The sequence below is a fragment of the Xenopus laevis genome, chromosome 1S (genome assembly GCF_017654675.1).
Source record: "Xenopus laevis strain J_2021 chromosome 1S, Xenopus_laevis_v10.1, whole genome shotgun sequence".
Lineage (NCBI taxonomy): Eukaryota > Metazoa > Chordata > Amphibia > Anura > Pipidae > Xenopus > Xenopus laevis.
Window position 1 is genome coordinate 123,942,816 of NC_054372.1, and position 144,179 is coordinate 124,086,994.

Consider the following 144,179-nt stretch of genomic DNA (forward strand, 5'->3'; position numbering starts at 1 on the left):
CTGGCAGGCTGTTATCTCTCCTACTTAATGTAACTGAATGTATCTCAGTGGGACTTGGCTTTTACTATTGAGTGTTGTTCTTAGATCTACCAGGGAGCTGTTATCTTGTGTTAGGGAGCTGCTATCTCGTTACCTTCCCATTGTTCTTTTGTTTGGCTGTTGGGTGGGGGAAAGGGAGGGGGGTGATATGACTCCAACTTACAGTACAGCAGTAAAGAGTGACTGAAGTTTATCAGAGCACAAGTCACATGACTGGGGGAAGCTGGGAACTGACAATGTGTCTAGCCCCATGTCAGATTTCAAAATTGAATATAAAAAAAATCTGTTTGCTCTTTTGAAAAATGGATTTCAGTGCAGAATTCTGCTGGAGCAGCACTATTAACTGATGTGTTTTGAAAAAAACATGTTTTCCCATGACAGTATCCCTTTTAAGAATCTTACCAAACTGGAATATATATTTCAAAAATAATTATTGCCATTTTACATTTCTTGCCTGAAACCACCATTTTGTGATGTTCTGTGTGCTGCATCAGAGATCACCTGACCAGAAATACTACAACTTTAACAGGAAGATGTATTGGGGCAAAAGACAGAACACTGTTAATTGGCTCATGTGACCTAACGTGTATGGTTTGTGTGCACTGTGAATTTTAGGATCCATGGGGGCGCTCCTACATTGTATAATAAAAACAGCACATGTGACAGTACTGTCACTGTAAACACTAATACCACCATTTGTCCAGATGGAGCACCCTGTGTCTTGGTTTACATAGAAATCCCTCTCGGCCTGCTGATGCAACTCCAGGAGAACATGCAGAACCTGAGACTTGTTTGTGATATTGCCAATGAAGTCCATTTCATCCAATTCACAAGTGACTCATTTTAATTTGAACAGAAGAAAATAACAAATTAACTGTAACTATGCCAAACAACTACTTCCAACATAGTCAATGTAAAATTGATGAGAGTTCTATTCTAAGCATTTCTTTCAGTTTACATTCATTTTTTTGATTGCAAGATAAATATGTACTGGTAATGTGCATTTTGTTCAGCTGGTTAGTTTCTGACTGTGCTGCACTCGAGACTAGTCAGGGCTAATCTGATGTTCTTTTCTTTAGGAAAGATGTGAGAAAAGTGAGTGAGAATCTGAGGCTTTTTTTTTTTCTTCAGACGAGTTCCTTGACAGGATCAAGGTCGGAAACTGACCAGCAGATGATGCTGTTGTAACAAAATTCATATCAGTACATATTTCCCTTAATACCTTGCAATCTTTAAAAAATAAAAAAAGAAGGTTAATTGCAAAAATGCTTATCAATTTTCAGTTCCCTTATTTTAAAGGTTTAAATGGTAACGTACAAAGTTAGGTTGAAAAAAGACACGCGTCCATCAAGTTCAAGCTTTTAAGTGTAGTTCATCTACTGTCTTCATTAACTGCTGAGTTTGCCTCAGAGGGGAAAAAAATCCTTCCTGACTCCAGATGGCAATCGGACCAGTACCTGGATCAACTTGCAAATCAGGAGTTCATGCAGATTGTTGTGGTGTTTGTCAACCCTAGACAGTAGGCAAGCTGCACTCTGCCTTAAGGTGGCCATAGACGCAAAGATCCTATCGTACGATTTGAGAATCGTGTGTGGAGTGTGCCGGATCCCATTGCGCATCGTAATCGGATCGTTCGGCCATACGTTAATGGCATATCGGGGAAAGATCCGCTCCTGCATCCCTAGTATTTTCTAGTAGACATAAGCTATACAACCCTTGCCAGCACTTACTGTACATTACAAACGGGTGTATAGAATAAGTAAGGACAGCGCTGCCACTATTTGTGAGATGGGCAACAATACCTTAAGACAGCCCTGATATGATATATATATATATATATATATATATATATATATATATATATATATATATATATATATATATATATATATATATATATATATATATATATATATATATATATATATGCAATGGAAGGCTAGGGCACACACATAAGGAGTTACATACCTGGGTGCAATACAGAAATGCAATATTCACTCAAGAAAAATGCTGCTGCACACCAGGATTTTGTGAAAAAAGTTAATCCTTTATATGATCAAATAAAGGATTAACTTTTTTCACAAAATCCTGGTGTGCAGCAGCATTTTTCTTGTGTATATATATATATATATATACGTTCAGATTGGACCAGCACTCCATTTATATTTTTAAAATGTATTTACCGTATTGAATCTTCACACGTATTGGAAAATACGTGTGAAGATTCAATAAAAACATTTTAAAAATACAAATGGAGTGCTGATCCAATCTGAACATTGTATGCTAAACCGTTGACCAAGAACCCACCACTGAGCTACGATAGAGTGCGGGTACTTTTTTGAAACAGTATATATATATATATATAGCTTCAGGACTTCAACTTCAGCTCCTTTTGTGGCTTTGGGTGTGACTGAAAAAATAATTACTGTACAGTGTACTTTTGCATACCAAACAGTTACTCTCAGGAAAAATTACAGAGCGCTCATTATTATTGATTAAAACATAGCAGAAGCTAATCCACAAATGACTATGATGCCCTAGTATGTTTCAGAATGGCCAATTCTAAGCAACTTTTCAATTGGTCTTCAATGTTTTTTTTTTTATAGTTTTTTAATTATTTGCCTTTTTCTTCTGACTCTTTCCAGCTTTCTGATGGGGGTCACTGACCTCATGTAAAAACAAATGCTTTTTAAAGCTACAAATGTATTGTCATTTATTACTTATCTTTCTATTTAGGCCCACTCCTATTCATATTCCAGTCTCTTATTCAAATCAGTGCATGGTTGTTAGGGTCATTTAGACCCTAACAACCAGATTGCTTAAATACCAATCTGGAGAGATGTTGAATAAAAAAAACAAATATCACAAAAACTACAAATACAATACAATAAAAAAAATTGCAAATTGTCTTGAGAATATATCTATATCTCTATATCATACTAAAAGTTAAAGGGATACTGTCATGGGAAAACATGTTTTTTTCCAAATGGATCAGTTAATAGTGCTGCTCCAGGAAACTTATGCACTAAAATCATTTTTCAAAGTAGCAAATGCCTTTTTATATATTTAATTTTCAAATCTGACAAAGGGCTAGACATATTGTCAGTTTCCTAGGTGCCCCCAGTCATGTGACTTGTGATAAACTTCAGTCACTCTTTACAAGTTGAAGTGATATTACTTCCCCTCTCCTCCCCCCCCAGCAGCCCTTTAGCAGACCAATGGCGGGGTAACCATTTAACAACAGCTCCCTGGTAGATATAAGAACAGCACTCAATAGTAAAAATCCGTGTCCCACTGAGACTCCTTTAGTTAGAGCAGGAGAAACAACAGCCTGCCTGAAAGCAGTTCCATTCTGAAGTGCTGGCTCTTTCTCAAAGCAGTATGACCAGGCAAAATGACCTGAGATGGCTTCCTACACACCAATATTACAACTAAAAAAAAATACATTTGTTGTGTTAGGTATTAAATTTTACATGTTAGAGTGAATTATTAACATACATATGTGAACAGTGTGAATATTGTAATTTAGAACTAAAAACTACACCATAAAAATCATGACAGAATCCCTTTAACTCAAAGACGAACGACCCCTTTAACAGCAGTTTTTACCAACCAGTTTGAGTAAAATGTTTATAACCTAAAAAGTAGGACAATAACATACAAAATAAAGACTATTAACAAACTGTGCATAGTGTTTGATTTGAGACAGGGACATGGGTATAATCTACAAACCTGTGTCTTTATACTGTAGCTGGTGTGTTCCTTAAAATGTATTCAGTTCAGATGAACAGGTTGCAGCACTTTCACAGAATTTAAAGAAATAGTTTGCTTTAGTTCAACTGGGTTTTGTTTTTTCTTAATGGCATTACAATATTTGCCTTCTTCTTCTGCCTCTTGTCCTGTGGGACTATAATTTGTTATTCATAGTTTTTTGTTGCATAACTTTCTATTCAGGCCCTCTCCTATTCATCTTCCAGTCTCTCATTTATGGGAGCTCCCGGTACAGGCAGCCATGTTGGGGCACCCGGATGTGCATAATGAGGGAGTGCTGTGACTTGCTCATTATTCGTGTGACGTCAGAAGCGAATTTGCACATGGGCTCTAACTGAAATGGCCACTTACACCAGGAGCTCCCTTCCAGTGTGAGTGTCCTAGGTGCGGGGCAGTTCTTAAAAAAAGTACTGTTTCCCCCAACCGGAGTGCAGGCTCTATTAACCCACAACTTTGGTTTGGGATAACATTTTTACCCACCAGGTGCCCTTTAAAGGAGTGATTGATCTTTAAATTAACTTTTGATATATTATAAGATGGACAATTCTATGCAACATTTAATTTGGTCTTCATTATTTATTTGTTATATTTTTTAAATTATTTGCATTATTTGCCTTCTTCTTCTGACACTTTCCAACTTTCAAATAGGGACCAGTGACCCCATCCAAAAAGCAAATGCTGTATAAGTAAGTAATTTATTGTTATTGCTACTTTTTATTACTCATCTTTCTTTCCAGGTCCTTTCCTATTCATATTACTGTGAATAGTTGCTCTGGAATATGGACCCTAGCAACCAGAATACTAAAACTGCAAACTGGAGAGCTGCTAAATAGCTAAACCACAAATAATAAAAAAACGCAAAGGTAAAAAAAAGACAAAGATTTTAAGAAATCTCCAACCTTAACAGCTGGTTACCACTGAGAGATGGCTAGGTCACTGCAGACTTTACTTGTGACAACTAGGGTTGCCATCTGGCCTGGCCGGTAACAATGATGGTTGATCCCAATGTTATTAATAGGGAAAAAAGACAAAGATAGGAAGGCCGGTATTTTATTCCAGAAAAGGTGGCAACCCTAGTGACAACCCAAACCCTTAGGGGATGATAATGAGAAGGTATGCAGAGTTGAATGTGAGACAAAAAAATGTCCCTATTTTCCCATAGGTCAGCCCTTCCCTGACACCAAGAACAGGTTTATGTAATAAACAATACAGGCCTCTTACATAGCAGCGCTATAGTCCAGTAGATGTGCCAAGCAGTGTCAGCAGTTGTGTTTCCAGTTTCCCGTGATTTCTCTGACTGATAGGCATGTCCTAAGAATTTTCATTACAAATTTACTGTCCATATCTGGAATAGAATAGAGCATGGAAATGTGCAGTATTCTTTAAAGCAGAGCAGGGCTGGAATATTTACTAATCACACGCTATTTGAACTTGTCAGTTTCACCTTGTATGTCAAACCAGATAAGGCAATAAGAAGCTACTGGTTTGCAAAACCTATATTATATATGCTCACAGCTTGTGCTAAATATACATTTAGTGATCTCAAAAAATACATTTTTTGGTTAGATTAAAGGTGTGGTACACTTATAAGGTATTTTTTAGAATGTTATAGCTTGGCTCATTCTAAGCAACTTTTCCACTGGTCTTCATTATATATTTTTATACTTTTTTAAAATTATTTGCCTTTTTCTTCTGACTCTTTTCAACTTTCAAATTGGGGTCATTGACCCCATCTAAAACACAAATGCTCTGTAATGCTGCACATGTAGTGTTATTGCTACTTTTTATTACCCATCTTTCTATTCAGGCCCTCTCCCATTCATATTTCATTCATATTTCAGTATCTTATTCAGATCAATGCATGGTTGCTAGTTTAATTTGGACCCTAGCAACCAGATTGCTTAAATTGCAAACTGAATTGCTGCTGAATAAAAAGCTAAATAACTCACAAAGATATATTACTCTCTACATCATGCTAAAAAGTTAACTCGAAGATAAACAACCTCTATAAATGCACCCTGTAGGTAGGCAAATTAATTTGTTACTTCATGTTTTTATATGAACCAAATGATGTTTGTCCATAAGCAGTATAACAGTCTGGATTTAGTTTGCTAGAATTTGAAACAACTCTGATGAATCATAAGCTTAAATATTCCTGAACCAAACCTTAGATCTGATGTATCCCTGTTGGGTATTTCAACCCTTTAACTGCCAAGCACGTACGGCGTACGTGCTGGTGGTTCAGGGCTCAGACTGCCAAGCACGTACCCCGTACATTTTCAGCAGATGAGCCCTTCTCCCTGCATCGGCTTCTTTTGCCGCCTCTGCAAAGAGTCAGAAGGGATGACAGCCCCCTGGGCAACGAGGCTGGGGGGCTGTCAATTCGGATCTGCGACGTGATTGTCGGAGACCCGATTTCAATGTAGCAGATGCGCCATGCATTGCGCTTCTGCTACTTCCCTTATCTCCTCCACGTGGCACACCCACCCACTCACTTCCTGCTGCGCAACAACTCTGCAGACACACTGTTCAGGGTCCCTCCATCGATTCCAGTGATCCTCCTGCTACAAAAACGGTGAGTGCACATTTTTTTACACACTTACATGCACTTACATACACTTACAGTACATTTATACACTTATACACACACATTTTAGTAAAGATTGGAATTTATTTTAGCACACTTGCTCCCTTTTGTACACTTATTTACATGTATTTACATACTAAGACAACTTTTAGAAGTGCATAAACATGTATACACAAAAACTCACAAACAGGTTTTTTTTTTTTTAACTTATTCGTTGTACCATTTTCTTTTGGGGTTTTTTTTTTGCCTAAAAACTAGTTATTTTGGCAGCGTGACTATTGGATAATTGATTTTGGCCACTAATTAGGCTATTGGATCAGTTATTTTGTTATTTCGTTGATTTACACAATTTTTATGGTTATATTGCAATTTTATCCCTGCATTATTGTTTATTATTATGTATCTTTAGTATAGTTTTGCTGTTTGGTGCTTTTGTATAGAAAGATGTATTGTTTGATCCGGCAGAATATGTGCTTTCCAAAAATATATATTTTTCTGGGGGTCTTTTTACACTTTGGGGAATTCATTTGGCTGCTTCTGTCCTGTGTCACATCATGGATAAACACTAGTATCCCAGTGCCACTGGCAGCCATGCACGCCCAAGCCATCACACTGCCTCCACCATGTTTTATAGATGTTGTGGTATGCTTTAGATCATGAGCTGTTCCACACGCAAAGGCAGTTCGGGGAGAGGCGATTAGTCTCCAGGCTACTAAATCTCCCCGAATCTGCTCGTGTGGACTAACCCTTAAGGACACAGTTGCAGAACACCTACCCTGTCAATTTGCATTTATACAAGTAGCAGAAAGTTACTGCTTTTATTGACCTGTACAGATAATTAAATGAATGTACTTACAATGTTAATGGAGATAGCTCAGAACAACTGCAATATCACAACTACTACCCTTGGGAGAATTACAAGGAAGGAAGGAAATTTGACATAGTCTCATAATTTACTATCCGTGCATGTAAAAATAAACAGGATATATAATAAGGTTACCACAAATCACAAAACATTCAGCGACATGTTTAAAAAAATCCAGTGTTATCTAGTAACACTTTATTAGTGTTCAGTGTCAGTATAAACCAATAAAGCTCTCTACATACAACAGTGAGGCAACTCGTGTCCCCACGGTACAATCATTTTAGTGCCTCCCTGAACACTGAGAATAAGACACTTTTCATAAACAAATATTGAAACTTCTGATCAGACAACGCCTCACTGGGCCCCCACCATGGGACCTCTAGTGGCGCTGGGTGTGCTTCTTGAGCTGCACACTTAATCAAACTCACTACTTCAGTTTCGTTGCCATACATTTAAATACATGCCACAGAAATGTTGCGACTGGAAAAATGCTCTTCTATGATGTTTTAAAATAACAAAGACAAATTGATGATGATTCTGAAAAAATGAGATTCTGGAAAAAAAGCAGCTTCCCACCACAATGCTGTTAATATATATATTTTAGAACATATTTATAAGTGAGCCATTTTTTTAACACACCCTCCTCTCATTCAGCTGGGGAGGTGACAAACAGACACACAGACACACAATACACACACACAGCTGACTGCAAACCCAGCCTCGCTCTCAGAGCAGCAGGAGCAGAGGCAGAAGCAACACTCCCATAATCCCAAAGGATAAAAGGGAAGCAGGGCTTTGCCATAAACTCCCCTCTAGCCGCCCCTCCTTCCTACTTCTTCTTCTAACCAACATCAACATCAATTCAGCCCTTCACTGGCAATTGCTCTCCCAGACCCCCACCACCACCATTACTCCTCTGAGGGAGGGGAGGGAAGGAGGAGGTGGGAAGAGATGCATCTTGTTGGCTAAAGGCTAAGAGCCTTCGTCCCTTCTATTGAGAGCACCGGCTTGTGTGGGATGCATGTTTGGTTGCCAGTGCCCGAGGAAGAAGGGGACTATGACGATGATGCGCTTGCGGACTGCCAGCCTGCGATCTTTAAACCTGGACATGAGGTGCACCATCCGTTTGCTGGACGATACGGAGATCTCCTGCAATATTCAGGTATGGGCATCTTTTCAAGTCCTGGCTGGATTTCACTCACACTCTGGGAACAGACTCATCCATTCATTCTACGTTTACGGGTGTGTGGGGCAAGCTGGGCTGTCGCTCTGACACTGGGGAGTCTGTCCCATCTTGCCTTGTGGCATATTTAGCAAAAGAGTGAAAACATAGTTCACTGCAGTTTTTCTCTAGTTCTCTATTCACTAGTATGGGGTTGTAGGGGCATGTTTATCAAAGAGTTTACTGTATTGTCACCATTTGTGAATTGAGAGCTATTTCCCTGTGGTAATCTCTATTTTCCCATGTCCCATGAAAGGCTCCAGTATCTGGGTAGGACCATGTCCCCAGCCCCCAGAGTGGAGTGAGGGATTTCAGGAGCACAAGGTGCAAGAGTTATTGTCACAGGCAAAATGAGAGCAACATTGTGTTAGAGTTGCACAAAGCCGAATCCATTCATTATATTACTCTGCATTCTGTCTCAATTAATGACAAACCTTCTGACCTGAGAGAAAGAATGCAGCTTTATTGACATTCCTCCCCGCACGTGGATGTTCATCCAACTGCCGCCCTCTGGAGATGCAGGGACTTGTCTGTGGTGTGAAGAAAACTCATTCCCAACCATCTGATTCTGTACTGCCATGCCAATAATTCTTACTTATCGACCTGTAGTAGTATAGTTGCAGTAGACTGGTATTGGTGATAGCACAGCTCCATGTTTACTTAATGCCGAGATATCAGAGATATCTAACAATTGTTGGAATTAACTTTTTTTAGGAACAGTCACTGTACCACTAGTGAAAAGCAACAGATATCCCAGGGCTGTTCCGCTGTTTTGTTTAATACAAAGCATCCGATTTCTGGAATGTTTTTGTATGAACAGATCACATTGAACATTGTGACATGTGCCCTTTATGTTCATTTATGCCCAAAGGTTGTAAAGGTTCAGGAGTGCAAGATATGTACAAAGAAAACAATATTCAGATGTTTCACTATGTGACAGTGACATTATATTATATTGGGAATTCCAGGTCTCTGTACATGAAGTAATGCACAAAGCTTGATGTAAGCAGGGTACCGTTCCTGAGTTTTCTAGAAGGTGAAAAAATACACAGACCAATATTGGACCAACAAAAAGAGAAAAAGCAGCAACAATAATAAACATACAGTTCATTCATTTTGCTAGGTTCTGTTATTTCTGCCTGAATTTTCCCACCATCAAGCCATTTGTGGGACCTACAGTTGATTATTTAACGTAGGAAATGTGGTTGGCCTGTGAGCTTGTTCAGTGTGTGTATGGTGTCATCAGCCCTAATAGAAAGAAGCACATCCACTTAGTTGAATGCGGTGTTGGGAGTTACCCAATTCTTGGCAGTTTAAACGCAAGAAAATTATTTTGAGGGATGACTTCAACTATAGGTGACTAAGTCATCACTTTGTTTGAGTCATTGGCCAACGTGATGTAGCGTAGGACTGCATTCTATAGTTAGAGTTATTTAAGTTAATACAGTGTAGGGCATATGAGTTATATCAGTACAGTGTGGCCTTTCAGCTAGCCTGAACATCAGCTACTGCAAGTTTAATGGTTTGTCTGGAAAGCCCAATCATTTGAAATAATGCTAGACGTAGAATATTTAATATAAGTGACTCAGTCAAGCTGAGTCATTAAAGGCATCTAAAGCTTGAAGTCTAATACTGACATCAGCGTCAGACTGGGGGGCCCAGGGCCCACTGGACCTACAGCCTCAGGGCCCCCCCAAACCATTCCCCAGGCCCCCTCAGTTGCAATGTCCTCTCTATGGGGTATATTTATTAAGAGTGAAGCTAGAGATAAACACAGTCCGCTAGCATGAAATACCGCCTCTCTTCATTCATTTCTATGGGATTTTTGAAGGCGTATCTATCAAAGGGTGAACTTTCAGTTTCACTCTTTGATAAATACTCCTTTAAAAATCCCATAGAAATGAATGGAGAGCGGCGGTATTTCACTCTAGCGTACTGTGGTGATTTCTAACTTCACTCTTTGATGCCACTATGCTTCCTACCGCTCAGACTGCCCCCCTGAACCTAATTCCACAGTTGTTATTGCAGCAACATTTCAGCTAAACCATCCACCTTGCCTCTTCTTAGATGCTAATATGATAATATCTCTGCATGTATTGCCGGTTGTACGATTTTTAGTGGGAGACTGTCACAAGCTTTTGTCGGACATAACTTTCGTAAGATTGTTGTCAGGGGCAGAACATCGGCTGATCTGTTCTTTTACTACTTTATTTGATCTGAATGGTTATTGGCAGGTCGGGAGATGGGAAGACCTATCGTTCGAGGATTCGAACGATCGGATCTTTGCATCTAAGGTCAGCTTAAACAGTTTTGGCCTGGGTTCAGGCACAGGGAGTGGATTATGGCACCAAAATGTGTGAGTATACATTTCAAATATGCAATTTGTCAGAAACGAACCCCTACGGGTGTCAAGTAAAGAAGCCTGCTTGCAGACAACTGTGTGAACAGGATTTAATTGTCAAAGCTGTTCATTAGGCAGGGCTGGTTCAGGACAGTTTATACTTCCAGGGCTCAGGTGTCAGGACATCTGTTGTCTTGTGAAAACACCAAGTTTTATCTAATCATGAGCACTGTTTCGTGGCACTCTTAACATTAACATAATTGCATTTTCAGCAATGTAAATGTCACTTGAAAACTTTTGGCATAGTTACCATTTTTATCTATAGTAATCTGTCACTTGTAGGCCAGATCTGGAAGCACAGGGCAGGCTGTTCTTTGTTAGTGTGCTTTGGGCAAGCTGTTCACTCAATGTGTTTTGCCCACCAGCTCTGTTCTTTATTTGTATAGTACGATTAGACATTTCATGAAAAACAAGAACTATACTCACAAACCAGAAGGCTTCCCTCACTCTTCTGTGCTTTATGAAAACCCATACACACCCTGTATAAAGCATTGCGTAAATCTAATACATCGTTATGTTTAGCAGATGTCACAGTAGCTTTTTTAGATGTAAAAAAAACAGTGAAAGCAATGCCAATGATTGCTGAATTATGTCGAATTTGGAGCATTGCTATTTTCTGTTAGTGATTGGAAAAAAATCACAGATTTTTATAATTTAATAAATGATTTTTATTTGTAATCTTATGTAGGATCAGTATATCACATTGCACAACAAGCTTAACAAATGTATGTTTCTATACATATGGCACTCACTGCAGATCAGTGGTAAAGTAAATTGAGTGTCGTTTGTCCTTGAGCAACCCGGGCTTTATTTCACTGCTATGTATGCAATTAAAAAGCCTTAATTGCCAAACAAAATTTCCTGAGAAGCACCAAAGCTGGAATCATTTAATTTCTTACTTGATACCTATCCCAAACCTGCTAAATCCTAAAGCACGCTTATCATTCCTCATCATCTTACTTAAACTGCTCCCTACTTGTCTCTGGCATGGATATATAAGTCCTCCTCTGTTTTATCTCCTCTGTTAGCCTGTGGTGTGCATAAAGGATCATTCCCAAACACTGGTTTCTCTTGGCTAAAAAGAAATCTGTCATGCTTTAAAGGGCACATATGCGCTACAGGGGCAGGGACTGATGCCAATGATGAGCAATCTCTGTTAAAATAATATGTTTACACATATTATTATGCACAGGGTTGGCCTACAAATATAGAATAAAAATAATGAGTTTAAATGTGGTTACAGTTTTCACTGTTTTTAGAACAGATGTGCATGATTATTCTGCTCAGAAAGCTTTATTGATATGCGTATTTGTGTTGAATTATCCGTGTGTAAACTGCCAATCTGCTTCAGTTGAGATACAATTAAATATTTTCTCTAGAGTCTAAAGCACCTCGCCAAATGAGCGGATCTTTCCCTGATATCCCCACCAATGGCAGGCGATATAGGGTCAATGGGCCAAATGATCGATTTATACAAAGGAAATCGGCGGCAATGGATCATAGGACCGCATCAACTATCCGATGCCGGTGTATGGCCACCTTAAGGGGGAGTCTAAGGGAGTTGTTTAATAAAACTCGTTTTTTTTTTTTATCTGAAAATTTGTGTTTTGTTCACTAAAAAAAAATGAATTTTTTGAGAAAAAAAACAATTAGAAATTTTCAAGATTTATTATGCCCCAAAGATGCTAAAAGTCTGATTCCAAAAATACTCCATCTAAAACCTTTCAAATTCATGTAAAAGTCAATGGCACATGTCCCTTTAACCATTTTAAGATGTTTGTAACCTTCACGAATTTTGTGAGTTTTGGAGTGTTTGAAGCTGGTTTTTGCTGCTAAATGTAATAAATTCAGGTATTCAAGATTTTAAAGCCTATAAACTTGAGGTATTTAAGTATATCAACTAGAAAAGTTTAGAATATAGGTGGCGTTTGTTTCTTGTAAAATATGAGAAAAAAAAGTTTTAGTAAATAACCCCCTAATGGCTGACAAAATTAGTAGAAAAATTGCACATTACTATGAGAAAACTATGGATGAAACTTGTATTGTTTTACCTTCACAGTAGAATAGAATTGAAAATAAAAATCATGTTTTTCACATCTAAAACTACTTTGCATAATGTCCCTTTAAAATAAGTTGGATATAGAAAAAGATCACAGTTCAAGGAGAATTGTACTGCTCAGAGAGTTTCGAAAAATGATTTTTTGTAATAGTTTTGATATGGTTATTTACATTTTCATATTCACAGCAAATAAATAAATATAGAATGTTAACATGTTTCAAATAGTCATGGTGCATATACTGTATACTTCATAACATCAACTGCAAACAGTAATAATTCAGGCACTTTGGAGTAACAGTTTCAATCTAACATTAAATTACAAGCTTAACCCCCATATGTAATAAAATGTACTAAATTTGCCTAGGAGCAATAAGCCATAGCAACCAATAAGATGTTTGCTTTTAAACAGGTGACCAGTAAATGCTTCCTGCTGATTGGTTGCTATGGGTTACTAGCTCCTGGGCAAACTTAGTGCCTATTATTACAAAACCCCCTTAATCTTCTAAAATGTAGGACGCCCATACTGTGGACATTAAGGAGCATAGTTCTGTATAGTAACAGACCTGAATTCCTCCCAAGGTTCCCAAATCTAAAAATTATTTATTTTTTTTTTACAGTGGGCATCATGCCTGGAATACAAGGAAAATACAAAGGAAAGCCTTATTTTTACAAAGGGCTGTCAGGTCCAAAGTCATATTTATGCTTCATTAGTTTGTAGGTCTAATGTTTTAATGTAGGTCTAATGAGTTCAAACTAATATAAAAAAAACAACAGAACAATGGAAACTTATACAATACTGCAACTGTAAGCTTAATCAGTCACATTATTTTCACATAAACTAGGTAGCGAACACAAGGAAAGGGAGTACAGCATTTAAAACAAGATTTTCATTCATTTAAAGGCAAAATAAATTTCAATTTTGGTACAGTGACCATTTAAGTGCTGGAGAGTTAAGCACTATATGGCCTGGTTAAGCATCTCCCCAAGTGTTGCCTCACCTCCTAGCTCATATACATGTGCTTTTTTCAACTCTGAGAGCAGTGAATGGATGTACCTTCAGGGGGCTCCCATTTCTCTTAAACATGAATCTTGTTGTTACTTTGCGTGCCTCCTATTTATATACATAATGACTACCGGGCCCAAAGTTTACTTGGTTCTATAAACATGCAGTGGCTACACAATGCAGTTCTTGTTAGCTCAGCACAACTGCAATTATCGATCACAAAGTTAAAATTGCAGGATAACTGTCTCTTTAAAGAGGGCTTTGTCATTCTTATGGAGACAGCACCAGCAGTAGATAATGACAGTCTAAATGATTGCCTTGCTACAATGTAAGGCTTTTTTTTTTTCTTTTACAATGTTTAACATGATCTATGGTTGACTTGACTTGACTCACCAGCCATTGTTTATAAGAACAAATACTTTTATAAGTTAAATTAAAGGAAATAGCTATAATTTCATGCGGCTGTCACCGCTCCTTAAAGTCATTCAATCTTGCCTTTCGAAGCATAGAAAATGGAAGATCCGGACAAAGTACATTCATTAATGATAGAAATGATTACAAATCATTTTCCAACCTTGTGATTTCAAGGGCAGAATCTCAAAATCAGCATCAGCCTATAACTGAATTGTGGTACATGCCAATTGTGCACGTGGGAATGGTTATTTTGCAAGTATGCTACATCATGTGAACATCAGAGGGTTGCTGGCTGGAGGGGTGATGACTTGGGATTTTTCCTATTATACAGTACATTACAGGAATATATAAAACACAGCAGGGACTTTCAACACCATCTAACACCCAGTATGTATATGTTCCAAATAGATCACCAGGAGTCTTCTAACAATGGAGGGTGTTTCTCACTATACATATAGGCATACATGTCTATCTATCGGTATACTAACATAGATATTGTGTATATATATATATATATATATATATATATATATATATATATATATATATATATATACATCTAGACAATTTATCTGTTTTGCTGTTCTTCAAAAATGCATCTTTACAACAGGGGTTTACAGAAGCATGTCCAATAATTTTAGTTTATTAGGAAATATTTTTGAGGTTAACCACACTTTTTTGAACAGATGAGAGAGTGTGTAGACTTTCTCTAATAACAATGTAGTTCCTTTACTCTCATGTATACAGGGCCCATTCAGTGATGTCATGAGCTTTGATGAGGTCTTAGGTCAAGTACTGTTTAATATTTCAGTCTTCTGCTGCTGCACTTCACATGAGTAGAGATTAAAGAGCCAACGTTTCCATGGTTTCTTCTGTTTATACTGTATATAAGATGTTGCAAATCAAAGAAGGATTAAAAGAATCATATGCGCGTCATTTATGAATTCTGAATGCTAGAAAATAGTTCTCATGGTTATTTTTGTTGGCTATACAATGTTACATTGCTGCAAGGAGTATCATTCAAAACCAATCACTTGGTTGAGTTAAGCAAACCGTTTACAATTTGTCACGCCAGTTTGGTCAACAGAGTTCCTAATGAGGAACAGTCCAACAAAATGATACACTTCAAATCTGTTGCATTCAAAAATAATGTGCGTAATTAAATGCCATTAGTAATGATGCTAAAACGTGAATTTGCATCATAAATGATTCATTGAATTAAAGGGATTCATTCCCAATAACATATATGCTCTTATATACAGCAAACCATTAAATACATAAATATATAGAAAACAATATCTTGTATGTGGCAAGAAACTATTGAACACTGCCTAAGTCTGTGCTGAATAACAAGTGAAAGATCACAATAGGTTGCTTTAAAGGTCAAGTAACATAATGAAAGTGAATTTTTGTTTTTTTCAAGATTGTTTTTATTGATAGGGCACCCGCAAATATACTTTCTTGGCAGCACGTCCTATTTTATATGACAGATGTTTTTCTTTTATAGTACCATAGAGAGCCACAAATGGCTTTTGACCCCTATGTATCTTCCTATGTAAGAAATGAACCCACTGTATGCCACACAGCATTTATCTACTATGTAAACATGTGTCCTGTTGCCCTATACAGCTTGAATGACTGTCACTGCACTGCACCCTATTTTTATAAAATATAGTAGTATAGTAGTAGCTGTACAGGGTAACAGCACATTATATTTACATGACTATAAATCCCTTTCAATTTCTATGTTACTGGATCTTTAAGATACTTGGAAAATGTCATATTTAAGGCACTTAAAATGTCAAATACACTGGAGAGTACCAATTTGTTAGGCACATGTTCAGTATTGTAAATCTTATAACTCTTCCAAAATCAAAACATGGCTGCAGAGAGATGACATGGAATGTACCCTGGGCCTGTGTGTTTTTATAGAAAAGGAGCACTAGTCAGGGACCCCCTGCTCTCCCGGTAGTTCCGCCCCTGCTTTAAAGTGGTATTTTTGCCCCCAGATGCTTGCTTTATTACACTCCATTCCCCACATGTAATAAAAGGCACTAAGTATGCCCAGGAGCAGTAACCAGTAGCAACCAATAAGATGTTTGCTTTTAAACATGTGACCAGGAAATTCTACCTGCTGATTGGTTGCTATAGGTTACTGCCCCTGGGCAAACTTAGTGCCTTTAATTACATAACTCCTCATGTCTTTAACAATACCAATGTGTATTAACTTCCATCATGTCATCCTACCTTCCAAATAAAAATCCCAAGGGGCACTTTGTCACCTGCTGTAATCAGAAAATTCGAACATAAAAAAACTGTTGCAGGAATACAGCCCTGAGAGTTACTGTATTATTTTAGGACTTGTCAAGTTTAAGCTCAAAAGTGGCACAGAATAACAAATATTCAACAAATAATGATCTTAAAAGACAAAAATGTTAGTTCGCATATTTCAAATATTGGGCAAGCATAGCCAATATTTTTCAATTTTATTCTTTATATGGTTAATTTCAGCTTTTTAGAAGTAAAGTCGATAAATTACAAGTACAGGAATGGGACCTGCTATCTGGAAAACTATTATCCAGAAAGCTCAGAATAAAGGAAAGGTCATCACTCATCTAGTCCATACTGTATCTACTGTATCTCTCCTTACAGCCTACTGCCATTTGAAAGCTGATAGATGCAGCAGATAAAGTAGAAATAAAACAATGAAATGTGTAATTAAAGAATAAGAATAGTACATTTTACACCATCCTAAAAGTCAATTTAAAGGTAAAAACCCCATAAATTATAGCAAAAGTATACCAGTGTGGCCCTATCCTTTGGAGTGGCAGGGTAGCAGGCTTAATCATAAAGAAAAATATTATAGGGATAGAGCTGCTTTGTGCATATACAGAATGAGTAGGATAGATCTGCCGTTACTTTTTGGCACATTTTAACTTTTATTGTACAGAATGGACCTCATTGCTAATTACTGTCTCTGCTTTAGATTAGAGTAAAGAAGTGATTATTTATATTCTTAGAGAACAGTACCCCTATTTATGTGATATTCTACTTGTGGTATTCTTGCTGTTGCTATTCAATATCTTTTTACTTCTCGTGTAGTTTTGCTGTATCTGTGACCTTAGGGCAGTGAACAAAAGTTCACAGTACTTTCCCAGCTTTCCATAAGTAGAAAATGACAAAACGGAAATGGATTCTTTAAATATTGCATCTAGCAGTATAAATATTTACTTTTAAATGAAGACCCATTTCCAGTATGACAGGAAGACGATTACTATATTAAGTTATTTTTATGCTGTAATGCATCTGACATGGCTCATAATATCCAGATGGAAAATGCATCAATATCGTCATATCTATTAAATTCTTCAGATTAGAGGATTTGAGTTGTTTTTGACAGGCATTAGATTCCATTAGAAAAAGCCTCAAATAATTGCATTTTTGCAGAAGCTGTTAAAACCATTGCAGCTGAGCTAAAATACAGATGTACAGTTGCTATTGTTTTTCTTCAGGCTGGGCCATACACAATAACATAGTTCTATTATTATTATTGTTATTATTATTTATTATGTGTTACGTAGAGATCACAGTACCGGATTCAGCAATAATAAGGGTTGCCCCATTGCAGTAATTCGGTGGTCCAGCTAGGACAATGCTATTGCAAATAAGTTTGCAAATTCCCCATCTTTCCTAAAGTTTTCACTCCGAGGCATGCACTTCTGACCTGCTCTTTATAACTAGCACCTCTCCATCTGACCCCTTATCTGCCCACTTACTGCCTTTGATTTGTCTATTCTCCTCCCCTGTGCTGTCATTTCACCGGCCCTGTGCTGTTCCTGCTGGCCTCCTTTCAAGGCTGGCTGGTAAATTTGGGGAGAAAACGTGGCAAGCCTAGCATGAGCAGGATATGAATTTTGCTCAATGTTCAGCTGAACCCTTGAAGTCTTGTGACTTTAAATTTATGGACAACTAAATGTGACTTTTTTTTTTTTCAACACTTTTTTTTATTTTAAACAAATGAGGGTTCGGATTCAGTTTGGTATTCAGGCAGGTATTTAGTATATAAAATAATGGATTCTTTACATTACTAGGAAATTGGGGTAAATTTACTAAGCAGTGAAATTTGCCAGTGACAGCTTCGCAGCCGTCGCAACACTTCGTCAGACGAAAATTCACTCAGACAATGCTAATTTACTAAAATGCAAAGTTGCATCCAGGTACGCTGACGAATTTTCGCTAGCGTTACTTACAATCAAAGTGAAGATCCGCTAGCGTTCAATTATGCCTAGAGCAACTTCGGTAGAGGTCTTCACTCAGGCTAATTTGCACACAGCAGGAAATTATAAAGTTGAATGGACGTATATGATGCAGCAAATACATTACATTACACATGTCCAGGAAACCTTAATAAAGGAAATAGAGTTGTTATAATGCCCTACACATGAGCCCACTGTATAGTTTATGGTCCATATGTCAGAAAATGTATGGGGGAACTTGGTTACCCAAAGAAAATTTTAAGGACTTTTGCAGGCTATCACTCTGAAAAAAGGAAAAGACACCAGCGTTTTTCTGGGACTTAGAAACTTTTTCCACTAAAAGTTTGATGTAAGTAACAGAAGAATGAGGAAGATCTATGCACTCCAGTGCACTTTGCCTAGTCTGAGCTGGAGAAAGCAAGCCTGGCAAAAGAGGTAATGTTCAGTAAAATCCGCATCTTAGTGAATTTGAGGAGTAACGTCCATTCGCTAGAGCGAAAATTTTGCCTGCCGATAGAGTGCGAATGACTGCTAGCGTTTGTCTCTTTCGCTTGCGAAGTTACGCCTGCACCCTTTAGTAATTCGGCAAAGTGCCTGAAAATCGGTAACGCTGTTGAATCGTCGCCAGCGTTAGTCACTTTGCCCTTTAGTAAATCTGCCCCATTGTATCTAAATAAAGTAGTGTAATGTCTGGGTAAACTGATACTTTCAAATGAGCCATTCTTTCAAAAAAAAAAAAAAAAAAAAAAAAAAAAAAAAGCGGGTAGCACTCCAAGTCCAGGTATCTGTAGTGCTGTGGCTGATATGCTATTATAGCTGGCAGCTAAAGGGCTGCTGAGAGTAGAGAGGCGGGCCAGCTCGATATGGTAGCCATAAGCAAGTGCATGTCCTCATTTATATTGTTTTCTTACTATCTCCAGTACTGACCATTGCTTTCTTTTAGCACAGCACAGGAAATATGGTACTGAAGGGATCTTATGTTAATGGAAAACAACACAAATGGCTGTAGTGATAAGAGTCAGTCTCTGGGAAGCATTCTTCACATTAGATTGAATGCAATTAAACCCATTACCTTCAGCAGTACCAGTCTGCACTGTTTCCTGCTCCATCTCATGTGACAAGCATCCCATTTATGCCTTTAAATAATTAAATACTTGCAGAGTAGATTTTCTTTTGTCAACAAGAGGCAGCAATGACTTCTTGTAACAATTTCCTAGCAGTTGTCTTTTTACCCCTCCCTGTCCATTCCTTACCGTACCATTTACTGATATTATTACTTAAATACAGGCTTATAGAACAGGCAAATAACCTATGTAAATAGCAGCAACAAATTATATGAGGAAGGCAGTATTACATGGGAGGCGGTTGTTGTGTGCTGGGGTGTCTCTAGGTGTTGAGTGGTATGATCAAGCTACAGTTCTGTTGCTGCTGCAGGGGGTTGTTGTAGGCTGGCCAATAACAAATGAAGCTCCAAGTAGCACCTAACTTTGACAGAGTGTGTTGCTTACATATGGTAGGGAAGGCACAAGCATTGCTGGGAAGTTGATGGCAGCAAGAATGTCTCAGTCAGCCAAAATGCACTGTTGTGCCTGTCCACAACAATGATCACAGCTTACTAGGCTTTTGCTACACAAAAGACACCTATTTGATTCTTGACTTCCTTACATTTGCAGCTGATCCTATTCGCTAAACATACACTGCAAATTAGTTGGCAGAAAGATATTACTGGAGGCTAAACACATTCATCTTGAAGACAGATGTGTGTGTGTTGAAATTCTGACATTTGTTTGACTGCCAAGGTGCACAGAATTTAAGAAATGCTATTTTGGGGTTGGACAGAGGAAACAAACAAAAGACCCACTAAAAAAAACCCTAAATCAAATGCTTGATATGCATTATGATTCAGTTTACTGTGATCAAATATAGTCTTCCTAAGAACGATGTGCATGAGTGTATGCATAGCATCATTTACACGACATGACTTTTATAATGTGATACATTGTGAAATTTTCAGATTTTTACTGTTCTAAACCAAGCCTGAAATGCACACTCCCCAAAATAGCAAATTCTGTGTACTGTTTAATACGTGTTGTATAAGTTCTCATTTTACCCTGTGGCAAGGAAATTAGCTTCATCGAGGCTGGAACTGAGGAAATGATTACTTAAGCTCTGTGAAGCTCTGTCTAATGTTGGAGCTATTTAGGTAGATTGTGGCAATTATTTTGTTTAGTTGTTAGCTTCACAAAACAAACAAATGAAGCAGAGTAGTCTAGAAATGCTATGTTATTGAACCAATTATTTAAAAGAGACTGGGGGTGCCATTTGTTTTGAAATTGGCCTCTTGTCCCTGGCTGGTGCCCCTCTGGGCCATCAGCATGGGTTACTTTGGTAGGGTGCATGTCGTTGCCATGATGCTTGCCCTATAGAATTCCCTACATCAAATAAAGCTGATTGAATATTCAGTGCAGTAATTAATAAAGAATTTCTTAATTGCTTATGGGACCCCTCCGAGCGCAATGTCGGCGATACTAGGAACAGTCAGCAAGATGGCGGCAGTGCACTCTACACCAAAGTACCCTGGGGCAGTGTCTCTTTAAAGAAGAGGATCACTAGCCAGAGGTTAAGTGCTGGTGGACAAAAGGTCAACTTGAGCCCAACTAACCCACCTGGACCTCAGCTGTATCCGATCTCACACCTCAACTATCCATCTGAAGAGAGTGAGTGGGTGCAAGTGTATAAAAGAATACAATCAGAGGGACAGAGGGGGAAATGTTGAGGTTGCAGACGGAGAAGTTTTGCGGCCAATGTAAGCCCACTATGTACACTTGATCCACCAGCAAAGTGTTGCGCTAGCCTGAACCCACCTGACCTACAGTATTGACTGGCACTGATACATATGATAGAGAGGGACCTGCCATACAATCTAAAAGATCTTATTTAAGTGGGATGGTCCAGATTCATGAACCTGAAATGTGCACTGCTGTTCTTGTACTGTAGCAAGGTAACCTATGGCAGTTGGTGGTTGCTGGTGGCAATAAAAATAGTTTCATATGTCTACCACTGTTAAAAACAAACGTGTACTACTGTAAATGCTAAAATTACATCAATGTACAATATTCTGAGCTTTTAAAGAGGCCTTTGACTGAGCTGACTTGCCATTATAAAATATGTCCTGTCTATAAGTTAGTAAGCCATAGCTTCTAGGAAATCTTCCAGCAGCACACAGTGCTACCAATGCCCAAGCCCTGACATAGCATTAATGATTAAAAACAGCTTCACAGAATTTTAAATCATTCGTACTATTGTTTAATTTTTTAATGCGAAAAGAGATACTGCTGGTGCAGCACTATATTTATTAATGCATTTTATGGGTCAAGCAGCCAAACTTTAGAGAATTTGTAGTTAAAGATTTATGGCCTAAGAGATATACTTGCACTTAAGGTAGATACACTAAGCCGGCTTATGGAAATATGCTTTTTATCACAAGCAATGCACTGTGCACGTCACTCTGTATTTTAGAATCATTATTACAGAACTTATAATTGTTGATAGTGTTTAAAAAAAAGAAGGAACCTGTGAAGGAATACAGTAAATCAATATATAGTCAATTTTACAATAGAAATTTGGATCCCTGCAGAAGATTGTACATTAGGTCATTTATATCAAGGAAGTTTTCCTTCCTTAATAGTGGGGCCAAATGTTAAACTAACCTCTTATTAACTTTCAAAAGAAACTATTCAGTTGGTCTTTATTTGTTTTAATACACAAAGTATTTGCTTGAAATTATTTTCCAGCTTTAAAATGGATGTCTCCCTGACCCTTGTAGACAACAAATTATTTCCCTGCAAGCTTACACTTTTATTGCTTTTGTTACTTTTTTTCCTTTTCTATTCAGGCCCCTCTCCAATTCATTGTCCAGTCTTTCATTCAAACAAGTATGTAGTTAATATGATAACTGGACCTTAGCAACCAGCTGTTGTACAAATAAAAGCAACAGTCCCCCTTTTCTCTAATTATAGAGCTACTATCTCCATTGGTTGCGGTGACTAGTTAGCAAAACATTGTTCAGTTTATTATAAAGTTTAGGATAAAGACTTTTTCATTATTCATGCAGTGGCCTTCCTGATTCTGTTGTTCTACTTTCTACCTTCCCTTGATTCCTAACAACAACATGCCACTAGTATTAAAGCTGGGTTTTAGGGGGAAAATACACTAGAAATTAGATTATAAAAAAACTTTGAATTTGATGTTTGTATTTAAACAGCTGACCAGTAAATCCTAACTGCTGATAGGTTGCTTTGAATGACTAGACCAACAGAAAACATTGCATATTGTATTACATTACATGTTCCATATCATATTCAGTCAGTGTTGGACTGGCCCACCGGAATACCAGGAAAACTCCCGGTGGGCCCGGTGTCAGTGGGCCCTCTTGCTTCTAACCATTTAGCCTATTTCATGGTCATTCCCTATTTCATAGTGGGGAAGAATGCGTAATAATGGAAGAATATAGTAATAGATATAAAAGACTAGGAGAATAAAGAGGTTGAGTGAGGAGAGGCGGAATAAGAGTTTGGAAAGTGGGCCCACAGTCTAAGGTTTTCTGGTGGGCCCCAGTCATCCCAGTCCGACACTGTATTTAGTTACTATTCAGATCTACCTGTATATAAAGTGTCATACGGAGCAGTATGTGCTGGAACAAAAGTATTGCAATGATCACAAACCTCTCCCTTTCCCCAAAAGGACTACCTCATATAGCAGCCACTGTCCTCCCTCCTATGTTTACATCTTGTTATTCAACAACAAAAGACAATGACATTTCTCGGATGGCCATAACCTGCACACATCAGGAATTACTTTGTTTAGTGAACCATAGCTAGCCAGACTATTCCTTCTCACATCAGCGGGAAAAAAAACAATCCTATCTTGTATTGTTTTTAAATACACTTTTTTCTCCTTTGGGTTTGGAGTATATTTATGAAATTAGGAGTTTGTCTGTAGTTGTGCTTTGGCTTTCATTATTGGTCTTGCAGAAAATTGGGTAAAGGAAAACTATTACCTCAAAATTTTCCTTTTCAACCTTTATTTAATACATCTTTTAAGCCCAGAGTTTCTCTTTGATAACCTGCACTGATGCCAGAAATAGATACAATGTTCCTGAAACAATTTAAATTAGAGGCTATTTTGGCAGAGAGCCCAGAACACTCAGCACCTGCACTTATACATATGTAACAAAGATAAGCAAAGGTACAATTATAACTATTTAAGATAATCAAGTCTCTTGGTAGGACTAAGAATTGCAGCTTAAGGGCAATCAACAACGGGGAAATTTGTGCACCACTGTGGGTGGCAAATCTCCAGAAAATGCTTCTCTATTAGAAATACTAATTTTGTGACTTTTAGGTGTGTCTTGTCTAAAGCATTAAATCTCCACAGCTCCTCCTTTTCTCTGCTGCCTATATGTTCAACATGGTAGCACAGTGATTTGCATTTAACCATCCCAATGAGTGTGAGAGTATCTTCCCAAACTCCAAAAATATATACGAAGGGCTACTGATAAAGGGGAGAACACTACACTGTATGAAATACTGAAATTACACACATACATATAGATAGATAGATAGATAGATAGATAGATAGATAGATAGATAGATAGATAGATAGATAGATAGATAGATAGATATGTTTGAAATATATAAATAAAGAGTAAGGCAAATTTTTTTTTAACTCAACTTGCTTCTGTGTAATTTTGGGATGTTTGAGGTATCATAAACAGACATGAGGAGAACATAAAATCACCTTGCTGGTAGTGCTCAGTTCAGAATCAAATTCCCTACCAAGTACAGGAGCACTGTGTCACCCTGCAGTTGGATATCCCAAGTGCTTTTCCAGCAATCTGTATTTATTATATAGCATTTGAATTGCACCTCCTAGCAGTCCATTAATTATTTTCCTATTTAGTAGGATGCTGGTAAGTCTTCCCCATTATTATGTGGTCTATCAAATAACTGGCCACTTCGTGATAAAATTGGATTGCACTTAATGGTTTAGGAAAGGAGTATAAGCACTGATATTAAGGGTCTGATTTAAGAACATCCAGAGAACTTTCATTTCTCCAATGTGGGCTTTTTAGGGCAAATTATTGTATTTTTTTCATAGTTTTTCAAGTGCCCAAGCCATAGAATACAGGAATACAAAAGTAAACCAAAAATAAGCTGTCGAGGTCCTCTAGATGTTAATAGAAGCTGCCCTTCTTTTCTTGCAAAAATATGTCTTTTCTTTCAGGTTTTAGCGTTTTTCGGAGATGAGAGGTTTTCAGATAGTTTTGGATCACTCGGCAGCTATTTTAGTTTGTGCTTTTTATAATCAGATATTTTAATAACTTTCATGGTTTTTGAGAAAATTCTTTTTTTAAATTTTGGTTGAGAAAACCTCTATAATTGCTTTAAAATTAGTGTTAATAAATGGGCCTCCCGGCATCTGGTTGCTTTCACAGGTGTGAAAAATGCATGAAAAGCCAATTCAAAGCATTGTACAGGAATGTCTCTGCATCTGGTAGCTGTTTCTATTGCTATTAATAGTTCAGTATATATAGTAGTAACATTATATATTCTTCTTTGTACCTGGAATTTAGCACCTGTTATTTTTAATAAAATTGCTCTTATTAACCTTGCATTTTGCATTTGTCTGACTGGGCCATTATAACCTTTTCCCATAGTCTGTGTGATCAGCCAAAAGCACACTTTGTTATTGCAGCTGCAACTACAATAATATTAGCTCATTAGCTTTCACCAAGCTAATCTTCAGGTAAATTGTAAAGTATCTTTTGTTTTTTTTTTGTTTTTAGCACACTTATGCAAAGGCCCATCCTTTAGTAACAGATTTATTAACAATGCATTGTGGTTTCCTTTATTGGCTGAGAGTTGTAGATCCATAGTAACATAATACATTGAATATGCTCAATAATGATCAATGAGTTCAGTGCTGTATTGCTGCCTTGCCCTAAAAATAGCATACATTTAGAATGATGGCTTAGCCGGACAAAACAAGTTGAAGGTCACTTTGCGATCTTTGGAAAATGAGTGCAAATTGTTTTAAACAGAGGACACTGCATAAGAAACAGTGTCCTGCGTATAACAAGAGAAATCCAGAGAAACTGAATACCTATGTGTAGTCTGTTCAAGTTTTTCTTTACATAGTGTGTTCTGATATAATCAGAATTCTGCTGCAGTATGTTCATTAATTATAGGGTGTGAGAAGTTAGTGGCTGAAGCTTTACCCTTCTGCCGTATCAGTTAATAGGTCCCACCAGCCTCCTCTTTGCAGTGTCTCATATGTATTCTATTGTACTTGGACATTTTACAGAGTGAAGCCTTTTGCCACAGTGCTATAAACTAGTGGTTTGCTTTTGCTAAATAATAATGCTAATCACCCCTGTTGAAGTGAATCTGAAGTTGCCCTAATTAAGTTTACGAAATGAATAATTGGCTCTTAATTTAACAGAAGGACTTATCTTGGCAGGAATCCTATATTCAGCAGCTCAGGATATCTACATATTTAATTGCCATTTTGCATTACGTCTGCTGCTGCTTGTAATTGAAGACTTCTGTCTGGCAGCCTTTCTGACTGGGCTCAGCAGAGCAAAATGGGTTGATCTGGAGGGAGATAAGAGTTTACTGTTTATAGTGAGCATTGATACTGCTAAATGAGCATCAACATCTGCAGGTAACTTCTGCCTCCCTTTTGATGCAGAATCATAAAATAAGGCTTAGGTGGCATTTTATATATAAAATGCTATGTTAGACTTAGCATGCTGCATGGTTCACACACAATCCCCTTGGGGGGTCCACAATACAGAGGAAGCAGAACCATAGCAGCGTCATCTCCCATAGACTCCATTTTATCCAAATAATCCTAATTTTTATAAATTATTTCCTTTTTCTCTGTAATAATAAAACAATACCTTATACATGATCCAAACTAAGATATAATTAATAATTAAGCAAAATCAGAGTATTGGTTTTATTTAATATTTACATGATTTTCTAATAGACCTAAGGTATGAAGATCCAAATTAAAAAAAGATCTGTTATCCGGAATGCCCCAGGTCCTGAGCATTCTGGATAACAGGTGCCATACCTGTATGTGTGTGTGTGTGTGTGTGCGTATATATATATATATATCTATATATATATATATATATATATATATATATATATATATATATATATATATATATATATATATATATATATATATATATATATATAGTCCGTTCGTGGAGCGCACACCATGAGATGAATAGTAACCTGGGTGCCAGCCTAAATGTAAACAATAAAGTAAATCCAGAAATGACGGCACTCGCAGGAAAAAATTACAACAATCCAGTAAAGTTGCAAATGATACCTGCACTCCTTCACAACATATTGTTTTGCCGAGTGCTTGGTCAAAAGTGGTATATAAAATTGTAGATATATATATATATATGTGTTAGATATAGCTATGCTTAGTTACACTTCTTCCACCCCACACTACCAATGTTAAGCCATTCATTTACAGAAATATGTCAGTAACACAGAGCCAATTGCATTTGGGATCAGCAGAAACTGTTTTCCCAGAGTGGAGGATACCATTGCTATAATAAGCCATGTTCTGAGGATCCTTTATTCTGTTATGTGTGTGACATGTACTAGTTTCACATAACATTTCTTATTTCCTTTTAAATCCATCAAGCTGAGCATGAGGTAATACATAAGGCAGAATTCTCAATGGGGATGTGGTACCACTACAGTAATAGCTTCCCGGCGCTTGCTTTCAGGTCAGGCATACAGTATATTCCAGTTTCAGCTTCCTACTCAGTGACTATCTGCTTATTGAATCTGTCATGGCTTCCAGGCATTCTGTATTCCATTGCCAGCTTGAATTGAAGTCTCACTTCTGAAAACTAAAAAAGGCTAGTTTATATTTTCCTACAGACCAGCAGATGACCACATTTCTGTATGCATGTTTTTATAAGAGAGGAGTAATAAATAAAAGCTTAATTAAATGTTATTAGTTATTGCCATCATTTTGAAGTTTGATCTGTCAAATTATCTGTTCAACACCATGACATAGAACCTAATCCGAGTACTTAAATTAGTGAATAAATGCGTACGTGTTTACAACTGACACAACACTTTTCTGTTAGGAGAACAATCCATTTCTGTTAAAAGAATAGCCATGTGACTACATCTACCTATCAGTTCCTTAGGCTGTTTGACAATTATTTTTCGGCAAATGAAGGATGGCAACTTGGGTGACACTGATATAGTTGTTATTGTTATCTCACTTTGTAGGTCACAGCAGTCATCTTGTAATACTTTACCTAAAAACCTCCACTCATTCTAACTAAAGCTGACTTTAGACAGGACAATAAAACTCCTCCAGATGGAGTCTGCAGCTTATTGGCCTATGTATTGGGCCTGTGGAACGCATAATTATTGGGTTGGTATAGAAGTGCAGTCGTCATCCAACAGTTCACCATTGGCTTAATGCATGATCTGATTGCTGGCCCCAAGCTGGTGGCCAATTCAGGCATAGATCTACTTATTTGGCCAACTTGCTAACTGATTAGTGTAGCCCAATATATGGCCTAGGTCAGGCTCTCCTAATTGCATTCATCTAAAAATTGCATAATGAAGTTTTCATGAATTAGTTATATACTTCTCTTTTTAAGCTAAAATGTACTGCTCAGAAAAATATATTTAACAGCTACTCTCAAGAATACAAGTCATTAGTAGCTGTAAAATACAGTGCACAGCATTCCTAGATTGTTTGACCTCTCTTTATACTCCTGATGTATTACTACTGCTGAGGTTCTGGTTTATCTTTATAGGATCACAGTTATCACTAGCTATTTAGGTCATCTTTTTAAAGAGTTCATTAGTTTTCCATGGTTTCTATGTGATATTTATGCATGTACAATTCATGCTTATGTTATGTACGGAAGGCTAGAATAATCTAAGACACAGGGGTTTATTAATAAAAAAAGATATTCATGTCTTTTGAACCTGCTGATGAGAGATTTTTTTTTCTCACCGGCAAATGATGAGCCTTTATAGGCGCTATAGGTACTAGATTAATAACTACCATATTTACTGTATTGTGCTTGCCACCTGTATTTCATTGCACCTACTTATATTTATAGGGTAGGAAAATAAAATGAGAACACAATAAACAAAATATGCACTATTTATTAGTAGGGTATCGCTTAGCTTTCAATAAAAGTTTAGGAGATATGCACAAAAGCAATTTGTCACATAAAGGCATAATACGGAGTACACTATTCTCTGCAAATTGCAGAGTGTAGCTATGCTAATAGTGAGTGAGCACTAAGGGGTGTGATTTAATGCTTCTTAGTACTCTTGCATCTGCTTCAGGGGGCATGAGTAACGCTAGAAATATTAGACTTCATTTATTTAGTATTTAATATAAAATCATCTGAAGCATAGTTTTGGCTTCAGAAATTACTTCAGTGGAACCTGATTTTAAGTTTCCCCTTATTTTACATTGTTGTTTTGTGGTCCCACCTATATACTGTGCATAATACATTTCCCTGATTTTACATTTTCCTGGACTGTACACCATTTTTTTTCTGGTCCCCTGAAAAATGTAAAAAATGGGGGTTCTACTGTTTTATTTTCAAAAGATGATGTTTTACAGGGAGAGAAAAGCTTAAGGGGAATTTAGGTCACCACATTTTGATACATCACAGCAGGTGGAGGAATGATACATTCTTCTGTATCTTATGGCAAGTGTTTCTGATGCCATTAAACCTACAATGCGGAAAATGAATATTAAGGAATGTGACTAAAATTACTGCAGTGTAAATTAAAGAATAATACAGAATGACATTGTAATACAGTTGATAATTGGCTTTCATTTTTTTAGCTACTAATGATTTTCAACTAGATATAGTACAGGCAAACAGATCTTTCCGTAATTTGGATCTTCATACCTTAAGTCTACAAGAAAATATATTAAATATGGAATAAACCCAACAGGCTGGTTTTGCTTCTAATAAGGATTAATTATATCTTTGTTTGTATTAAGTACAAGATACTGTTTTATTATTACAGAGAAAAAAATTGGATTATTTGGATAAAATGGAGTTTACGGGAGACAGCCTTTCCGCAATTTGGAACTTTCTGGATAATCAATTTCGAGATAATGGATCCCATACCTGTATAATGAATTTGAAAAATTCTGGTGTGGGAAAAGACTCGATGAAATTGTGAAAAAAATTTGAATGGTGCGATTTTTTCGGATTTGATGCCCAGAACATAGATACAATCACAAAGAACATATTGTTGGAGGGCAATTAGTAGGAAATCTATGATTTATCAACTCCTACCCTATTAATGGGACCCTCCGTTTTACTGTATGCCAAAGCACAAGCATGTCTCACACAGAGATATCAGTTAGTGTTGGAGGCTGCAGAAACTCCCTGTACTACCAGCAGAAATTATCCCGCTTTTGAAAAAGGGGCAAGCTATTTCAATTTCAGATAATTGTGTAATCGTTTAACAAAACATAGTTATATTGCTTTATTGTGAAAAATACCTGCACAGATAATACTCAGAATGTTGTTTCTAAGTGGCATTTAGGACTGCAGTATAAAAATGTGCTGATCAACAGACTTGCATTGGTTGTTGGTAAAAAAAACCAACTGCTTGTTTCCATGGCAACACGCTACAAATGTGTAACCAATGAGACATGACCATGTGCATGGAAATTCAACTGATATTAACTATTTCTTTTATAAAAAAAAACTCAACGGAAACAGTAATAATGTTATTTTCTTTGCATAAGGCATACTGTCTAGCACAGTAAAGATACAGAGTAAGTTGCTTTCCCAACTTATAGTGGCATAACAACGGGGGGCAGGGTATGCAAGTGCACCAGGGCCTGGATCTCCATGGGGCCCACAGTGGATGGCACAACACAATCTTGTGGCAGGTACTGGTGCAAATGCAAAAACTTAGCTCCGTTGTGCTAATTGTACGACTGTCCTGGCATGCAGAACCAACAGTCCAGATTGAGGCATAGGAACACCAAGGTTTGGTTTCACTTGAAAATGGTCAAATCATGTGTTGTTGTTTTCTTGCCACAACAGTATTATTGTTTGCAGATTAAAAGTACTGCCCGGTGTCTGTAGTTTGATTGATAATCTTTATAGTAAACATCCAGTACCGTTATATCACACTCACCATATATCACCATATACTGAAAATTGTGTTGGTGAATTTGGAGATTGTGGGAGAAAGTCATATGACAGCTATGACAAGAAGGATTACAATTGCCTTAATTTTCCATTAAAGGGAAAGTCAACCCCACCTAATAAAAGAAAACAATTCTAAGCAACTTTCCAATATATATTTATTAATGTTGCTTAGAATTATGTTTTCTATTACAAGTATGGGACCTGTTATCTAGAATGCTCGGGACCTGGGGATTTCCGGATAATGGATCTTTCTGTAATTTGGATCTTCATACCTTAAGTCTACTTGAAAATCATGTAAACATTAAATAAACCCAATAGGCTGGTTTTGCTTTGAATAAGGATTAATTATATCTTAGTTTGGATCAAGTACAATGTACTGTTTTATTATTACAGAGTAAAAGAAAATCATTTTAAAAAATTTGGATTATTTGTATAAAATGGAGTCTATAGGAGACAGGCATTCCTTAATTCAGAGCTTTCTGGATAATCGGTTTCCAGATAACAGATCCTATACCTGTATGAGGCAAAAAATATTTTTTGGGTTGACATGATGATCATTCAGTTGAACCAACTGGATCAACACTCTTTGGTCATTCAATCTTTTATGTCTAATCATACATATTGCAGTTGAACTAAAATGATCACACCATATTGGATTCAGCCTGTGAGCCACCAATTACAACTAACAGTGTCGGACTGGCCCACCGGGATACCAGAAAAACTCCCGGTGGGCCCAGGGGTCAGTGGTCCTCTTGCATAACCATTTTGGCCTATTTCATGGTTATTCCCTATTTCTTTATGGAAACAAAGAGGCTAAATAATGGAAGAATATAGTATAGTATGTAGAGAAAAGAGACTAGGAGAATATAGAGGTTGAGTGAGGACACAGTAGGTACAGTAGTTTGGAAAGTGGGCCCCTGGGATCCCAGTCCGACACTGACAACTAATGATAACATCATTATTCAAGTAGCAAATGCTATTATGTTTTAACTTAGAGATCAAGGTTTCCGCCCAAGTGCAGTTCCCAAAGACACAGGATGTCATTTATCAACACTGGGCAAATTTTCCCTTGGGCAATAACCCATGGCAACCAATCAGATTGTTGCATTCATTTTTTTACTTGCAGCTGGCTTTAAAAAGCTAATCACTGATTTGTTGCTATGGGTAACTGCCCATGGGCAAATTTGCTCAGTGTTGATAAATGAGCCCCAATGTGTATGTGCTAATATTTTCATCAGAGCATTTGCTTATGGTTCTCTAATAAACCTGCACTGAGATACACGTGGAACCTGTGTAGGTATATATGTACAGTATGTAATTACATAATAACAACCACATTCAGAGAAAGCAACATGCATAATTCCAGTGGTTTATCAACAGAACAACTGAAGCAGGTTTATTTAAGAGTATTAGCATATTGGATATACAGTAAGCTCTTATGAAAGCACAATTCCAGCTGATCTTATGAGACAGCCAAGTAGTGCACAAGGCAGCTAAAGTGATTGATCAATGACCAAGAGACACCCTCAGCTGTTACGAGGCCAAAACGTGATGTGATTACAGTTGCTTCAGGGGTTAGCTTTGTAATTCCAGAACAGATGAACATTTTCATGTGCAAAAATTCCCCTCAGCACATGAAGGGGCATATTTATTATGCACTTTGCAGTGTAAAAAATTGTGCAAAATGTTTACATGCTTTTTCTTAGAGTGAAAATGTAAAATAATGGCGTCAAATCAAGCGTTTGCGTGGCATAAAATTCCATATATCTTCGCCATTTATTTTACACACAGCTTTTTACATTGTTTTTTCTGTGAATTTCCTTTTACACAGCATAATAATTCCACCCCTAAGAGTTAGTGCAATGTGCTGTATTTTGCAGCTTCTTGGATACCCATACCACGCTGTGCACACAGTGCTGATTCAAAAAAGAAACTTTTTGCCCAGAAGGCAAAGTAGAATATGATATTTGATTTTTTTCTGTATAAATAATTATTTTTTTTGGCAGGCAAATACATTTATCCCTTTCTCAGTTAGACAGGCCACATGGGCAGATTCCACACACAGAGAACCTCATGTTCGGGTCCGAATGCAGGCAGCAGTGTCTCTCTCTCTCACATACAGGGGAAAAGCCATGCCTTCTCACTCAAGGAAGAGCCCCCAGCTGTAGAAACATACCCATTTTATCTGCATTTGCAGCTTTGCTCTCAGCTGCCACCTAAATACCCAATCGAAAAGGAAATTTAACCAAAATGTCTATAAACCATATCGTGCACCACAATTCAATGCAGACTGTCTCACAAACAGGAGAAAATTACGCTAATTGCCATTTTTTTAAATCAAGTAGTACTACAGTCCTGCTCTGTACTTTAGTGGCATTTTACTTCCTAATATTATAGAAAATTATAAATTGTTTTTAAAAAAGTAGAGATTATTTTCAGAAATATCAGCAATGATCTTCTCGAAGTTCATATACGAATGCTATTATGGATGTATAAGACACTGATTGATGTTTCATAGCTGTATTTCTCTGTCCATTCCTACACATTTTTTGATCCATCATGTGTTCACAGTGATGTTTATTATGGAGCAGACACTAGTTGCTGAAGTAGTCCAGATGGTCAGCTAAGATCATCTCTTTCTTTAACTGCCAACCATCTGGCAAAGCAGAATACAGTCAGCCTGCAAATGTTGCTACGTAAAGTATTTTGCATTTCCGAAATGACTTCTTAATCATTTTCATGCATCTGCTGTCTCTGTAAATGCCCCTGGTATGAGTGCATGGCCACTGAGCCAAAAAAACCATGCTTATATTAGCAAGAAGATTGTTTCCTTCAGAATATCCTTTTTGGCAATAAAGGGGCCTATCCGAAAAAGGATTTTTATCATTTGACCTTTTGTACATTTATATGTTTTAGCGTTATTTTATGCCATTTAGTATACATATTACTACAACCCTTAAATATAAATTAAAATGTCTGAAATGCAGTGTTGAGAACAGGGCAATGTTTAGAATCCAGTGTGGCTCTTTAGCAAGCAGCTTGATTCAGAATCCCAATGGGTTGGAAGTTTGCCCTGTGCCACTTCTTCTATATGGGCATATTAAAAGCCAAATGTGCCTTTTGATATACTGTGTTTATACTATCAATTGGATGCATTGTTATTAAAGTATGTTTATATTTTACCGCATCATTTAATATGATTCTGTTATTTCTTGACACTACTAAAGTGACAATTTGTCTTGTGATTTTATTAAAACAACTTCACAATAAATGAACTAAAAAAAAATCTGGTGTGGGAAAAGACTCAATAAAATCGTGAAAAATCCAAATCGTATGATTTTTCAGGCTTGACAGTTTTTTTCGTATTATTGGACGAAACCCAGTTCAGATTATGATATCTAAAAGGGACATCTGCCATTCACTTCTACATGACCTCAGCAGGTTTGACATGGACATTTTCTGATTCTTGCAGCCTCAGGGTATAATAAATCTTTAAAAATTAGATTTTTTTCTTTCCATATAAAAATGGGGGTTTCCCCTTTAAATCTCCGACTTTAGTAAATAACCTCCTAGATGTTCAGTTTTCATATGTATGTATGTATAGTTTATAAATCACTATCACAGCCAAAATCAAACACATATTAACAATCTGCCCAGTACAAGCTAAACACGTTTAATCAAACTACATATATAGTTTTTTGAAAAAACTGCACGTTTTAAAAAAATCCCTTACTTTGTCAAATGAGTTCTTTCACTGAGGGAGTCCATACTGAGACTATAACAGTCAGAGACTATAACATGTAAATTTCAGGAGCATGCTCAGATTGTAGCACTGCCTTGAGTAGTCTACCCAGAATGCCTTGTTTTAGTAAACTCCTCCACTAGAAGTATCACAAGATTTCCCTATCTTGTCCCCTGCTGGTGATGTTATTATGCAAATGAAGGGCACACACTAACTTCCAGAAGGGGGCAGCACTACTGAACAGCAGCTAACACAGAGGTTTGACGGGTTGATAAGCAACCAAGGAATTTCAACTGAGCATGTGCGAGATTTCAGAGCTACAGTTGGGAGGGAAGATATAGGTAGGAGGAGCCAGTGAAATCTAAGATGCCTGCCTCAGCTAGAACTGTAGTGGAGATAGGGGAGATCTTGCAGAAGGTATAGTGAGCTGATGATTTACATTATACAAACAATTCTAACTGTAAATCGGATTTCTTGAACTTCCACATAGTGTATTTACTTAGTAAATGATTTTAGTGTTGATTGGTGCCCTTTAAGCTGGCCATAGACGCAAAGATCTCATCGTACGAAGCCTCGATTCGTACGATTTTCGGAACGTGTGTGGAAAGTCCCGTCATTTTTCGTCCGGCGGAGATTGGTCGTTTGGTTGATCGGACAGGTTAGAAAATTTCTGTCGGCTGCCGATAATATCTCTGCGTGTATTGCCGATCGTACCATTTTCAGTGGGAGACTGTCACTAGCTTTGTCTATCGTACGATTGCTGTCAGGGGCAGAACATCGGCTGATCTGTTCTTTACTACTTTATTTGGTCGGAATGGTAAGACTTTGATCTGAATGGTTAGTGGCAGGTCGGGAGATGGGGAAGTCAGATCGTACATTGATTCGTACAATCGGATCTTTGCGTCGGTGGCCATCTTAAGTTAAGCCTCCCTACCTGTTTCTCTCTCTTTGTAATATCAGCTACAGGCATTCCATGCTGCAGTATGTAAATGGTAATGAACTTTCATTGTGAAGGGTATTTAATCTTGCCTTGCTTTGTGGGACACTGGCTCTAATTTTGAGGTTATATCTAGAATCCCTGCAGGAAGCAAGACAAGGTTTATGTTGTTTGGCTAAAACAGGGGACCAGAAAAAAAACAGGGTAAAATCAGGGAAAATGTAAAATCCGGGAAATGCACTACATAATATATTATGTTCTAAAGCTGCTAAAAATAGAATCTGAAAATACTCCAGCTAAAACTAATGGAAATCGTGTAGAAGTCAGTGGCAGATGGCTACTTTAACAATTGGAATATGTTTTTTACCTTCAGGTTTCTTGATATTTACTGGCTGTTTGCAGTGGTTTTCATTCAATAATCCAATAAATTTGAGTTTGAGTGAAAACTCAAAAAATTGGAGTTTGAGTGAGAATTCAAAGAATTCAAAGAAGTTTTTGGATCGTCAATTCGAGTTTGGGAGTTTGGTTGAATTTTTTTTTTTTAATAAAGGTAGATAAAGTCGAGTTTTAGTAAATAACCCCCTAAAAATCAGGTTATGTAAAATTGAGGTTTCACTGTAGGAATAGCCACATAAAATGCAACAAGTTATTTCTAACGTAACTTTTTTTTCAAAACAATTATGTTTTCTAATATAATAAATAATAATAATAATAATATAAATAATCATCATATATTTATCATCATCATTTATTTATGTAGCGCTGTCAAGATACGCAGTGCTTTAATATGTGTCTCACCTCCTAGTAAAGTCTTTCATCAGGACGCTTACCTGTAAAATACCTGCAAATCAGTGCTTTGGGAAGGGTTTGGTAGTGGAACTGGACCAACACAAGCTCTACCTCTTAGCATATGAATTAAAAAATCAGGATAATTGGTCATGTTCTCATACCATATAGGCCTCATCCTGTTTTATTTACCTGTTAACTATAAATCCCTGTTTTGTACCCAAACTAATTTGTTCTAAATTGCTGATGATTTTATGTAATGCAAATTATAGACACATTAGAATTTGATTTGCTTCCCCCATGCCCACATAGTAGCTTATTTATACTGTATACTATATCACAGCTTCTAAAGTAAAATCACAGTGCAGCGTACTGTAACAGTAAATTGTATTTTATGAAAACTAAAACTTTTCACTTTTAGGGGGTTATTTATAAAAATCCGAAATGTTCTCACTATTTTCTAAAACCACTCCTACCCAATCCGCACAGACTTCCCCCCCCCCCTATTTATCATTACATTTTCAAGAAAATTTATTGTGCTGGAAAAGACTGGAAATTCAACCCAACTCAGATTGGGATATCTTCAAAATGTAAACAGGACTTCTGCCGTTGACTTCTCTATGAACTCGACAGTTCTGGGTTGGACTTTTAACACCATCTGGGTTTAATAAATCTCGAAAAATTAACGTTTTTTTTTTCCCCTTTAAAAGTTCGACCAGAAAAAAATCTGACTTTAATAAATAACCCCCTTAATGTTAGGAGGTCAGTTCCTTTTTGCATGGTGGGAAAATCGAATGAAAACAGGCCTGCTAGAGGGTATATGATGTGATTATAGAGCCATAAAGTAGCTACTAAGATCAATTAGGTTTTCATGTAAAGAAGGACATCAAGACTGTTTTTCCTAATTTAATATATTATTTATGTCTTACATTTAAACAATATTTAGTAAGTATAGTAACCATTATTTTAAACTGAATTAGTGTTACGCCGATTTACCATAATAGCTTCTTGTAAATATGTGATTCCTTTATTATCTTGAAAACTAAAATACTATAAAATGCTGTGAGTGCAGAGATGAACTGCAGTGATATATACAACTGTGATTGTGATAGATTTCAGCCCAGTTAGGTTAATTATGGGCAAGGACATCTAAATCGCTACATATTATAATTTTACTTATAAGGGACATGTTGTTTTGTATATTTTGTGCTAGCATTATTTACTTGCACAGTCTTGTACCTGTCCCAAGAGAAATCGATGGCTCTCAAGTTTAAATAACAGGTGCACTTTAATCTTAATTATTTTAAAAGTAATGCAATATATGGTTACTCTCTATTTCCAAATGACTTTTAAAGGAAAAGTGAACACATAAATAAAAAAAAAAGATATTTTTCAGGACATTCCTTTCCAGTTAGCTTTGGGGATTTACATTATATAGAGGGGAAAAGGTAGCACTTTTGATATTGAGACTTTTTTGTAGACAGGGGCATACCAACAGGGCCAGTAGTTCTATTGACTCCTAGGGGCCCACTGGGATAGAGGGTCCTAGTGTTCTGACAGATGCATATATATATATAGACAAATACAAGAGGTCCTCTGCACTCAACCCCAATATACTGTATTTAAGACATTGAGAGATTTTGTGTATACAGCTACTAAAAATGCCTTTAAACAAAACAGGGATTGTTTGTCCATATATTGCAATATATTTAAGCTGGCCAACTACGTCAAAGTCATCAAATTTCTGGCCAGTCCTACGCTCAAATTGCATCTGATTCATTAAGAATTCTATTGCTTCATTATACATTTTACAAGAGACTAAGTTTTATGTGCAACTTACTAGCTGCTTTCAAAATAAAACTCCCAAACTTGATTGCCCATGTATTAGACACCAGTGGCATCACCTGACTATCTGTATATATACAAATAGATTGTATGAACATGTGAGGAACTAAAGCCTTTTTAACACAATCACTTTATTTCAGGGGCTCAAAGGAGCTCTCCATGCAGGTGAAACAAGCCATCCTTAAGCTGCAAAAACAGATTAAAAGCCATCAGAGAAATTGCTACAATATTAGGAGTGGCAAAATCTACAGTTTGGTACATCCTGAGAAAGAAAGCACTGGTGAACTCAGCAACGCAAAAAGACCTGGATGTCCACGGAAGACAACAGTGGTGGATGATCGCAGAATCATTTCCATGGTGAAGAGAAACCCCTTCACAACAGCCAAACAAGTGAACAACACTCTCCAGGAGGTAGGTGTATCGATATCCAAGTCTACATAAAGAGAAGACTGATTGAAAGTAAATACAGAGGGTGCACTGCAAGTTGCAAGCCACTCATAAGCATCAAGAATAGAAAGGCTAGATTGGACTTTGCTAAAAAAAAAAAAAATCTAAAAAAACCAGCACAGTTCTGGAAAAACATTCTTTGGACAGATGAAACCAAGATCAACCTCTACCAGAATGAGGGCAAGAAAAAAGTATGGAGAAGGTGTGGAACAGCTCATGATCCAAAGCATACCACATCATCTGTAAAACGGCGGAGGCAGTGTGATGGCTTGGGCGTGCATGGCTGCCAGTGGCACTGGGACACTAGTGTTTCTCCATGAAGTGACACAGGACAGAAGCAGCTGAATGAATTCTGAGGTGTTCAGAGACATACTGACTGTCTCAAATCCAGCTAAATGCAGTCAAATTGATTGGGAGGCATTTCATAATACATGGGGCATGGTCAATGCCATGGACAATGACCCAAAACATACAGCCAAAGCAACCCAGGAGTTTATTAAAGCAAATAATGGCCAAGTCAGTCACCTGATGTGAAGCCAATTGAGCATTCATTTCACATGTTGAAGACTAAACCTCGGACAGAAAGGCCCACAAACAAACAACAACTGAAAGCCGCTGCAGTAAAGGCCTGGCAGATCATTAAAAAGGAGGAAACCCAGAACTTGGTGATGTCCATGAGTTCAAGACTTCAGGCTGTCATTGCCAGCAAAGGGTTTTCAACCAAGTATTAGAAATTAACATTTTATTTTCCGTTTTTTAATTTGTCCAATTACTTTTGAGCCCCTGAAATTATTGTATTAAAAAAAGGCCTCACATTTTTATGCAATCTTTTTGTTCAACCCACTGAATTAAAGCTGAAAGTCTGCAGTTCAACTGCATCTGAGTCGTTTCATTTAAATTCATTGTGGTAATGTACAGAACCAAAATTAGAAAAAAGTTGTCTCTGTCCAAATATTTATGGACCTAACTGTAATATACTGTATATATATATATATATATATATATATATATATATAGATATATATATAATACACAAAAGCCATGAATATCTTGTAAATTATATCCTTATAAACAGTGAGTTCTGATGTCATCAGTTATAAACGGTGAGTTCTGATTTCATTTCTGTCACATGACTCACTAAAATTTGTGTATTATAATAAATAAAGTACCCCCAGTTGCAAAATATGAGGATATTAGAAGTTACCTCGGAGTTCCATGACCTGTATAAAAACACTCGGCCTTCGGCCTCGTACTTTTATATGGTCATGAAACTCCTCGGTAACTTATAATATCCTTATATTTTAGAAGAGGGGGTACTTTATTCACTATATATATATATATATATATATATATATATATAGTATAAGGAAAAGCTCGCACTCACAGGACTTATCACAATCAAAAAAGGTGTTTATTTGGATCAAAAAACAAGGCTTTGATCCCATGGTTACCCTACCCCTATTGAACACAGCGCCACCCACTGGCAACTGCCCGTATGACACGGACACCGGGACAGATGTGGAGCGCCTGAACAACCTGGCCTACCCGATGAGTGAATGCCTCTCTTCAAGTGACGGAATGCAAGCCACCAGAACTGTCGGCAACGAGATACGAAGCGCCACTACAAGCGCTTCGCCACCAAGGACACCGTAGACTATGTGAAGCTCGCATATAGGCCACGCACCTTGAGGTACACGGAGCCGCTATTGTGCCGATTAAAGAAGTCCCTTCAGCAGGCGGGTAATTACTAGACTTTCTATTTGATACCGCTGTTTAGAAGACTATTTTATCTTTATTTTTGCCTGCATGTTTATGTATGCTGCTAACAGGCTATACTTCCTGAGCACACTCCTCGATGAACTTATAAAGTATATATTGTATCCAAGGACCTTCCTTTGCAGGCAGCCATACAATGTTGCATTTTGGTTACAACAGTGATACGATGTTATTGTAACGTAGGATATTTGATTTGATTTGCTGTGTTTGATGTTTGCACTATGTTCCCTAATGGAAAATCCCCCACACACGTCACTGTGACGTCACCATGCACAGTTTCCCGCCATTTTAGGGTTTAAAGGGTTGGTGAGTGTTTGTATATTCACTTTGAGAAAGGCTTGAGTGTGAGCCGAAACGTCAGTTGTTTTTTGATCCAAATAAACACCTTTTTTGATTGTGATAAGTCCTGTGAGTGCGAGCTTTTCCTTATACTACTTAACCTTTTGAGCTTATTGCACCCAGGCAAGGATGACCCATTGACGAGTTGTGCTGGCCTCTACACTACTTTATATATATATATATATATATATATATATATATATATATATATATATATATATATACCCTGTGAGGGATCGAAACGTTGAGTGGAATAAAGCACAACTTATCTACACTGAAAACAACCTGTGAGTGTCGCTCTTTCTCGCGCATATATATATATATATATATATATATATATATATACAGTTCCAAAGGTGCACTCCGTAGACCAAGGCAGTACCTGGGTGCTCAGCAATGAAGGTAGATAGAGTTTTGCAAAATAGCGGCACTCACAGGGTTTCTGGGTTTCTTAGTGCAAATAAAAAAAAACAAATGAACCTGTTTTCTCCTGACGAAGAGCCCTGGGTGGGCTCGAAACGTCGAGTTCAATAAAAATCTTTTATTTGCACTAAGAAACCCTGTGAGTGCCACTATTTTGCAAAAAACTATATATATATATATATATATATATATATATATATATATATATATATATATATATATATATATATATATATATATATATATATATATATATATATATATATATATATAATGTGTGTGTGTATATAGTTTTGGGGCACCTAAAAAATTTTTTCTCTAAAACCTTTAGATATACAATTACACAGAGTACTTCTAATACCTCTAATATCTCTAATAATGATGAATTTGTGATTTACAATACTGCACCTTCCATATAACAATTCAGCAGTCTGTTTATATTTTATTTGCCCTTTTGTTCCTGCCATGGAACTGACATGCTAAAGGCTCTTATCGTTCTGATCACTGCAGGGACTGCAGCAGGGTATTCAGAGATTAAATTAGCCGTTCAAGGGATAAATAAAAAAAAATCTATCAGAATTACTGCTGTTGGCACCACAGATCTGCAGGCTTTCTGGCGCTACTGTTAAACAACAACTATTTAACTCTGGTTGAAAAGTCTGATTATTGTAGTGGTGTATTTAACGTTTCCCATTGCTGTCTGGGATAAAAGCTATGTAAATGGATAATGGACCCTGACTGCCATTAATGGCTATGAAAAAAACATGTTGCCTAGCGAATCGTAATCTCCGCTGCATGTCTGACATGTCTGTTGGTTTTATTAAGAAACAATTTTTTTGTGTAATTATGTGCTTTGTGGTTTGCCCTCTGTATAAACAACCCCTCCCTTCCTATTGCTCCAGCCTTCACAGTAAAGAATATCTCATTAGCCAGAAGACTTTTCTCTTGCATACATCTGGAAAGGTGACCACCATTTCATGTATAAATACCTGCACAAATATGAAGAGAAGGAATATGCTTTGTATTCAGTGAAGGCTGTACCTTTATAGAGTGCTGTGAAACAAATCCTGATTTATTACTGTCTCATAGAAATTGTATGCAGAGGAAAAATGTTTTCTGCACACAATCGGATGTATTATATACAAAGTGTTTATAGCCCACGTGATATTTTATAGCCCACGTGATATTTTATTACATATTTGAAATCTTTATGATGAAAACCTTTACTCACTTGTATGGTATTTTCTGTTATTAAAGAGAATTCATTTTATTAAAAAAAAAAAAAAAGGACAAACAAAGTAAAGCCTTTATGAAATATTGTTCTAAAGAAATGTAGGTTATTTTAAGCATCTTGGTTTTTTTTAGGTTAAATATGTTCAGTATTTCTAATAATGGTTTATAGCAGGAGAGCAGCCAGTTACACTTAGGGGCCGATTCACAAAGGGTCGAATATCGAGGGTTAATTAACCCTCGATATTCGACTGGGAATTAAAATCCTTCGACTTCGAATATCGAAGTCGAAGGATTTTAGCGCAAATAGTGCGATCGAACGATCAAAGGATTATTCCTTCGATCGAACAATAAAATCCTTCGAATTGAACGATTTGAAGGATTTTAATCCAACGATCGAAGGAATATCCTTTGATCAAAAAAACTTTGGAAAGCCTGTGGGGACCTTCCCCATAGGCTAACATTGAGTTTGGTAGCTTTTATATGGCGAACTAGGGGGTCGAAGTTTTTTCTTAAAGAGACAGTACTTCGACTATCGAATGGTCGAATAGTCAAACAATTTTTAGTTCGATTAGTTTGATTCGAAGTCGTAGTCGAAGGTCGTAGTAGCCCATTCGATGGTCGAAGTAGCCCAAAAAACACTTTGAAATTCAACGTTTTTTTACTTCGAATCCTTCACTCGAAGTTAGTGAATCGGCCCCTAAATGCGCCAGAGTGTATTTTAGTGCGCACAAATCTGTGCCAGAGTGTACTTTTGCACCACTGACCAGTTTCAAACAAAACAATTTTTCCGAGGACCAGTAGGGTGGAAAGGTGAGTGGGTGCATTTCAGGCTTACCAGAAACAACAAAGAGTATTTTGCTCCTTGTCACGATGAGTAGAAATCTTTCTGGGCTTTGCATTGCTATTGTCATAGAGATAGCACCTCAGGGATCTGGGATTGCAGGTTCTCAGTGTTTACTTTTGTTGTTTTTGCAGCTGTTATAGACTGCAGTCAGGACACAAGGGGGTCATTTATCAACACTGGGCAAATTTGCCCATGGGCAATAACCCATGGCAACCAATAAGATTGTTGCATTCATTGTTCTACTTGCAGCTGGCTTTAAAAAGCTAATCACTGGTTGGTCTCTATGGGTAACTGCCCATGGGCAAATTTGCCCAGTGTTGATAAATGAGCCCCAGGTGGCCTGGTTCTGCACAGCCCACTACCCGCTACTGGTCCTCGGCCTGGTGGTTGGGGACCCCTGGTCTAAATTACATGGCAGACCTATATATCACTTCAGTAAAGCATCACTCAAAAGTCTCATTCCAAATTGTACATTATAGTGTTATGTTTTTGAAATGTGCATCAAGACATGTCGGACAAAGTTCATTTTCTGAAAATGTATAAATAGTCATAGAAAGAGAGAGTGAGTAAAACAAGTGGTAACATTCTTAATCACCTTGCATAGGCCAACATGCTAAATACAAAGTTGGAAACAACATTTTACTGAATGGAGTGTTGGCCCAAAATGAACCCTTTCCTGGGTTCCCTATCTGATTGGGAGTTGTTTCTGTATTGACAAGGCAGACTGGTGGGTGATAAAGGTGGGTGATATTGGGCTAATCTGATAGTTTAGCCCTACAGCCAAACAATCAGATTACAATGACAGGCATACCAGCCGATAGGACGAGAATCACATTAACTAGCTGATGTAGTCATTCGGGCAGGAAAATCAAACCTGCCTGATCGAGATTTAGCCTATTTTTCTGCCCCATAGACTGGCAGATAAACTGTCAAGTCGGTCTAAAAGACCTGAATCAGCAACTTAAATCTGCCCGTGTATGACCACCATAAGAACAGCATAAGGGTGTTCAGGACTTCTATGCTGGCCCAAGGGAATAACAAACAGATATGCTCTATTTGTCTCAAAAGTTCTGTGGCCCAGTTGGACAAAACATTTACTCATTTAGCATTTTTCTTTGTGGCAGAAACTTACTATAGCTGCTGATATAGAGAGAGAAAAATTAGATGAGAATAGGGTTTCAGGCTATACGGTCTATACTTATGGATGTTGATATAGTTGGGGAGGGGCATTGAAGTTGAAGTTGATTCTGGGGCGCTACTTTCTAGTGCAGGCCTTTTAGCCCAACACTACATACAGTGTATTTGCATTTTCATGCCATCATCCACCCCTTGTGCAATGAAAATGTGATACTGGCCTAGTATGACATATCACGTGGCTAGAGAGCACACATTTACATAGAAGATAGCACATAAGCTGTGTAAAATACAATAAATCTAGTTATTACATATACATTACATATACATAGACGTAACCATGGGTCAAATGTCAGGTACGGCTCTGTGCATATAGAACAAAACCCTCATATAAAACAGGACTTATGTTGGCAAGAAATAGTTTATTTGTAGGTGTTGGATCAACAGATACAAACTTTGAATGACATTTATAGTGTTTACTGGTCTTTTACAGTTGAATTTATCAAGCTGCAATGGAAATGTTATAGACTTAAGTGCTCTGTAGCGTGAAATGTTCACAGTGCTGTTTTTCCATGCTACTGAAGCTTGGCTTCTTATTTACCTTTACAGATTCTGCTAAAGCTGGATAAGGGTCAGGCCACAAGAACAGATTTGGGGAGATTAGTCGCCCCAGCGACAAATCTCCTCTTCTTCGGGGCGACACTCTCCCTGAACTGCCTTCCCCCTGCCCTCTGCCGGCTAAAATGAAAAACGCCTGCGGCAATTCACACGCGGCGCTTTGTTTTCCGAAGTCGCCCAAAGTTGCACGAGCAGATTCGGGGAGATTAGTCGTGATTTTAATTTTAGTCACCTGCACTTCGGGTGACTTTGGAAAACGAAGCGCCACATGTGAATTGCCGTAAGTGATTTTCATTTTAGCTGGCGGAGGGCAGGGGGAAGGCAGTTCGGGGAGATTGTCGCCCCGAAGAAGAGGAGATTTGTCGCTAGGGCGACTAATCTCCTTAATCTGCTTGTGTGTCCAGACCCTTACAGTTACCCTTTGGCTGTATGATGCATGCTGTGTTGAATTGCAGGGACCATACCTACATTGTATGTATTAGTCTGGGTTTGTGCCTTTTCTGTATTTCTTCTGATGTGTGCATCATCCTTTTATAAAGTAACTGATATACTGGATAGCTTTCTAATACCCTTTATTTTTATGTAAGGAATTATTTCTACACAGTGTCTGTATATTCTATGCATAAATAGGGAAGGTGAGAATGGCTGGCTTTTAATACTGGTATGTACGTATTTAGAAGTTTTTCTTTACTTTTGAAAAACAAATTACATTGCACTCCTTTAATACATTTACAGCTTGGACAAGTGACGTATTGAATGCATCCACGTTTTTGTTTTCCCAGTTCTTTATCAAAACACGCTTTCTACTCAGCAGCAGGCTTTCTTTTTCCATATTCTACAGTGTTGGCATTATATATGTCTCAACAGAAGTACAGAAGTAATTATCTACAAGACTGCTTTGTTCACACTAGCAAATTTGTTCAGCAAAGATCCTTGTTTCTCCTCTGCTGTGGCCTATTTAAGTTTCCACTGATTATTTCTGTCTAAAAACTGACTATGTCAAAAAGAAAATACCAGTAACTCATAGGTTTAAAATATTATGCTGAAACCCATGGACCATGTGTAGCTTTATTTATTAGAAAGCACCATGGTAGAACACTAATCCACAATTTGAGCTTTCCTTAATACTTGCACACGTTATAAACACATACATTATAAAAACTGTCCGCAGAGCATGGTTCTAGACAAGTGCAAGCGCATAGTATAGCACACTGACTCAAGACAATTATGGGGAATGTTCTAGTAACTTATATCATCTATTTAGTAGGCTGTAGGCTTTTAGTAAAAAGTGTAATAATATGCACATTCTGCATGCACATGCCTCCATTGAAAAGTTATTGCTTCATAGGACTCTTGAACTTTATCTGCCAGTTAAAATGGCCATTACATTTATTTTCCATTACTTGAAAATAACAAGTTAGACTCCCTTGGCTGGCAGCAATAAATAACTTTGTTGGGTCTGTGTGCCAGGCATGCCAGCCTGTGGGTGACTGAATCATTTTACATCAGATGAATCCAGATAATATCATTTTTTATCTGTATGTTGAGAGCACACCATAGAGGCAGCTGCTGGTATGCATGTAGGATTAGTGCACAAGCAGTGGGCAGAACTCAGGACACTGAGCTTTGTGTGCAGAATACAAATGCACGCTTGAGATCGAAATTTAGTCTTCATCTTGTGGGACTCTTTGGTGACGTACTGTGCTTGGATCTCATGGAGGGCTTTCCCAACCTTCCCCCTACTCCGCAAGCATCCATGCAAGCATATTGAAAAGCAAAGGGCAGAGAACAATTGCAAAAAGAATTCAGCCAGACGACACAAGAAACATGAATACTAATGTGCCCTCTTTTGTATTACACAACTTGCCAACACAAGAGAAAATAAAGCAGAACTAGATACTGAGCCCTTGTGTACAGTGCAATGTGAGACATTTTTGTAATAAATTTATAAAAAAAAAAAAAACAATGGTTCTGAGAATCTAACATATGGTACAGTGGTGTACCCAATAATTTTGGGCAGAACAATCAGATCAGACACTGCACTGGACAATATGGCTACGATTATATATTTTTCTATATATGATAAGTTACAGATTGATGTTTTCCCATTGTAACTCACCACTGTTTTGTTTTGTTTGCTAGAAGAAGAGCAAGGGCATGCCTCTTTGTGCTCATCCACAGAACACATCTGCCTCACCGATTGGCTGCCCTGTATGTGTTTAGGGGGCAGAAGAAGGAGTAGTACCTATGTGCCTCCCTCCTCCCACCTCTCACAAATACAACTCTGCCAAACCCAGGCATCACTGTATTGTTGGGAGTAGCCACATGTATTTCCCTTAGAAACAAAGACCTGCACCATCTCTGCAACAAGGAAAGTTCACTTTGCACACTGCTTTTGAGGTTATAAATGACCCTTTTATCCTCTGTGCATCTGTTTACCTAAAGTGGTTGCCTTTAATGCTTTAATAATTGTGCTTATTTCAAATCAGAGTGGCTCTTTGTCACTTTAGAATGAGCCCCCTAATCCCCTTTTGTTTGCTGCTTTTCCACCATGCCTATTTACATTCACTAGTGTCATTCTTGTAGCCCAGGAAAGCCACTATTGCCTAATGTCACTCTTGCCTGATATACCAGAAACTAGAAGTAAGGCAGGCTGGTAGTTCAAATGAGAGGGCTTTTGGTCTTCTCGATTGCCTTCAAAGCTGGCATCCATACTGCAATAAAGTGTTTCGATTAATAGAAGTAAACAATGTGGGGAAAATTCACTAAGATTCGTAGTTGCGCCAGCGTCCGCTTCACGGCACTTCGCCAGGCGTATTTTCGCCAGCGCTACGCAAATTCACTAAAATCCGAAGTTGCACTCAGGGGAAGTGTAAGGTTGCGAAGTTACACTAGCGTTAATTCACCAAGCAAAGCGAAGTTATGCTAGCAATGATTAATTTGCATACGGCGCCAAATTGAAGTTACAATGGAGGTATATGTAGCAACACTACACAAGCCTGGGAAACCTTCAAAACAGCAAATAAAATTGTTATTTTGCCCTACACATGTGCCCACTGTATAGTTAAGGTGCCATGAGTTAGGAAATGTAGGGGGGAAGGAGGGTACCCCCAAAAAATGTTTTGATCTTTTTCAGCCTCTCACCCATAAAAAAAGAAAAAACGCCAGCGTAACTTTTTTTGAAGCAATCCCTATCTACTCTATTGCACTTCGCCTGGTGTGAGGTGGCGAAGGAAGTCTGGCGTAAAAGGTAGCGCTCAGAAAAATGCACGCGTCAGTGACTTTGCGTAGTTACGTCCGTTGCGCAAATTCACCAGGTGTAAGGGTGCGAGGTAACACTAGCGAATTTACGAAAAAGCGCTATGCTAGCGAATTAAGGCTAGCGTTAGGCGCTTCGTCCTTTAGTGAATTTGCCCCTATACATTCAGGTAAGTAGACCCAAACAGTTAATATAAGACCTCTAGATTTTAAAACCAAAGGTATGAAACCCAGAGCTTCCTAGATTATTATCTAATACACACAGCCATTACAGATATCATTTTCTATGTACCTTGAATCCTAATATGTCTCTTGGAACAGTATAGACCCAGCCACACATTGCAGTATTATGGCCATACAAGTGAGATAAACAAGAGTTCGAAACATTACATTTCTTTCATGTGATTGCACACAACAGAAATAAGGCAAATATTGATTCCCCCACGATATGCAGTGAGTTTAATTTATAAAGAGTATTTTACACATTTGACAAAAGGGGTATTTAGGCCAAGGCCTACAACTTTAATTATTTTTTTTACTGTAATTTCCTTTTCTAACAAATATCCCTAATGGATCTTTTGAATTCTTTTTTCGCGGTATCTTATGTAGTGGTGGGTGTGAATTTTCATAAAATGCACAAACTGTGTCAATCTCTTGGTTGATTACTTTATTGCCTGGCTTATTACATTGAAGGTTTTCTGCTTGAGGGAAATACTGCCAAAATACCGTAGGTTGGCTCCAGGGGCCCAGCGATGAGATATTTGTCCTAGGCCCATTGCTAGTTTAAATCAGCCATGAATCTGTACACTGCACTGAGTTGGTTCAGGATAATTCAGCCATCTATCCAGTGGACTAGATTGCTTAACGTACAGCATTTTGGCCCACAGCTGATTTTTACATTGCAAATATTATCTGTGTGTGGCTAGCCTTCGTGACTCTTGGTTGTGAGTGACCCTTTAAGTACCTATCCTCAGCAATGTATTCAGTGGCTAGTTCCCCCACAGTCCTTCTGGGTGAAAATCAACACAACAAACACTGGAACATAATGAATTAGAGTAGTGATTCCCAACCAGTGGCTTGCAAGTAACATGTTGCTCAACAACCCCTTGGATGTTGCTCCCAGTGGCCTCAAAGCAGGTGCTTATTTTTGAATTCCTGGCTCAGAGTCCAGTTTTAATTGTATAAAAGCTAGGTGTACTGTCAAGTAGAGCCTCCTGTAGGCTGCCAGTCTGCATAGGAGCTACCAAATAGCCAATCATAGCCCTTTTTGGTATCCCTTAGGGACATTTTTCATGCTTGTGTTGCACTCCAAATATTTTTTGACTCACGGGTGAAAAAATTTAATTAACTAGTTATAATCCTTCTATGATCTTTTAGTGGAAGAAGAAGTGTCTTGGATACTTAACTCTTTCACCTCTTGTCTTCTTGGATTTCAATTGAAAATGTTGCAAAGAAATAGATAATAAGGGTTTTGGGTGCTTGAGTCTTCTACCATGTGTGGAGCATTAAGGCCACTTCATCAAACAGGCGTAAGGAACTCAACTAAGACTGATCTTTGACGCAAGATAGATATTTATCATATCAGCATACGTAGTTTACAGTATTTTTACATTTGATAAAGGATGAAACACAGCTCATTTGCTTAGACATGTAAATATACATCTTAAATGTCTGCTATTCCACCTTATTTGCTTTCAAGATCAACTATATGTTATTAGAAAAAACTGCTTACTAAATAGATCTTGAATTAGGTAATTAAGGCAGTAAGAAAACGCTGCATGTCAACAAGAAAACTGGAGAGTTCACCACTTTCCATTGAAAATGCTGTGAAACCTAATGGTCCATTTGACATTCAAGTGTTTGTGATGTACTTTCTCTGGTACTTGTTTCCCGTTGGATTCAACTACAGTTACTGAGTCGTAAAGGTTTCTGTCCTTTGCTTTCTGTACACAAACTGCTGGTTAAAATCTGTGTAGAAGCAAATCAATGAAAGATCAATTGTGTTATGCAATTATCTTTGCTTACAGCTCAGTAATTGTGGCTGTTATGCTTTCTTCTATTTGAGTCAGCAGTAAGACACAGAGCGGACTAAATGGGTATGGATTTTAGTAGGCTAGCCTTCCCATTGTGAGCTATACAACAGGAAACCACTAGTTCAGGCCCATTTAGTAGGCCCTGAATTCCAAAAATGCCTACACTGGTGATTTTTCAGTCATGTATGGAAGTCAAATAAAATGTTATAACCATAATTGTTTATACAGTATAAACAAAAGGGCAGATATAATTAGGACTGTATTGGTTCCCTTCCTATACCTTGTCCATCACTGCCATGATTTCTCATAGAAATATGCTTTGTAGTTTTTATATTGGCTCTAAAATTTTCAAGCAGGTTTGAGAAATGTAGAAAATTCTATATTTTTAAATTCTTTGTTCTATGATCAATAAACACCACTCACTAAGGTGATATTTAAGTATATTTAGACCCAAATTCACTAAGCGCCGAAGCACCTAACGCTAGCGTCAATTCGCTAGCGTTGGGCATTTTCGTTACTTTGCAAATTCACTAACGAACGCTGGCGTAAATTCGCTAGTGTTACTTCGCACCCTTACGCCTGGCGAATTTTCGCTACGGACGTAACTATGCAAATTCACTAACGCGCGCAGTGTACTGAACGCTACCTTTTACGCTAGACTTCCTTCGCCACCTCAGACTAGGCGAAGCGCAATAGAGTAGATAGGGATTGCTTCAAAAAAACGCTGGCGTTTTTTCTACATTATGGCTGATAGGCTGAAAAAGATCGAAACATTTTTTGGGGCTCCCCTCCTTCCCCCCTACATTTCTACTCATGGCAACTTAACTATACAGTGGGCACATGTGTAGGGCAAAAAAAAAATTTATTTGATGTTTTGAAGGTTTCCCAGGCATTTGTAGTGATTCTACGTATTCCTCCATTGAAATTTGAATTTGGCGCCGTATGCAAATTAACCATCGCTAGCGTAACTTCGCTTCGCTTAGCGAATCAACGCTAGTGCAACTTCACAACCTTACGCTACCCCTGTGCGCAACTAAGGATTTTAGTGAATTTCCAGAGCGCTGGCGAAACTACGCCTGGCGAAGTGTGGCAAAGTGCGGCGAAGTGCGGCGAAGTTGTGCCTGGCGCAACTACGAATCTTAGTGAATTTGCCCCTTAATGTGTGGAAATAGTCTTGTTTATTTCTTGCTAGGTGACTCAAGCAGCTAAGGGTTTCTTAAAGGCAAGACATTATTGTCTAACATATAGAGGGCTTTATTATGAAACAGAACAACCAGTAATAGCTATGCCTATTTCCAAGGTATATTGGGATAGATTTAGGTTCTCAATACTCTCCAGTGGAGATGGAGCACAACAGTTCAGATATTAATAACAGTGAACAGGCGGCTGGGATGTTATTGCAGGTTTCAGTGTGTGATAAAATTGGATGACCCCAAAGGAGCTGACATCTGATTGTATGCTTTTGTTATTATTTTATCACTTTAACAACTGTTGTGCATAAAATCATCAAACTAGTTGTCAGGACCAGCGGGGGTTCAAACTCTGAGGTGTGTGTTCCATGGACTGAGCACTTACCAATTGGGCCACTGGAGGCTCTCACAGCTGCTTTGGACCAGTCCTCCTACTCATGTATTCATTGTGTTCTGTCTGTTCCCTTGTCTCTGCCCATCTCATTAGTTCCATGTGTTCTTCATCCTCGAGACCTTTTATAAACCTGTCCCTAAGAATTGCTCGTTGCTTGGTCATTGTGCTTTATCCCAGATCTTGCTGTTCCTGAGATTCCTGTTCCCTCCCTCATTCCTTGATTCCTAGCTTTTTTCATGGAAATTGTTACCTGCTGCCAGACCCGACCTTTTGGCCTATTTACTGGACTCCGTTTATGCCTGCTGTTTCCTTCTGTCTCTGACTTGTAAATTCGTTTATATTTTCATCGTGCACCTATTTAGTTACTTTGTCTTCTGCATGTACTTCACAATGACTCTAAGGGGCTGATTTATCAAGGGTAGAATAGTAAATTTGAATTCGAATTTTTGAGTGTCAAAATCCACACATTTAAATTGTAATCCACCTATTCGAATGTAAATTTAAATGTGAGATTTATCTCACCTCGACCATGGAAACAGACCAAATTTGAATTTTTGTCGTCCAAAACCTGCCGTGTTCATGTATAAGTCAATGGCAAAGGTCCATTGAGCCGTTTGGAGATGTTACTAGCCTTCCTGACATTAAAGGTTTTTTTTTGGAGAAAAAGTCGATTCATACGAATCAAATACAATTTAAATTTTCAGGTTGGAACCTTCGATCGACTATTAGCCATTCAAATTTTTTCTTAAATAACCTCCCAGTTGAATTCACATGAATTCGAAATTCGACCTTTTGATAAATGGGCCTCTTAAGCTCCCCATAGACGCGATGATTCTTCTTGCCGAACGACCGATTTTAGGGAAGCCCGACCAATTATCGTGTGGTTAGTGGTATTCGAACGATCGTACATCTTACGATTTTTTGGCCGACATCTGTCGGGAAATTGATCGGCCAGGTCAAAAAATCTTTGTCGGTCCCAGTGCAATCTCTCTATGTTTGCAGGGCCAAGCAGGCAGCTCCCCTTTGTTTTCCTGGTAAATTGGTCTTTTTAGTTGATGGTAAATTCGTACGATCGTACGATCGTTCTGAGAAGATCGTGGTCTCACGATCAGGATCTGATCTTTTAAAAATCTCAACATCTATGGCCAGCTTAAGACTCTGTTCTGCCATTTACGTGGATACCCCTGGTTCCCCATCATACATGCTCCAGTCTGATTGTTTCACTTCCATGTCTGATCTTGACTCTTTCAATTAAGGTAGAGCTAGAATACTGGCTTTCATGAATAATGAACAAATACGTCACTCTGTACATTCTGTTTTCTGTCTGTTTATGGGTATTACGCAATTTATATTTAGACACCATATTTATTGATTAGTTTGATTAGTTTGTGAGGCTATTGGCTTCAAACTGTGGGGTTTTGACTGCCGGCTCATCCTGGTGTTTTGGTTCAACACATGATTCCCTTAGTGTAGTATAGAACCAGGAAATTTAGAGCCTGGTAATCTGTAACTTGAGTGTCAGCTATGTAGATTCTATTTTGGCAGCCATAGTGTTGAACCTCCATATGATCTTATTCATGTTAATGCAAATAGCTTGAAAACCAAGTTTGCAGTTAGTGATCATGGTACTCTAGGCTTTTGGAGTACCAGAAGGCATGGGATCCTTTCATAAGTGAATGCACAAACGGCAATCCACCAGCTTTAAAACTTTGTTTAGGAAAGTATTATTGGGGTGGCTTTGTCTCCTGAGACTGTATAGCCCTGCATACTATCATGCTCTTCTGTGAAATTTAGATTAATTTCTGGTTACTTCATAGTGTAGGCTAAGGAGCCTATGCAGATATTGTACATTTTTATCGGCTGTATATGAAGAAGCAATTCACTTGTGCTGGCTCATTAAGAATCATGTAACACATATTTTATTTGACCGCAGATATTTGTAGCTACTGCTTCTTTAGCAATTATTACATTCTATTTTGCAGAGACAAACCAAGGGACAGTTTCTTCTAGACCACATTTGCAACCATTACAATCTTCTGGAGAAGGATTACTTTGGCATTCGCTTTGTTGACCCAGAGAAACAGAGGGTATGTAGCCATATTTTGGGTGTATTCCACTGATAATTTTTGTAACTTGGAAAAAACAAATACCTTATCACCTTAAGCACATGCATTCTTCTACCACCACTAAAGTAAAGTAAAGTAAAGTAAAGGGCAATTAAAGGGCAGCTGTCATAGTGGGAAGAAAAATAACTTGTTTTAATATGTTAATTTATATCCTTAACATATGCTGGATGGGCCACCTAAGAGTGGTATTTGAATGTACAGATTGGTCTAGTCTTTATATTATATGGCAAATAACAAACAAGCTTTGTTGAATAGCATAATGTTTTCAAAGTTATATGTTATCTGCTATGTAACCTGTGCCATTTGAGCCAAAAGCCTGGCAATTGTGGTTTAATAATAATTTCTCAAAATGATACATAGAAAATGAAGGTATAGTGACTGTATGAAGACTGAATTCCCAGTTTCCCACTTAAGAAGCATCTAGCATATTCAGTTAAATAATGTGTCAGCTTCAGAAAGCAGCACTCTAAAATCTTTAATTACATTCACAATGTAGGAAGGAAGGAGGAAATACATTGGAAATGAGATCAAAAGAAATTATTCAATTTCAAGGGTTTATGTTGTATTAAAGCAACAGAAGAACAGTCTGTATAAATTGCTATTTTTCTTCTGGCTGTTAGGGATGTTAGATGCTTCAGTTTGTTGAATGCTTGTCAGAGGATAAGCTAGGTGTGATATCTCACAAAAAAACTTAAACTGCTGACATATATCCTCATTATTCTGCTTCAAGCTTATTTGCTTGCATACTTTAACTGCAAAGGTCACGAGGTGGAGGAATGTCAGCCTATCAAGGTATCATTAACCACATTAACCTTTTCTTCTTTGCAATGATAAAAATATTTAGTTTGAAAGAACACTGGCATTTTCTTAACTTCAGGTTTATACTATACTATAATTTTTATAGTATGTCTCATACTATTCTCTGAGCTCTTCTGAGCATGTTTGATAATAATACAACTACAGCAGTTGCTTATATAGTAAAAGTTGTATAAGCCATTGTGAGACAAGCAACATGATGACAACAATTTGTTATACGCTAATAGTTTTCTGTATATTTTGTAAGTGAGGCTTATGGACCCTGAAATTAGTCAGAGACTTGATGGTCCTTAAAATCTCCTGTGTGGTAAAAAACTAAAAAAAAAAATAACGTGAAAAAATTTGAATCATGTGAATTTTTTTGATTTTTTTGCATTTTTGCCCGAAAACCACAAATCTTCAGATTATTGCATGAAACCCAGTGCAGATCAGAAAATCTTCAGGACTTCTCCTGTTGACTAATATACAACCCTTCATTTAGGCTACTGATTAAATATTTAAATATATCCCATTGCAGAAACAAATTGTTCTGAAGTGAATAAATGCAAGTATAGGATGCAAATTAGCACCCTTTAGGGTAGCAGCAATCTCACCTGTTAGCACTTTAAATATCTGTGTTGTGAGTTAGTGATAAATATTGGATTTTTATTCTGAATCAGCAAGAGCTTTAATAGCATTTCTAAATTATAAACCAAATAATTGCTTTGAAACAGTTTCAAAGAAGTGTGAAAGCAGTGTTGGACTGGGCCGGCTGGACACCGGGAAAAAACCCAGTGGGCCCCGGCCCTCGCGGGCCCCTGCCAGCCCAGACCTGCTCCCCCCAGCTGCCGCATGAAGAAATAACCCTGTGCGCAGAGCGCGTCAGGTTCACGCAGGCATGCAGAGTGCGTGTGCATTGCGCTGTGTCCAGACCAGGGAATCAAAGGTCGGGAGGACCTGGGAGGAGGGCCCTTCATTTGCAGCCCAGGTGGGCCCAGAAGGCTCCAGTCTGACCCTGTGTGATGGGCTTTGAAATAGGATAACTCGTAGTCACCTACAGGCAATATTCAGTCCAGGCAGATTTTAAGCAAGGTCAGATAGGTAAGGGTCAATGGGCAAGCAAGGGTTGTGGGTGCACTCCAAGGCTAGGTAAAGATTTTTGTAAATACAATGGAAGTGCTACTGATTTGTTCAAGCAGACAGGCACAGTTCAAATTCCAGGCAGAAACACAAGAAGAACGCACCCATGTACTATAGAATATAGACCTAAAACGTCATTGGAGTGCAGCTAGGGACAGATTTAAACAAGCATGTTTCAACGCCAAGGTGACTTCACCTGCTCGCCGACTTGCGCCAACGCCTATTTGCGGTACAACTAGCGGACATTTGACTTGCGCACATACATGGGCTAGTATTATGTCATATGCAAGAAGACTGTGGGTGTCCCCACTATGACAGAACCAGGCGTCCCTGTTGCTGCCTCCCTAGACCACCAGGTAACCTTCCAGGTACAGGTACACAAAATACGGTCTTTTATAAACCTATGTTTAGAGTTAAACAAATAAACGGGGTCTGTATTTAAAATGTGTTCTGTTGTATAAAGTTAGATTGAAAATAGCATTCTTTGTTACATTATATGCATAGCAGTAACTTACATAAACTTACTGCTTGAAAAATTTAAAGAGGGTTTTGTCACCATGACCACAAATACTGTACCACACACCCAGTTAACCCCCCCTTTTTTGCATGGTTGAAATGGCAGCACAAATGATTAAAGAAGCACTAGGTGAATTCTATAAAAGACATACTGAGGTCTCCAGCATTTCATGCATACAAGTATCACAGGCCTTCCAAGCAGTGCCAAGCGGTGCCAGGCCCCCCCGCCTCCCCCCACGTGAACAAAAACCACATCCCATTGTTAGTTTTACTGTTAATGTTACATCGCCATATCAATGCTGGTGCCTTGTTTATATGCAAAGCTGCTGTTTGCTTATTAACATTTCTCCTAGTCATCTTTGGGGACACAGGGACACTGGGGTATAGCGAGTACCATTAGGAGGCAGGACACAACAAGTAAAGAAAACTGGCTCCTCTCCTACTGGCTATGCCCTCAGCAGGTGGAGCTTAGCTCAGTTTTAGTTGTGTCCTCAGGAGGTGAGGATGTGATCTTTTACATGTCAGTTGTCTGACAACAGAGGATGCTCAGGACTTCTACACTGAGTACAAGATCCTTATTGGGCGTTTTCCAACGTTGGACTGTCTCCAGGGGCTTATGGTGTTTATCACAGACCAACAGCTGCGTCTCCTCCCCTTTCAGGAGGAAAGCTGGCTGCCAGAAGACACGGGGAGAGTTTCTTCTCTACATAGGCGCACAACTCGGCAAGACAAAATCCCTTCTACTGTTCAGAAGCGGTTCGGCACACAGGTTAGTGTGTTTGTTTCTACTGACCCTACTCCAAGCAGGCAGCAGTTTTACTCAGCTGCATACCATTAGGGGTTACCCTAATACATTCAAGTGTTTTTTTCTTCTAGCCACCATGTCTGAGGGGAACAGTGGCAGCCTTTTTTTCAAGGGGTGCACCTGCTACAGTAAGGTTCTTGAGCCTGTGCCGAATGCCGCAAACGGCTGCCCTCAAGGCACAAAGACCCCCTTTGTGTAAGGTGTAAACCGTCAGTTCAGGGCTCAGAACCCTCAGAACCTACTCCACCTCTGGTGAGTCAGCCTGCTCAGGGCGAGCCGTCAGTTTCTAATACTGACAACCAGCCACCCAGTGACCTCCCTATTCCATAGTGGGCATCACAACTAGCCACAGGAATTCCAAAACTAGCAGTTTCATTGGACAAGCTTCTGTCCCACCTGGACAACCCCAAGGCAAGAGCATCCAAGCGCAGAGCACCATCTCCTTCTGAGGAGGAAAGCGATACTCCTCCCAGACACTCCTCTCCATCCCTCTTAGATTCTGGGAATGATTGCGACCGTTTGGAAGGTGAACTATCCTCTGCCTCAGACCACGAAGGGGAGGAATCTCCCAAACTATCCTCAGAGTCCTGCCAGTTCCAGACACCTCCTCCTTCAAAGACTCCATGGATAAGAAGCTTAAGAGCCTGTTACGCTCTGTGTTCTCAGCCTCGGGCACCTCTCTTCACCCAGTTATAGCCATGGCATGGGTCAGCAGGGCAGTCCAATCCTGGTCCGACTCCCTCCTCGACGCTATCGCTTCGGGAGCACCTCGCCACAAACTTTCTCTGTTGGCATCCCAGATCAAGGAAGCAAATGATTACCTCTGTGAGGCTTTGCTAGACGCAGCACAAGTGATCAGCAGATCATCAGCACTCTCAGTGGCGGCCCGTAGATCTCTCTGGATGAAACTATGGTCAGCAGACCTTTCTTCTAAGAAATCCTTGACATCCATCCCCTTTAAAGGAAAGCTACTTTTTGGCCCGACTTGGACAAAATCAGTAGTCAAGCCATAGGGGGCAAGAGTACCTTGCTGCCACAACCCAAATCACGCTCCTCCTTCAGTAGGGGTACGTTTTTTCGTGGCTCCCAAACCAAGAGCACACGATCTTCTCCCCCAAGACAGTCCTTTCCAACACGAGGGCGCTATGGCAGTAAACAAAGAACAAACTGTCAGGGTCGAAAGCACACTTCCAAGACTGCGTACAAAAATACCTCAGCATGACACTGTCCCTCCAGGCACAATGCCCACGAGTGGTTCGCACTCACTCAGGATTCATGGATTCACTAAATTATCACTCAAGGTTACCACATAGAGTTTTCCTCAAGTCCCCCTCATGTCCAGGCTCCCCCAGGAGCTAGCAGAGCACACAGCATTCCAATCCGTTATCTCCAGTTTGCTTCAAGCAGAGGTGATTAATTCAGTTCCTCACAGAGAGTGCTTCAAGGGATACTGCTCAAACCTCTTCGTAGTGCCCAAGAAAGACGGATCTGTCCATCCCATACTGGATCTCAAGGAGCTGAACAAATTCATTTGGCCACGGAGAATCAAGATGGAATCCCTCAGATCAGTCATCTCAGCAATGTCCCCAGGACAATTTCTGATTTCCCTCATCATAAAGGATGTGTACTTACATGTACCCATTTTCCTTCCGCATCAGAAATACTTGAGATTTGCATTCCAAAATCGTCACTACCAATTCATAAGTCTTTCCATTGGCCTAACATCTGCGCCAAGGGTTTTCACCAAAATCATGGCTGCAACTACAGCAGTGATTCGCAACAAAGGGATATCCATCATCGCGTACTTGGACGACCTTCTGACCAAGTCCCTCTCATTCTCAGAGGCCTAACAGTCCCTCCAGATAACTATGGACATGTTACAGGAACTCGGCTGGGTTCCAAATCTGAACAAGTCATCCTTGACGCCCAGCCAATCCATGCTATTCCTAGGGATGCAGTTCAACACATTGAATCAGCGGATCTCCCTCCCTCAGGAGAAAGTACTTCACCTTCAGACCCTAGTCAGATAACTCCTCCAGAAGCCACTTCACACAGCCAAGTTTTGTATGAAAGTGCTGTGGGTTATGGTATCCACCATCGAAGTGGTACCCTTTGCTCAATTTCACCTCAGGGAGCTCCAGTGGAACATTCTCGCTAGCTGGAATCGAAAATCCTTACTCCAAGAGATTCGTCTGTCTCACACGGGCATCCCTCCACTGGTGGCTACACTCCGCTCACCTTACCGGGTGAGGTAAGGAGAACCCGGAGAACCCGGTTGGTGCATTCTCACATTGGATGCGAGCCTATTCGGATGGGGAGCAGTTCTCGAAGGCCGACCAGCACAGGGAAAATGGAGTCTCGACGAGAGAAAGCTACAGATCAGCCTGCTCGAGATCCGGGCAATTCGTCTAGGACTACTCCATTGGCAGAAGGAGCTGAGGGGCCAAGCAGTGAAAATACAGTCGGACAATTCCACCGCGGTGGCTTACATCAACCACCAAGGGGGTACAAGTAGCAGAGGGGCGCTGAACGAGATAAAGCTCATTTTCCAGTGGGCCGAACTACATCAAACCCATCTGTCAGCCATCTACATTCCGGGGTTACTATACTGGGAAGCAGACTTCCTAAGCCAGCAGTCACTGGACCCAGGCGAGTGGTCACTGAAGGACGAAATATTTGGAACGGTGGGGCACGCCAGAAGTCAACCTTATGCAGGGGGTAGCTCATCTGGCTCCTCCCGTTCGAGCACCAGTCCCTATCTGGGATCTCATGATAGTACTGCGTGCACTACAACGTCCTCCCTTTGAACCAATGGGCTCCGTCCCTCTTCAATGGATTACTGGGAAAACCGTTTTTCCTGCTTGCAATTGCCTTAGCAAGGCTCGTCTCAGAACTAAGCGCTCTTTCATGTAAGTCACCATACCTCGTTTTCCATCATGACAGGGCAGTGCTCCGCACAGTCCCATCTTTTTTGCCTAAGGTCGTTTCAGAATTTCACCTCAACCAGGAGATAGTGATTCTGACCTTCTGTCCTGCACCAGCAAATCAGAAGGAGACGGCATTGCACACTTTAGACCTAGTGCAGGCTCTAAAATTCTATCTACATAGAGTTCAAGACATACGTAAATCTGACTCGCTACTGGTCCTCCCATCAGGACCAAACCAGGGTGCTTCAGCTATTAAAGCAACCATATCCCGCTGGATCAAACAAGCAATTCAGAGAGCCTATACGGCACAAGGCCAGACTCCACCAGTCAGACTCACTGCTCACTCCACTAGAGGCGTGAGTATGTCCTTGGCGTTCTGAAACCAGGCGTCCACCAGGACAGCTGTGCAAAGCAGCTACATGGACCTCGGTCCACTCAAATTTTACCACTTTATTACCTTTGCGGCTTCTGACACTTGCTTTGGCAGAAAGGTGCTTCAAGCCGCTTAGGCCTCTATTCCCACCCGGGATTTTTCAAGGGACAGCTTTGGTATGTCCCAAGTGTCCCTGTGTCCCCCAAGATGACTAGGAGAAAAGGAGATTTTGTGCACTCACCGTTAAATCTCTTTCTCTTCTGTTACTTGGGGGACACAGGGCTTCCCCCCCTGAACTGAGGCCTTTACTTTTTCACTAGACATGGTACAGTATGTTACAATGTTTTCCAGGGCCGGAACTAGGGGTAGGCAGAGTAGGCACATGCCTAGGGCGCAAAGCTGAGGGGGCGCCAGGCACGTACCTGCTCTGTCGCCTACCCCGTGTCCGGTCCCGTCTCTCCTCGGCTGGCACTGGCAGCTTCCGTGAAAATGCGCTTCTGCGCATGCGCGCACACATTTTACGCATGCGCACTGGAGCACACTTTCGCGCATGCGCACTGGAGCGCACTTTTGCGCATGCGCAGTCGAGCGCGCACAGAGCCTTGGCCCGCCAAGCTGCCTAGGGCGCCTGGCCGGGTTGGCCCGGCGCTGATGTTTTCAGTTTTATTAGATTCAAGTTATATATATATATATGCCTGTTGACTGTGGTACAAACTGAGCTAAGCTCCGCCTGCAGGGGGTATAGCCAGTAGGGGAGTGGCCAGTTTTCTTTACTTGTTGTGTCCTGCCTCCTAATGGTACTAGCTATACCCCAGTGACCCTGTGTCCCCCAAGTGACAGAAGAGAAAGAGATTTAACGGTGAGTACACAAAATCTCCTTGTGCTCCCTTTGTATTGTGTTAGATTTATATCTGTATATTTTTCATTGTTATAGGGCAACCCTTTTGAAATAAAAAATAACAAAAGTGGTATAAAGGCGATACCTTTATTTGGATAACTAATATAATCATATCAAGCTTTCAGAACATCTTATTTCCTTTTTCAAGCTGAAAAAAGGAATTAGATGAATTAGAAAGAAGTGTATGGATTTGGTGTGGGCACTCTGCCTGGCACTCAAAGGGTTTATAGTGTTATGTAGTTTTCTGTCACATACAGTAACTTCACTTTTTAGTATGTTACAGAATTACTAATTCTAAGCAACTTTTCAGCTGGACTTCATTTTTTCTTTTTTATAGTTTTTGAATTATTCTTCTGACTTTTTCAAGCTTTCAAATAGGGGTCTCTGACCGCATCTAAAAAGCAAACGCTCTGTAAAGCTACAGCATTATTTTAATTGCTACTTTTTATTTTCATATTTCTATTCAGGTCCTCACCTATTCATATCCCAGTCTCTTACTGAAGTCAATGAATGGTTGCTAGGGTCATTTGGAACCTAGCAATCGGATTGCTGAAATTGCAAACTGGTGAGCAACGGAATAAAAAGCTAAATAACTAAAAAACCACAAATAATAGAAAATGTAATCTTATTGCAAATTGTCTCAGAATATCACTACCTATAGCATATTAAATGTAATTCAAAGGTGAACAACCCCTTTAAGTTATGCTTGAGCAGCCTTTTTACTTTTCTCAACTTCTAAACTTCTAGAATGAATAGAATATTGTCCATACTACAGTGGCACAGTGTTAATTTAACCATCTTTAATTTAAAGATGGTTAAATTAACACTGCTTGTACATCAAAAATACCATCAAAAACAAAGGACATTGAAAATATTTTGTCTTGGAAAAAAAAAATTATAGAAGCAGAAAAAAAAAAATTCCATCAAATGCACACAAGCGTTTTGTGGCCCCATTAACTTACAGGCACATGCCATTCATGTTATTTACTGCGCTAGCCAAGCCAATGCCACTCGTGACATAGCCCATAGAGACTCATATACATTGCAGCAGTGTAGTTATTCCAAGTTACATCCAATAAGATCTGTTCTCTTCAACATGTTCAGTTGTTTTCTCTAACTGTTTGATTTATTTGGATAACTGTTCTTGTAAGCATTGTGCTAATTGTTTTGCATGCTGCATTCTGCCTAGATTATCTTTTGCTACTTATATCTTTAAATAGAAAACTGATTATATTTTTACAATAATTGCATAATTGCATTGTAATCTTTATCCCTGAATGTGTTTCCCTTTGTGTACAAATTGGATTGTCTGTAGTTACAAGTGACAAATAATGGCACATTTCAACCCCAGCAAGTGCATATGTGATACTCATCCATACAGAATTAGGCCATTAGGTATAATGTACAGTATACAGAGGAACAAAGCTTGGAATAGACTAGTAATCTAAAGAAGAAGCAATTCCTTTTATATAGGACCAACATTGTTTTTACAAAATATAACAGCTCACCAGTTCTGCTGAGAGAAAAGTCCAAACTGCAAGAAATCTGTCATCAGAACAAATACATCAATTTTTTGTTATGCCCCTGGCATATCCAAACCATGGAGCAATCCAGGAAAGTGTCTGAAAATACCTGATAAGGTCTTATAGCTCAGCAGTGCCTAAAGGAAAACTAAAGTTTAACTAAAGAAGTAGGCTAGAAATGTACATTATGTTTTGGGTTTCTGTATCAGACCAAGGCAACCACAGCCATTGAGCAGTAAAGATCTGTGCCTCCAAAGATGCCCCAGTAGCTCCCCATCTTATTTTCTATTAATTCACTGCACATGCTCTGGGCTGAGATCACTAACTGAGCATAGGGACCAAGTCAAAATATACAGTACCAAAATATACAGTACGCATTTGGGGGACTGTAATAAAAATCGGTAAAAGAAAAAATATTCGCAATGCGAAAAAGTTATGCCTCTTTGAGAACATATTTTCCTTTGGACAAATTTAATATAGCTTTTGTGAACCCGGAAACAGTTCAGCGACCACTTGCAAAGTGGAATAAGGTTTTCAAATTTTATAGTTTGACACAGTGCGTAGTGAATGTAATAAAATTTCTTACTTAGAAAGTTATCTTTGTTTGCTTTTTGTGACTTTAATTACATTCCCCGCATAGAATATAAATGTCACAATATAAGGCTGATTAGTAATTAATACAGATAATGACTGCGTGGCAGCACAGAAACCAGTGCAATTAGCATCAGAATGTAATAATCAGCCCTGAAGCATCAGCTTATATTACAGGCAAACCTAATTTTCTGCTGGATAATTTGTGACGACCCCTAAACTAAGCTTCTCAACAGCTGTTCAGAGCCCACTGAGCATGTGAGTGTCGCAGACATTTTCCAAGATGGTGACCCCCTGTGACAAGTTTCATGTCCTGGATCATTGCTGTTATTGCCAAGCTGAAACTTTAGGCTGGTGCAATAAGTTCAGTATATACAATATGGCATTTTTAGCCATATTCATTGTTAGGATTTAGATCTATAAATGCCATACTCACATCATGTGCTGAAAGGAAGACTGTGCTATCAGTTTTTAGATGGTTTGCTGCCAGCAGTACCAAATTAGAGAAGACCACCCAGAGAGCAAGTTGGTCGAAGAAAAGGAGCATTGTCAGAAAATTTTGTATAAGGTATACTCTTAGGGGCGTATTTATCAAGGGTCGAATTTCGAATTGAAAAAACTTTGAAATTCGAATTCAAAAAGACCAACCGAAATTAAGTCTAAGTTGTTTTTGGGTCGAATAGGTCAGTTTTCAGCCAAATTCGAATCGTTTGAAGCGAAGGAATAGCACATTCGATCGAATTCGATTCAAAGTTTTGCCCAAGTCCACCAATTGACTCCAAATAGGTTCTAGGAGGTCCCCCATAGGCTAAAACAGCAATTGGGCAGGTTTTAGATGGCAAATGGTCAAAGTCAAACAGTACATGATAAATTTCGATATTCAAATTTTGGACTATCGAATCTGGACTATTCCCTAGTTGATGTACACAAAAAATAGCTCTAAATTCACATTTTTTTCATTCGAAAATTCACCTTGGCCTTTGATAAATCTGCCCCTTAAAGTAAAAAAAACCAATAAATATAATTTTATGGGTGTACATTAAAAAAGCTATGTCTTTTGTCTCAAGGGGATAATTAAACAAGGGGTTACAAGACAAACATTATCAATGCCAATGAATCTAAACATTTGAACTGAATGACACTGGGATTCTAGCAAATTTGTCACTGAACATCTATTTCATGAAACATCCACTTGTTCAGGGACAATAATGTGTAAGGCATAGCAGAATATGTCAGCACTATATTAATAAAGGATAACAATAAAAACAATAACAATATCATTTCTGTTTGGATGGTATGAATCAGTGGTGTATGTTTTGATAATAGAATGCTGTTCCACAACCGTGACCCACTCCTTTACCAACCATCCTTTGCTTCCTTTTTACAGCACTGGCTCGATCCCAGCAAGCCTATTGCCAAACAGATGAAATGTAAGTATTCAGAACCTACTGTGCAAATATACCCTTGTTTAATATATGTTAGCAGAAGCAGTTTGCAGTCTTGTTAATTTTCCAATACTGCCCACTTGTGCTTTCGTCACTGCTCAGTGTTTTCACACAATGGGACTAATTTATCAACACAGGGCATATTTGCCCATGTGCTGCTGTGCAGATATCCATAGTGATTTGCTTATGTCAGCCAGTAGCAATCTGAACAATGAATACAACAATTTGATTGGTTGACATGGGTTACTGCCCAATGTTGATTAGTGACCCCCTTTAAATGTTGGTCTCAAAGTAACATAGAAATTAAATTAGAAATTAACTAATAGCAATTCAACTAATGATAAATGAGAGCAAATGTCTGATTTGGTCATAGAATTTTCTTTACTCATGCATTTTTGTTTTGTGCGTGGTTGTCCTACTATTCTTGTACTTATTGTGCTGTTGGCTTTCTGTCTGTGGCTTGAGTTTTGCTGTGACAAAAAAGGTGGTTTTTTTTCTTGATTTCAGCTTTTCTCTGCAATCTTTTGTTTTTGTTTTTTTTAAAGAAAAGACAACCCCCATCCCTTGTCAAATTTATAAGAAATTAAATATCTTGATGAGAAGTAGGTATTTGAATTTAGGGGGGGGGGGGCGACGCTAAAAACAAACAAAAAATGTTGACGGTTTAAAGCCATTGTGTGACCTTAAGCTCATCTTGCTCTTTCTTAGTAGAAAAGTGAAATTTACGAACATTTGGGTATAAATCTTGAGATCTTTGAAAGCTTTACTATCTGAAATAGCATGCCATTTTAGCTTCCGAGCTGATGAAGGCTTTCAGGTCACTGCACAGAGTCTTCAAGTCAGAAAGTACTGACCATTACATCAAGATGAAGCCTGTCTCTTTAAAGGCCAAAGCACTAAATCAAAATATATCTGGACTCTGAGCATTTGTATATAGAGCAATATAGTGTATTGCTGTCTCAGTTCTGGGATGTGTCCCTTAGGCCATTAATATTCCTATATTCCTAGGGGCACATTTACTATTGGTCGAATATTGAGGGTTAATTAACCCTTGATATTCGACCATCTAAGTAAAATCCTTCGACTTCGAATATAGAAGACGAAGGATATACCGCAATTACTTTGATCGAACGATCGAAGGAAAAATCGTTTTGAAGGATTTTAATCCATCGATCAAATGATTTTCCTTCAATCAGAAATTGCCTAGAAAGCCTATGGCATTGGTATCTAGTATAGGTCAATCTAAAAACAACTGGACTTGCTGAGTAATCAATGAAGACGTTTCACTACTCATCCGAGCAGCTTCTTCAGTTCAACTGACTGGTGTGGGAAGTTCTCGGCATATAAACTCTTCCACTAATCCATTTACAATGGCACATTGTAACTCTTCAAAGAGGTGACATCTGAAGAAATTCACATTGATTCTGTGTAGTTACTGTGATAGGATTATCCAATGTGTCATGCAACTCCTAGATACAGGTGTTACTTGTGAGAGTTGCATGAATGGATGTGTGAAGTATTCTGAATCTGCCGGGGTACAGACGTTAGAACAGCATTGTATGTAGCAGACAGGTGGTGTCGAAGGCCCCCGCCTCTGTTCAGAGATGGTCTCTCCACCTTGACATGAATCGCCTCTTTCACGCCTCGTTCAAACCAGCGGTCTTCTTTATCCAAGATTTGGATACCTATGGCATTGGTGCTCGTTAGGTTTTAGGCGGCGAAGTAGGTGGTCGAAGTTGTTTTTAAAGAGACAGTACTTCGAATAGTCGAACGATTTTTAGTTCGAATCGTTCGATTAGAAGGTCAAAGTAGCCAAAAAAAATACTTCGAAATTCGGAGTATTTTTCATTCTAATCCTTCACCCGAGCTTAGTAAATGTGCCCCTATGTGTTCAGTGTTATCATTCATTAGTTCATTAGTTAAGACACCATGGGGCAGATTTACTAAAGAGCAAAGTGGCCAACGCTAGCGACTTTTCACCAGCGTTGCCACACACAGGGACATCGCCAACTCACTTACTGTCACGGTCGGCACCCTAAACCAGAACTAATGCCAAGCTCCCTGGTCTCGGCTCGGCTTCACCAGTAGTGTGACCGCCTTTGGCTTCGGGAGGAGCCCTCAGCGTACTCAGATGCCACCTGGACTTTTCGAGAGGAGCAAAGCGAGGAGTTCTGGCAAGCAAAGGGGCACGACTGTTGTAAAAGTCAGTTAAGCCAATGGTCTCGGTAAAAATGGAACAGGCAAGAGAATCGTCAGACAGGCAGGGTCGAGGCAGGCAGATATCGAGAATCGTCATGCAGGAAAGGGTCAAACCAGGTTATCAATCAAGGGATTTAGCAGGAAGAGTTGTCGAAGGCAGGCAGGGGTCAGGTTCCAGAGATCAGAATAGTCAAACAGGCAGGCAGGGGTCAAAACAGATAATCAGGATCAGATTTCAAACGGAATAGCAAAAGCTAACAGCACCAGGAACAAATCCTATCACGGGCACTGAATAAAACTAGAGATCCCTTTAAATAGCATTTGAATTTCGCGCCACTGCGCGCTGACGTCAGCGCGCATGCGCATAAACCCAGGAAGAGGCGCGCGCGCGCGCCCTAACAGACCGGCGCTTGCTGAAACGGCTCAATGCGGCGAGCGTTCCCGCCGAGGGGGCGGCAGGCGTCCCTGCCGTCCCCCCCACTAGACCACCAGGGTAAGATTTTCTCACACTAACAGGCGCAGGCGCCATTTGCTGCTGAACGGGACTGTCACTATCGTTCATTGGCACTCTATAGCCAGGCGACTTTTCAATCTGGCGAACGATTGTAACTCCACAAATTCACTAAAGTGCGGATCTGACATTACCTCTTTCACCAGAGTTGACTTCACCACCTAAGACCAGGTGAAGTGCTAAAAAGAAGCTAGATCTTCCTCAATCACTTACATCATATCCTGTGTGCTGAAAATGCATTAAAGTTCAAAAAACACTGGCGACTTTTCCTTTTTTTAAGCGGGATTGGCTGAAAAACTCCTAAATTACTTTTTTGGGTAAGCTGTTTTCTCCACATTAATTTTACAGTGGGCTCATGTGTAGGGCATAATGTTAACTCTCTTGCCTTTATTAAGGTTCCCTGGACATGTGTAATAAAATCGGTGACTTAAACCATTTGCAGTGACATTTATAATAAAGACATACATACAACTTTAAATTTCCCACCCTATGCAAATTGACCTAAGCGCAAGATCACTAGCAAAGTTTCGCTAGGCACAAATTAATGTTAGCACATCTTCTTTATGTAGTAGACAAGCAGTCAGCACAACGATTTTCACTCTTTCTTTGTGGGTGGTGCACGTCCACCAGTGGCCACTTTCCACTGGCACCACAAACGACAAAAGACTTCAGGACAGCACCAACGAATTTTTTATATTAAAACGCCTTTATTCGTGCTTCACAGGGGCATCACGGCAACATTTCAGACCACATGGCCTTTTGTCAAGCTTGACAAAAGGCCATGTGGCCTGAAACATTGCCGTGTAATATAAAAAATTTGTTGGTGCTGTCCTGAAGTCTTTTGCAGCACATCTTCTTTATGAAATGCTCTCACAGCCGAAGTAACTCTAACAAAAAGTCACCAGTGTTCGAAGCCCGGGACGAAACTTCGCATTTTAGCGTATTCATGCCGCATTTGTGCCTCGCGAAGTGGTGCGATGGGTGCGAGGCTGATACTACCGAAAAGTCGCCGTTAGTGAATCTGCCCCCATATGTGCTTACTGGGAACACTTTTTAATAAATACATCATTCTATCTGTAGGATGTGGGAAAAAATTGTTGAGGGATGTGGGAGGTAGGGCAAGGAATGACTAGCTAAAATAAAAAGAAACACAGTCTGATTAAAATGGTGAATATGCATTATTAATCATGCTTCAGAAGCTGGGTGGCTCGAGGTTGCCCGTGACATCTTATCTGCACACTATGGAGGAAGCATAAAAATAAATAGTGGGGAAAAATAGATAGGATACTGTGCATTGCAGCAGAATATGTCTTATTCCCTGACTCCCATATTAGGAAGAAGCTCCTGCTCACAAATGCCATTTACCTTGGACATAATGGGGTTATTTACTAAAGTGCAAAATGTCAAAACTTGCAAACTTTCAGCAAAAGGAAAATAGTTTTTTCTTAGAAGTAATTTCCCAAGTTCCAGGCTAGAAAAGTACTATGATAAGATACAGCAGTCACTAGATAACGGGGTCACATTAACTTTAAGAACCCAGTTACTTTAAAAAAAACCCTCTTGAGCACAAGTCAGATTTGGAATCTGTGTAAAAAAAAATAATAGCAGTGTATTCATTTCATTTGAATTAAATGATTCAGGCGAATTTATTTTTTTTAAACATTAGCACAACACTTTCACCAATCGTTCATTAGAGGGCCTTATAACAGTGCCAAATACAGAGAAATAAAAGAATATCAGATGTGATTTGCTGTCGCCTACTAATATTTGTACTATTTTTTGCTAACTGAATCATTTGAAATTAAATGGTAGAGGTCGAGGCAGAATCTAAATGTGTATTAACTACACACTCAGCCACCAGCTGCCTTAAATATCTGAGGGAAACAAATGTCTGTAATTATTCCAAACAAAGACCACATACACTATGAACTGTGATTACAAGAGTGAATTGCTGCTTTCAAGAGTCATGTTATTTTTGGTGATTACTGATGTAACACAAGGCTTTTGTTGGTTAAGATAAAGTATTCGTGTTTAATTAAAAGTAGCACATTTATGAATTAAGACAGAAAAATAATATTGGACAGTATTAAAGGGGTTGAACTGCCCCCATGGCTACACAGCAGCTTATTTATAAACCATAGTAGACTTTATAAAGCAAACACACCCGGCCTATCTGTGCAGAGTAACATACCATTAAACCGCTTTCATTTTTGGTGTTACTGTCCCTAAAAGAAAGTTGTGAGAAATGTTTGGATTTTAGTAAATAACCCCCTTAATGCTCCATTGGTCTCTGGACCAGCTCAGTAATTGAGGTGCAGAATCTGAACAGTTACAATTTGCTACATTAGCTGATACATTTCTCAGCAGTGTCTGTGGAATATTACCAACTATTGTATCAATTCTAAGAGCCGCCTTTAATGAAACTCATGGACTCTGCTCAGCAGGGACAAAGATTACAAATGGATTGACACAAATGTATCAATTTAGAACAGCTACAGACTTATTTAATGCTTGATAATGTTAAAATCTCTAATATAGCACTTTGTCATCTAAAAGCTGGTGAGGTCAGGTTTGGTTGATGTCCTTCTCCAATTGTAAAATCTTTTGTTGCTTTGAGGTTTTATAGAGGTTTTTAAGCTTGTAATAATGTGAACATTCTTACAAATGCGAGGATTTTTTAGCTTGGTGTTAAAAATAGGCAGTCTTCTTGTTTGTAATGGCAGTCAACCGTGGGCTGATATGTACTAAACATGCTTCACCTCCAGTCAACACAGTTGGTAAATGTCAGGCAAGATTGTCAGCAGGGGGCATTAGTATTATTCCATGGGCTGTACTTAAAGGGATACTGTCATAGGAAAAAAAAACATTTTCAAAATGCATCAGTTAATAGTGCTACTCCAGCAGAATTCTGCACTGAAATTCATTTCTCAAAAGAGCAAACAGATTTTTTTATATTCAATTTTGAAATCTGACATGAGGCTAGACATTTTGTCAATTTCCCAGCTGCCCCCAGTCATGTGACTTGTGCCTGCACTTTAGGAGAGAAATGCTTTCTGGCAGGCTGCTGTTTTTCCTTCTCAATGTAACTGAATGTGTCTCAGTGGGACATGGGTTTTTACTATTGAGTGCTGTTCTTAGATCTACCAGGCAGCTATCTTGTGTTAGGGAGCTGTTATCTGGTTACCTTCCCATTGTTCTTTTGTTTGGCTGCTGGGGGAAAAAGGGGAGGGGGTGATATCACTCTAAAGGTGGCCATACACGGGCCGATAAAAGCTGCCGACAGACTGTGTCGGCAGCTTATTGGCCCGTGTATGGGGGCCCCCGATGGGCTTCCCTGATCGAGATCTGGCCGAAAGTCGGGCAGATCTCGATCAGATGGGTTTAAAAATCCCGTCGGATCGCGGCCGCATCTGTTCGTTGATGCGGTCCCGCGATCCGACCGCCCGTTTGCCGAATGCTAGGATCCGATCGTTGGGCCCTAGGGCCCACGATCGGATCTGCCCGATATTGCCCACCTCAAGGTGGGCATATCGGAGGGAGATCCGCTCGTTTGGCGACATCGCCAAACGAGCGGATCTATCCATGTATGGCCACCTTAACTTGCAGTACAGCAGTAAAGAGTGATTGAAGTTTATCAGAGCACAAGTCACATGACTTGGGGCAGCTGGGAAATTGACAATATGTCTAGCCCTATGTCAGATTTCAAAATTGAATATAAAAAAAATCTGTTTGCTCTTTTGAGAAATGGATTTCAGTGCAGAATTCTGCTGGAGCAGCACTATTAACTGATTCATTTTGAAATTTTTTTTCCCCATGACAGTATCCCTTTAAGCTATAAACTATCCACCTGCTCTTACTATAACTAATTATCTCCGGCTTCTTTATATTTTTACTATAAGTGAATTAATGTTGTCGTTGAGGAAGTACTAGCTAACTCTTATATTTATATATGTCATATTTTTATAAATGTTTCTGCTTAGCCACTACAGTCCTAAAATGATGGCTCAGGGTTTCACCATGTGAACACAGGTACCTTGAGTATAATGAAATCACTGCCTGACATGATCTGATGTCACACACTGTCGAATTTCTTTTACTGGTAGTGTATCGTTTGCCTTTCTCCTGTAACAGCGTGCATCAAGATCTTTGACAGCAAATTTAAAAATATTTCTACATGGAAGGGATTATGCCTTAAGTCAGCCCTTCATTTTAGGAACTGTTTCCTTATTATTATACATTTTTTTAAATTGTGCGAGAAACAGGTAAGTGCTTTGTGAACATGACCTGTGCTTATTGTTTATTTTCCTGTAATTTATGTTTATAGTAATTAAAATCTTGGTCTATACATAACATAAAGTCATTATCATAGCTGCTTCTACCATCGCACCCTGACTGAAATGCTATGAGTATATGTTCATGGGCATCTTTGCCATGCTTTTATTTAGTTACTGCACTTCCAGAGACCGGGGTTCTAACCATTTCACTGACTAATAAAAAAAACCTCTCCTGCACTTTCATTGAACGACTGTTCTTTGCTGCTGTTCTCATGCTTTTTTTTTTATATTTTTATATTTTTTATAACGTTTCAGCTCATCCACCATACACCATGTGCTTTAGAGTGAAATTCTACCCACATGAACCATTGAAGATTAAAGAAGAGCTCACCAGGTATTTCCTATTTGTATGTATGTTACATCAAAGACACTTGGTACTTCAGTACTATGAAAAAAAACCATAACCCTGGTTCTGTCAATCAAACCCACAACATTTTTTTTTTATGCTGTATATGATTACATAATACAGGTATGGGATCTGTTATCTAAAATTGTAATAATAAAACAGTACCTTGTACTTCATCCTAACTAAGATTTATGAATGTATATTGGTGGCAAAACAATCCTATTGGATTTATTTAATTTATTATTTTTAGCAGACAGTGTATGTTTATCCAAATTATAGAACGATCCCTTATCCGGTCCCAAGATAAATCCTTTACCTGTAATAATAAGTCCTCAACCTGTAACAATATTTACATTTTTTTTTAAAAGTGCCATGAATTACAGTCCACACATACCCTTATAAATTGTGCTTAAATTATATCATCACTCCGAATTGGTGCTTAGTAATGTCACAAATCACTGAAACTTGTATATTTTAAATAATTAATATATCTTTTCTACATAAGCCCAACTGAATTAATTCATATCAAAGAGTATATTTTTCCCTTTCAGATATCTCTCCTTTCTCTTTACTACCAATTTATACTTTCTTTATGCTTTTTTATTTCAACGAAACTGATTTTGGTATGCCCACATACATAGTTAGTTTGGTATGCTTTGGTTAGCTTTCTAATGAGCTGTATAAACTGGTTATATGCACAGCACATGCATTTTATACAATGAACTACTCTAATTAAATTGACATTATTGAAAGATAAACACGTCACATCAGAATAGATATTTAGTGAGATAAATATTAAAATGTTTATTGCTGCATGTATAAAGATCCGAAATGTAAGCACCAATAAAAAAAAAGTGCATAACAATCACAAAAAAAAAATAAAAAATAGAATACCAATCAAGTTTTTTGGACAATTCCTAGCAAAAAAAAAAATCAGAAAGCCTGGATTGAATAAAATGGCCCAATAAGATCAGTGCAACTCCCATTGACTTCTATGTGACCTCCACAGCTTTTACCTGATGAACATTGTAATTAGAGGTTTTCATGGTTTTTCCACCTACTAAATCTCTAATTTTAAAGAAATATAGAAAACACACTCATTTTGAAAGGTTTGTGTAAAAAAAATTGAATGTTGTGAATAGACCCCTTAGAGGCCCATCTCATTTTAGTGGTTATAGAGGTTTATGAAACCACAAATAAACTCACTTTCTCTAAAGCCACCAATGCCATGAAATGTATTAAATGATCAGAATTTAAAAAGCATGAATGAAAAAAAGCTGAAAAATAAAAAAAAATACTAATATTTCTAAAACCTATAAATTTGAGTTTTTCAGACCATTTCAAGCAAAAATCAGGAAACCATTAAAAATAGTTTCAATAGGATAAGTGCAAATCCCACTGACTTTTATAGGACCTCGGCAACCTGTTGAATTTTTGTATTAGAGTTGTAAATCTTACATTTTTAGAGTTATAAAGGAATATAGAAAAACCATGAATTTTAGAGATTTGCCAGTCCTTTCCTTACTGCCTGGCTTAAAGAGATACTGACACCAGACAAATAACCTTTTTTTGTATTTGTCATAACATTGTTTTTGAATGCTATTTATAATTTTGCCATAAAAGTATTTGTGTGATGCTTTTACATTACCTGTCTTACCCCCATGTACCTCTAGGAGGGGGCTGCCATATTTGTGCAGCAGGAGTCCATTAGAATTAGAAACTATAACTGAGAAGAGACAGTCAGGTTTACAAAACCTCAAGTAGCAGGAACTTCAAGTTTAGGAACTTCAAGTAGCAATTACTTAAAAAATCAGAACTATCAGCGAAAAATGATCAACATGACCTATAGGTAACTTTTCATGTAGATTAATATTTTGAAAATAATTTTTTCAGTGTCAGTATCACTTTAAAGTAGAGTTTTGTAGGCTGAGGTTTAGTTATGGAGCAAAAAAGACAGGGATAATGGTAACAAAGAATTAAAGGGGTTGTTCACATTCAAACACTTTCTCAGTTCAGTTGTTTTTGGATTGTTCTCCAGAAATAAAGATTTTTTTCAGTTGCTTTCCTTGTTTCACCATTTTTTCCAAAATTGTTTAAAGTTTAATGTTCCTGACTGCAGGAAAGTCTTTTCTTTGGTAGTGTGACAATATTATAAATTAGTGGCAACACGGTGAAATAGCTGCAGTATATGGATGAACAGGAGCTACTGGAATAAGGATTGAAATAAAAGAATTTGAAAATGGACCATATTAGAGTTGCTCAGCCTGCTCCACCTGTTGGTTTGCCCTCTAGCAGAAGCAAATTTTTAGTAATGGCCTTCATATTGATTCAGAATAATACTGGGCACATTCAATAAATAAATAAATGGAATTAGGCATGGTAAAATCAATTATAAAGTATGATAATCATACTTTGTGTTCCCTGATTCGTTGTAATTTCCATTTTTTGTAAGAGTCCTCCAAGGTTTTGTTATTAACAGTTTTCCAAGAAAAGTCGTAATACGAAAAAAAAAATGGCAGGTGTAAGATTATCATAATAATTTGGAAGAAGCACATATAAACTAAACAAGGAGGATTACAACAACCTGTCTGATGATATTTAGGCACTTGAATCAATTTGTGAGCAAGCATTGAAATGATGAGAAATGCTGAGACAGTGGGGAAGAGTCTTACAGGAAGGAGAAGTATCTAATAAACAGGTTGTGATTAAGGAAGGAAAGATTTCATGCTCAGGAGAATTGCGGGAAGGGTGTTTTTCTGAGCTGTGAGCCACATGGGAAAGCAATGAGACTTTCTGTGTAGCAGCAGTGATAAGGTACAGGTGTAGTTAGACACAAGGGAGTAGGCTTTTATTGTTGTTGAAGAGTTGGAAAGTGTGGATTGCTTGAAGCATTTTGAAATGAGAGACCAGGCTTTTGACACATAGGATGGTTTTACTCAGTACAGTTTTCTTCTCTGTTCTCAGGTGGACAGTGAATAGAGCAAAACAAGTGGAGCTCTGAAAAGGTTACTCTGAAAATGTTTGCTTAGCGCGTGCATATATTTAAAAATGTAGTGCACAAGTGTTTTAAATTGCAATTAATGTGCTACTTTGGATGCTGAGATGTGCTCAACGGAAACTGCGCATTTTCTTTCACAAGACTTGTTATAAATGATTTGCACATACTAAAGCTACTGCTAATGGCGCTAGAAGTTAGAAGTACGATACAAACTACCAGTCATAAAAAGCTGCTGTGTAGGCGCACACATATCTGGGCAAATTGCCTAACTCCCGCAATACTTGCCCACTGTAGCCATGACCCACAACCACACCTCCAAGAAAGATGTCATTACTTGCAACATAATTGCCAATATTTGCAGCATGCGCATTAATAAAACTTTTGCAAAAATAATCTTTTACGGGAATGTAACGCAAATGTGTGTGTCCCACCGATCATTCTCTGGGCCAACAATTGGACCAGCCCAGTTTGTGTGCACTGTGTGACTTATTGCATACCTAATTGAAACTGGAAACCTTATTTTTCCAATCACACCCATATAAGACATTTTGGCAGGCATTTCATTTTGTTGGTATCATAACAGCATCATTCCTCACACAGAGAGAATAAGTTTGTGCAGCTTTGAAATTGAATACAATTTCAACTATGTGACCATGTTAGAGGCAGCTGGCTCACTTATTAATTATATTCCATCTGCATAATACCTTTTAATTGAATAAGTTTCCTAGTTAGGGCAATTGTGATCAACTTTTCTTGTCTACATAAGAACTTGGAGAACAAATAGCTAACAACATGTAAAGCTGCTATTTACGGAGGCTTTGTAGACCTGACATATAACTTGGAACCCATTCTTGCTATGGCGGTCATGATTGTTGGCACAGAAACCGTAGTAACAACAACAAATCAATGCCATGAGACCATGGTGACAATAGAGCAAGTGACATAGAGACCAAAGAGACATGGTAATCAAGGTGGAAACCACGCCACCCTTAGTTCTGTTAACATGGAAACCATTGCTCTTGTGCCTGTTGGCATGGCAATAACCAAACCGACATGTATGGCTGTAGTAACAGTTGCCATGGTGGTAGCCAATGCTTTGTAATATAAGTTAATGCTTTTATTATAAATACATTCCTTAGCATAAAATACAGTAGGCTATCCTAAACTGAACATTCTTAGTGAACAATTGATTAAAAGTTGACTTCAAGGACAAAAAGTGAACTTTAATCAAAATAGCTAAAACCAGATGCAATAGAAGTCAATGGGAAGTCTACCTCCAGAATTTTATCCCAGGTGAAATTGAAGACGCTTTCTATGCTTTTTTCTCTGTGATCATGTTTAACTCATTGGTGATTTTTGGAAAAGTAACAATATAGGTCAGTCATAATTATACATGATTTTTTGCACGGTTGTACAATGCTTGATAAATGTGCCCCTATAGGCAATGTCACACGGTGGAATTTGCCTCCCGTCTTTTTGTCATTGTTACAAAACACCAAAAAATACCTTGTCCTTGAAAATGCTGCGAATCGCCTCTTCAAAAAGACTGAAATTGCATAATCATTTAAAAATTAGTAAGAAGGCACAGAAAAAAGTTTTGCAATTTTCTACTTGCCAAATTCTGAACATACACTTCCCATTGACTCCTATGGCATCAGAATCTCAACAGGTTTGAGATCCGTTATTTGTAAACCCATTATCCAGAATGGCCATCTCCCATAGACTCCATTTTATCCAAACAATCCAAAAAATTTGAAATTATTTCCTTTTCTCTGTACAGGTATGGGACCTCTTATCCAGAATACTCGGGACCTGGGGTTTTCTGGATAAGGGATCTTTCTGTAATTTTGATCTCCATGCCTTATGTCTACTAGAAAATCATGTAAATATTGAATAAACCCAATAGACTGGTTTTGCTCCATATAAGGATTAATTATATATTGGTTTGGAACAAATAAAAGGTACAGTTTTATTATAGCAGAGAAAAAGGAAATCTTTTTAAAAAAATTTGGATTATTTGGATAAAATGGAGTCTATGGGGCAAATTCACTAAGATTCGTAGTTGCGCCAGGCATAACTTCGCCGCACTTCACCACACTTCGCCAGGCGTAGTTTCGCCAGCGCTTCGCAAATTCACTAAAATCCGAAGTTGCACTCAGGGGTAGCGTAAGGTTGCGAAGTTGCGCTAGTGTTGATTCGCTAAGTAAAGCGAACTTACGGTAGCGAAGGCTAATTTGCATACGGCGCCAAATTCAAATTTCAATGGAGGAATACGTATCAGCACTACAAATGCCTAGAAAACCTTCAAAACATCAAATAAAAATTTTATTTTGCCCTACACATGTGCCCACTGTCTAGGTAAGTTGCCATGAGTCAGGAAATGTAGGGGGGAAGGAGGGGAGCCCCAAAAAAAATTTCGATCTTTTTCAGCCTATCACCCATAATGTAGAAAACACGCCAGCGTTTTTTGGGACTTAGAAAAAATTTTGACTTTTTTTTTAAGCAATCCCTATCTACTCTATTGGGCTTCACCTGGTCTGAGGTGGCGAAGGAAGTCTAGCGTAAAAGGTAGCGTTCAGTACACTGCGCGCGTTAGTGAATTTGCATAGTTACGTCGCTAGCGAAACTTCGCCAGGCGTAAGGGTGCGAAGTAACACTAGCGAAACTACGCCAGCGTTCGTTAGTGAATTTGCGCAGTAACGAAAATGCCAAACGCTAGCGAAGTAACGCTAGCGTTTGGCGCTTCGGCGCTTAGTGAATTTGCCCCTATGAGAGACAGTCTTTCAGTCATTTGGAGCTTTCTAGATAATGGGTTCCCTTACCTGTAATAATAAAACAGTACCTTGTACTTTATCCCAACTAAGATATACTGTAATTAATTCTAATTTAAAGCAAAACCTGCCTATTTGGTTGTTTTAATGTTTATACGATTTTCTAGCAGACTTAAGGTATGAAGATCCAAATTATAGAAAGATCTGGAAAACCCCAGCCCCTGAGCATTCTGGATAACAGGTCCCATAGCTGTACTGTATGAATTTTATTGTGCTACTTAAAAGTTTTTTTTTATGACTATGAATAAAAGAATTTTCACACCAGCTTTATTTCTACTGCTGGCTGTTTGCAACATTAAGCCCTATGCATTTCAAGTTTTTTCACACTTCACTGTATTTATATTATCCAAGTGATTCCTCATACATTAGTTTTGTACGTTGACTACTTTTAAAGTAGCACTAAAAGGATACATAGTGAAACACTTCTAAATGATCTCCATGTTATCCCTGTTCTTTCAGTGTTGTATTGTCGTTTTGTCTTATTTTTGTTGTTTACACCCCTGTAGGGCTTTTCACACGAGCTATATTTATCATTTGAAACAGAGCATACATAATTGGCATTACTATGTTTTACATTTCTTGCTCGCAGGCAAAATAGGATTTCTTCCGAGAATGCTTTACTTTGTTGTCTTTATATAGTGTTAACAAAGCATTTTATTCCTGTTTTTGTCTCTTATTATTATCTTTTCTGAAGCGGTCAAATCCCTTCTCAAGTTTAATGTCTAGTTCTGGTTTTCCAAGATTATAACATTATACTTTACAGTCCCCAGGTTATATACGAGATAGGGTCTTTAGGTTTGTTCTTAAGTTAAATTTGCATGTAAGTTGAAACATATACTTTACTTATCAAATGTAACAAAACAGATGTTTGTCTTTAACATAGTATTTATTTTTACCTTTCCGTGCTCTGCAGTAGGCAACATACACCAGAGGGGATTGGGGCAGGTGGTTTATTAAAGCTAAATGCTAATAAAGGCCAACCATATTATGTTACTGTGATAGCCCCTGTTTGTAAGAGTTGTCGGGTATATGTAACTCGAGGACTCCATGTATTGCCTTTCAGTAAATTACAGGATTATGGGAGTACAGAAATGGTACCCCTTACCCAGAAAGCTCGGAATGAAGGGAATTTTAAGTATATAATTCTAATTTCTATTTTCTCTGTAATAATGAAACCGTGCCTTGTGATTGATCCTATCTAAGGTGCACAATTGGTGGAAAAGAATCCTATTGGGCTATTTCATGTTTTAATCGTTTTTAGTAGACTTAAGGTATGTTGACCCAAATTAAGGAAAAATCTCTTATCCAGAAAACCCCAGGTCACAAAAATTCTGGATAATAGATCCCATACCTTTAATGGGTTCAGAGATAAATATATTGTTTTGCCATGTTTTCTTAAAAGAGCCTCAGAATTACTTTGCTTTTGCTAGCCTCAGCCTTATTAACATGTAATGCTAGTAAAAAGATTTTTTTTTTACAGTTTTTTATTACATAATATACTGTTGATCTCAGTGTGGGATTGTTATGCACCTTGCACCTCAACTTTATCCCTTCCACCTTGTCACATTTGCAAAAATGAAAAGTGATGCACACTTGTTGCTGGTAAAATTATATAGTGAATAAAGTACCCCCTCTTGTAAAATATAAGGATATTATAAGTTACCGAGGAGTTTCATGACCATATAAAAACACGAGGCCGAAGGCCGAGTGTTTTTATACAGGTCATGGAACTCCGAGGTAACTTCTAATATCCTCATATTTTACAACTGGGGGTACTTTATTAATTATAATACACAAATTTTAGTGAGTCATGTGATAGAAATTACATCACTACTCACCGTTTATAACTGATGACATCACTACTCACCGTTTATAAGGATATAATTTACAAGATATTCACGGCTTTTGTGTATTATATATATATATATATATATATATATATATATATATATATATATATATATATATATATTGTATATTATACACTGTATTATACCATGCAAATGCTTGAGAGCTTACACAGGAATCAAAAATCCTCCTAAAACTTTAAAGTTTCAATATAATGTATAATATAAAACATGCTACTAACTAGTAACTTATTGACATAAATAATATAGTGTATTTTGACATGTGGCCATGGCTGGTGTCACATTTGATCCAAACTTTGTGTTCTGACAGTTCCACAGGTTTACAGTGAACCCTGTGTCATTGTTTGGTACATTACATAGCACTATCAATTTTCCTGAGTACTAACTTGTACTTGTTAAGAGTGTACAATGATGTACGTATGTCACACATGGGGCAGATTTATCAAGGGTCGAATTTCTAAGTTAAAAATACTTCAAAATTTGACCATCGAATTGAAATACTTCGACTTCGAATATCGAATTCAAAATTTTTTCATCGAATTTGGGTATTCTGCAGTCGAAAAAAAATTGTTTGATCAAACGATTAAATGCTTCTATTCGACCGTTTTTATCGTATGATCGAACGATTTTACTTCAACTTCAAAAAACTTAGAAAAATGCTGTAGAAGGTCCCCATAGGCTAACATAGCACTTCGGCAGGTTTAATTTTGCGAAGTATTGAAGTCTAAGTTTTTTTAAAGAGACAGTACTTTGATTATCGAATGGTCGAATATTCGAACTATTTTCATTTGAATCGAAGTTGAAGTCATAGTAGCCTATTCGATGGTCGAAGTATCCAAAAAATTACTTTGAATTTTGAATTTTTTTACTTCGAAAATTCCCTCGAATTCACTTCGACCCTTGATAAATCTGCCCCATAATATTTATTAGGTGAAATAGGTCAAAATAAAAGTGAAGGGATCATAAATGCAAATAACCCTTTTCATAGCACGGCTATAGGCTGCAGAAAAAACCTAGGCAATGTTTATGTAAAGTAAAGGCTATATTTTATTCATAAGGTTTATTTGATCTGTGCCAGTATAGAATGTGTAGAAGATGATAGTCTGTAATGTGTCAAATATATTTTCTATTTACATAAATATTTCCAACTGTTTTGCAGTAATAGTGTTCACTAACTGGTGCCATATTAAGGACCAACAGCACGTCCATTCATGTGATAGTTTTAAGCTTAATGTAAATATGTAAATATGGTACACCACAAATTACTTTTTAAAAATTTCTGTGCAACTATTCCCAATTTATGGCAAAGTACACCCATGGAGGCTTGAATATGTCAAACCTCCTAAAACAAAAATAATACAGGTATGGGATCCAGTATCCGGAAACCCGTTTTCCAGAAAGCTCTGAATTACGAAAAGGCCATCTCCCATAAACTCAATTTTATCCAAATAATCCAGATGTTTAAAAGACTTTCCTTTTTCCTAATAAAACAAAGCATTGTACTTGATCCAAACTAAGATATTACTAATCATTACTGGAAGCAAAACCTATTGGGTTTATTTAATGTTTCTGTGATTTTTTAGCAGACTTAACGTATGAAGATCCAAATTATGGAAAGATCCGTTATCCAGAAAACCCCAGGTCCTAGGCATTCTGGATAACTGATCCAATACCTTTATTGGGAAAAGTTACTGTAACACCATTAAGGGGTATGACACATAGGGAGATTTGTCACTTGTGATTAAATCTCCCAGTAAAGACTATCCATAGTAATTAAATTTAATTATTTTCATGAATCTCAAAAAATGTGTGGTTTTATTAAATTTCTAAAAAGTTCTAAAAATTTTATATTTATTAAGTGTAAAAACCATGAAAAACACTAAGACAAAACTTGCCAAGCAAAAGTTGTCTAGGTGCTATAGAAGTCAATGGGAGGAGCACTGATCTTATTGGACCATTTTAAACCAATAAGGATTTGAGGTTTTTGCTTCAAATTGTCAGAAAATATTTTTTTTGAGGTTTTCCAGGTATTCTAATGTTTTTTTCAGATCATTCAGCACTTTTTCTTGTTCATCATTTTTATAATCAGAAAATTTAATAAATTCAATGATAATCATGGTTTAACCTTGTTTTCAAATAAAGAAGAAGACTAGAACTATTGTACATTATGATTTGGGCTTCTGTACCAGCCCAAGGCAACCACAGCCCTTTAGCAGTAAAGATCTGTGTTTCCAAAGATGCCCCAGTAGCTCCCCGTCTTTTTTTCTGCTGATTCACTGCACATGGTCTGTGCTGCTGTCACTTACTGAGCTTAGGGACCCACTCACAATATACAGTACACATAGAATAGAAATAGCACAGTATATGGCTGATTAGTAATTCATACAGATAATTACTACATGACAGCACAGAAACCAGTGCAATTAGCTTCAGCCCTTTAGCATCAGTTTATATTACAGGCCAACCTCATTTTCTGCTGGATAATTTGTGACGACCCCTAAGCTTAGCTTCTCAACAGCTGCTCAGAGCTCACTGAGCATGTGAGTGTCGCAGACACTTTCCAAGATGGTGAGGCCCTGTGAGTTTGAAGTCCTGGATCATTGTTGCTATTGAGAAGCTGAAACTCTATTGAAAAACTGAATCCGTGGTACGGATTTAATTGTTGGAGACAAATCTACCCATGTTCTATTACCCTAAGGAAGGAAAAGGGTTGCTGTACATTTATTTGAAAAGAATAGCAATGGGCAATAGTAAAACATTATCTATGCAGTGATACAAGCAGATGCCTCCCTATATGAATATGCTTCTGAGACCCTTCTGTTTTGAGTGTTATTATATTAGGCCCCACAATCTTGACACTTCTGTTTATTTCTCACCTACGTTTATGCCTTCCCTTAGTGCAGTAATCCCCAACCAGTGGCTTGTGAGCAACATGTTGTTCACCAAACTCTTTTATGTTGCTCTCTGTGCCCCCAAAGTATTAGTTGCATAAGCACTACATGTACTGCCAAACAGAGCCTCCTGTAGGCTACCAGTCCATATAAGATCTACAAAACAGCCATTCACATACTTTTTTTTTTTTTTGGCATCCTACGCAACTGTTTTCATGCTTGTGTTGCTCCCCAACTCTTTTTACATTTGACGTGAAGGTTGGAGATGGCTAGGGTGGAGCTCATTAACATTAAGGTGAGTGCAGGTTGAGTGTCCCCTGGAGGGGAGGCCAAAATTATTTCCTGGGGGTCCAATATTTTATTGGCTGATAGATATGAAGGAGTTTAGCAGCACTATCAATCACTCTGATTAAACGATAAATGCATGTAACTTTGTCTTTTTTAAGCTATGCTTGCATAAATCTTGTTTATATGTGGGGAAAAGCATATGCTGAAGTTGCAAGGCAGCACTAAATAAATATAGACCGAGAATAACTAAGATTTAGGGAGGCTTGGGCACCCCCCAAAAAGGAACGTTTACAGTTTAACACAAGCCACTTAATAAAAATGCAGCTCTTTTCAGATGTTTGAGCTGAAGGTCCTCTGGTAGAGGATGTGGCCAGGGTTTAGTTCTCATTTAAAGTTTGTTCAATGCTGTGAGACTGGACATAGGTCTGTCATAGATCTACTCATTTTTGCAATAACACTGTGTATGACCAGGCTTTGTCTTGGCTCAGAAAAGAAACATCATTTTGTATTTGCAAAGCAGGGCAAGGCAGTTCTCAAAGTATCTACACATGTTCAGCTAATGAACACATGTTCATTATTAAGAAGTGAATAGTGATGGGCGAATAAATCTGCCAGGCTGCGAATTTGCACCAAATTTCCACGTTTTGCAGCCGGCCAATAAATTCACAAAATTCCGGCGAAAATTCGTCGGCCTCAAAAACTTTGGGCACGCTTCGGAGCGTCAAATTTCAAATATTTTCCGCTGTTTTGGGAATTTCATGGAACATTCTCTAATTTTTCAGCGAATGGAAACGGGAGAAATTCGCCCATCACTAGAAGTGAAAGAATAGTTCAGTGCCAGATCTGGAAGGCCAAGAAATGTTGTTGTCCATAAGTGCACAGCAGAGCATTTCTTACACAAATGATGTATGGGAAAGTTGAGAGATAGCAATCTAATTTTAGGATATAAAGTCTGAATTGTGATAAACAAAACCTGATAATCTAGCAACTTTTTGGAACAAAGGACTGTGGGCTAATGAAATTTTAACTAAACTGCAGAGATACAACCACACAAAAAACATTTCAAGGATATGCGGTGAAGCGTGAGTGAGTACGTCTGGAAATATCTACAGTATATTGTATTTTTCAGCAAGGCAGCAAGAAGCGTAAGGGAAAAAGTCAAAACTAAGATCATTAATTTAGTTTGCGTTAGGCACATAAAAAATAATTTAGCAATGAAAGTGTGCATGTGTTTAATGTGCGGTTTTGACAAATTTTATTTATTTAGTGAAACAAAATGACACCTTCCAGCATGATTATTATTATCTTATTTTTATCTTATAAAGCACCAATATACTCTGCAGCATTGTACAATCCAGTGGGGGATATATAAAACAATGCTAGCTAGGGGCCAGTGCCCTTAGTGGTCTCATACAGTATCTAGTCATTTGGAATGAGGAAACTAGTGATTTGTTTTGGTTAGAGCAGGAAGGAGAATGTGACTTTACTTTCAGTTTCAGATTTCTCTCTGTTTAGTGCAAGAAATAACTAACAATATGTTCTGATTAAAACAATATGCAAAAAGTTTGTACAGCACAAACCCGATTCCTTGAACTGATATTTAAATTTGGTGTATTTAGTTAAGTTGACTTTCAATTTAAAGAGGGTGCCGATGTAAATTTAACTTTGACCGATATGCAATTAAGTTCTGTGGCATGCATATGTGCATTTAACTCCCTTATAAAGAAGATGTACCCACTGAACCTGTTTTTTTATGAATCTGTCTGTAATAGGGTTATCACCTGTTCGGTTTTCACCCGAACAGTTTGGTTTTTATAAGGCCTGTTCTTTCAGATTTGTGAAACCCAAACAATAATCTGGCGATTAAATAAAAACATTTAAATACTCAAATACCTTAGTATTTACTTTAACATGGCTTAGTAATTAGAGTTATTAGCAGGTGCAGTTAATTTCTTATCATTACAGAAACAAAAAAACAAGACAAATCATAGTAACATAATTAAGTTGCGTTGAAAAAAGACCACTGTCCAATCAATCAAAAATAAGAATTTTTTTTTCTAAATTAGCACATCTGTATTTCAGAACTTTCTTGATATCGGATTTCTGTATTATCGATCCCATACGTGTAATTAGGGGTTTGGACTTACTCATCAGGCAGAATATGGATAGAGATAGGATCACCATACCTGTGGTTTTGAACTGGACATCTAAGTTTTTCAAAGGGCTGTCCATTCAAAACTTTCTGTCTGGTTTAAAACATTCAGAAAACTGAACATAAATGAAGCCATTTGCGTCTAAGTGATGCAATAATCCCAACATGATGTCATAACTCCACCAACATCATTGTGCCTTCCTCTGATATCATCATGCCCACCCCAACATCACTGCCCCACCCCCAATGCTATCTACCCCGCCCCCTTTGTCTGGATTTAGCCGCTGGCAAAGGTGGCAACCCTCGTCTGTAAGCATCCATAGAATCAAGTCATGTTTGAAATATTGAAAATAATAGCAAAGCATTTAAAAACGAGACATTTAAAACAAGAGATATCTGAAACTTAACATCTTCACCAGGGAACTTCATAATTTTTTTTAGTTTGTTTTTCCCTGTAAGTTGTGTTCACAAATTTAACACAAGCTGCTTAAATTTTTAATAATGATTGATGTATTTATTTTCAGGTATCTTTTGTATTTACAAATCAAGCGAGACATTTTTCATGGTCGGCTACTTTGCTGTTTTGCTGATGCTGCTTTTCTGGGTGCCTGTATTGTGCAAGGTAAGTATGACGTGAATGCCCAGTTTCTTGTACAATTACATGATAAGCCATGCATAACAAAACTATGGATTTAAATCCTTTCATTTCTGATGCTGTTGTTTCCAAATCATTATATGCACCACCACTATAACACCGCACTTGGGGGCACCCAGGGCAAGTCCCCACTTTCTATCGTCTCTCCAATTTGGGAGTACGAGGATCATGATGTCTTGACGAGGGTCGTGAGTTTGAGTGGGGGGTTGAGGGGGGAATAACAAGCGGTAATGCCTGATGGTGAAGTATATTACCTTGATGCTCCATCAGCCAGAGGCAGGGGCTGAGATGATAGATAGCCAAACTGAGGGCAGGTAGATGGGGTACATGCCTAGCACCCAATAGGCTTGCCACCTTTCCCTGCCGCTAACTCCAGGTGCTGGGAGGGGGTGATGTTGCCAGGGGCGGATCAGTGACGAAAAGGGGCAGATTGGTGACATCAGCAGGGGTGGGCCAATGAAATTGGCGGGTGGAGTGAATGTGAAGTATGTATGATGTGATGACCAGCAATTGGACGATCACCGCATCACCATCAGGGAATCCTTCCCAGTTTTCCTAATTTGGAAAACCCGGCAGGCAGTTTTTAATCGGACACCCTTCCTGAATCCCGGGCTGTCCAGGTCAAAACCAAACAAGTGGCAACCCGAGCACACCCCTACCATTGCATTCTAGGCACTGGGCTATTCTGCCTTACTCTAGTTCTTGTGTAGGGTCAGTGGTTTCCAAACTGTGATCCTGACTGCCCTAGAGGGCATGGAGCAGTGTCAGGAGGGGCTCAGATTTGAGGCCAGCAAGGGGGAGAACTGGAGAAAATGACAATTTGCTGCCCTAGATAAATTGGAAACACCAACTTCAGGATCAGTTTGGGTGAAATTTTTGGTGAATACGTATTTGCTGTGCTAGATATTCTTGGAGCTATAGATAAATAATTACAATATTGTTATTTCCTATACCTGTATCCATTTCATAGACCATATCAAAAAGTTGAACCTTCAAGGGGCAGGGCCCTGGCCAGAGGTTGCACCACCAAGTGGGGGTTGAGCTGACAATTACTGCTCTTAATTGAATTTGCATGCAAAGATTCTGATCAATGATAAATGGCTTTAACTCAGTTTTAACTCTACCCTGTCAAATATGTGTAGTATAAACTGAAACAGCTGTAATCCATAGATGTCTGACACATCTTTAACAATTGCATGAATGAGAAAGTTTACTGTCATGCTTAGATGTGTACAGTTGCTTTAGATTTATCCCCATAAGTCTTACAGCTGTAAAGAAAAAAAAATAATTTTAAATATATCTCCCTCTTATAGCACACAATCTCCTAAGACACTGATTAACTGTTGTGAGCTTCCCCCACAAGTCATCATGCCTTGGTGTTATTTCTGAAAATAACACATTCCATTTTAAGTTTTAATTAAAAATTAGCAATCGTGGTTTTGCTGGTGTGCTGCAAATATATAATTATTGTTTTGGTTTCGGTACAGTTACTAAAATCACTGAAAGGCATTGCACTGTATATTGATTTATTGAAAATGTTTTCTGTGATTACTATCCATTTAAATCTTGATGGGAGAAGCGAGACTTCTGTTCATGGTAAAAAAATTCCAGTGCCCCATGATCTGTATTTAGTGCAGACAGTTTGCAACTAGCAATTGTGATACAAAGGGAGTGGCTTGAATAATTGGCTTTTATATTTAATTTATGCACATGTTTTCCATCCTTCCAGTTCTAAAAAAAGATTTAAAATGTACTGTGAACTGTCAGAGAGTTACATTAATTCAACAGCTTTGTACTCTCTGCTAAATAACCATTATGTTACAAAGGGAGATTAAACCATATATATGAGACCTGGGATATTTAACACTCATGCCAACTAGAAAAGTCAGAGCAGTAGCATATCACATAGTAACATAGTAAGTTACACCTAAAAAAGACCCACATCTATCAAGTTTAACCTTTTAATTCTGCATATACCCTGCCTAACTGCTAGTTGATCCAGAGGAAGCCAAAACATTTGAAGCCTCTCCAATTTGCTTCAGAGGGGGGGGGGAGATAATTTCTTCCTGACTCCAAGATGACAATCGGACCAGTGCCTGGATGAACTTGTACTATGAGCTATCTTTCATAACCCTGTATCCCCCCCTTGCAAAAAAGCCATCCAACCCTTTCTTAAAGTTATTTAATTCATTAGCCATCACAACTGATTCGGGGAGAAAATTCCACATCTTCACATCTTGCTGTAAAAAAAACCTTCTGAAAATTTAGCCAGAACCTCCTTTCTTCTAATCAGAATGGGTGACCTTGTGTCAGCTGGAAGGACTATCTGGTAAATAAAACATTAAATTATTATATGATCCCCTTATATATTTATACATAGTTATCATATCACCCATTAAATGCCTCTTCTCGAAGATGGACAACCCCAACTTGGCCAGTCACATACAGGAAGAATGGGGAATGCAGAGTATGGCACACACAGGCAGGGTAAAGCAGGCAGATTATGGCACACACAGATAGAGTATGGTATACACAGGCAGAGGTGGTCAGGTAGAGTATAGCTATAACAAGGGAAAGTTGTGCTCACCACTATTTTTTTAGTAGCAGTATGCACAAAATGTCGCTGTCTTAAATATATTGATAATGGGTTGAGTGCAGAGGACCTCTTGTAGTTGACTACAGGTAGAGTATAGCACACACAGGCAGAGTTAAGCAAGCAGAGTATGGCACACACAGAGTATGGTATAGTTAGGCAGAGGAGGTCAGGCAGAGTAGGGCACACACAGGTAGAGTTGGGCAAGCAGAGTATGGCACACACAGATAGAGCAGGGTAGGAGACCTATCAGGACCTCTTCACTGTAATGCACTTTGTACTGTGACACAATGCCAGTGCTGCTCCTACAGTCTGTGTGTGAACAGGTGAACAATGTGGGCACTGACAGTCTAAAGTGTGATCAATGCAGGGTCTTAGGTGTGAATAATACAGCGTCATACAGGTGTGAACAGTGCAGAGTTTTTACAATCTGAATCTGAGGTGTGAACAATGCAGGGGCCAGTAGATCTCAGTTCTGATACAATTTAAATCTTACACATGCTTGTAAGTGCTAGGAGCTACAGCTCATCTGGCTTTCAGTTGGCTGCCTATTCTTTACCATATTCAGCAGCATTATACCCAGCTATGAATACTAGATTACTACATATTTCATAGTCAGTGATGAAGGCAAATAAAACTGTAAAATACCAACTGCAAAGTTGCTAAGAATAAGGCATTCTATAACAAACTAAAAGTCAACTTCTATGTGAACTACCCCTTTAAGGATCCAGATTAATAAAGGCATACTGTGTGGAAGATTTACCTCATTGCTCTTAATGATCATACAGATAAAATGTTTAATAAACAGTTTGCCCAAACATTCTTCAAATATTTTGCACTGCAGCTGAGATTGGAGAATACGATCCTGATGAGCATCCTGACAATTACATCTGCGACTTCAAGATATTTCCTAAGCAGTCACAGAAGTTGGAGAGAAAAATTGTTGAAATTCATAAAAATGAGCTCAGGTGATTATTTATCTGTGTCTTTTCTATTTATCTGCTGTAATGCCTACTATTCTAAAGATCCTCAAATGATTTAGTCAGGGCCGGATTTACATACAGGGCAACCCTAGGCCCAATGCCGTTCTTCACCCTGTCTCACCCCTGTTCCCCTCCCGCATGGGAAATTATATATCTACTGTGCATCCCCAGTGTTTTTTAACCAATGTGGGTGTAGTTGGGCAGCATGCCGCCCCCTAAAATCCTGCCACTCTAGGCCGGGGCCTTTCCACAAATCTGGGCCTGGATTTAGTTATTTAAAGCTTCATAGTAACTGACAATTTATCAATACTTAAAACTCAGTGGGGCCAACTTGCCTTGTGCATAACTGCCCTGCATATTTCTTTATTTTGCAATATCTGGCTATTCGCTTTGCCTGGCAGGTGTACAAATTTTGGCCTTGCTGCAGGTCCTCTCATGAATGACATGTTTAATTACTGCACATGAGCACAAATACTAAGGGGGTTATTTACTAAACTCTGAAAAATTTGTGGGTTTTTTTAGTATAAAATCCGAATTTTTAGTGGATGAAAAACACAATTTTTTTGGGATTTATTGTACCCCGAGGATGGAAAAAGTCATAATCCGAAAATCCAGCATCTCAGACCTGCTGAGGTTGCTTATATGTTAGTGAGAGAAGTACAAAAGATTTTTTGATCTGCATGCAATAATCAAAAAATTTTGGGATTTTCGGGCAAAAATCAGAGTTTTCGGGGGGAAAATCTGAAAAATTCATATTCATATTTTTCACAATTTTTTAGTTTTTTTCCCACAAACAAAATTTTCAGGGAAAGAGTATTCAGAAATAAGGCAAAAAAAAACCCTTGCGGATTTAAAATATTGAGATAAATTCAGACTTGATAAATAACCCAATGGTTTTGGGAATAAAAGGCACAAATAATAATTAGTATCATGCCAGTGTTTCAGGTTTTACCCTGATTTCTCTTTTAAATTATGTAACTTAAACATCCAAATAAATGTATATAAAAAAAATAATATGTACACGCACAAAAAGTTTTGATTCTTGAGGCAGTGTAGTAAGGTTAATAGAAGACTGTGATGATATAATAGAAATCCAGACTAGCCATCTTAATCTGACATTGTTATCACTCATTACTTTTTAGTTTTGGTTATTTTAATTGTGCAGAACAAAATCAAGGCACATAAAAGCTCAATTTTATGCATTACTTGTGTGGTATTTTTGTTGATTTTTTGTAAAACCGTTCTTAAAAAAGAAAGAGGACATTCTAGAAGAAAGGGGATTGATGCAAGAGATGAAAGGACCATTATGATTGGCTCCTTGTATAGTTTTACAACTGATAAAGCAGACAGAATCATGTCTCTCTGTCTGGTGCATTCTCCTTCCAGACCATATGCAGACCAAATATACCATCCAGGTTATATGTGATTGTTGTGCTTCTTCCCTTACATATAAACAGCAACAGGAAAGTGCCACTCAGTAGAATCCCATGTTGACTTGCTCAAGTGACATGCTTATCACTTCCTTATATTGTTTCATTTATTTCATTCATTAATTGCTTTAGTAATTGCCTTGGGGAACTATATAGGAATGGAAAATGTAATTTGGGCAGTTTAGGCAGGTGCAATTCTTATATCTCCTTATAAAAAAATGCTTCAGTGCTTTCCATTCCATAAAGTGAGGTATACTGTATTCATCCATACTTGGTGGACCAGTCAGTAGGCTTTGAAATGGTGACAGAAATGTACTCTTGAGTTTTTTACTGCAGGGTTACAGCTAATTTAATCCTCCTAGCTCTAAAAATCCACATTTTAAAGACTCAAAGCCACCGTAACCAACTGGAAAAAGATACTCTTATAGCAATGGGTCGCAGCAACTGAAAAGATAAAGGACTACTTTAGTGATAGAGCCTGTGATGGAAATCTATTTTAGCTGCCCCTGATTAAATCAAGCAGAGCACAGTTTACACAGGGCACTCAGATGGGCTCTTGTTTTAGTATAGAGCAGTGATCCCCAACCAGTGGCTTGTGAGCAACATGTTATGGTTGCATAGAAACCAGGGGCAATGCCAAACAAAGCCTCCTCTAGGCTGCCAGTCCACATAGGGCTACCAAATAGCCAATCACAGCACCACCCTGGAACGTGTTTAATGCTTGTGTTGCTGCCCAACTCTTTTTTTACATATGAATGTGGCTCATGGGTAAAAAAGGCTAGGGACCCCCCAAAACAAAAATATCCTACCGTACCCTGACACTATGCACTTAGACTTGTTTGTACACTTGTGTGCAATGTATGTATCCTCTATTCTTGATGGAGCTGCAGACTGTTCTACGAAATAGTTTGAGTCACGGCTATTAAGCTTTCTCATTCCTCGAGTAAAATAATTGTATGGCCTAGACTACCACTAGCTAGCTTTTGTTAATGTCTTTGCCTCTTCCTCATTGAGACCCTGCCTGGCTCCCAGCACCTTTGGCTGCAGGTAATGCCCGGTATTTAGCTAGAGGCATTCCACGGGGGGCACATTTACTCTCTATTTTCTCTGCAAGAAGCACATAGACATTTATCTACCCTATCTATCTACAGTATCTATCTTAAAAAAACTAGAAAACTAGAAAAGATTTAATGGCATTACAATTTAAAGGAAAACAATACTGTAAATTAGTATGAAAATGCGGCACTTTGGTGATTTGTAGGTAATTAGAGCAACAAAGAGAATGTTATTCCTTTGAATCACTTTGAGTCATACTGTATGTAAACACACCAGTGACTTTTTACACCTCCCTTCCTAATGTTACAGAGGTCAGAGTCCAGCCATTTCTGAAATGAATTTGCTGCTGAAAGCACATACCTTGGAGACATACGGGGTTGACCCTCATCCCTGCAAGGTAACAGCTTTTTCTAAGATATATCCTATAAAACTGATCTCCCTTCATGTTAAAGATGAGGCATTTATGCTTTATCATTATACTTTAATATGTTAGCACATTTCTAGTTCAAGATAACTTGAGATTTTGCATCTGCTGGCATAGAAAATTGTTTCCAGTGAATCCACATAACTATGAAAATGATGAAGCTTACAGAATGCTTTCATATGGTTGGCTGTCCCACTAATTTCATATTCTGTAAACAAATTTACCAAGGTGATGCTGTGCTTGTCACAGTTTGCTGAGGTGATCTAGCACTAATTCAATTTAGATGCTTCTTCTTGCAACCATCCGACGGCTGTTTGATGTATTGATATAAAGGAGTATTTGGTATCATAAACCGATATCAATATATAAGTATAATACACAAAAGCCATGAATATCTTGTAAATTATATCCTTATAAACGGTGAGTAGTGATGTCATCAGTTATAAACGGTGAGTAGTGATGTAATTTCTGTCACATGACTCACTAAAATTTGTGTATTATAATAAATAAAGTACCCCCAGTTGTAAAATATGAGGATATTATAAGTTACCTCGGAGTTCCATGACCTGTATAAAAACACTCGGCCTTCGGCCTCGTGTTTTTATATGGTCATGAAACTCCTCGGTAACTTATAATATCCTTATATTTTACAAGAAGGGGTACTTTATTCACTATATATCTTTATTTGAATTCCTTCCTCTGTATTAGGGATGTCAGACTTATTGGCTGAATCATACCACTACTATCTAAAGACAAATGGTAATAATAAATATAATTATGTAACGAAAATTGATCATTCCCATTATATCAACGATTACAGTTTGCACCTACACAATCTCAGAGCTAAGCAGAGATTGGCAGCCAAGAGAATTTAGGTGGGACACTTCAATGAGGACAGCAGTGATTTCTAGGCTAGCCTAGCACCTGGTCTAGTAACCTGTAGCAACGAATGAAATGTTTCAAACAGGTGATAGGTGACCAGTAAATGCTATCACTTAGTGGTTGCTGTGGATTGCTGGAGCAGTTTCAAAATGTTTGGCTTTTGTTACATTATACTCTGTATATGCTGTTCACTTTATGCAGAAGCATCAAAAAAAGAAATCTGTATTGGTGTAAAAAGTATTCCGTTTTCTAAATCTACCAGTCTACCCAACTTCTTACTTTCATTGCTTTATATTGGTTTCTTTTAAGGATTCTACAGGGACCATTACATTTCTTGGATACACTGCTGCAGGCTTTGTCGTTTTCCAGGGTAATAAAAGAATACACCTGATAAAATGGTAAGGAGTGTTACTGTACTTCCCATTTATTATAATGAAAATACAGTTGAAAACAATACAAATCAATTTTGTAAACAGCTATAGACTCTGATATATACTCAAAATGCTACAATCTAAACTGATTTTAATCTACAGACAAGAAAAGCAAAAAGCAAAGCATGAAATGATCTATATATTTCAATATATTCAGGCTGGTCGGCTACATTAAAGTCATCCCTGGATCCTATACAATTATGGTTCATAAAGCATTCTACTGTTGTAGCATACATATTTCACATGGGTGAACGCAAAGATTTCTTGTCTTTGTTTGTATGAATTTTGTGGTCACACCCTCATTGCAACCCTACTTAATAATTTAGTTTAGTTTAGTGGTAAGATCAACTTTCCCCTTTTCTATAAAAATCATTCCTCAATGTATATTAGCACAACTGGTTATTATACTTGCATTTTGTTTTTCTTTAGGCCAGATATATGCAAACTGAAGTTCGATGGAAAGACTTTTCACGTTGTTACAATGCAGAAGGAGGTAGGTGTGTTATTTATGGAGATCTCATAATTTTTTGGCTATAGCTTAGATTAATGGCTCATTTATTTTGTTGTAATTAAACTGCTCTTATACATACTTGTCAGCACAAGCTTACGTGCCTTCAGTTTAATAAGGATAATATAGTAGTGTAGTAATGCTCCATGAAAAACAAAACTGTGAAAAAGTCCTGCAAAATGTACAAATTTTTAGAGATTCTGTCATGATTTTTATGGTGTAGTTTTTACTTCTAAATTATACTGTTTACACTGCAAATAATTCACTGTACCATGTAACATTTCATTCCTGAACCAACAAGTGTATTTTTATTAGTAGTAATATTGGTGTGTAGGCAGCCATCGCAGGTCATTTTGCCTGGTCATGTGCTTTCAGAAAGAGCCAGCACTTCACAGTAGAACTGCTTTCAGATAAGCTATTGTTTATTTTACACAATGACTCAATGTAACTGGAGGAGTCGCAGTGGACATGGATTTTTACTATTGAGTGCTGTTCTTATAACTACCAGGTCGCTGTTAACTATTGTCAGGGAAGTGTTATCTTGTTATCTTCCCATTGTTCTGCTGATAGCCTGCTAGGGGGAAAAGCGAGGGGGTTGATATCACTTCAACTTGCAGTGCAGCAGTAAAGAGTGAAGTTTATCAGAGTACAGGTCACATGCTTGAGGACAACTGGGAAACTGACAACATGTCTAGCCCCATATCAGATTTCAGAATTAAATATTAAATTGTATTGCAATGTAATAACTCATAACAACGAATCAAAAAGTACCTTTCATTATTATAGATGTACTAGATCAGTTGAATCTAATTGCTGCCCAGTTGGTATGAGTTATTGCATTGGTGCAATTTGCATCATGTTTGTAACTAATCTCCATTCACTAGGTTGACAATGAGCTATATTCACAATAGCACTACATTTCTATAGGGGTCATTTACTATGAGCAAGACAGGGGGCAAAGTGTAAGGTATATAGCAATTTGGATTATGGGTAATGTATTGTTTGGTTAAAGTATTTTGATTAAGGTAATTGAAGGAATGTAGAATTAAATCACTAGAACAGGGTAAGAAATAAACAAGGACATATGTGTCCTGAATGTTCTCAGCAGGGTTTAGTGATAATAAGAACAGCTATGACAGTGCTTGATGCAACAAGTTGTAATCAATGAAAGGGGATTGAGAGCTGGATTGCACTAACTCATTGTAAATTGCATTCTGTCCAGTTTGGTATAAATTGCACAATATTTTGTTTACTTAGATTGCTGAGGTCATTCATTAAAGGGGCTGTTCACCTTTTTCAGTTGAGTTGTTTTCAAATTGTTTACCATTAAATACACGCCGTGAAAATCAGTCACAATAATCCATTACAGAATTTTATTATTGTTTTTATAACTTTTTGATAAAATGTTGCCATTATATACCTTGTACCTACATCTAGCATAATGCATTTAAGCCAATGGGACACATTTACAGATAGAGAATTTGTAAAAATGCAGCTTTTCTTTTAGCAAAAATGCATTTTATAGGGCACCTATCACATTAAAATTGTTTTACCCACTGGACTTATATCACACATATCCTCCAACCAGAGTGTGGGGTCACACCTCCAGAAAGGGAAACTATTTATATGTAATAGTGCCATTTTTTAAATTTTTAAATCAGCGACACAATCATTACACAACTTGTTCAATGTTTGGGATTCTGTAAACTATATTCCAATGCCACTTTTTTTATTTTTACAAAACTTTACAAATATGGCGACAGTTAGCATGGGAAATATGAACCTAGGCTAAAGTGATTTACATTCTGTGCGATTAGACTTTAGATTACAATTTATTGCTGCAACAAAATCCTTGTGGGACCATTGCTTATTAATCAACTGCTACATACTAATAGCTCTGACATCATTATAAATCAATGCATTGAACCTTTAATTAACGAAACTAAAATGCACGTATGTCTATGGGTATAGCAAGCCACAAGAGATTACAATCCAGTTATTATAAATCAGTCACCTAAAAATGATATAAAGCGAAGAAAAAGGCAGAATTGCATAATATTGATCACTTGTATAGTAATGTAGGCCGAAAAGTGTAGTAAGCCCTTTATCAGCTCTTCATTTCACCTGAATATTTTATGAACACATGCCAATAAATATTGGTTTTTCCAAATATATTTCCATTGCCTCTTATGCTTCATTTCTCATTTCTTCCGTGAATTCATTAAAGTGATACTGACACTAAAAAATTATTCTGCAAAATAATAATGTACTTTTAAGAGTTACCTATAGCTCATGTTGATCGTTTTTCATTGTTCCTGCCATATATATATATATATATATATATATATATATATATATATATATATATATATATATATATATATAATATATATATTATATATAACAGATTTATTAAAAGTGAAAAGTGAAAGTGTCCCCACTCGTTTGAAAAGGCTTCAATATGAAGATGATTAGAGCACCTACTTTATATTACTTTAATCTGTTTTCTCTTGATCCACCAGAAAAAAAATATTCTGACGTACCATACCTCAACACCAGCAGCCTGTAAGCATCTATGGAAATGTGGGGTTGAAAATCAGGCCTTTTACAAGTAAGTTAGTAGTTTATCTTAGCATTAATATTGGTTGATAACAGGCCCGGACTGGCAATCTGTAGGTTCTGGCAAATGCCAGAGGGGCTGCTATAAGGTCCAATGGAAAGTCAGTATTTAGTGGGATGGAGGGGGCTGTTAGGGCCTCTATGTGGGCTGTTTGGGCCTGTTGTGTACCTGAAATGCCAAGGCCTATTTTAGTTCTCAGTCCGGACCAGGTTAATAACCTTTAAAGTAAGTTAACTGTATGTGTTAAACTAAGTTCTCATTTTCTGTTTTTTTCTTCCATAAACATAGTACAATTTGTTACCCAGATTGAGTACATTCATAATAACAAAAGAGAAGAATATACAATGCTGTATAACATGTCAAAATGTTCTGTTTCTTTCTTTCATGTTTTTAGCAGCAAACATTTGGGGCATGGGTTGTTCAACACAGCTTTGCTTACTTATCTCCATATTTGTATTCACAATAACACCTGCTTCCTCTGCCAAACTAAAAGGAAATATCATCCATACATATAAGAGCAGCAAATCCCTAGTGATTCCAAACCAGTGGCTCATGAGTAACATGTTTCTCGCCAACCCCTTGGATGCTGCTCTCAGTGGCCTCAAAGCAGCTGCTTATTTTACAGTACCTGGCTTGGAGGCAAGTTTTGATTGCATAAAAAACAGATGCATCACTTCCTTTAGACTGCCAGTCCACATAGGGGCTACCAAATAGGCAACGACAGCCCTTATTTGGTACCCCAGGAACTTTTTTCATGCTTCTGTTGCTCCCCAACTCTTTTTACAATTGAATGTGGCTCATGGTTAAAAAAAGGTTGGTTGACAGAATATTTGATAAAGAAGTACCCTTTTTTACCCTTGTGTATAGCTAGTCAAAATAATCTTCATTTAATATAAATATATTTTATATTTAAATCTAACTACTGATTGGTGCTTTGGAATATAGGACTGTGGCTAAATTATCGCTCGAATAATGCTGAATACCATTTTTTATCTTTAGTAGATAGAAATAAAGGAAAGAAGTCAAACCTTACCCCTGAATGTATTATACTTAATGAACCAACTCATCAGTGTCCATGTAAGCAACAACTTCCACTTGTGATATAGCAGGGATATGCTTAACCTATAGCATTACCCAAGGTGATGCTCATGGGATTATTGCATTATTTTATGCTATATTCACTTCTTTATCAGTTGTTTTTGTTCATCATCCCTCCTATAGTACAATATTTTGGTCATGTATCTAGTCTGTATTAGCATATCAGCAGGAAAGTATTATTACTTTGCAGCAGTCACAGTCCTTATAAGGAAATGAAGGAAGGATAACTTGCTATAATCTTAATGCTTTCATCTTGGTGTAGTAATCGATTTGCTCAGATGTTCACATCCCTCAAGGTCAACTATCTTGCGTCATAAAGCTTACGGCCAGCTAAAAGGTGTAGCGTTTCCCGGTGTTGTCCCCCCTAGGAAATGGTAAATGAGAAATCTGAAATGTTGCTGCTTTAGCAAGGACTCAATTTAATGTGCATTTAAATAGTTTTCATTTTTTATACATTGTGCTTCAGAGCCACTAGTGACTTCTTTAAGCATTTTATAAATACACAGCCCTGATTTATTGATATCTGGCTATCTCCCAAGAATTCAGCAAATGTTGATTTCAATTCTGTTCTAGAACAGCCACAATAAAAGGGCATTTATGGAAATCATGCTATTTTTAAAAACGATTTACAATCAAACCATATGCTTTTACACTGTTTTGGTGTCTTACGTTGAATAATGAGAAAAACCCAACTCGATTACTTATAAATAAGTCAGACTTCTACACCTGGTATTGAAGCTCTGAAAATCTTTGCTATCGATTGCATGTTCCTTTAACTCACAGGCCAGATAACATCTTCATTGCTTATTAGCCATTGTTAAAGCGATGAGCTAATAAAGCCTCTTGTCGATTTGTCTTCATTTAGGTATGCAAAATCAAGTCAAGTAAAAACAGTAACAAGCAGCAATATTTTTTTTAAAGGAAGCCGATTTCGATATTGGTAAGTATATCTGTGTATGCATTTTTGTGTTCACTTACTGTATGAAAAATCAATCTCTAATAGAAGGCTCTAAACAAACAAAGTACGCTTCTTTTTTCAAATTGTGTCTTCTATACATAAAGGGGACTGATATTTTGCTCACACGCTCTTCCCAAATTAAAATGTATTATTATTATTTCTTTATTATAACATTGAATAAAGGTACAGTGAATCATGATTTGTAGGGAGACGAAAAAGCAGTCATATGATTCATTTGCCCATCTCTTCAGTGCAGGAATAAAACCTACTGAATTTTCTTGTACCAAGAGCTGTACAGGTATAGGACCTGTTATCCAGAATGCTTAGGACCTGGGGGTTCCAGATAAGGGATCTCTCCATAATTTCGATCTCCGTACTTTATATATACTAAAAAATTATTTGAACATGAAGGAGGTTATTTACTAAACCCAGAATGCAAAAATTTCAAAAAAATTGTGATTCTTTTTTTATAAAATCGGACTTTGTGACAGTCTTACAAGTGTAGCTTTTTACAGATTGTAAAGAGTCAAGCAAATAATTGTAGGGGTATGTTATAGACCCCCTCAAGTTAGTGTAGGTGAAAGTGGAAGAGGCTCACCTCCTGTTGCAAATAGATGAGAATGCTAGTTTGGAGCAAGTAATGATATTGTTTACACTGGAGAAGAGGCACTTAAGAAGAGCTATAATAACTATACATAAATATATATATATATATATATTTAAAAGGGTACCGTACGATCAACTAATAATAGCTTAAAGTACTAATTTAATCCAGGGACTGGTCCGATATTGGAGTCAAGAAGGATTTTTCCCCTGAGGAAAAAAACAAAATTTTCAGAATTTATTAAACCCTGAGAAAGGAGAAAGTCCGAAATAGAACATCTTGCATCTCAGACCTGTCGAGGTTGCATATAAGTCAATGGGAAAAGTCCCAATGATTTTTTGGGGGCAGATTTTCTAAGCTCGAGTGAATTTCGAAGTAATTTTTTGGGTACTTCGACCATCGAATTGGTCAAATGAGATCGAATTTGTTTGAATCGAATGATTCGAACAATTCGAAGTAAAAATCGTTCGACTATTCGACCATTCGATAATCGATTCACTGTCTCTTTAAAAAAACTTAGACTTCATACTTCGCCAATTTAAACCTACTGAATTCCAATGTTAGCCTATGGGGACCTTCCCCAGCACTTTTCTACACTTTTTTTGATCGAATAAAAATCGTTCGATCGAACGCTTAAAATCTTTAGCTTCGATTTACGATTTTTATTCGATCGTTCGATCGAAGCATTTGCGCTAAAATCCTTCTAATTTGAAGGATTTTACTTTGAGGGTCCAAATTGAGGGTTTATTAACCTTCGAAATTCGACCCTTGATAAATCTGCCCCTTGATGTGCGCTGGGTTTCATGCAATACCCCAACGTTTTTTTGAGTTTTCGGACAAAAAGCATAAGAAATCAGAGTTTTCGTGTGAAAAACCCGAAAAAATTGTGAAAACCCAGATTTTTTTTCTCGAAAAGCAACTTTTTGGGAAAATTTAATAAATAAATAAGCGGAAAAAACCTGAGCAGATTTGATCAGAGTTTGTAGCAGAAAATGTTGAGATAAAATTGGACTTTGATAAATAACCCCCAAATAAACCCAATAGGATTGTTTTGCATCAACAAGGATTAATTATACCTTACTTTGTTCAAGAACAAGGTACAGTTATATTATTACAGGGATAAAGGAAATCAATTTTACAATTCTGAATTATTTGCTTAAATTGCCCATTCCATAATTCAGAGCTTTCTGAATAACTGGTTTCCAGATAAAGGATCCCATACTATTACGTTTTGCCACCTTACCATATAAAGGAAAGTATTGCATAATTATTGATTAACCATTATGATTATACATGGTACTGTTTGTATTCTACTTACCATGGCATTAACAGGCATTGCTGTCTCTCTTTGACCCACAGTATTAACTTCAATTTGAACTAACTATTGTTGTGGACACAAGGCTGCCCACTCTATGTGCTGGTTTTATTTGTACAAATACAGTGCATGTATGGGATCTATTATCCAAAAAAACCTGTTTTCTAGAAATCTCTGAACTACAGTATTGCCATTTTCCAAGAGTACATTTAAAAAAGTAATATTTATTTTCAGATTTGCCTTTTCTCTATAATGATTAAATAGTTGCTTGATCTTGATGATAACTAAGCTAAGGATTACCCATATTGATAGTAATACAGTGCTTAGTGTTTTAAATGTGTTATAACAGGTGGAAAACCCCAGGTCTGAAGCATTCCAGATAATAGATCCCATACTTGTACTAATCTGTTACCCTTTGATAATCGTTTACGTGCATTTCTGTTGCAGTGCTAGAATAACACTGTCTTTTGTCTTCCTTTTATACAGTGGAAAAGTTGCAAAAGAAGTAGTAGAGGCAAGTTCAAAAATCCAGCGAGACCCACCAGAAGTGCATAGGTAATTAACTATGAACCATAACTGAAGTATTTAGTTGCTTGGCATGTACACACATTTTTAGCTTTATGAAGCCAGAGGCTACGGGATAAGATGTTAAATGAATTACAGTAAAGGGTTTGCTATTGTAACATAGCAGGCTATGCCTCTGATTCGAATTTTTGCAGAAGAAAAAAACGTAAATGAAATAGTTATGACAGTTATGAAATACTCCGCAAGCTAATGCAGTTACATGGTATATTTCGATTTAGAACTTCAGCAAACAAAACACGTTTGCCCTCAAACAGCTGCTTCTCATTCCTAAACATTATCACAATCAGTAACTAAATGCTGCCATGTCACTTATTTTCTTTGTTAGGATTGCTAATACATGCTAAATGGCTGATTAGTAGTCAGTTCCAATGCATGCAACAGTTTGCTGAGTTTCATGTAACAACATTTTCTCCAACTTAAAATTATTATTATTTATAAATTATTATATAACATTTTATCGGGCGGGTTGCAACAGCTGCAGGAAACATTTGAAGTCTTACTTGTAAATCCAAAAGTTATGGAAGTACTGAATTTGAATCGATTTTCCTGCATACTGTGCTGCATTCCTGACACAATTTTGTCGTTAGGTCCCTGATACCACACAGCCGCAGCTCCTTCTCCTTAAACAAACAGCTGATTATCAACATGGAACCACTGCAGCCATTAATACCATCTCCAAATGAAGAGGAGGAAGAAGATACTCAAATAGATGAAGGTAAACAACAGATGTGTAAGAGGGTGATTGGGTATGTTAAATACATGTTTGAATGGTGTAAAATGTTAAAATGATTGAAAATGTTGAATGGTTGTTTAAAGCTGTAATGTGCAAAAATCACCACAAGATGGCTGTGGTGTCAAACAAGAGAATTGAGGAGGTTTCATGAGGTTAGCAGAGGGAAGGCACATGCACAGAAGTAGGAGCAGCACATGCAAAATAAATGTTAGGGTGATGACTTAATTGGGAAAGGTATTTAAAGGGGAAGCACACCCATGGGTTGGTTGGTGCACACAGTTGGAAATAGATTGTGCTAGGGCTACAAGTGTATGTACTAGGTACTTCAGACAGTTAGGTGATAACTAGAATGGGTAACCAAGACCCCAACGAGAAGATAGTGGCTTAGGAGCCAAGGCTTTGCCAGTGAGGGCAGCAGTGTTAGTGAGACACGGACATGAAGGAGGGGCAAGAAAATTCCTGAAGGAGGGGCAAGAAAATTCCTATCTGGAGTAGGCTAGAGTGGCATAGGACGTATGCCGGACTGGTAGGACCAGAAGGTGAAAAGGGAATTCCTACCCGGAGTAGGGCAGAGGGATGTATCGCATATGTGGGGTTGCTAGGACCGGGATGTTCCTGTGACTCTGTGAGGAGTTCACGAACTGGAGAGTACATGCTTTTCAAGAGATGGCGTGACTTACAATTGTGAATATGCTCTGAAATGTTACAACAGTTGAATGGATGTTACAAAAGTTTCAAATAAATATTCCACGTTTTTTATAATCAGCGGTGTGGATTTCCATCTATTGAAGAAAAGTGGTTTCCATGGTGACAACAATTTTTCAGGTTATACATGACTTGTGTATTATATATCAGGTAAATGTTTGTCATCTTGCCTCCCAGTATTCATAAAACACTACAAGGCTGGATTGCCCGCAAACTCCCTCCCACATTTGCAAAAGTCTGCCTCAAAATTGGGATTCTGTCAAATAAAGGAGCAGGTTGCAGGTTTTTCTCCCCATTTCCAACTCCCTTCTGGCACAGAATTGAAGGGAGAATTAAGCCAGCAAAGAATGTGCATCTAGATAGCAATACATGTTGAAAACTGTGCTGAGCAAGCAGGTATTTCTCTTTGTCATATCTGTCAGCAAAGCTTTCAATTCCAAAAGGACAGAGAGCAACAGGCAGATTGGTATTGCACTGGAAACACCATCCTCATATGCAATTAAGCCTTTGGCCACTGACACAGCCCCCCAGAGTGATAGCTACTGAGATGAAAACCCAGATTATAATAATGCAGAAGATGAAGTTTAAACCAAAGAAAATTAATTAATATAAACCTATTCAGAGTTGTCCTGTGCGCGTTTGCAGTTTCCATAATTTTTTTTAATTCACCTTAAAGGTGAAGTACAGACAGTAGTATTTCAAAGCAATTTTGGAAATAGTCTTACATTTTTTATAGTTCAATGAATTTAAAATGTTTGTTTGTCAGGCTTAGAATTTAAACTGTCATTATAAATATTATCAACAATTATTTACACCTCCAAAATATTCTGCAGCACTGTGCAGATCTGTGTACTCATCGGTCTTAGGGCTCTTACTCACGAGCGGTTGTAGCTGCGCTCCCCTGCGTTCCGTTTTTCTGCGTTCAGCCGCAGGGGAGCGCAGGAATAGATGCATTACATTTTTTCCAATGGGGCTGTACTCAAACAGGCGCGTGTAGGCGCCGAATGCAGGTTGAGACGCAACATGCTGCATTTTTCCTGCATTTGGCGCCTACACCGAAGGAACATCTCAAGCCAATATGTTAAAAGGCAGCTGTTCTTGTGTAAATTGTGTTAAATGTAGATATTAAATGTAAATGTATAAATTAACTGTTGTTATAATTCACCATTGCTATGCATTTATTTTATGCATGTGTATTTCAATGGGTACTCAGGGATTAAATGAGAAGGGAAGTAATTTTATATTTAGAGTTGCCAAAAGTTAGGCACCCCCAAGTGATTATATTTACTTACCTGACCCCGGGCCTGTGCTCCTATCAGCAGAAAACTACACAGGCCCTGGGTTATTCCAGTGAGCACCACGGAGCAATCCTCTTCCTGCTTCTTCTTTCAGCTTGTGGCTGCGCATGCACAGTAGAGCGAATAGCCAAACTTTAACACAATTTTAGTTCTACTGCGCATGCCTCTGAAAATTTGAAGAGCAAGAAGCAGGAAAAGAATTTCTCTGTGCTGCTCGCTGGAAGCACCTCAGGCCAGTGCAGTTTTCTGCTGATAGGAGCACAGGCCCAGGGTCAGGTAAGTAAATATAATCAGTTGGGGTGCCTAACTTTTGGCACCCCCAGGTTAAAATTAAATTAAAAAAAACTACATTTGTTTTTTGTTTTTTTTAACCCCCTTAACGTAAGTTATTTGGCTACTGGATAATAAAAACAGAACATGTATTGCTACAAGTAGCTTTCAGATATTATCAAGGGCTATTATCAAGGGATTCTGAATATAAAGCAACTACCTAGAGAAATATTAATCGATATAAGGACAGAAAGCTGTATCTGACATTTCAACTCTTCCTCTGAGGCCCCACAGAAAGCCTGCAGCTGACCAAAGGAGTTCCACCCCCAGCTTAGAAAATAATATTTGTGAGTGTAGGCATTTTTATATATTATATATTACTCTCTGATCTCCCTGTAAATGAAGCATTGCTGTAAAGCTTTTTTGTTTTATTCCTCTATATTCCTCTATACATCTTTGCATCCTGCTTACAAGATCCTTCCTTTAGTCTTCTCCTGCTTGTGGGTCCTGCTGTGTAGCTTGAATGTGAATGTTATGCTGCACATTTTAGGCTTGCAAAAGCATGAATCCAAGTTTTTTTACAGTATGTATTTTAATTGCAAGCTGCAGCATTGTTTACTTGCTGCAGAGATATGTGGTAGACCTGTATACAGTCAAAACAACACGCATAAACAAATCACCATATCTTGGAGGGATCAGGCAGTGATTGTATACTCTCCTACACACAAATTTCCTTGTCTGCATTAAAGTTGTGGGTTGTGAAGTCAGTGGGAGTGATGTCAATGCACCGGCACATTCGACTATCACGTCTTCTCCAAATCTGGGGCTAAATGTTGTCTATTGTGAGTTATTCATTGTGGGCTTCTCTGTAGGTTTCTACTATATGTAGACTGATGGGTATGAAAATGGAGCCACTGTGTAAGCTCCTTGCCAGGTTACAAATACTGACTGTTGTTGTGAACATACAACCTAAATAATCCGGCGGTCTGTATTTTTTTCCTAATTACTAAAAATCATGCTAGGTCTACAATGTATGCGAAGAGAATAATGTTAGTACAGGTATAGAATCTGTTATCTGGAATGTGTAAGGGATATTTATTTTTAGCAGCCATACCTTAAGGTTGCTAAAAATCTGTGAAACATTAAATACATAGGATTGTTTTGCACTAAATAAAGATTAATTATATCTTAGTTTGGATCAAGTACAAGGTGCTGTTTTATTATTACAGTTTACAAAAGTATTACATTATATGCTTGAAATGGAGTCTATGGGAAAACGGCCTTCCTGTAATTCTGTGCTTTTTCTGGTTAATGGTTTTACAGACAAAGCCTACAGTACAAAACCTAGGCATACAAATTAGGTCGAAACTAGTATAAATCTGGGAAAATTCAGCTCACATGTATACATGTAAGAAGCAATGTGTAAAATCAGAAGTAAAGCTTTATTTAAATGCATTAAAACATTAAAGTCCCAATCAGGTATTTAATGGGGAGCTGGGAGCCTAAATGTTTATTGACAAAAGCCTTAGAAGCACTAGTGCCAGCCCTGGCTATAGTTTTTTATTGCTTAGCTTGATAGCATTATGACACTTGCTCACCTGACCCCCCAACAATACTTATAAAATGTGAGTCATATGTTTCTTTCCACTCCAAATATTTATACCTAAGAACATGAAACCTACTAATTTGTACAATTTTCAAAGTTCTGGCACCTCATATCAATATTGCAGGTGCCAAGTGTTGAATCAAACTTGAGGAGCAATAGTAGAGAGGGACATAAAAAAATGAATGAATACACCAATTAGCCTAGCAGACTTAGCTGCCTACAGTCATTCACTGGAAAAGTAATTTTTATCCATAATTTATGAGAAAAGTTTGTTTTTAGCTATGTAGATTGTTCTTGTATTTATTGTTTTTCATTGTTGTTAACCAATACAAATACATTGACTTTTTTCGCTGCCTTGTTCTGGTATCTATAATTAGAGGCGATTCAGGAAAGGATGCAGGATATGGTTCTAAAGCTAAGAATAATGAGAGTGGTTATTATTAGCATGTCGATACAATTTATTCTCCACCTGAAATCCCTGACTTTGTTTATACGACCTTCCCGTTCTGTTGCTGTAAATGACCAAAAGCATTTGTTACTCTGGGAAAGCAGAAGTTTGGGAGATAATAGTTGGTACCAGCTTTTAGACTGGAAAAAACACAATGAAGTGTTTGGTGAAAATGAAGACAACAAAAAGTGTTTATTTACGCATGGACCAACAAGATGGTGTTTGTACACCTGCTAAAGCTTGGATCAAAGCTCACAGCCAGGAGTGCTGGTAAAGTCTTTGTGATATTAGTTTATGTTTGTGTGTGTCATGGGGGGGAAAACATAGAGACTAGGCAGACATATTGATCCAAATGTTTAATTCCACTAATAGTGACCAATGCAAATTAATTTAATGAGAAATTGTGATATTATTTGTGGTGGAATATACCGAGTTACATATTAGGAGCTGTATAGTAAAGCTTGGGAATTGTTACTAAGAACACACATTTTCTGGAGTAAAACATTTTGGTCCTTAAAATCTCAGCAGCTGGAACTACAAGTTTTTATCAATGGGTTAAACATTACAGCTCACCATTTTAGAAGCAACACTTCTAAAATCCCATCGAAATGAATAGAAATTGGGAGATTTTTACATCTGTTACATCTGTGTATGTGCATATCTATATCCTTATATTATTCATCCCACGAGTAGCATTGATTAGAACAACTGAATATATAGTTTACTCGAGAGTTCTAGATTGCACTGTGGATGTAAAGAATGGCTCAGCTGAAAGATTAATGCAATTACATAGACAAAATAAGTATTAAATCCATTGTGTTAAGAGACAGTCATTGAGTGCATCCTGTAATTACTGTGGGTCATTGGGTCTTTAGCTGTACGGTTCCCTTGATGACAGGCAATTATTTGTTTAAGCAATTATCTTGCTTATTTCATGGAGTGTGGTATTTGAACCTTTACCTCAGTAACTCCTCTGCTAATTCAGACATCTATGTCCCATGGTTTGACAGTCTTTGATCTCTTCATTTTTAATAGAGTATAATAATGCAATCATGTTCATAGTTCACACAATATTTTCAATGAATTTAAACTTTATCATACAATTGAAAAAAATAAATGAATAATAAAATACTAAATAAAGTAAAGCCACTTTGGATTTGGTCGTCACAGGAGATTTGTTGAAATGGTGGGCAAAAAAAAAAGCAATTAAAAGGTCAGTGAGGGACAAATTGTGCTGGCAAGTGCAGGATATTGTTTCTGCTGAACACTAGTTTGCACCAGAACCACACATATCATCACCATGGGTGGATTAATGAATCGGCTATTGCCTAGGATTCCAAAGTGATTGTGACCCATCAAACATTTACAATTATTCATTTTTATTTTCTATTTATTTTTATCTGCCCTTCTAGGTCTGGATCCAGTTGGGTTTGGCGTGTGCCTGAGCTCTCTAAGCTCTCTAATCAGGTTTGGGCTGGTGCCAGTGACACCACTTGAGAGCACTGAACCTGTCACAGCTTAGACACTCCACACATGTGCCTTGCCTGGCTGCCTAATCTTCTCCCAGCAGGAACCATGCACCCGACCAGATCCAGACCCAGCAGCACAAATGAACGTGTATGAATGAAAATACACTGGAGACACAAGGGGCCCATTTAGCTTTTTTTCAATTATTATTTGTATTTATATATATAAATATATATATATTATCTGTGCTGCTGGGCCTGGACCTTGTCGTGTGCATGGCACCTGCTGGGAGAAGATTAGGCAGCCAGGCAAGGCATGTGCGTTGCATCTCTAAGCTACTATGGGGTTAGCACTCATAAGTCACTGACACAAGCCAAACCTGATGAAACTTAGATACCTCAGGCACATGCCACAGTACAGTAGGCAATGAGGACCTTGCCCACAAGGGATGACAATCTAAAGGGGCAGGTATAAGTCAGATAAATTGGGCATGTTTATCAAACAGTGAAGGGCTCACCACAGTGAAATTACACCACTCTTTATTTGTCTATGTAAAAGGTACAATTTTCTCTTTCATCTATTGATAAATATGCTCCCAAAAAATCCCATAGTAATGAATTTGACTGTGGCAGGCTCTAAGTTCACTCTTAAATATACATGCCCCAATAAATGAGCTGTGTTTGGAAGTAGAATTCCTGGAACAGTATTGTTGTATTTTGGAGTTTCTGGATAATGGGTTTCCAGAGAATAGATTCATGTACTTTCTTTAGTAAAGGATATGAAAGAATAATGGAAAATGTCATAAAATGTTAACATCATTCCAAGCTCTTACTCTAACACACTTTTTTTTACAGTAGTCTAACATTTGTTTTATAAAACATTTTCAGCATGTCTATCTGTAATATTTGTTACTAACAATGTGTTGTCTTTTCTGTCTGTATCCTGTAGGTATCCTGCTTTCACAGCAAACTGAGGCTAGTTCTCCCCCAGTGTTGGGCAATTCCCCTGCCAAAAGCTTAGAGACCACAGCAGATCTCAGCCATGAGGAGGAAGAAAGTTTCAAAGCGGGGCCTCTAATTATTTCAGAGCAGGTGTATAACCCAAGCGCAAGCTTGTTACCCACCCCAGTAGATGAAGGCATTGATATGCTATTCAACAGTCCCCTCAGAGCAGAGCGGGAGAAAGATGATACTGATTCCTTTGAGGATTTAGAGGCAGACGAACATGCATTTCTGATTGCAGAAGAAGAAGAGATGAAAGAGGCCAGGAAAGCGCTAAGCTGGAGCTACAATTTCGTTTTGGGAAACATGCAGCTCAACGCCTTTCTGAAGAGCTTCTCCAAGCTTCTGTTGGCAGCTTTGGGGTTGCTAATGGTTGTCCTCCCTCTCCTCCTTATTCTGCTGGAATCCGACATTGATATATCTTTCCTACATGAAATCCGCCTGACACCAGAATTTGAGCAGTTCCACAATGAATACTACTGTCCTTTGAGGAAGTGGGTAGCCTGCAAATTAAGTGCAACACTAAATCTATTTGGCAGCACCTAAATAGGTACATGTACTGACTGAGGATTATATTCAAACTCTTACCCTATGGTAAACCCTCCAGGGGAGTAGCTATTGGTACTAGGTCATGAAACAGTACTCCACAGTACCAAAACGTGTGTGCAATGTACATTTTTTTTACGTTAACTGCTTTTTTACTGTATAGTGGGCAGTTCTGTATATATAAATATTTTTTAGCTGCAAATATTATAAAATTGTAACGCAACATGATGACAATTTTGAAGATGTACAGGAGGCATGTCAAAAGTATGGTCCTCACCCTGTTTATAGGTCAAGTGTAGGACCATAAGTTTGACATCCCTGAGTAGATAACTTTGTATATAAACCTCAAAAATCCCTTAAAGGTTATGGCACGTGGAGAGATTTCTGTTTTGGGAGGGGGCAAATACACTTGCAGTCTCTACATTACAAGTGCATGACAAATGTGCCTTGTCCTTCTTAGTGAAAGGCACATATTGCCCAAAATGTGTGGCCCTGTATTTTCAAGTGATATGTGTCTGTCATTAAGCAGGATAAGGTGCGATTGTAGAATTTCCAATTTACTTTGAATGGGTTGGAGATTGGAAGGTGTTTATCCTGGTCCTTTGGAGCAAGAAATCCCTAGGACGTGACAGAAGACTGCCAGTTTCCCCATGGGCCGTTACCTCAACTCCTTCCTTCCAGAGAGGCCTGTGACACAATGCAAACCACAAAAATGTTGATGCAGTAAAGGGGTTCACCAATGCCTACACAAGCAACAGTTATGCTGTTTTTATTTTTTTCTTATGTTTTTATGTGGTCAAATATTTTGGTAAATTTGTAGCAAATAAATATGTCTTAACTTATTTGCTTGTACAGACTGAAAAGATAATTGCACTTTACTCGAGGAAAGGCAACTGAAATTAGGTGGTAACATATCTAGCAGTTTAATCCTGTTTTAAACCATTGTTGTTATTTATTATTTTTCCCTGTGTGGTACTTTAGGCTTTTAGCATGCTGTGTGAGGTTATAAGTCCAGAATAAATACAAAGAGAGAGAGGCAAGAATGCAAACTCCAGCAAAGGTAGGCTGTAAATGTATACAGAATTTATATTCGGTTGAAATTTCTTTTGCCGCGATCATGATTGTTCAGAAAATAACATTACAATATGCAAAATAATGCACTTCTGCTTCTTCTTGTGTTAGTGCTGGTGGCAGAAGGTATTTGACTCAGTTTGGAGCCCAGTCAGCTTTTCTTAATTCAGTCAGTATTATAATAGAAAGCAGGACAAATCCAAGGCAGTAGCTATGACTGCAAAGTGCTTTCATTGGGGAAAAATGCTCCAGCTTTTCTTAATTCCAATATATTTTACTCACAGGCTAACTGTATTTTTCTGCTTGTCACCTATTCAGCTTTGTGTTGTCCCCCCTGATAACTAACAGAGATAAAATGGAAGAGACTTTCTTAGAGATGAATCAGTAGATGAATCCTTGGCATTCTGGGAAGGCATTCTGGGAAGGGAAAGAATGTATGTATTGCACAGCAGCATGTGGTTGCTCTGATACAGAGGTGCCCAGCTGAAGGGTCAAATGGATTTTACAGTTCATTCCAACACCTCCATAGGCTTCTTGGTATAACATCATTTCATTAGAAATCTGGTTTGCCAGTGTGAGACATTTATTCTATATTGCCCTTGAAGCACTGAAGAACATTGATCTCAAGCTCAATGTTTATGTGCAGTGTCCAAAATCATGTTGTGTTTTTAATTTAGATTAAGGATTTTATTTTAGCCCAATGGATGATATTTTATATTTGTAAAAAAAGGAAAAAATCCATGCAGTGTGAAATTTGTGATAAAAATCCAACTCCACCTTTCTATTTATACTTCAATTAATCCTAATGATCAGTTATATGCTTACGATGCATTTAGGGATTTCCAGCCAATGCTTATTCTTATAAAACTACCCAGTATGCCCAAGGCTGGGCCATATTTTAGCATTAGACATGCAACCATTGAGTGCATTCATTGCAAAGAGTTGTAAACATGATCCACCTGAAATGAATTCATAACTGAATTTATTGTATTGAAATAGCGTTGCCTTGCTAATACATTTTAGACATTGCCAACATGTTACAGCTGATAGGATTTGTTCAGTCTCCACAGGCTTGGTTCCCAGATATAAAGAATCCTACAGTCATAGAGCCATCTAGTATATGGAAGTGTGCCTGATTTATTATGCACTTTGGTTGCGAGTCTGGCACTTATGGCTGTTGGGGCACATTTCAAAGAACATTTGACCAGAAGTCATTTTGTATAGTCCAGCAAATGTCTACTACTGAATATGGAGGTCATACTCTACCCTTTAGTTTTCTGCTTTAGGAGTGAATATGTTTTGGCATTGGGCTGCTGTACATCTGGACACTTACAGCAGCCAAATAACAGGAGGTTGAGCTTTAGTCACATTTTGGAGGTGTAGATCTAAAGACTGTTTATTCTGCATTTTTTTTTGTTTTTTTTATTGACAGTGTGCCATCAGGTTGAACTGGACCAATAAGCCCCTTGTCAAGTATGACAAAGACAATCACTTGAGTAGCCCCCTAGGAGTTGCATGACAAAGCCCAGTAACTGAAAACCCCCTTGCAGCAATATGAATGGTTGTAAGGTTTGTTCAGCAGCAATGGACTTATATCTCCTGACTGATATAAATTATAGGGGCAATGTTATGATTTAGGTTTTTCCTTAGTTGTTTGCTACACATTCTCCTACAACAACTTAAACATTGGAATAAAGCACTTATCAGAGCGCTGCCAAATCTTGCTGTGGGCAAATGGGCAAATCTTAATGGCGATCTACACCCAAAAAATTAAGTGAAGCAAACGTACCCATGGCAAATTGTACATTTATTTTCTATTTGTAGGTGTTTCTATAAGGTCTTTAGATATACCTGAAATTCCCTTTACATGCATGTGCCCTCAAATAATTATCCACCAACTGTGCTCATATAAACAGGCCTGCTTTCATTGCTTGTGATAGAATAGTAGTTCCTTTTCTGCTTACCCAGGGCATTGTATTCCCCGCTTTATGGGCAGGATTCTAGCTAGAATTACTACAGAGCATTCTCTCACATATACATTACACATATATTTACATCACTGCACAATTTATAGCCCTGACCTTGTGGATTTCTGATTGATCACTTACATCGTTGTATAATCTGACTACATGAGGTCTAAGGCAAATTGCATTGATCTGTCCAGTCCGGTTGTGCTGCTGTATAGAAAGTCAGGCCCCGTGCAGACTCGCAGGCAGCCAGTTATTTCATAAGGCAGTGAATCAGGTCACTTACTTGCTTGTTCAGCTTTACAGCATGAATTAGCAGAGTAATTGAGAATGCAGCACCAGGTTACAGTTACTAAATGCTTGTATTTATAATATATCATTATTAGTAATGGCAGTGATCAGTTCCTGTATATCTTAAAAGCTCAGTCCCTCTTCCTATTCTCTCTGCTGAAATATGATTCCTCTCCAACTAGAACTCGATGAACCTTCCAGATAAAATGACATTGATCTAGCCATCCTGAGAACATTTCCAAATATAGAATAGTAGCCATAAAGGAAGAGAGTGCTGATGTAAATACACATTCTTGTGGGAACACAATGGCAACTTCAGAATTACAGATAATCACCTTTTTTCCCCAAATGTCCCCTCACCATGCTGATATTAATTTCAGTCACAAATAAGCCTTTTTATTCTAGTGTCTTTCTCATTTTAAACACAGAGCTAAGATGATCAATGTGGGCCCTGAGTGGCAGCCACGATGCTTGCTCGTGAATTCAGCTAGCATACAATAGCATTTTTTTGGTGACATTTATGATTTGCATGTAAGACCAGTCACAGGGATCTAAGACATAGAAGTGGATTAGATCAAGTCAGACAATTAGATTAGGTCAATTAAGTGCGCCCAGCAATTCTACAACTGCGCCTCCGAGACTGGCCAATGTTACAGGACCATATAGTTACTGGAAGGAACAGCTTAGGGTAACATAAGCCACAAAGTTTACACCAGGTCTGACCAGCAACCTGTTTGAAGCCATGACTAGTTATTCTGAGTGTATTATTATAAGGTGTACGAGGTTACTGTTAGACTTCATTACCCTCATAATTCAAATATGTAGTCACACCCCATATACCTCTAGCCTTATAATTGCTCTTGCTTTGTGTTAATGATTAGGGCTTTCACTTTCATTTTTATGGACTATTTTCCTTATGGGTTGTACTAATGTTTTAATATTGTACATAGTGTAAAACCCCAGAGAACACTGGATGCTTTGTGTAATGCAATACAATGTATAGGTAAATATTATAGACTTTAAGTAATCTCTAGTGCTGTCAATTGCTAGAAGATAGAGCAATGTATCGGTGCAGAACTGTATAAACTATTAGAGCACTGCCATTAACTGATAAAAACAATATCTGTTATCAGAATAAAGGAGCTGGCGTGCACAAACATCTGATGGATATTTAAATTTCTTCAACCGCTGATCTTTTATGTATGGCTACCCAGCTATGGCTGACCTATAGACTCCCCAGGCAAATTAAGTACAAGAGCTCTGGAAAAGACCAATATAGAGCTATACTGATGACATATCACCGGTTCAAATACAATAAGAAGAAGCTGAGAGAGAACGTTAAAGCTCAGACTCAACTGAATAGTTTTCAATGCTTGTGACAAGGGCAACACAATAGGGATAATAGCCCTATGACTGCTGGGGATGGAGTGGGCGTATGCATAAGGGGACCAATATGACCAGACAATCAAGTAGGATTTGTAATAAAAAAAAATGCTGGAAAGCAATGTGTTGGCTATCCATGTGCGGCCAGTTAGGTGCACTTCTGAGCAGGGTGCTCTGTGCCATGGATGTCTCTGTAACAACTTAAAATGTACAAGTAAATGTACAACTCATTTCTTCTCATTAAACACAGGCATGGAAATAGTTGTAAGAATGTGTGATGGGAGGATAAATGAAAGTGATTGGAAAGAGTCAAGTCTATTGTTTGTATGCAAAGAGGGGATATACAGTTTAATGTATGTATACTGGCATTAAAAAGTTATCAGTCTGAAAGTGATATAGGGGGCAGCCTGATACAAGGCAGGGATTGCAAAGGCTTGATATGAATTAGCATTTTGGAAAAAGAGGGGTTTTACCTTCTTACATAATCTAGACTGTTTCTAGAAGTTGAATTGGTAGTTCACAGAGAAGGCACCTATCTCCTATTCTCCTATCCAAATGTAGGGGGTAGATGCGCAGCTTGGAACTTCCGATACCTGTACAAATTTCTAGGTAAAAGGGCTGACTCCCAGCACTGCTATTTGTGTTCTACCATCTGTGGAAGTAGATACATATCAGTGAGGCTCATAAACAAAAAAAGAGTATTAAACTCCCAAAAGTGCACCCTTTTCTGCAATCTAGATACTGTATAACCATCTTTTAGTAGTACATAGGGTGGATGGTGGGGGAGAAGCTCCTATCCGTTCCCAACGTAGGTAGGCAGAATTGTCCTCAGGGGAATTGGAAAATTGAGGGAAAATTGTTGGCTGTCTTAGGGCTAGTCCACACGGGGAGATAGCCCTGCGTTTGCGGTCGCGGCGACAAAGCGCCGCGCCAGTCGCCGCGACCGGCGCAGGCGACAGTTTTGTATGGGCGCCTATGTAAAAACGCCTGTGCTAACCACACGAGGCGATGCGCTTTTCAACAGTCGCCTGAAAAAGCCTGGCGAGGCATTTTCAGGCGACTGTTGAAAAGCGCATCGCCTCGTGTGGTTAGCACAGGCGTTTTTACATAGGCGCCCATACAAAACTGTCGCCTGCGCCGGTCGCGGCGACTGGCGCGGCGCTTTGTCGCCGCGACCGCAAACGCAAGGCTATCTCCCCGTGTGGAATAGCCCTTAAACTTAAAATAGACCGCCTAATCTGCGGCTTTTTCACTCCATCTTTTACCATCCTATGCAGTTTTAATTTATTCGTTTTTAAGGCAATTGTCCTGCACTGCTTGTAGTGAACAATGGCAGTGGGTCTGTAAACTTTTTGGTTTGGTGTGCTGTGGGCATGGCCCTATATATTTTTGTAATTTGGTTTTATTAATATTTATTAAAGGCTAAGTTTTAACTAGTTTGTTACTCCTAAGTGATTTTGCTATTCACCTGAACTGGTTTGCAAGGAGGCTGCGGGTATGTCCCTATATTAGTGGGAGCAATAACCTTAAGCTACTCTAATAATTTTCGTTGTAATACAGGTATATCAAACCTGTGGGTGTATATAGCTTCTTTTGAACTATTTAGCTCACTAAATCTTTTCCTAGTACAAACATGCAACAATAATCAAAACATTTATTCAATCACACATTATTTAATGTTGCATTTAACACATTGGGGTTTACAAGGGGCTGCATTACACAGTATTTCTTTGCCCATTAAACAAATTCTACGGGGACCAGTATCCAACTCCCTCTGCTGTCAGGCCTTCTAAATAATGTTAAACCTGCAATAACAAATAAAGAGCACTGGGCTTATTTTATATATAAGTGCTAGGTTTAAAGAGGTGCTGTGAAACGTGGATTAGTACAGGACAGAACATGCTCAATTGTTTTGTGTCACAGCCCACCCATGTAATGTCCATTATAATGTAGATACAAACAAGCAAGCACAAAATTATGTTTTTCCACCTTGTTGCATTGGTCATAATTCTGCAGGAATTCTGAGAAAACTGTTGCATTGTGGGGAAAAAACATGGTGAATTGTGCTATATTTTGCACTTGTCTTTTCAATATGAGCCTCACATGTGTAGACTAAAATAACTGAGCTTTGTGGTGCTGGAAGCAACTTCTTGTGCTCCCAGCTGGAAGATCCCTTTGAGGGCACCCAAGGGCTCAGCAATGCAGCCTCGGGCCAATCGATCTTATGTGAGCACATAAACAGGCAATGGATTATAAAAGCAAGCATATATATATATATATGCAGACAAGCTGCAGGATGTCCAGGGCCCATGGGATGCTGTGTATCATTACCCGCCTTGCTACCGTACCTTCCACATGTATAGCAGGAGTCTGTGATTCTATTGAGTTTATAAAAACAATATTGGAACAGTGATGTGTATTTCTGTCTGTAACTTATTCACGTCATTTTTGTGGTTTTGTCTTATTTATACAAACAGCTCTGGGAACCTCAAATAGATCTATATTTCTGTTGCAAAGAAATATCTCCTTTCCATTCAAGCCTTATAATGTTTGTATCAAAGTGAATTACACATTTCTATGTCACATCCTTCTTGTTTTGTATACAATGATTCCGACAATCCCTAATAAAAACCACACACACAAACAATAATGAACATGGTCTTTTTTTTATTGCTTTAATACACCTCCAAGGCCATTGCCTCTAGTTACTCAGCAGCAGGTTATCCCTGGAAAGGTGCCCGATCATTTTCACCAGAGCATGTAAAATAGGAATAAATGCACCCACTGCAGCTTTATTTCTTACTGGGAGGTTTAAATCTGACATAAAGTCTTGTTGTTGCCAAATTTGCTGTGTAATTTAATCATTTCACTGCCAAATGGTTTTGCACATTTGTATTCAAACACATTTTTAAAGGAGAACTAAAGCCTAACAATAAATATAAATACTGTAGAAATGCTGTAATTATATATTGATGTTACTGTAGCGGCAAAGAGATTCAGCAGCCCTATAGCAGCAATGATCTAAGGCTTTAAAGTTGCCCACAGGAGCTTGCCATCTTGAATTAGAGTTATATGGTCCTTCGTGATGGGGGTAAAATTGGGCCCAAATCTGGTAGTCTATGGCCAGATTTAAATAAAACAAATATACTTTATGAGAACAACTCACATATGAAAAGACAGATTACTGACTTCAGAAGGTTCATTTCATAAATATGACCATAGTCAGCTTATGGGACCCATCAGGCCAATATTAGGCCAAAAATAGGTCAGATATAACTTGAGCAGTGTTGAAAATACCTTCAGACTGCATGGGAGCTCCAGCTGTCAGAGCAACTAAATGAAGGGGGAATTTCACTGCATACAGTCAGGGTTCTTATTAAAACTGTAGACATTTTTTAATTAAAGTTTATTTGAGATAGGTTTCTTTTTCATTAAAAAAAATAAAAATTTGATTTTATTTGTTTGCCTTTACATCCCCTTTAAATGCAAGTGCTATAATCAGATAACTTTAATTCTATAATCAGATGCTTTAATTCTTGTACAGTTCCTCCCTCCAGTGGTTCTATTAGGCATTGCAAGAATTTCGGTTCCATGCATCAGAGACCTTTCTGGGCCACACACTTTTAGGTAACTTCAATTCTTCCTTTAAAATCCCATTTGTGCCTTTGAGCTCTTCATAGCAGACATTTCAGACTTAATTACAGATGAATGGACATTCTATAATGACAGAGAGCCTCTTAATTTCTATGTCACTCATCTCAGTTACCTAACATAGTGACATTTACATACATCATCAAACAATCATGTAGAAAAATTAGGACATCCCATTAAATATTTAGTTCTTTATTAAGAAATCTTAATGTCTAATCTTGTTTTTGTGTATCTCTGGAAAAGAAAGTGATTTAATTGCAGGTAAACAACAAAAATGAACCTTGATTTACAAAAAAAAATGTGTATTCTGACTGAATAGCTAGTGTTTCCCCTCCTTGGTTGAAATAACTGCAGTGAGACACTTCTAATAGCCATATACCAGTCTCTGACATCGGTCTGATGAAAGTTTGGCCCACTCCTCAATGCAGAATAATTTCAGCTGTGAGATGTTTGAGGGGTTTCTTGCCTGTACAGCCACAGCATCCCAATGGGATTAAGAACTGGGCTTTGATTCTATGATGTTTAGCTGCCCAGGTCCTGCTGCAGCAAAGCATCCCCAATCCATGACACCTCCATGCTTCACAGTTGGTATGAGGTCCTTTTCTGGAATCTGTATTTGGTTTACTCCAAACATGTCCTCTGTTCTGTCCAAATAATTACATTTTAGACTCATTTGTCAATGAACATTATTCCAAAAGTCCTGGTCTTTGTTTATGTTTTCTTTGGCAAAATAACAAATCCAATGTTCACCTGATGTGACATACCTGTGTGTAATTTGAGCCATTTTAAGTGGGAATAAATGTGGGGGTATCCTGATTTATTCCTCACGAAAAATTGCATTTTTGTAGAATTACATTTACAGAAGATTTTGAAGTCTTTTTTTAGTTTTATTTTTTTTGGTTATATTTCTTGAATCTCCCAGTATTGATAAAACTGAGATTAAATATCCATATGTCCAAGAATGTTACAAAAACACACAGGCTTTCATAGGGTGTCCTAATTTGTTCACATGACTGTAAAGTCCCTCAATTCTCTTTCTAGCATTTGAGCATTGGTTTCCAAACTGTGGGGCTGGCCAAAACAATGTATAGGGGCATCCAGCCCTAGTTCTTTAGACAAGACTTGCAGTGCAGTGTAAATATATTAGGATAATGGCACACAGGGATGTCTTGTCACATGCCCAAAATTGCCCAAAATCAAGCAGGCTGAAAATGCATTTCTGTTTAATTGCCTTGGAGTTGCTGCATCTCTGCCAGTGCTATGCATTGAATGAATGCAACTGAGCATTTTTGAGTTATAATGCATATCTGCCTGCTGTGCCTGCCTGGGCATTGTTCCAGCACAGCCCTCAACTCTTTCCAACCAGTGTGACAATAGGCTGTTATTAATGTACAGAAAAGGGAGAATGTAGGAGGATATAGAGAAGGGAAAATAATGCATGTAGGATGGGATTCCGACAGGGTTTTCAGCTACTGCTTCTGGATTTTATGTGTGCATGTGCAGTAAGCATTCTGCCAGATCCGGTGACAGCACTAGACCATGCCCAAATCTGACATCTCTGCAGATGATGCATGGCACCCCTATTGTGTGACCCCTCCATGAGTTGTGACTTGGTCCTTGCCAATCCCACCGAGAAGATCTAGATGCATGCTGCTGGATGTCTCCCATCTCTCACCAGAAAACCTCTGTGTTTAGTTTTGTCTCCACCCACCAGAATAGCTCCTACCCACTCTTGCACCTTAACTGTCCCCCAACTTTCAAGTCATTTAAATGCCTAGTTTGGGGAGTACAGGCAGGCACAGAGTATAAAGGAACCCTGTCCCGCTGGTGCATCTACAGCACAATTCTTGGGGACACACAATCCACAAAAAGCAGAAATAATAATAATACAATACCTGCTATTCAACTGAGCACAACAAAACACAAGTAAAGGGCACCAACATTAGCATTAAATATATAAATAATATACTGTATAGAGAGAGTGAAAGAGAAATAGAAAGACCTTTCTGGCACAGTAGTGGCTAGGGGCTGCAGGTGGATCATCCAGATTCAGAAAAAAAACATTAAACTGTATGAAACAGACTATGCACAACTGTTATATACACAGAAAGAGGGCCTCCAAATGACTATAATCAATTGTGTCACATAATATACAGTATAAATGACAGGCTGAACTGCACAGTTACATCTGCATGCTACAGGCTACAACAACATCCAGCAAGTGTACTTAGGGACTATTTTTAAAATAACACATTATGACACATAAATTTCTCTTTTAATCTGATATAAATCTCTAATAAACATTTAAAGGGATGGTTTACCTTTAAGTTAACTTTTAATATGTTATAGAGTGACTTGGCCTTCATTTTTTCTTCTGGATTTTTCTAGCTTTCAAATGGGGGTCACTGACCCCATATAAAAAACAAATGCTCTATAAGGCTATACATATATTGTTACTTTTTATTCAGGTCTCTTCTATCCATATTCCAATCTCTTATTTATAGTAATGCATGGTTGCTAGGGTAATTTAGACCTTAGCAACCCGATTGCTGAAATGGCAAACTGGAAAGATGCTCAATAAAAAAAGTGAAATAACTCAAAAAAACCCACAAATAATAAAAACTGAAAACCCAATTGCAGTTGTCTCTGAATATCATTCACTACATCATAATAAAAGTTAAGTGATGATCAGTTAGCCAGAACTAAGCCAGAACATACAAGACTTTATGGGGAGCGATATACAAACAATAAATCCTACCTTCTCCAAGCAGAATAAATACCGAGGAGCTCATTTGGAGATTTGGTGTGTTTCTTTAGTGCAGCAGTGATAGGTAGATATGCTCCTACTATCTGCACAATAATGCACACACACATTCACACACAGTTACATACACAAAAACAAACATATTCAGCCAATTCAATTTTTCTATTTCCTAACACACTCTCTTCTTTCTCCTGCAGAAATATGCGACCAGACTAGAGCTCAGTCTCTGAAGAACAAAGTAAGTACGAGGCTGCAACTGGCATAGTGACACTGCAATATCATCAGGACAGGGCAATAGAATCAGCAGTTTCTGCAATCCTGTAGATGTTTTAGAATCATTGTGGATGTGACTGTTGCCCTGCTTAAGGCAAAATATTCAGGGGAATAAAATAGAACAAGTGACCCCCATGTGGATGCATATGCCGTTTGCCGCTTTTCAATGGTTAAGTGATCCGTTCCCATCAGCAAGTACACTGCTTTCCACATTTACAGAAAATGTTAAGTTTGGTGATACCTTTTATTGGCTAAGTGAATAAGTAACAATCACAAGCTTTCGGAACACACAGTTCTCCTTATCAGGCAAAATACAAATGAAACTGGAAAGGCACATCATATATACTGTTAGATTACTAGAAACAGCTTTATGGGCAATAAATTAGAAAGTTACAGATAGACAGAGATAACTTGTAGAGATAATAAAAGTAATAAGGGTGGGTTGTAAATAGTCCAGGGGTCTGGATTCAGTCAGGTCACATAGCTTGAACTAGACATTTACAACAGCCTGCTGGCTATTGCTTCATCCCCCTTTCCCCAGAATAGTAACTTGCCCACTGTTGCTCAATGCCTCCCAGTGTAGCCTCTTTCCCCTCATTCCATAGCATGAACAAGTCCCTTTCTTCACTCCTCCAGAACAACTTAACCAGTTTAACCACCTCTACCTCTTCCTGCCCAGAGCAGCTCTCTACCTATTGCTGCTTCATCCCACACAGAGAAGATCTCTTAATAAAATAAAGATAAATAAAAATGAGTTTAGCTTGTTTCCCTAATATTATGTCTGGGCACGATGTTTTTGGATTTTAACGATGACCAATAAATTTCTATTTTTTTAACAAATGGATGCTGGCTTCCTTTGGTGCTCCGTTCTCTTCAAATCCTGTATGAATATCAGCTGTGTGGGATTGCGGCTTGTGTGCAGCACATCAGAGCTTTGCAGTGTCGGTAAGTGCTCCCACTATTTGTATAGTTCTGGACACTTAATTGTCACTGCACTCCTTCCATTCTCTGTGCAAGTGAAGGACACCTACCTAACTGATAAATTTATCCAGAGGGCAAAAAAGCCCAACTCAAGGCTTTCTGATTCTGAAATAAATTGTGTAGGATTGTGTAAATATCACTTTAACACTAGCCTCAAACAGTGACTGGTTTCAGTATATACTCAGAGGGTTATGGAAAGTGTGGATGGGTCATTGTGAGCCCCAGAGTTTATTTTCTAACAGAAAACTACATAATAATCTATGCATAATTTAGATATCAAGTAGCTTTAGGTTATGGTGAGTGATTGTAAAGATAGATTATGTTGTGAGATTTAAAGCAACCATCCAACAAATGGGTGAATTACAAAATTGAATGGGTGAATTAAAATCGGAGGATGATCGAACAAAATCAGATACGTGTAGACCTGCTGTTTCAACACACACCATCCATCATGTGATAAAAATTTGATTTATAGAAATTAGAAACAGACCAGGAACAGGCAGTACTTTAGTCTGCAAACACCCTTTATTGGTGTATTCTCACTCACAACATTTCAGGAGCTAGAAAAAAGTCCCTTGAAAAAGGGACTAGCTCCCGAAACATGTTGTGAGTGAGAATACACCAATAAAGGGTGTTTGCAGACTAAATTGCAGATTGAATTCTTTCCATCCCTACTCTCTTATCTTTCTTGTCTTCTCACCTCTCTGCTTCTCTCCCCACTGACCCACTCTCTCATCTCATTGCTTTGCAGTCTCCTCTCCTCTTTTTCTTTCCTCTTCCTCTTCTCTCATTAGCCTCCTCCTCTATCTCATCTCCTCACACCTCTTCCCTCCTTAATCATCTTCTTTCACATCTTATTTCTCCCTATTGTGTACATTGCTCTCCCCATTGCTCTTCAGCCCTATCCCTCTTCTGTTTCCCTCGCTCAAATCCAAATGCTCCCTCTCTTCACCCCTCTGCACTCCTCTCTATAATCTACCCTTATCTCTTACCTGCCATATCTCCATTTCTCTGCTCATTTTCTTTATCTTCTATTTTATCTTCCTCCTCATCAATTCTTTCTTCTACTCTTCCATTTCTTCTTTTCTTTGTCTGGATCACATTTATTCTTTTCCTTTCTCCTCTATCCTTTTCTATTTTCTCTACCCTCTCCTTTCCTCCACTCTCCTTTTTCTTCTCTCATCCTCCTTTTTGCTCTTATTTTATCTTTTATATTCTTTCTTTTTATCTTCTCTCTTCCTTTTTCTCTGGACTGTGTTTACTCTTTCTTTATTTCCTCTATAGTCTTCTTATCTCTCTTCTCTCTGCTTTCCACCTTTTTCTTCTCTTCTCTTTCCTCTTCTTTCTGTACTTTTCAATCTTTTTCTGATAGTGACAAAAAGGAAAATTGTATCATACTTACTGTGGTTTTCCTTTCCTGGAAAAATCCATATCATACATACTGGCATATCCCCGCCCCACTGCTCCCATCTGAAGGACCCTCCCCAAAGATTTAAAAGTCCAACCCCACCCCCAAACTGGCATCCAGTAACAAGCTTCATAGGGGAATACTATGAAATGGAGCTGTCTAGGAAAGGAAAATCATGGGAAGTATGGTACAAGATTCCCTTGTATACAATATGAACCTGGCTCTCACACACCCTTAACAATAATATGAACAGTGTCATCTGATGCACAAAGGTAGAGGTCCGGCAACCCCAAATCCAGTGTATAGAAACAAAATATCCAAGGGCACACAGAACTGATGCAAGCAAGGAACACATTGCATGTTTAATGTGAAAGTGTATTGACCCTTGGATATTTTGTTTCCCTTGTCCCTAGACAACTCCATGTGACATAGCAAGTGTCCCCAATGGAAGGGTAAAGGTTCCTAACAAGGAAATCTAAATTACTGAAAGTAACTGAATCCCAGACAACTCCCAAGAAGAATTAAACCTCCACAGCTGAACACAGAAAGAAATGCACAGCAGAGGGATGAGCTCACACGCAGGAAAATAAGGATGGATTGCTGGGGCTGGAGTTAAAATGTATTGCTATTCCCTGCGTGTCACGTGACCAGAGATTAACCCATTACTACCCACTACCATGTGAAGTACAGGAAAAGCTACATCTCTTTAAGAAGACACCTAACTGATGATTAGGTCCATATTACCTGATTACCTTCTAGCTGATTCTGCTTAATAAATTTATTTATTCTTCATTAAGAAAGCACCTAACTGAAGAATAGGTATATATTGGCTAATTACATTCCAGCTCATGCAGCTTAATAAATTTGCCAACAGTATGCAAGATAATTTGCATATTGTTAAAAGAGGAGACCTTAACTGAAACATAGGTCTATATTGCCTGATCCTCTTCCAGCTGACTTATCTTTGGTTTTGCCTGCGGTCTGCAAGGTGTGTATAACCACAACATATGTTGTATGCAGACTACAGGTGTGAATACCGTTTTTCCAGGGCTAGGCATGCCATTATCTATTTTGATATGATCACCTTTGTCTTTGGTGGACTAGCACTTGCAGGTTGTATTCCTACAGTATACCAAGGCTAAAGGATTGTGAGTTGGAGGCCTATTTGCATCTCCATATTTATTTAATCATATGTAAATTTCAATATGTTAATACTGTTTATATCAACAGTTCATCTGTATGGACATGTTAAATCAACTCAACACAGTAACACCTCATGCTTGCAGTCATTTTTGCAATCGGTATGTTACATTATTGCCTCCAGGTTGTTACCAGTAGATTATACTGTCGGTATCTCTGTATACATGTGATAACTGTTAATTTGGTAGAATATGAGATGACTATGCTCATTTATCCCAATAGAGCTGTGTTAAGTAGAACAGAGTGCCCATTATGGCAACATGTAGCAACTAATAGTTTTATACTGGACTCACTACTACCATGTTACAGATCCTCAATATATAATACTGCACATTTGTAGTCATCATATTACAGTGTTGCAACCTACTCAGCATATTAATACTGTGTATGCTGTAGCTTATACTTACAGGATGCAAGCAACTATTCAGAAAATACAATGTTATTGCTTCTCAGCATGTTTATACTATGCAATCTGTAGTCTGCATGACTCAGTATATTATCTATGTACTGTAACTACTTGGTATATATTTATGCATCCGGTGATCATTATTATTTTTGATTCACCATTGCTACTAGATTGAGATTACTCAGTGTATTTAATGTAAAACAAGCATGCTGTGTTGAGACTATTCCCCAATTAATTATGGTGTTCTGCAGTTTTTCATTACTACCAGATGCAATCACTCTGTGGGTAGTTATGTGTAAAGATATTTATACACATATGCACTGTGCATATGCAGTCATCATTTTACCATGTGGCAATTACTCAGCGTGTATAACAGTATATGTACTGCATGAGTCAAATCATGAAGTATAAATAATATGCATATGCAGTTCTACAACATTTTCTAAGGCTAATAGTGCAAACATTGTACATACATAGGTGTGGATTCACCATCTCATTTTTACTGGGTGCAACTACTCAACATTTAAATAATGTGCATTCGGCATTATTCTGGGTGCCACTATTAATGAAAAAGGTGCACATGAAGTCATATACTAGATTGCAACTACTAAGTGCAACATACATTCTGCAGTTAACAGGCCAATTCATGCATTTTACTATCCATATTTACTACTTAACGCTGAATACATATACAAATTCTTGGCATATTCCATGCAATAACAGTTCTTGCATTTTTAAAAATTCATTAGTATAGAACGAAATAAAAACACCAAGACAAATTAAACTTTAAAATAGTGAAGCCTTTATTAAGAAATAACTTACAGAAACTCCGCTTCCTGTCCTCTTCAGAAAAGGCGACAGGGCGACGACGACCAATTGTGCGGCGCTCAATTTCTCCTCCCATATTCTACTGACAACTTCCACAGAAATCAAGAAACTTTCCCTACATGCTGCTCCCACAGGACTCATCACTGCTCCTGCTCCAGTAACTAGCCCACAGTGCACATGCACCGTTATTACATGAAAAAATCAAGACATCATAGATTCTGCATGTTTCAGTAGCATATTCCAGTTTCAGCTGTTGGTGTATCTATTTTGTAATAAGAAGGTACTAAGTTGTAATATACAAGTCTATATTTATACAGGGTTCCCTGCATGGATTGATGCTACATGTTACTACAATATTAAGGGTCATTAAACTCTGATAAAGATATGCTTAGGCATTGTGACAGTTAATTTATACTAACAAAGTATCAATATTGTATATTGCTCTTCTACATTGTGTTAGGTCTGATGTTTTTTACAGTATACTGCTTAGCATTACCTTAATGATTCTGCGCATGTAAGCTACAGCAAATGTTCCAAACCATTTTCTTCTCTTTTATAGTAGGTACCTCTGTAAGCTCATTCAAAATGGTGCTGTAGGATAGTAAGTTATTTATCAGTGTACCAGTAATGACGAAAAACTTCAATACTAGTATGTATATACAATTTTTTTTACCTTTCAGCAGATTGATACTGAAGTATCCATGCAACGTGTCTTATTTTAGGCTACTGGCTTATCCTTTTTACCTTTATACTGTGCATGTTTTCTTTACAGCTTATTCTTACAATGACGTTTCTTGCCGCTGCAGCATGTAAATATGATGTGCATCAAGACAATGCATCACCTTGTAATGTTGTTTTGATATCTTTAAATCTTCTGTAGTTCAGTTGCAGTGCAGCCAATTCAACACAATATGTTCCATATAGTTTCATCATACTATGCTATCATGTTAGCTTAGTTGGTCTTCTATAGGCATTTTTACACTATACTAGCTTGTCTAGTACTTTACACTGCATATTCTTACCAAGATGTTATTCAGTATAATAATTAATATTATTCATCTGAAGGCTTTAAAAAAATAGATTTTTGTACTTACCGTTAAATCCTTTTCTCTTGTCCTACATTGGGGGACACAGGCACCATGGGGATGAAGATCCTGTTGCTTGGAGAAAGGACACTAAAAGGTTAAAGTGGATCCTCCTCCTCCTCCTGCTCTGGGCTTCATCCCCGCCTACCTCCTCAATCCTCAGTTTTCTGACCGAAGAAGAGATGACGAGCCCTACCAATTGCCCATGTGAAAAGAAGGAGCACCTCCCCAATGCAAGCTAAGCACGGTATGAACCACCTGCTGTTTGAACTTGTTGGTATTTGAACAATAAAAATTATATAAGATATTAATTGATCAACGTTAACTTGAACTAATGCAGGGAGGGTAGGCCTGTGTCCCCCAATGTAGGACAAGAGAAAAGGATTTAACGGTAAGTACAAAAATCTATTTTTCTCTTGCCTAGATTGGGGGACACAGGCACCATGGGGACGTCCCAAAGCTACCCATGAGGGCGGGACTTTTTACCCCTAGTGTTCAGGGAATAACTGCCTGCAACACTTTCCTCCTAAAGCTCGCTTCGGCTGAGGCGAATGTATGCACCTTGTAGAATTTGGAAAAGGTGTGTGGATGACCACACTGCAGCCCTACAGACCTGTTCTGCTGAAGCCTGGAGGCGAACCACCCAAGAAGTGCTGAGTGAAGAAGTAGAATGAGCTGAACCCGGCAGGGTGTGGCCTTACCTCATACCTAATAGGCCTTCAAGATTGTTGACCTAATCCATCTTGCATTGGTGGCCTTAGATGCCTTAAGGCTTTTCCGTGGTCCTTCTGGTAAGACAAAGAGGTTGTCTAGCTTCCTTCTACTCTTGGTAGCCCTGGTGTATGTTCTGAGACGAACCACATCTACGTATGTAACTGTTCCAAATTTGTCTTTTGTTCAGGACAAAATGAAGGAACCACCAGGTCCTGGTGAAGATGGAACTCTGACACCACCTTAGGAAGAAAATCCAGGGTAGGTCTCAACACCGCCTTGACCTAGTAAAAAATCAAAAATGGTGGACGACAGGATAGAGCTGCTAGTTCTGAAACTCATCTAGCCGAAGTGACGGCTAATAGAAAACTACCTTAAGAGTTAGCAGAGGTAATGGAATTGAATCCAATGGCTCGAACGGTTGCTCATGCAATACAGAAAGTACCATATTGAGATCCCAGGGAGGGATTGTATGACGGTATGGAGGTATGATCCTCAATGCTCCCTGGAGGAAGGTCTTGATGTTGGGCAGCATTGCAAGCTGCTGCTGAAAAAGGATAGATAAGGCTGATACCTGAACATTCAGTGAGCTGAGCACCAGCCCTTTTTTCTAAACCCTCCTGAAGGAATAACAATAGGTTACTTTCGTCCCTAGACTGTGGGTCTTTGGCTTTAGATTGACACCAGGATATGAATTTCCTCCATACACTGTGGTAGATGCGTGCGGAGACGGGCTTTCTGGCCATTAGTTAGGTCGGTATGGCTTTTTTTTGGAACTCCTGATCTGACTAGGATTATGCCTTCAAGTGTCATGCGGTTAAAGCCAGCCATGGTGAACTCGGGTGGAGAATCAGTCCGTGAGATAACAGATCCATTCTGTCTGGAAGGTGGAATGGTGCGTCCACTGATGAACGTATGAGCTATGCGAACCAAGTGTGGTGTGGCCAGTAGGGTGCCACTAGAAGTGTTTCTACCCTTCTTGATTACCCTTGGCAAAAGTGTCAGTGGTGGGAAGACATATGCTAGGTGAAACTGCGTGTCCACTGCTAGGGCCACAGGGTCATTGCTTCTTGTGATGAACCTCGGAAGCTTGTTGTTGTACCTGGATGCCATTAAGTCTACTTCCGGAGTGCCCCACCTTGCCAGAATCAGTTGAAAAAACCTCTGGGTGTAGGCTCCACTCGCCCTGATCTAAGGTCTCTCGGCTGAGAAAATCTGCTATCCAGTTGTCCACTCCAGGGATATGAACTGCGGAGATAGCTGGTACTGTGTTTTACACCCACAGAAGAATTTGCTGTGCCTCTGCGAGGGCAGCTTGACTCCTTGTGCCTCCTTGGTGATTGATGTAAGCCAACACTGTCACATTGTCTGACTGTATTCTTACAGGTAGATCTTGAAGTCTGCCTGACCATTGGAGCAATGACAGGTAGATTGCTCTTAATTCCAGGATGTTGATGGGGAGTAATTCTTACTGTGATCAACGTCCCTGTACGGTTAGGTCTCCCAATACTTCTCCCCAACCTTGTAGATTGGCATCTGTTGTGATGACTGTCCACTGGTGATCGGGGAAGGCTTTTCCTGACTGAAGTGTTGTTGGTCAAAGCCACCATTGATAGAGATTCAAACTAGTTCTGATAGGGGAATCATCATCATCATCATCATAATTTATTTATATGTGAATCCTGCAGTTTAGGTTCGCTCAGTTCCTCCTCTGGTGTTGGAGTAAGGCTCTGTAAGGCTCTGATGTGGAGCTGCGCATATGGAATCGAAGGATGACACTATAGTCCCCAGCACTCTCATGGCAATCGTAAAGGTACCTGATCCGCTTTCTGCAGAGCAGACAGGAGCCCCTGCATTGAGGTGATCTTGGATTGGGGAAGGAAGGCTTTTCCCAATGAAGAATTTAGATCAAGCCCTGAATATTCTGTACTCTGAGAAGGTATGAATCGAGATTTTTGGAAGTTTATCTGCCAGCCTAACAGCATTAGTGTCTGCAGATGAGTTGTGGCCAGTGCCATGGAACGGGCCTTTACCAGTTGGTCGTCCAGGTATGGTATGACACTCACTCCCTGCAGTCGCAGGTCCTCTAGAGCCGCAGCCATGACCTATGTGAATAGCCTTTGCGCGGAGGATAGTCAGAAGGGGAGTGCCAGGGATTGCCATGTTCTCCTGCCACTGAAAAGTGAAGGAACCAGTGGTGGTTGGGATGTATGGGGAAATGCAGGTATGCATCTTTGATGGTGATCACTGCCCTGAAATCCTCTATGTCCAGGGACATTAGGACTGACTGGATGGATTCCATCTTGAAGTGGTGCTTCTTTACATGGTCGTTTAGTGCCTTTAGGTCTAGCACCGGGCGAAAAGATCCATCCTTTTTGGGTACTATAAACAGGTTTAAGAAGAAACGGAAGCGCTTTTCCCTTTGAGGGACCGCCATTACTACCGCGGAGGCAGTCAGGGCGTGTGGAAACCCTTGGCATGCTGAGTGCCTGGGTTATCCGGTAGGTAGCCTTGAGATGGAAAATCACCTCGGAGGTAGCTTAGCGAATTCTATGAGATAGATATGATCTGTAGGACCCAGGGGACCAGTACTCTATGCCGTCACACCTCCCGAACGTGACTAAAGCGTCCGCCAAAGGGTAAGCTTTCAGGGGTGGGCACCTCCTCATGCGGAGGCTGTTTTGTCCTGTGCAGGCTTAGGCGCTGCTCTGCTTCCTGACCAAGAAGTGCTCTGCCTTGACTGGAATCTGGGGCGGGTCGGAGCTTGTTGTTTTTCATGTTCGGACCTCTGACTGATTTTGGGACGAAAAAATGGTTGCCTTTTGAAGGTAGTCCTCTTGGGTCTGTTTTGCAGAAGTAAAGTGCTCTTGCCTCCTGTAGCTTGAGAATTTACCTTCTCTGTTCAGCACCAAAAAGTTGTTTTCCCGAGAATGGGAGACCAAGCAGAGACCACTTCAAGGTAAGATCTGTTGACCAGTTCTTTAGCCAAGGAAACGTCTGGCTGCAATGGATTATGCCGAAGCCCTTGCGACGAGCTAAGCTGCGTCCAGGACTGCTACGCAAATATATATATGTTTGTGTCCGCTATCGGAGCTAGAAAGAGGTCTGTGGAGGGGTCTTCTGAGCCATGAGTTGGGCCACCTGTTCCACCCAAACCTCCATTGACCTGGATACCCATGGGGTGGCAATAATAGGTCGGAGAGTTCCGCCTGCTGCTGTAAAAATCGACTTGCAGAAACCCTCAAGATGTTTGTCGATAGGATCGTTAAAGCATAAGTTTGAGTAAAGCAATGGAAAATTGGACTCTATGGTCTGTCGTTTTCCATTGTGCTTTAACAATGTCACCCAGCTGTTCATAGGCTGGAAAGACACAAGACGACTTCTTTTGCCTCTTGAAAATGTTTTTAGTTGGCTCTGCTAAAGGTGGGGTGTGCCTGAATCAGGCTCTCGACCTCTCATTGTGATCTAGGGGTATCCTGATCCTATTCATCTGCGGATAGGATCTGTCACTCTTCCCGATGCCTCTTCCTGTTCATCAGGCAAAACAGGTGGGGAAAGGGGAGGTCACTTAGTGGCCGACTGCTGAGTGACCGGTCTGTGAGGCTGTGTAGATAGGTGCTGTAGGACCTTATCTAGAGTCTCTGGAATTCTGGCTAGGTTTTGTAGACCCGCTAGAGATAGAGCGCACACCAAATCAGAATCCAAGCTCGTTTGATTAGCCGTAGCTGTCGCAGAGCTGGCTGGTAGGGCTGTATGGGATTGTAATTGTGCAGTGACTGCTGCAGTCTTACAGGCTTCACATATTGGCTCAGCCAAAACACTAGCAAATTTAGGTCTGCAAGTAGCCCATGCCAAATACTAAATTGCATTGGTGGTACATGCAGTTGCCTGCTTGGGAAGGGACTGGTCATCTGCCCGTCATGGCTATACTATGTAGATAGTGCCACCCAGTAAGTAAAGATATTGGGGAATATTAGGAGAGTCCAGAGGAGTGAACCACCTCTCCCTTAGAGTGCGATCTGTGGGAATCAGAGGGAAGTAGTGAAAAACCCCACAGCAGGTCCCATAGAGAGAGGGAAGTGTTAATCCCCTAGAGAAAGAGTAAGGGAAGAGTAACTACCTATTCACCAATGTAGGAAGGAATGGTGCCTTGTTCTTCTCTGTGAGAGACAGTGAGGCTGGAAACGCTCAGTATTGGATCCAAAATGGCCGCCAGAGAGGTTTCCCGGGCTTTGGTATAGTACCTTAGTAAGATGGCGCCCGTGTGCAGTGACTCGTTCACAATGAAATAGATGCAGCGCCAGATGGTGGCGCGAAAGGTCGCTGGGAATGGCACTGAGTTACCAATGCAGAGTCTACTTATAGAGCTGTTGTCCCATTATGATCTACATCTATAAAAGCATTGTTAGCATTCTGTTCCATAGAAAATATTACTTAAATATTGATTCATGAGAAATGTATATTGTTATGTTTAAACATCCATTTTTTTGTAACCTTAACATAAATATCTGAATAAAGAGCATGAAACAGGAGGGTGATTTAGACAAAATGAGTGTTGACAGTGTCTTGAGATCTACTGATGACCAGCTAAGGTCTACTTGTAGATCCCAATCTACCTTTTGGACATCCCTGGCCTAGGGAAATCTTTGTCAGAGAATAGCAGTGAAAGTGAAACTAAATACCTAGGAAAATCTGTGTGAGAGAATTGCAGTGAAAGTGAAACTAAATGCCTTTCTGCAGAGCTGACAGGCAGCATGTGATGGGGGGGGGAGGGAGGAGGGAATTGACTTACCTCCTTGTGCCAGCCAGGAATGCTCAATAAAAGACATACCCTCCGTTGTGGCTACTGGTGCAGCCTCCGGAGAGCGGGAACCAGTGCCCAGGGTAGTGTGGGGGGGAGCTCCCCAGCCTGCAGCCTCCGTAGAGCGGGAAGGCTATAGAGCATCTTCAGATCAGAAGTCCTTGGCTGGAGGGGTTCTGGAAGAGAAACACTGACCCCTAGTAGTGGCACGATACTGAATAAATCTGTACCATTGCTCCCAGCCACGACGTGTCCATCCTCCTTCTGAGGACACTAAAGAAAACTGAGGATTGAGGAGGTAGGCGGGGATGAAGCCCAGAGCAGGAGGAGGAGCCACTTTAACCTTTTAGTGTCCTTTCTCCAAGCAACAGGATCTTCATCCCCATGGTGCCTGTGTCCCCCAATCTAGGCAAGAGAAAATGATCTATCTTTCAACAGGTTAAAGTTCCTTTAACTAGCTCACCTACCCCTTTCATTCAACTTGTAAGTATGGAAGGGTTCATCATCCATGCTAGTAATAAGGAGCATGACAATATTTCAGTTAGAGAGTGGTGAGTATGTATTCAACCAGAAAAATCTATGGACTGGTCATTCTCAATAGCCAATGGTGTTGTTATGTACTGTAGGTTCTAGTGTCCTTTTTCTACAGTAAAAGAGACCGAAGATTACTGCAAGTACTAGCTGGTCTTATTTTAGAATTATGCTATTGATATTATGGTACAGTATAATCATTACTGTGGGGTGCCATAGTCATGTTAGTATTTCAGTGGTTGTATGATATTACTACTATAGATAATGGTGTTGCAGGTATTTCCCTCCCTAACATTTATACTGCTTGGGTATATCCCATTAGTACCGACTGCCATGTGAAGTACAGGAAAATGGAAAACAGGATTTTTGTTACTCACCGTTAAATCTGTTTCTCTGTAGTCTAAAGGGGACACAGGGCACAATGGGGTTAAGCTCCATCCTCCAGGAGGCCGGACACTTGAAGTAATTAAGGGGGCATGCCAGTTCAGGCTTAACCTCCCACACTGTACACTCATATTCAGTTTGTTCCAAAGATGCTAACGGAAACTCCATAACTTTAACCTAAAAAAAGGTAGAACTGGTAAACCAGGGAACTTATTCGTACAATCAAACGATACATAGCTCGTCAATTGGCGGGAAGCCCTGTGTCCCCCTTTCGACTACAGAGAAACAGATTTAACAGTGAGTAACAAAAATTATGTTTTCTCTGTTGTCTCAGGGGGACACAGGGAACCATAGGGACTTTACAAAGCAGTCCCAAAACAGCAGGGTGGGTACGAGCTTGACCGGTATTGCCACTTTATTTTAGTACTGATTGCAACTCCTTACGTCCGAGAGAAGCCTCGGCCGAGGAGAATGTGTCAATTTTGTAAAGATGTGAACAGACGACCAGGTAGCCGCCTTGCAGATCTGCTCCAAGGAGGCAGTTACGCCATGCCTAGAAGGCTCCCACCACTCTAGTGGAGTGGGCTCGAATTCTTTGAGGTGGTGCTCTCCCCTTTGCAGAATTGGCTTTGTTTAATTGTCTCTCTGATCCAGAGAGAAATGGTTGTCTTCGAAGCTGCTTGGCCTCTCCGAGGTCCAGATGGAAGGATAAACAAGGACTGTGAAGTTTGGAATGACTTAGAACATTGTATGTACCATTGTACGTTCTATGTACTACATCCAGGTTGTGTAGTCGACGTTATACTTAAGCTCCAGAGAAGGGGCTATACGACCTTGGGTAGGAAGGTCGGCACTGTGTGCAATACAGCCTTGTCTTTGTGGAAGATTAAGTATGGAGACTCACATGACAAGGCACTAAGCTCAGTGGACGAAATTGCCACAAGGAACGATACCTTCCAGGTAACCCATGTATCTGAAATCGAGCTCAACGGTTCCAAGGGTGGGTCTAGCAAAGCTTCCAGCACTAGGTTGAGGTCCCATCCAGGTGTCGGTGGTCTGAATGGAGGAGCTATGTAGGAGACTCTGGTAGAAAGGTCCATATTGCATCTTCGTTTGCCAATCAAGATTGAAATAGAATGGGCAGACACTTGAACCTTGAGAGAACTAAGCTTAAGGCCCATTTGTAGGCCTCTCTGAAAAAAATGACAGGATTTGGGAATGTTAAATTCTTTGAATGGGAATTCTGACTCCGTGCACCACTTGAAATAAGAGTGCCAAATTCTGTGATATGACTTAGATGATGATGGCTTGCAAGCCTTCAGTATTGTAGAGATGTAATTTCTGTTAGTCCTCTACTACTTCAGATGAATGTATCAACAGCCAACCTGTCAAAACGAACAGTTCAGGGTTGTGATACACTATTAGTCACTGCTGGAGAAGGTCTGGTCTGTAATCCATCTAGATTGGCTGTGCAACTGACAATTCCTGAAGGTCGGAGAACCAAGTCCTCCTCGGCCAGAATGGAGCGACTACTATTACTGTCGTTTGGGATTGCTTGATCTTTTTCAGGACTCGTGGTAGGATTGGAAGTGGAGGGAAGACATATGCTAGATTGAACTGCCAGTTCTGTGTCATGGCATCCACCCTCGCTGCTAAGGGATCTCTGTGGCGAGCGAAGAATGTTAGTACCTTGTGATTGATTCTGGACGCCATGAGGTCTATGCTTGGCTGTCCCCTGTGCGAATGCCTCTGGATGAATCTCCCATTCCCCTGGGTCTAGCTGGTTCAGACTGAGGAAGTCCATTTTTGTGTTGGCCACTCCTGGAATGTGTATAGCTGATAGCTTTTTGTAGTTGATCTCTGCCAAATGTAGGATCTGCCTGGCCTCCGCCAGAGCTCTTTGGCTTCGCGTTCCTCCTTGGCGATTTATGTGCACCACCGTGGTAACGTCGTTCTGGATGCACACGGGCTGTTCTCAAAGTAATTGAGTCCACTGGTTGAGGGCTAGCTTCACGGATCTTAGCTCCAGGATATGGATTGGTAGTCTGGACTCGGGGAGACCAACACCCCTGTGGGAACTGCTTCTCCCATGTTGCTCCTAAGCCCTGGAGGCTGGCATCCGTGGTTATTACTCCAGGGTTGGCCAATGGCTAGGTTGTCTGGTTTCAGCCACCACTGGAGTTCCTCCCTTGCTGTTTGTGCCAACTGGAGAGGCCGAGTCAAAGTAGACAGAATACTGGCTTGAAGGAGATGTAGATGGATCTGTGCAAATGGCCGTGTGCACTGTTGTTGTTTGACTGGACAGTAAAGATTGAACCTGGTTTCTGATCTGCTTGTCCTGAGAAAGGCTTATGGTCTGTGTGAGTGTGTTGAATTCTAGACCTAGAAATGTCATTTGATGGTTCAGAATCGGATTGGATTTTGACCAGTTGATGGTCCACCCAAAGTTCTGGAGGAGTAAAACTGCCTTGTGAAGATCCTCCCTGGCCTCCTTCTCTGATCTGGCCTTCAGAAGGAGATCGTCCAGGTAGAGTGTCACGGATATTCCCTGTAGAATCAAGGTTGCCGCTGTTACTGCCAATAGCTTGGTAAATGCCCTGGGGGCTGATGAGAGTCCTAACGGCAGTGCCACAAATTGGTAATGTTTGTTCATGAAGGCAAAGTGGAGATAACGGTGGTGTGGATGCCATATTGGAACTTGGAGATAGGCGTCCTTGATATCCAAGGACAGTATTAGCTGGCCCTGCTACATTCCCCTTATCACTGAACGCAAGATCTCCACCTTGAATTGCACTGGCCAAATGTATATGTTAAGGTTGAGTACGGGTCTGACGGTGCTATCCTTCTTCGGAATGGTAAACATATTTTAGTAGAAACCAGAGACTCTCTCTGACGTTGGTACTGGTGTGATCACTCCATCCTTTCTATGCAGTCTAGAAAGGGTTTTTCTTTTGTGGGGTTGGAAGGGACCCTGGACACAATAAACCTCCTGGGTGGTGTTGCTGCCAAGTCCAGGTGGTATCCTTCCGAAACTATTTATTTGATTCAGGCATCCAATGATTTACGGATCCATTCCTCCCGGAATCGTAGCAATTTTTCTCCGATCCATTCTAACAATTCCGGAGGGAGTGCCCCGTCATGCAGACGTGGGCTTGTCCGCTGATGTTTGCTGTGGGGCCTATTGGTCTTCCATGAGGGACAATTCTTGTCATTGGCCTTAGAACGGAAGTGAGATCGTTGTGGCGGACTGCTCCGCTGCGTGAACCTGTCTGTTGGCTGCAAAAGCTCTGTTTCTGGCCTGAAGGAGAAAGGTGCTCTTCATTCCTGTTGCTTGGGATATTATTTTTTTCAAGTTCCTCTCCAAATAAACGTTGGCCCTTGATTGGTAGGGAGGTTCAAGATCTGCCGAACAATTTTTGAGCCACATCATTCTGAGTGCCGCTATAGACAGTGCCGAATTGCGTGAGTTGAGCTGTCTAAGGTGGTGTCGCAGAGATAACTAGATGCCTCTGCAATTGCTTGTGCAGACAACAATGGCTCCATCCTGGGTACACCCTCCTGGATGTCCCTGAGAGATTCAGACCATGCTTGAATGGCTCTAGATACCTATGCCGAGGCCAGACATGGATACAGTGTCGATCGTGCAGAGGAGTAGATAGCTCTTATGAACCCCTCTAGCCGTCTGTCCGAAGGGTCCTTAAATGCTGCTGCATCGGTGACTGGCAGCATAGTAGATTTAGAGATTCTAGACCCGGAGCATCAACCACCGGGGGGGGGGGTTTGACCACTTATCAACTAGTTCCTTAGGAAATGGGTAAGACTTGGTGAATTTCTTGGTCGCTTGAAACTTCCTCTCAGGTAAATTTCACTCATCCTGAATAATGGCAAGTAGTTGTTCATGCTCTGGGAAACAGGCTGCAGCCTTGTGCTGCCTGTTGAAGAGATTTTGCACTTCCCCTTGCTTCTAAGGTTTTTGTGAAATATTCAGTACCTCAAGTACCTCTTTAATGATGCTATCCACATCGTGGAGGCTATCTTTATCTCTGCCCTCACCTTGTTTTTCTTCCTCGTCCACAGATGATGCATCAGATGAGGGAAGCTCACCTTCTGAGTGAGACGCGATTTGTTTTGGGGCTGATTCCTCAGAATGCGTGAGAGCGACCGAGTAGCCTCTTTCATCACCAGGGATCGGGATAGCTGTACTGCCTGGGGGGGGGGGGGGCGGCATCTGCTGATGGCCATGGAACCGAATCTAGGCAAGTGCCTTGCATTGTGTTCTCTGCTTGTGTCTGTGGCTGAGCCCCAGAGTCATGTGCTGCCCCATCACACAACATCTGCACAGCGGTTCCCGTGAAATTTAGTGCAAGCTAAATACTTCACCTGTGTTGTAGGGGCTTCCCCCGTGCACTGGCGAATAACCCCCCTGGTCTACCTTCTGCCATGAGTGTAGGAGTAGTAGGGGGTATGTTTGCCGCCTATAGACACGGGTAGTAACTCCGTGACACACTGCACTCTGAGAGACCGCCGGAATGAGCTGCCCAAAATGATCACTGGAACGAGCCAGTGCGCACACAGAAGACACACGCTTATGTAAATTCCGCCAAGAGGTAGCGGATGGAACCTAACGCCCGCATTATGCGTTCCATCCCGCTCACTCTGACATGGCGCTCCTGACTCCCGTGTCCTTCCCCCACAGCTGCCTGCCGAAAGTGAGCGAGTTTGGTGCTCATTCGGTACAGGCGCTTGGAAGCAAAGGGCTCAGTGAGTACTGAGCTGGGAACCCTTTTTAGAAATGGTAGGCAGCAGCAGGGGAAGTTAGAGGGGGCTGGTGGCCACAGGAGGGCATGAACGCCCGGGCATAACAACTTGTGTTATAAGATACCACTTACCTCCCCACACCGGCCAGACCGTCTGCTCTAGTGGGCTAGTTCAGGTATGCGTCTGGTGGTCAATATAGCCCCTAGGCTAGGCAGTGACTCCGGGGGAATTTCCTCGTAGGTGGCTAATCATAGTAAAACATATATTCCTGCTTTTGGTGGCACCCCTGATGTCAGCCACTGTCTGACCACAGAATCATCTGATAGGCTGGTGTCCATGCTCCCAGTAGCAGGACACTTGAAAAACGGAATACAAGTGTACAGTGTACGGGGGGTTAAGCCTGAACTGGCACGCCCCCTTAATTACTTCAAGTGTCCTGCCTCCTGGAGGATGAAGCTTAACCCCATCGTTCCATGTCCCCAAGACAACAGAGAAAATAAAATCATACTTGAGATTTTCGTTTCCTATACTGAAGCATGGCAGTGGGTACCAGTACCTGTTTCCCAGCCCTGGTGGGCAGAGCTCTCGTTACAGCAAAAATAAGGATGGATTGGTGGGGCTGGAATTCAAATTTATTGACTGCTATGTCATTTCCAGCTTGTTACGGGGTCAGGGATTAACCCATTAGTACCCACTGCCATGCTTCAATACAGGAAACAAAAATCTCGGTAAGTATGATTTGATTTTCCATTATATATATATGCCGGCTAATTCTTATGTAAACAAGATGGCGCTCGCACACAATTGGTGCAAAACTTTTCCGCAACCCAGTGCGGCCCCTTGTTCACTCGGGAGACAGTTTATTGTAGCCGGGAACCTGTCTGGTCAGGGATAATAAACATACCAGGGGTAGGACCCCGGTTTAATTTGCTCCGTGTGCCAGGCCTTTTTTTCTTACATTGGTCAGGGAAGGACATCAGTAGTTACCAAAATGATAGCAAGAAACACAAAAAATGTTAACCCAACAGAGGGCATCAAGGACAGTCAATTGTTTATGTATTTCTAAGCACTGATCTGAATGACAAAACGCATGGCAATTCGGACACGTAGGCAGTGGCCCTATGGTTACCTACAATGAGTTCTGTGAAAGGCTTTACAATTAATGATTATTCCTATGATAGGTGCTGCAATGTGTACTATCACAGACTCACCCATAAAACTCAATGCTTTATTTATGTTCAATTAATGGTCTTCATTGTGTAAAACATACACAATCTTTTTTCTAGCAGGGGGATGCTGTATGATACTATTGCCAGCTTCCCTGGTTGACTTAAAAGGTGACATTTAAATACATTTTTTGAAATCACATGGTCTGATCCTCTGGCAGTCCCAAACAGAACACCATCAATAATATCAGATTCATCCAAAAGAGCAAACAAACTTGCAGCAGACACATTTTTATATTGCCATTGTCAAAGTCATACAACCACCACCTTTCACCCCTGATGATTTGACTGTAAGCGATAAACAATGTTAATTGTTTCTTAGTCCCAAGAAGTCTATTTTTGATCACAATAACCGCAAGCTTCAGGGAATCACTGGAAAGGCATTGTTTTAAACACGCCCTACATTTATTTCTAACTTAGACCACAAAATAATGTGGGAAACACACAAATTTGCTGAAATAAAAAGTCGGGTCGAGGAAATCACCACCTAGGGAATACTACAATCTTCCTCTGAACAGGCCACTTATCTTCTAAAATGAAATTTTAGATAGCAATCTTAAGCTGCAATTCAAGTGCATGCAAGAATAACATGTTATACACAACTTACAAATGAACACATTAACCATGGACAGCTGATGTCATAGTTGCCAGAAGGGGCTTGTGATTCACCAGGCAGTGAATGAGTTATTTAGTGAATATGCAAAATGTTTATTTTAAAGCCATTAAAGTAAAGTTTCTTTTGTCTGATTTCTTATCCACCAAGCAGTTTAAAAGGAAATAAAAAAAAAAAAAACTCAATGCAATGTCTACTAGTTATATTTTACCAACATTGACAGAACGTAAGACAATGACCAGTTCTCATTTCTTGTTTTAAACTCTTGAAAACTGCTCCACTGCACAACATATATTAAAAGAAAAACAACTTTTAATTATATTAATAAAAACTCGAGCACAGTGGGTCAATTGACAACACTACACAAGCAACTAATTTCAATTACAACATAGCAAAAAATGTAAAAGTGAAAAACAATCAACTTCAGGTGTACAATATGTACAGTGTTATAATGAATGCAAATCCAGCTTTTAAAACAGACATTTCAGAACTAAAGAACGAAAAAAACCTGTGAAAAATTAAAAGATGGGCAGAAATGGAACCAAACAAAAAGGACTAAACAGTAAAGCTGAAATTTCAGTTGCTACTGAAAATAATTGGTTATGATTTGCATGGGGTTTTCTATGAGATATTGACTTTTAAAACAAAAAAGTCAGAAAAGACCTTGATAAATGCAGATCTATTAAATCAGCTCTACTATTTCTGTACAATTTTCAAGCTTGAGTATTTTCCGCTGTTATTGTGAATTCATATTGATGCTGGCAACTATTAACAAAAGCATCCAGAGATCCAGATCTTGATTTGTACTCCATAAGCAAAGAAGAAGAAAAAGGATTCCAGGTTTTCATTGAAGCTGTTCTAAACAAAATATTTTGGAATCCACTTATGCCTGAAAAAGAAATTCAGATTTGTTCCGGATACATAAAATGTTGAACAAATGTATGGATGAACCAAAGCAGGAAATAAACATATATGGAAGAAAAGCAACTTTACTCAGATGTAAGCTTTATTAAACTGAGCTATATGAAATGACTAGAACCTGGAAAAATATTTAGACTTGCAAACAAAACTAAAAACTATATTCACCACCAAATAAAAAAACGTCCTCCCACCAACATGGCACATTAGTTCAAATACCATCAAGTGCAACGAAGGGAAAAACAAAATTGACAGCAATGAAATTAGTTATATTTTGCACTTGTTGACAAAAAGAACTTAAATAGGAAACTCTTTTTTTCTAATCTAAATGGAGTGGGAAATTCAAGGCATCTGCAAATGGATGAAAGCAAAATGAAGATACTGGACCTTTCACTTTAGGTAGGGTTAAAACAGTATTAAAAACACCATATGCTGCATGTTATACATTTATCCACCAAGTGCCGCCCAATCAGTTCCCAAGTCTACCAGGCGAACAAAATGGGGGCAAGAGTACAAGAGATCACCAGTTAGCCTTATATTCAAGAAACCCATTTAGATTTGAAACATAAAATGACACAATCATATTTAATTAAAATGTTTTATTGTGAGAATAGGGGAAAAAAAAGTAAAAACAACCTGCCACAAGTGCAAGAGAGAACTAATTTCAACAATTTACTGTACATATCCCTCTAGCGACATCAACTCTGCAAAGATGGCGTCTGAACCAAAGAGCCTTTATCCTAGAGAGGGAGGCACAAAAACAAGTGTTACCTTTCAGTAAAATACGAATTGAAAAGACAAATAAAAACTTTTTTTCAATATCGGCAAGTGCATTGCTGCAGTGTTGTTGAAGATAGGACAAGAGGCATAGCATGTAGTTATTTAGAAAAACAAAATCTAGTTTACAAAAAAAAAAAACTTTTTGCCAGTGTTGATCACTAACAAGCCGTCAATGTGATACAGTGTATGTAAAGCAGTGTCAATGGTTACACACTGCACAGATCACCATTTAAGATGAATTCCACCAGTCTGAATCTGTTTCCAAACAGCATTAATAAGTCACATACTGCAGCCTCCGTAAGGCAAACCAATACATGTGGTCAACACCAAATATGATTTAACACCTATGAAGCAGAGGAATGTTTGCATTTTTTTTTTAATTTTTGTTTTAAACAGAAGAAACAGAGATGCAGGGCTTCATTCTTCACTAGTCTTAGAAAAACTTGCCAGAATATTGCTTCACACTATAAAAAAAGAGAATCTTACATTAGAACCCCTCGAGCATGTGCCTTGCAATGTTTAGAAGTCAAAACCCATAAGAATAATCTTCAGAAAACTGCTTCACACTATAAAAAAAAGAAAATCTTGCATTAGAACCTCAAAGCTCACGTGCCTTATAAATTAGATATCTAAATCCATAAACAAGATTAATGAAGTGCTAGTCAATGGTAGCAATTGATTAGGTTTAGTTATGAGTACAATGTGAAAAAAGAAGTTAACATGCATGAGGTTAAGCAGTTATAAGAAAAGTTTAAAGCAGTTAGAAATGTGTGAAAACGCTGCATTAAGGTACAAATTCAATATCCGTTTCAACTTCAATGTATCAAGTTTCAACTTGTCCTGTAGAGGCATGGTCTGTGCCATATGGCAGACTGTGATTTGTTGTCAATGCTGTTATCTAAAAACAACAAAATCACTAGTCTTCCACACAGAACTAAACCAACATCCACTGACTTCTTCTAGTTATATTTAAGATCTACAGGCTCAATAAATGTTTACTAAACTTTTGCAGCTGTTTCACGATAGAAAGAACCAAGATGTTATTTCCTTCAAGTAGAATTAGTATAAAGTGAATCTTCTGGTTTAGTGAGAAACACAAGTAAGAAAAACAGAATATCTAAAAAAAGGAAAAGTTAGGACAGAAAAAACAGGACAGTGTCATTAAGAAAACACAAAAAAGATCATGCTTTCAACTTGCCTGTTCTGAAGCAAAAATTGTGCATTTTGTATCTGATCTTGAGTGCCAGTAATGGTAATTATTCTGTCATCGGATCCTTCTAAAGGCTCATCAATTTTGATGGATGCACCAGATTCATGGCGGATTTGTTTAATTCTCTGACCTCCTTTCCCAATTATTGATCCAGCTAACTGAAAAATAAATTTAAAGTCAGTTGCAGAGTAAGGTAAATATTAGGGGCAGCATGCTTTCTGGGGAGCACTGGGGACACGGAGCTCCCCAGTGCTCGGTGCATGCACAAGCTGGGGGGGGGGTTTGCCTGGACCGTGCGGCCTAGGGGGCGCCCGCCCAGTAAATCCGGTCCTGGACCTGACCCTTACAAATACTGATATTGGTCTGCAGGCTGAATGGACAGATACCTCATGAGAGACCATACCCAATTTTCTACACTCTACAAACTGCATAAATTTGGGAATTTCCTTATGGTTGACCGAGGTAAATTCAGAAGCTATACTTTTTGATCCACCAGTCACTGATTGCCCAAAGTACTCTAGCAAATCTGCATATATATGGCCATCTTTATACATAAACCCCTTCTGTTGACCATGAACACACAAAATATAAACGACAGAAGCCTGACTTAAAGCAAATGTAGTACTAGGTAAGTAAAAAGGTACGGTGTTTAGACAGAATAAAGGGGGGGGAAAATAATTACAGTGATAAACTAGTTTACTTACATCTTTTGGAATGGTTACTTGTGTTGTTACAACTGGCCCACCAATATCACCGAAAGAACCTCTGCCTAAATTTGGGGAGAGGGAAAAAAAAGTTTTAGACCAAAAATCTTATTTCAAATAGTCAAAAAACAAAGTACGGTACAAATATACTTACCATATCCAGCTCCGCCCTGAAGTTATTTGTCAAGGGTGCAAGAGTAAAAAAAAAAATAAAAAAAAAAAAAAGGGGGGGGTAAGAAAATTTGGTGCATTTTGTTTTTCAAACAATGTGCCTTAACACTTTGCTTACAAAAATGAACATCTAAGTTTAGCACAAGCCTATATAGTCACAGAAATACATTATTCCAGGGATCTACCAACCCCCCTATCTTTTCCATAGTAACGAGAGATTGATGCAGCTCTATACCCTATGGTATACGTTAATCACAGTGACTTCGCAGATACAATGCCATTAGATGAAGTACATGCAAACAAAATTGGAAGTGTTTTTAGCATGTATGTCAAAAGTTTTTTTCTTTTCACCCTTTGCTCAGAGCTCTATTGCAGACACAGCTGAAACGTGCTAATACATTTCCTAGGCAACA

General features: G+C 38.8%; 2 protein-coding genes across 5 annotated transcripts in view; one reads left to right on the forward strand and one right to left on the reverse strand.

Moving 5' to 3' along the window:
* Positions 1 to 7,939: 7,939 nt before the first annotated feature.
* On the forward strand, positions 7,940 to 110,493 carry frmd3.S (FERM domain containing 3 S homeolog). Its single transcript, XM_018243867.2, has 14 exons — positions 7,940 to 8,424; positions 53,861 to 53,965; positions 64,960 to 65,002; positions 72,317 to 72,395; positions 85,960 to 86,057; positions 89,528 to 89,651; positions 92,462 to 92,549; positions 93,768 to 93,856; positions 94,319 to 94,382; positions 96,920 to 97,008; positions 98,981 to 99,055; positions 101,479 to 101,547; positions 102,165 to 102,292; positions 109,053 to 110,493. The coding sequence occupies exons 1-14, from the start codon at positions 8,284 to 8,286 to the stop codon at positions 109,649 to 109,651; spliced, it is 1,791 nt and encodes a 596-aa protein (XP_018099356.1). The 5' UTR covers positions 7,940 to 8,283; the 3' UTR covers positions 109,652 to 110,493.
* Positions 110,494 to 140,170: 29,677 nt separating this feature from the next.
* Positions 140,171 to 144,179, reverse strand: part of hnrnpk.S (heterogeneous nuclear ribonucleoprotein K S homeolog) — an 11,233-nt gene continuing 7,224 nt past the window's right edge. For 3 of the 4 annotated variants that reach the window (NM_001087094.1, XM_018233813.2, XM_018233820.2), the window contains exons 11-15: positions 143,750 to 143,765; positions 143,596 to 143,660; positions 142,880 to 143,049; positions 142,168 to 142,247; positions 141,486 to 141,641 (exon numbers count right to left, since the gene is read on the reverse strand). In NM_001087094.1, the coding sequence (NP_001080563.1) occupies positions 142,208 to 142,247; positions 142,880 to 143,049; positions 143,596 to 143,660; positions 143,750 to 143,765 (291 nt within the window). In that variant the 3' untranslated portion in view covers positions 141,486 to 141,641; positions 142,168 to 142,207. Of the gene's footprint in view, positions 140,873 to 141,485; positions 141,642 to 142,167; positions 142,248 to 142,879; positions 143,050 to 143,595; positions 143,661 to 143,749; positions 143,766 to 144,179 lie in introns of those variants that run through there. The other variant, XM_018233808.2, reaches the window with a different exon arrangement.

Excerpts from the sequence above, each read along its gene's own strand:
- frmd3.S (XM_018243867.2), top strand. The coding sequence starts at position 8,284 with ATGTTTGGTTGCCAGTGCCCGAGGAAGAAGGGGACTATGACGATGATG. Across the intron at positions 99,056-101,478 it reads GGAAGCCGATTTCGATATTG|TGGAAAAGTTGCAAAAGAAG; the intron begins GTAAGTATATCT and ends CCTTTTATACAG. Across the intron at positions 102,293-109,052 it reads AGATACTCAAATAGATGAAG|GTATCCTGCTTTCACAGCAA; the intron begins GTAAACAACAGA and ends TGTATCCTGTAG.